Here is a 144,179-nt window from a genome sequence, read left to right on the forward strand (position 1 = left end):
TCTTTCTCTGGAGAGTGGCAATAAATTTTATCTTGACCCAGTTGAGGTGGTCAGGAATATGACAATATGCCTTACCTCTTTATCCTGGTAGATGGCTTCGTGACTAACTGCCAACCTTTCACAGAAAAATGATTTATACTGTCAGACACTCTATGGCTCATTTCTTATCTGCATCAAGTTTATTCCTGCCAAGATTTCTGCCCTCTATGGAAGTCTTGACTTGGGAGAATTAGGTCTGGGTATGGTCAGGTGAGATACAAAGAAGGCAGCACCACAAACACAGGAAATAACAGAAGCATTGTATTACTAACAGATCCAGGGAAAAGGCTGCCTGCATCTGAGGGATAACAGGAAGGAAGGGAAGAGCCATCCAAAACATGTAAATACAACCAGCAAGTGGGGAGTGAGAAAGAGGGAGGGAAGCTTCTACTGGGGACCAGAGCATTATCCAAATAAATTTCCTGTGGGAAGTTCTAATTGGATTGAAAACAACAGGCACAAGCTCCATGGAGGCCTGTTATGACTGAGAGAGGATCACTGTGGCATATCTACACAGCCTGTGAGGGACGTGGAAGTATGTAGGTAAATTAAGTAGATTGGTTGTATTGTGGTGTTCTATGGGAGGTGGTCACTGGGAGGTAGCTGTTAAAGGCAGATATCCAGATCAATCACTTTGAGAAACTGGGAGGAGGTAGAGAACTGGAAGCTATGTCAGTGGTGACTAAGCCCTGATTCTGGTATGGGAAAGTTCAATTTATGTTTAAAATTAATATCAAGACAACATAAAATCATAGTAATTCATTGTAGGAGTTCTAGATTTAATTTTTTGAGGAACCTCATACTGTTTTCCAAAATGGAAAACATACACCCACCCTCTCCTACACTTGTTGGCTCTTGTAGTTTTGACAATAGGCATACTAAGAGGTGTGACATGATACCTTAGTGTTTTTTTTTTCTTTTTCTTTTATTCTCTCTCTCTTTTTTTTTTTTTATCCGGGATTGAATCCAGGGGCACAACCACTGAGCTATATCCCCAGCCCATTCTATTTTTTATTTTTTATTACAGAAACGTTTTATGTGTTTGTTGCAATCTCATTTGCCAATATTTGCTTCTATTACCTGTGCTTCTGTGATCATACCCACAAACTCTTTGTCCAGACCAGTGTTGAAATTTTTCTCCTTTGTTTTCCTATAATAGTTTTATTACTACTTTAGGTCTTATGTTTCAAGTGTTGTGTTTAAATCTTTACTCAACTTAGAGTTAATTTTTGCATATGTATATATTTACCATTTTGGATGTAATATCCTGTTTTTCCAATACCACTTATCAAGAGATAATCTTTTCTGTAGGCATTTTTTGGTCCTTCATTCTGTCAATTAATTATGAAGGCCTATATTTATTTCTGGGCTCTCCAATCTATTTCATTCATCCATGTGCCTATTTTTTGCCCATAACATGTTGTTTGATTGCGACAACTTTATAAGTAGATTTTTGAAACCAGGCAATGTGATATTTCATGTTTTTTTTTTTTTCTTTTTGCTTAGCATTTCTTTGACTATTCAGGGTCCTCTGTGGTTCTATAAATCCTTTTAATATATTCTCTATCTTTTTCTGTAAAAAAATATCATTGCAATTTTGATGGTGATGGCATTGAATCTGTATATTGCTTTAGGTAATATGGATATTTTAACAATATTAATTCTTCAACTTCTACTATCACTTTTGTTTTCAGTGTATAGATATTCTGCTCCCATGGTGAAATACTTTATTCCTAAGTATCTTTTACAGTTATTATAAATGAAATTGCTTACTTGATTTCTTTTTCAAATAGTTACTTGTTAGTATATACAAACATAGACTTTTGAATTCTGATTTTGTATTCTGCTACATCACTGAACTTGTTTATTAGTTTAATAGTTTTTTATTGTTGTTTTGGGGATTTTTAGGGTTTTTTATATATATAATATCATGACATCTGTAAACAGTTAGAATTTAACTTCTTTTCCAGTTCGAATGCATTTTATTTCATTTTCCAGCCGTATTGCTGTGGCTGGTTCTTCAAGTCCAAGGGAGAATAGAAGTTATGGCAATGGACATACCTGTCTTTTCCCTGATCTTGGAAGGAAAGTTTTTAAACTTTTCATCATTGAGTATGATGTTAATTATGTACTTTTCATGTGTGTTCTTTATTGTGTTGTGATACATTACTTCTATATTTAATTTTTTGAAAGTTTCTATAATGAAGGAATGTTGAATTTTGTCAAATACTTTTTTTCACATCCATTGAAGTGATCGTATGGACTTTGTCCTTCATTCTGTTAATAAGTATATGTTGATTCATCTTTTCATCCCAGAGCTAAATTTCCCTTGATTGTGGGGAGTGATCTTTTAATGTGCCACTGAATTTGGTTTGCCAGTGTTTTCTTGAGGATTTTTTCATCCTTGTTATCAAGGATATTGGCCTGATATTTTCTTTTCTTATAGTGTTTTTTTTTTTTAATCTGGATTTGGTTATCAGGATAATTACAGTTTTGTCAAATGAGTTTAGAAGTATTGATTTCCACTTTGAATCTTTAAAAGAGTTTGACAAGGATCGCTATTTGTTGTTCCTCCTAGGCCCCTTGGTCTCCTCCTTCCCTTTGCTCTTCTGTGCTAAAATTTAACAATGCTAGGCCATGCTCTACCACTGAGTTACACCTCTAACCCTTCTTCTTTAAAAGTTCAGTAGAATTCACTGAATTCATCTGGTTCTGGACTTTATGGGATATTTTTGAGTACTGATTCAATCTCCTTACTCATTGTTGATCTATCCAGATTTTCTATCTCTTCGTAGTTCAGTCTGGAGAGGAAATTTATCCATTTCTTCTGTGTTATCCATTTGTTGGTTTACAGTTGTTCATAGTAATCTCTTATGATCTTTCGTATTTCTGTGATTTCAGTTGTAATATCTCTTTTCTCATTTCTGCTTTAAATCGTCTTTTAGTTTTTATTAGTCTAGCTAAGGTTTGCCAAATTTATTTGTCTTTTTAAAAATGAGAACTCATTGGGCTGGGATGTGGCTCAAGCAGTAACGCGCTTGCCTGGCATGCGCCGGGCGCTGGGTTTGATCCTCAGCACCACATAAAATAAAGATGTTGTGTCCACCAAAAACTGAAAAATAAATATTAAAAAAAAATTCTCCCTCTCTCTTCTCTCTCTCTCTAAAAAAAAAAAAAGAGTTTAAAAAAAGAGAACTCATAGTTTTGTTAATTTTTCTATTGTCTTTTCTAGTCTCTATTTCATTTATTATTTTCTCTGATCTTTGTTATTTCCTTCTTTCCATAACTTTGAACTTAGGTTTTTCTTTTTACTAGACAGTCTGCATACTTTACTGAAAGTCTCATGAATGGGCCCCAGAATCTTATTTATTTTTGCTGATTTCATACATATATTTCACATAGGCGATCTTTTGAGTATATTAATGTCCTTGGCATCAAGTGCTTCATTTCCTCATGAAAATAAACGTTTTTCTTCACTGAAAATGTCTCATGTTATCTTGCATATATGAATTTTTAAAAATTGTTTCTGAAGCTTTTTCTGGGCTTCTAATGTGTCAAGTCCACTGGTCTACAGCTACTTTAATAGTGGCATCATTGATCTACATTTTCTCACAAGCAATTTTGTTCTTTTTCTAGTCCCTAAGGTTTAGCATTAGGTTGTTTTGTTTTGATAACTTTCTTTTTCTTCTTTTTTTAAATTTTTTTTTAGATGTTGATGGACCTTTATTTTATTCATTTTTATATGCGGTGCTGAATCGAACCCAGTGTCTCACACATGCTAGGCAAGTGCTCTACCACTGAGCTACACCCCCAGCCCCCCTTTCCTCTTTTTTAATGTGAATGTTTATTGTTAGAATCTTCTCTTTCAGCTCTCCTTTTGCTGCATCCAATAAGTTGCAGTATGTTGTATTTCCATTTTGTTTGTCTCATTTTAAATTTTCCTTTGATTTCTTTTTGATTCATTGGTTTTTCAGGAATAATGTTGCTTAATTTTCTCACATTTGTAAATTTTCCAAGTTTCTTTCTGTTTCTGATTTCCAGTTTCATGCCATTGTGATCATAAATGATACCGATATGATTTTGATCTTAGATTGATTTATATATATATATATATATATGTATATATATATAATTTACTATAGACAACATATATATTAAACTCTACCTGTATCTTACTCTAGTTTTTAAAAAAATTTTCTTTAATAACATTTAAATTCTTAATGCATTCCACTTGTTGTGGCAAAGATATGAGCTAGAAATATCTATTCAATTCATTTAATACTCCTTATTATTGTCCTCATTTTAATTAATGTGTTCTTTATCATACCATAAAATAGTTTGTATCTTAAGTTTTTTAAGACTACTTTATATTATATTATATTAATATTTCCATTTGTTGAGTATCAATTTATTTTATTCAGTGTGGTTTTACTAAATCATTTGATATTTTATAGGCCAGGTTTCTTCCATTGCTTCTCTTTTGTCAATTTTTCTTGATTTTGACAAAATTATTTTTAGAAATGTGAAAAAGTAATTAGTAGAGAAAACGTGACCCTAGATGAATAGACAATATTAAAAATATTACTTTCTATTCAAAGTTATTTATAAATTTAATGTAAGTATAAAAGAGTATCAGTAAATTTTATTATATAATTTGATATAAATTGTAATTCATTGTCTAATTAGGTCTTAGTGAAGTTTTATAATTTTCTTTAGTCTTAAAATTCTTCAGTAAGTTTATTTCTATGTATTTTATATTCTGTAGCTTTTGATATAGTTTGATTAGATATTGCTAGTCATGGTAAACTACATTTTCAAAATTATTTTCTTTTATTATTCAATATTGTACTAAGCACACTTCTCTCTTTTCAATTCAAATATATTTCAGTAATAAATCTTGTATTTTAACAGAAAAAAATGTATGACCTATAAACAAATAAGTTTATATTCTCATTAGAAACCTGTTCATCTTATGTATTATGTTTTATTTTCTTGTAAAACTTCTTAGATAACGACTAGTAGCAACTATAATAACACATTTCTTTTATTTCTTACATTAATGGAAACATCTCTGGTATTTCTCCATATTAGTTTCTTCTAAAGTCAGTCTTCCTTACCATATTAAAAATGTGTCTGTAATTTATTATGGTTGTAATTTATTAATATGATTATTTTAAAATAATCATAAATAGATATTGGATATTAGCAACTCTACTCCTGGATCTTTGGAGATGGTGATTAATTTCTAAATTTTAGACTTTTCTTAAGGAATCTTAGGGTTTATTTAATTTTCAACAGATATATTAATTTATTTTAGAGGCCCAGGCTGCATTTAATATGTCTGAATAAAGAACCTAACAAACACCTAAAACAGCTTAATCTATTTTAAACGCATTTATTTATTCAACATTGGTGGCATTTGTCTGTACATTATTGGTCTTTCCAACAGTCTTCTGACTAAGTGTGAATCACTCCTATTACCTAGTGCTTATTTTTCAAATTTGCTAACAAATATGCTCCACCATAACCCTGGCAAGTAGTTGCTAAAAGTATCCCAATAATTCTATTAGAGAAATTAATTTAGTCCAATGTGAGTAACTCCAAGTGAAACCATGTTAATTGCAACTGTTTACAAAATACCCATATGATAAAATTAGAATTCTGGACATCTGTGTTAAGCTCGAATCAAAACAAACACTAAAATATATTGCTATTTATTTTTCTATGTTTGTCAACAGAAACTTAACTTTAAGAGAGGTTCCAAATGTAATATTATAATCCCTTTACTTTGGAAAGTAAGAAATTGAGATTCAAAGATTCACCCACTTCCATTTCATTGACCAGGATTTACCAGGACTTTCATTCATAAAGGAATCCTCTAGGATGCCCCCACTCCCCCTGTGGATTCCATATGAAGTAGGAGTCAGGGCTTTATGTTCTAACTCCTTTAAAATACCCATGTACATTTAAGACTAAATTTTATCTGTAGCTCTGGCCAACTAACCTCAAGCTGCATTTCCCAGAAAGACTCCTTTGCCTTTGTCTCTCTTCAGCATTTCACAAACTGTAGCTGCTCTGAGTTCTGAGTGTAACTGCAGCTCAGCTTCTTGGGTCATTAAGCATCTGATAATGTTTTCTCAACCTCCTGGCCCTAGTGGCATTTTTCCCCCCTTGAGCTCCTAGACTGAGGCTTTTCAGACAACAAAGATTTTTTATTTTTGTCTCTATTGACTTTTTGAAATACTGTGCTATAATAGTAATATCAAGTTTTTAAAAATTAATCATCAATTGAACAGCACAGATATGTACAATGAGGCAAAAGTTCATCCCTCCCCAAGGAAAGGAAGGAACTGTAGAATGAAATTGACCAAATTATGCTTTGTACATACATGAATATGCCACAATGAATTTCACATTTTTATATATCTGTAAAGCATCAATTAAAAAATAAATTAATAGAAGGAAGACCAGTAGAGTAAAAGAAGAAAAAAAGGGTGGGGTGAGGTGGGGAGGGAAAGAGGAAGTACTGGGGACTGAGTGGAGCAAATTATGTTCCATGCATGTATGATTATGTATAACTAAAATGCAATCATAAAAACATTAAAAAGGACATCCCTACATCCACCCACAGAGACATGTAGCCCACATTATCCTCAAGTTTCAGTTAACAACTGAACTGTTCTTATTCCAAAGTTATAAACATATTTCATAAACACATATAACCCACAATTGCATCAAGCATGTAACTTTGTGAAAACTATAAGTTGTTCACTCATCTAATATTTTTTTTTCTTTATTTTTATTTGTTTATTTTTATGTGGTGCTGAGGATCCAACCCAGGGCCTTACCTGTGCAAGGCAAGTGATTTGCCATTGAGCTACAGCCCCAGCTCCCATTCATCTAATATTTTTAAACTTGCAATCTATTGTTCTTTCTCCCAACATTCATTATTCTAGATCTACTCAACACTTCTGTACTTGATTTTGAAATATTGATATAGTAATTTTTACTGATTTTACTGTGTTTTTAGTGTAATTAAAGAGTTAAAACTGCATAGATAACTATAGAATGTGCAAAGCTAGACCGAGGTGTCTTCAGTAATTATAGATCTGCTTACAGATGAATCAACTGAGGCAGAGAGACACTAAATGTCCCCTCTGAAATTACACAGCTTCAGCAGTGGAAGGTTGGAATGAAAACACAGGCTTCCAGAATTTCAGTCATCTGGTCTTTCCACTTCATCAAATCATAATTCTCTCAGAATCCTCTAATCCCTTTACACCACCATCCCCCTCCAGGGAGCTCCATAGATGCCCTGGTTTTATTGGTCTAGAACCCATTGTACTTCAAATAACAGAAAAAAAAAAAGGATGTCTTATTTTGCCAAATAATAAATTGATGTCACCTTATAAGTTTACTGTAATAATTTTTTCAGTGTGAAGGTTGTTATGTGTAAATGAAAAACAGTGTTATGAGAAAAAGCACAAACAGCTCAAACAACTATAACAACAAAATAAATTCTGTCTCAATTTTTTAAAGACTAACACTTAACTAACACCATACATGTTTTCTAACTTTGCTTTAACTTACAGAATTTGAGTCAAGTAGAAAATATTTGAATGTTATATTTCCCTACTAAATTGTTTCCTATATATGGTGTTCTCAGATTACCTCAGCACTATTTAAATAAAACATTTATTAACCAATTCATTCAAATCTCAGAGCTGTTGAGTACTTACAGATAAGTTTCCATAAGCCAATAAATTTCAAGTGGAGTATTTTATTGCTGGGTAAAGTGACCAGGAAATAGAATAAAATCATGGCTCCATGTGTTGAGAGATAAAAAAAGAAAGCTCTTAAATTAAGAATAAACAACTTCAGAAAGATCTAGGTTAGTTTTTCCTTTTTTTTTTTTCTTAGAGAGAGAGAGAGAGAGAGAGAGAGAGAGAGAATTTTTTAATATTTATTTTTTAGTTTTCGGCTGACACAACATCTTTGTTTGTATGTGGTGCTGAGGATTGAACCTGGGCCACAAGCATGGCAGGCCAGCGAGCTACCGCTTGAGCCACATCCCCAGCCCCTAGGTTAGTTTTTCAAGGAAAATGTCTTTTTAGTGGCTAAGAAGTTTTCTTTTTCTTTTTTATACTTCATCCCTCTTTCCATCCATCCATCCATTCCACACACCTGTATCAATTACAGAGCTAGGCCCTCAGGGTTTTCCTCTCTGAACTTTGGTTCTTGATGAATTGGCAAAGTAAAACTTTCTAAATTTGCACTCCCCACCCCTTTGCTCACACATCCATTTCATTTTATACCTGTTCACTGGAAGCAAAGATACCTTAGTTTTTCATACCCTAACTTTCTTCAATCCAGTTATAATGCGCTTCTGACCTTTTTGTGGCTGGCCACATGTGTGTCTCAAGTAGTACCTTCTTGGGGAGGCCTCTTAAAACCACATAATCTGAAGTAGTCAGCCACCAGTTAACAAAACATCAACCTGTCTTATTTTCATTGTAGCCCTTGTTTCTGATATTTTCTTATGTCCTTGTTTAATCTCTCTCTCTCTCTCTCTCTCTCTCTCTCTCTCTCTCTCCCTCTCTCTCTCTTTTTCTCTCTCTCTCCCTTCCTCCTTCCCTCTCCCTCCCCACCCCCATGAAATCTCTGTGAGCCCAGACAGGTGTCTTTATTGTTTCTGAATCCTAGAACAGTGCTGGGCACACAGTCGGTTTTCATTAAAAATTAGTGAATAAATGAATGGATTCCTAATTGATTGACCCTGTTTTTCACTACTGTGGACACTGATTCATTCATAATGAGAACTTCTCACATATATGCAGATTATGGGAATTTTAAAGGATGACTTAAAATGGTTTTGAAATATGAGAAACAGCTGCCCCAGAAGAATTCCATCATTCACAGTGATGGAAGGATTCTTCTCCCAAGGATGCAAGAAAATGCTTTTCCTATTTTTGTTGGATTGCTCAGAAACTGGGAACATCTGGCGCCGGGAATATAGAGAGTTGTTCATTTTAGAGTAGAGTCTTAGTAACTTCGGGGATTGGGAGTAGGAGTGAAAATGCCCTAAGAAAATGAAGGCAATATGGAGGAAGGGGAGACTCCATGCCCTTTTTTATAAAACTGGTCCTTTGTTTCTAAATCGAGTATTACTTAAGGGAAGCTTCCTAGAAAGTCCTCAGTCGGTGTTGTCACTAAATAAGCAGACTCTGGCAGCAGTACCCCCTCCCCCAGGGCGCTTGTCTGGCTCCGCCTCGTTTAGGTTTATTCAGACCCTGGAAGTTGTGGTTGCAGGACGGGCTTTGACTGCTTTCTAGAACGTCCTTCTGATCCCTTTAAAGGTGGGGATCATGACGGAGGATGCGGGGGAAGAAGGCGGGAGCCGAGGGCTGGAGACTCGCGGTTGACATAGTAACTTCAGCTTGGTTTCTCTTGCTCTCGGTTCTCAGGCTCCGTAGCCACCCTCGGCCCCTCCTGTGCACTCTGTCCCGGAGCCCTGGCCGCCTCCCAGTGAGGTCCGCTCAGTCAGAAGAGCTCAGTTCAAGGTCCCCTTTGCGCCCCCCTCACCAGTGACTTCTCCGCGCGGAGCCCAGACTGCTAGGCGTTTGCATCCCCTGCCTCATCCTGGTCCCCTAGGCATCGGTTTGTCCCGGACCAGTTCGGCAGTTAAAGGGGCCTCAGGGTACCAGATTCCTGTGGGAACTGCGGACCTCTCCTCCAGGCACAGGGCCCAGGCCAGCGGAGCGTTCTTGCCATGAACCAGAACCCTGCCTTCGTGCCCCGGCGGGGCGGCTCTCCTTCGGCGGCTGCCGGAGCCGGCGCGCGGCGCAACGAAAGCCAGGACTATCTGCTCATGGACTCGGAACTGGGAGATGATGACTGCCCGCAGCTCCCGCTGCCTCCCTACGGCTACTACCCCTGTTTGTAAGTGCGGGTAGCCAGGCGGGGCGGGCTCGGGATGCACCTCCGGAGGCTGCACGCACAAGGGGTGTAAGAGCCAGGTCCGCGCGCGCGTTGGAACTCGCGTATGTGCCTCTAAGGACTGGTGACTGTAGCTCCGCGCGAGCCAGGTCTGGGACCTCAGCGAGTAGAGTGGTAAAGGCGCCCCTGGGTTTGGTCTTGGTGAGCACGTAGGGGTCTGTTTGCCCAGAAGATGATACCGCAGAGTACCAACCGCATTACAGGTGATCAGGTAGCTGGTCAGTTTCTTCATCGTGGGTAACTTTGCGCCCCCAACAGATTCAGTATTGCTGCGCAACAGGCATGATTGAATAGAGGGCTGATTCAACCGTGCGGGGGGGCGGGTGGGGGTGGGCCGTGACAGTCTAGGTGGGAGAAGTGATTAGACTATAAGGGTCCTTGGAGCTGCCTTGATGTGTGCAGGGAAACTCCAGAACCCCAGCGCGGGCGCTCTCCCAAGTTGTGCGTCTCAGCCCTTCTGGCGGTGCACACATCTTTGGGGCAATCAGTCAGCCAGAAAGTTCGGAAGTGTGAGTGTAAAGCGTAGACCTGCCTTTTAGCCCCCAGACATCCTCCTGCCCATTCTGGGCGTTGGGGTTAGGCCAGGGAAATAGAACCAATCGGGCTTTTGCATTGGCGGTGCGAAGCTTTTACCGAGGGCGTCAGAGGAGATGAGTCTGTTAGGAGTGCGGATCCAGAGACCCCCAAAATGTAGGAGGGAGGACGTTCGGGTCCTTTATAGTGGCCTCTGAGTAACTGCAAACCTTTAAGTATCTGAACTTTGGAGAGGGAGGGGTTGTGGGCGGGCAGAGGTGGAATGGAGGACAAGAAAAGTCCTCACTTTCCCACAGGCTATGTGACTGACCAGGCGTGCAGCTGGCAGACAGCGTTTCTGCCTCTTTGCCCCTTTGATGTGTTGGTTAGGCCAATTTCCTGACCTGTCACATCCATCCGCAAGCTGTTTCCCGAGAAAAGCGGTTCTCATACATTTGAATCAAATGGGGTATAATTTCTCCTTTTCCTAGTGTAGAGGTTGCAGAATCACGTTGGTTATACAGACACGTATATACATACAGCAATACTAGTGTCTATTTTATTCTGCTGCCCTTCTTATCCCAAGATCATTGTATCGTCATGAGCAACTAATAAAAATAAATAAATAAATAATACTTTACAGGTGATTAGTGAGGGAATTTCAAAGTATATAGAGAACTTTAAAGAATCATTATCTTTTTTACTTTATATTCAATCTCCCTTTTTCTCAGAATTTAAACTTAGTTAATATTTTAATATCTATTCCTTCAAATAAATAAACAGTATTCATACACACACACACCAAAAAAAAAAAAAAAAAAAGAAAGAAAAGAAAAGAAAAGAAAAAGAAAAAGAAAGAAAAGCGGTTCTCACCTCTGTAAACAGCTCTAGGTTGGAGGGACCTTTCAGTCCCATGGTCTCCTGGCAGACCCTCGAGGTGGATGGGCATACCTTTCAGCGCTGGTCAGTGCTGCCAGAGTCAAAGCCAGCTGTGAGTCCCTTGTGCAGTACCAACTAAACCCCAGGAGATGGGACCTCTAATTTTTCTCCAAGATGAAAGAAAATAGTTGGAACTGGTTCCATTCATCCATGTGCTGTACAGTTGTAAGCATTTACTACAATTTATCCTTTTTTTCCTTTTTAAAAAGATAAAAGTTACATAGCGAAGAATTCACCCATTTTAAATAGTACAATTCAGTTTTGTTTAATTCATCCCATTAAGTTTGGGAATCATCACCAATATATAATTCCAGGACATTTTCATCATCCCCAAAATAAAATTTATACTTGGTGTTAAATTAGAAAATATTTCTAAACTCATCATATAGAATTTTTGAACTTTAATGGAAATAAGAATTATCTGGAGATTTTGTTTAAATGCAGATTCTGAATCTCTGCATCAGAAATTGTGCCTTTCTAACAATTGTTCAGGTGACATCAGGCTGATATCCATGGACTACATTCTAAATGGCAAGAAGATACATACCAAGAAATAAAAATAGAAAAACAAATCTTGTATATTAGGAATGCAGCTCTTTTTGCTTTGAAAATATATATCTAAAACATAGATGGACTTTTAAAATTGGGTTTAAATTGAGTTCTACTAAGCCTCAGTATTGTATGCTTGGTAACATTACTTGTTGGGTTAACTCAGTGACTTAACACTGTTGGTCCGTCCTTCCTTCCTTCCTTCCTTCCTTCCTTCCTTCCTTCCTTCCTTCCTTCCTTCCTTCCTTCCTTCCTTCCTGTCTTTTCTTCTTTCATGAAAAGTAGATTATCTCATGAACAGAACCTTTTCTTTTTTATTTTATAATCTCTATTGTCACTTGTTTCTGTGTCTGTGGGAAAGAATGATTTGATTTTAAAAACTTGTGGTTGTAGGTCAGCGGTGAGACTATATAATTAATTCGAAGTTGTCCTGAAAACTTTCCCCAATGATTTCTTCAAATGTGGCTTACTGCTTAATTGAAATATATCTATATCTATATCTATATCTATCTATCTATCTATCTATCTGTCTGTCTGTCTGTCTATCTATCTATATGATTATCTATTATTTCTCTCCTTTACTTCAGGAATCCCACACTATCCTTAAAAGAATAGAACTGATAGAGACTGATAGAGGGATGAACGGAAATATTTTAAAGTGCTTCAATTCAACTCATGGTACTCTCTGTGTCATGTTTAATGTACTATAATACATTTAAGTGTGAACCATGTTCCAGAATTATAACTCGGTGTTATCTGAATCTGTTATTACCCAAAGTTTCTATAGATACCTTTCATCAACTGTTTTCTTCAATCAGGATTTTATTTTATTTTTCAGGTGAATAATCAAGTAACTAAAAACTTTTACCCAATAGACTACAATCTATGATGCATGAGAAAAAGTTAAAGAAAATTCCTTTTTTCTGGTAAAACGTATAAATAAATTCTCCCATATGTATTTAGCTTGTGATTTAAGCAATTGTGCATATTATTTATAATAGTGGCAATCACCAGTGTACTTTAGATACAGTATGACTGTTTTCTCAAGTCATGGAGATTTTCCCTTAGAAGATTCAAATCATTGTAAACTGTCATTTCTGTGGCATAAATACTATGACTCTTGTTAAAATATTGTTTCACAGTTCACTTCTGTAGGAAGATTTTAACACTTTTGGAGTTTTTCTACTGAAAATTGTAGTAAATTGTCTTGTTTGAGAGTAATTACATATTCTCAGGTCTGAATAGGATAAAATAACATTTTGAAATGATGCTTAGAAGAAGAATTTCTCATGTTCTTTTATTCCAACTTTTAGTAAGAAGTATACTCTATTATAATCAATTTTTAAATGATGATTAGCAGGAAAGGTTCAAGTCCTGCTAAAGTCCCAGGAGGTATATCAAAGTTCCTTTATTTAAAATTTTAAAAAATATATCTCTAGACTATTACTTCTGAACATGATAAAAAATCTCAGACATATCCACTAAGGACTTCTAAAAGAAGAAGAAATGAAACATTCCGACTGAACTTTTACTTGGGAAGAACTAATTGATTAATTTTGAAAAATTGAGCAGTAAATTAAAGGTCTGGCAATATAGTAGACTAAGATAATTTAAAAAAACTTGTGATTATAAACACCAAGAAATACTGGTGTTTCTGGATAAAATATTTTAAATCTTTTAAAAACTTTGCTTAATTTTCAAAAACTAAAGGGAGTACCACGCGCAGGAACAAAACAGTTAAAATCCAGAGTGTAGATTGTGAAGTGATGCTGTGGCCAGTCTGGGAAGTAAGAGGCCTTGGTGACTAAGGTACTTGGAGTCTTATATCCATATGAGACAAAAAAAAAAAAAAAAAAAAAAAAAAAAAGGTAAGGCCTTGTTTTCAAATGGAGCAGAGAGCTGGTACTGAGACGCTTGCATAAAACTAGAACGGTATTCTATTGAAGAGTTAGGCTAGAAAATTATGCCCACCAGCACAGAGTGAGATCAAGAATCTGCTAGTAAGAAGAAAAAAAAAAACTTCCCTGGAGAATTTTGTTTTAGGATTTATATGCACATGCCATGTGAAGTTTTATTCTATTTTTCTTTTCTTTTCTTTTTTTTTTTTTTTTTTAACTAGACCTAGAAAACCTCAAACTAAAAACTACCCTTGGGACTCCTAGAAGGGTAAAACACAAAGCATGATGAAAGAATCGTCCCAACCATGTAGATGGCTTAGAATTTTCATAAATAAAACAAGTCCTGCTAAAGATATATTCACTGTAATCAATGATGAAACACAAGGAAACAATCCACAGAGAGTCAGTGGACAATACAATCCATGTGTGTCAACGTAAGGTGTAACATCATTGTTGGATCCTTAGCGACTTGAAATAATGTAACAACATGAAAGGGAATATAAAATAAATATGTATAAAAGTGCTGACAATATAAAAAATATAAAACCCTAAGAAAAAGAGTTGCCTTAAAAAATAGACGAAGAGAACATTTATAAATGAAAAATATAATTCTTAAAGTAGGGAAAAACAATGGAAGGATTAAAATGCACATTAGACATAGCATAACTTAGATGGTAATGTGAAAAATGCAGAGACATAAAGAAATGGAAGATATAAATATTGTTAAGAGTCATGAAATTGGAAGTAGGGGTTCCAAAAGAAGAATGGGGGAAATGTATCATTTGAATAGATAATGGGTGATTTTCTAAAAATCATAAATTCTCATGTTCATAAAGTACAACAATATTAGTGTATACATAAAAAGAAACCATTTAAACATATCATTTAAATTTCAGAACATCCAACAAAGATGAAAGGAAATATTAAAAATTAACCAAAACACAGGGACTTGGAGGAGTGAGTTTTAAAATTTAAAATATTTAAAATGGAAATATACTCATATGTATTTTGATATACAGATTATATCATGCGTAGCTTTCAAGAACTATGATTTTTTCTTTTGCATAAAAAGTATTATTTATTGATGTAGAATTGTATGCAAAATCAGTGTTTCAGGCTGATAGGGTTGCTTTAAATGTGGATGTGGACAAACAACTTTACAGGGTCACATCACTGAATCACAGTCTTAAGAGAAACCCAGAACCTAATTCAATCCTCTATTTCACATAACGAAAACAAGCAATGTTTTTTTTTTTTTTAATATGTCATGGATCTTTTAAAATTTTTATTGACTTCAGGGGGCTTTTGGATAACCTGAAATCCATTTATAGACCTTTGGACCCAGATTTCAAAGTTCTGATTTAGGAGAGATACAGTAACCTAATATTAGAAACCACCGATGAATAAAATTCACAAAACACAGCCTTCTTTATTCCAAGCAAAATAAACTCAGTCTTGAACACATTTATGTATTAAGTAAGGGAATGAAAAATTCAAACTGTAGGCTAAAATTTTTTTTTCTGACATTAATTGCTGAGAGAGCACACTGTTCTCTTAAGAAAGTTTAAGATTGAAGTTTGAGTATGGCCTCAGACCTATGAATCATATTAAATTATTTTGTACTTTTTATCTCTCTTACTTTTTTTGGTAATTATGTTTTATAAAACATCTGCTTCACATTTTGTTTGTTTGCATATCTAGCCCCATCCCAATAAAACGTAAACCTCCAGAGGTGGAGGTGTCCTTCATGCCCTGTACTTACCAAACAGCAAAGAGAAGGTTTCAATTGATTTGTACCTCAGCAAAGATATGTTACTCCTTCTCAATATTTGTTCTAATAAGGAATAAAGTGGTGCTAGCTTCTTTAAAAGAGTAACATCTGGTTCCTCTCAGGTGAAAGGAAGCTTGTCTACACAGACAGATATACTCTTATATTCCAGCTGCCAGTCACTACAATTTGCTTTCTTCTGGGGAATCTTTCACTACTTACTATTGCCACCAACATGCCACCTTTTAGCACTGTAGTTCTGGGCTCATCCCTTGAAGTCTCCCATGCACTCCTAAGATGAGCCTGCATCTTCTTCACCAGGACTGCTACCTATGCAGGGATACTCAAAGGAAGTAGATGGGAAAAACTCATGGCTGGCTATATCTGCTCTTCTATCTCATTTTGGAGTCTTGAAGCCTCTTAAAAAGAACTGATGCTGGCCTATCCCCATTCCTGCCTCACCTCCTCAGACCGTCCTCAGTGGATTTGTCCCTCCATAACACTAATGCAGATAAAGGAGAAGCACCTTTTCCTCTTTTGTCTTCAATGTGAGATCTGACTTTCAAACTCTGTTTCTTTCTTTAGGGTCTCCTTCTTTCCTTTGTGTTCATTCATCGAAGCAAAGACCCCACTTAATCATAGACCTGTGGTTTTACTTGCTGACCCTGAAAGTATAGTTACATCAGAGCACGACAGCCCAGCAGCAGTATAGAGGATTTTCAAATAAAAGCAAAGTGCTCATTTTCTTACAAGATATAGTCATCAAATGATAAATAAAGTCAATCAAAAATCATAATACCATGATTTTAATACATATGTAGTAGTTTAGAATTCAATGAAAGTCTCAATATCCATTATGTCCTTTGAAATAATTTATATAACCCTAAAGTCAAGACCTGGCCTTTGGCCCAGATAAATGTGGCATCTATCACTGGAAAAATACAATTCTCAAAATTAAAAAACTCAATGGATGAATTAAAATTCACATTATACATAGGAAAATTGATAATACCTAAAATTCAGACACTTAAAATTAGAAAATGTAAACATTATTTGAAGGTTAAAGGTTTACATTTTGGAAGCTGCTTCCCAGGAGAAAAACAAATGTAAAAATTGCCTTTGATAAAAATGCTTTGATTTCTATTCTTCATTTAGGAATCAACATCTCCCCCAGCCACTTGGATTAATAGTGGTTCTCTTATAATTGACTCTCTTGGAGGTCTGTGTGCTACATGATAGAAACCACTTCATTTAGGAATCAACATCTTCCCCAGCCACTTGGATTAATGGTGGTTCTCTTATAATTGACTCTTTTGGAGGTCTGTGTTCTACATGATAGAAACCACCCATTTTATTTCTAGACCTTCCCTGACTTGAAGCAATCATGTCCACTGGAAACAAATGATGGCATGACACATATTTTTAGGGTGTCAACATTGTAGCTTGTCGAGTGACTGCCAGATGTGCTTAAATGCTCACATTTATTCTGTAGCAGAATGTTTGTTTATCTCTAAGAAGACATTGCATAATTTTTTTCTTTAGACAACTATGTTCCCTGAGTTATAAGAAGTAACTTCATAAGGCAATTCATCTTTTAGAGAGCAAAAATCATAAAAGGAAAACATTTTCTTGAGTCCATTCTTCTTTTCTTCCCTTTCATAAAAAATGCTAAATGTAATTGGATCCAGTTGGATAAAATTACCACTTGTGATTGCTCTTTGTTTTAGAATCTTCTGCTAGCTTTCAGTGTATGAAGAAATGCTCATCTATATGCCAAATTTCAATTAAACTTTGGCATCTAAAATTTGGTATGCTGCTCAAGACTCTTTAAGACATTGGGACTGACTGAATGACATTCCTTACAGAATGCCCTGTGGAGCAGCATATTAAAATCAGTGTTACAGATACCCAAACAACTTGCATGGTTATAGCATAACTGTTCTCTACCAATTCAGCTAAGTCAGCTCCAACAAAGCAGAGAAATAATGTTAGCTAGAATTGTACACAGTTCAATGTAAGTTGCTGTTTCTGTAGAGAACTAATCTAAAATATTTACATGTATTCGGGGCAACTAACATTTTTTGAATATCCACTCTGTAGCAGTTCTTTTCTAGTTGTCATACAAACATAATTTGCTCTTGAGAGCAGCCACTTTCATATTTTGAAATGTCCACTTTATAAATAACAGTGTTAAAATTTATAGATGTTAGGCAATATGCAGGTTACATAGCTGGTAAATTGTTGTCAAGTTGGAAAAACCATCTCAATGCAGACTGTTAGGTATACATAGAGGCCTGAAAGTTTGTACAGGATCCCCTACCCTCTCAGCATTCCATATGATCATGCTGTTACCAGGCACTGCTAGATACAGGTGGGTTGTGCTCTTAGAAAGTACACAATTATTCCTTCCTCTTCTCTCTTCCCGCAGATATTTGGGAAGCCACCCATTGGCCCTGATACACTGTTCTGAGGTCCCTATGCTGTGCTCATTATGTCTACATTATACTCTGGGTGTGGGGAGGATACCAGAAAAAAAGTTATGAATAGCAGTACTGAGAGTGTTTAATCCTCATTTTGTCTTTTATGGAAAGCTTAAACATCTTTGAAGGTTATTCTACTTCTTTCATTAGTTCATTAATCTGTTTATTCATATAGCTCTGTTGGCTTTATATGATTATGTTCAGTAATAACAAAAATAGATATGTTGGGGGCTTCTATGTTTTAGGCCTTCTCTAAGTACTTTATAGATATTCATTCATTTAATCCTTATTAAAAAACCTATGAGATATGTACTTTTATACCCTAATTTTTCTGACAAGCAATAAAAAAGTCACAGAAATAGCAGGGTAACTTGTCTTTCAATGTTACACAGCTAGTAGTTGGCAAAAATGGAAAGGAACAAAAGATTCTGTTTCATCATTTATCTCAATAAACAGTGAAAGAAGGGTTTGAAAAATTGCCAGGTTTTGTCACCAAAAAACAACTATGACAGGCTGGGCTTGTAGCTCAGTGGAAGAGTGCTTGCCTAGTATTTGTGAGGCACTAGGTTTGATTCTCAGCATCATATATAAATAAACAAAATAAAGGTCCATTGACAATTAAAAAATATTTTAAAAAACCCCTCACCAAAACAATAATGAGTATCTTAAACATTTTACCGAAGATCCACAAACTGATCATGGCTCTTTAAAGATTATCAAAACCAAAGCTTTCTTTTACTCTTCATTTCTGTCATGTGGATGAAAGTGCTTCTATGCTATAATGCAGGTCGTATTAGAGAAACAGACTCAAAAGATAGTATGAAACTGAAGGTTTCATTGTAGTATTTGCATAGTTTTAAAAAGAACTTTGCGTGGTATCGCATTCTAAAATACTCAAGGTCACTCCAGGGTCACATATAAAACTGGGCCATGCAAAATAACCACACAAGAGAGAGATACATTTTTCTTTGGGGGTGCTGTGACCACTCCTCTGACCTTAAGGATCTGCACAAAGAGAGAGGGAGCACATGCTGACCCCTTTTATTGAGGAGAAGCCATTCAAATGAGACAAGGGGTCAGGTTTCAAGGGGCTGAGTCTAGCTTCATGATGTCTGCTGTCAGCAGGTTGACTGACATCTAGGAAGGTCATACCCAAAGGTAGAGCAAGAGAAGGGGACACACAAAGGGTGTTTCCATGGAACATTCTAATCCCAAACAGGGCAAGGGTTTAATATCACATAGGAACAGGTGAGCATAGCTCGACCCCTGGGGCTGCAGGAAGGCATACCCACGCATGAAGACACATTTGGCTGCATTTTTACTACTCTCAAGATCGGGGCTACCGTCTACAGCCGCTTAAAAGTAGCCAGATCATCGAGGATGCCAACAGTGCCTCAAATCCATCAGGAGAGAAAAACCTGGTCACATGACATGGCTGCCTCCCACAGTGTGGTGTTTATCTGGAGGTATATATTGCTAGATATACATGGGTAGTCATGTTGCCGTTGATGCCTGTTCATGGCAGGGTTCATGTTCCAGTGACAGCAGCTCTGGTTTCCAGCACAGGGAGAGTTGTCCTGACATGTGGATCAGCTCAGATCCCTCACACAAAACCAAAAAGAGTATTTCTCATGGGAATAGCTAACAAAATTATCTTGAGAGAATTATAATAAGAATTGAAAATGGCAAGATTTCTAAAGTTGGCTTATTTAATCCTTATAAAAAACTTATGAGATATGTACTTTTATACCTTAATTTTACTGACAAGAAATAAAAAAAAAACCACAGAAATAGCAGGGTAAGTTGTCTCTCAATGTTACATGATGTTGAACTTACCGGTAAAACTCATTTTTGTTATTACTATGTTAACCTTCTTGGAACAGAATTTTGGACTGAGTAAATTGGATGGTGGCAGGGGTTGCTTAAGAAAAGCTGATATTTGGGTGGTGCTAGAGTTCCCATATTTACCTAGAGGAATAGTTTGTGCAGTATCCCTTTCCTTGGAGAGGTATTCAGGGCCAGACACTATTCCGTTATTCCATCCTGAAGGATTCATTAATTTATTTTCAACAGACATTTGCTTAGGTTCCTTTAATGTACGAGGCACTATGTTTGAAAACTATGAACACATTATTTCATCAAATCTAAGTTTTGATTAGTTGTAAATAGCCACCATGATATTTTATGGACCTTCAAGAAACAAACACATACACACACACACAAGAAGAAAGAGAAAACTTGGGGGTTATTATCCATTAAACTATATTTAAGGTTATTATTTTATGTCTACCAAAATGGCTCTTTATATTAAATTAGATATAGATCTGGGTCATATATGTGTATTTATACATATATACATATAATACTTCTAAACATATAAAAAGAAAATATAAACAAAATAAATTCGTTACAGTATTACTCAACTTCTCTACATTCAAAGGTGTTCTCTTTTGAGTCATTTTTCATCTTGGAATCTTCTCTGCCCATGTTTTCCCACACACTGTGGGAAAAACGGACACTGGTGATGATGTATTCCTCTGTGACAAAGGAAACACTGGTGATGATGAATTTCTTTTTTCTCCTCCTCCTCCTCCTTCCTCCTCCTCCTCCTCCTCCTCCTCCTCCTCCTCTTCTTCTTCTTCTCCCTTTTGTATTAGGGATTGAGCCCAGAGGACTTAACCCTGAGCCCTTTTTTGTATTTTATTTAAAGACAGGGTCTCACTGAGTTGCTTAGGGATTTGCTAAGTTACTGAGGTTGGCTTTGAACTTGTGTTCTTCCTGCCTCAGCATCTGGAGTCGCTGGGATTACAGGTGTGCACCACCACATCCAGTTGGTGATGATATATTTCTTTAAAGAATTCAAAGAGCCCATAATAGACCAAAAACTTTTTTTTTTTTTTTTTTTGGTGCTAGGCAATTAAACTGACTTTACAAGTATATGGAGCTAGCTTATTCTGACTAACAGTTCCAGAATGCTTCTAAACAAATCCAATTCACCATTGTTTCTTATGTACTCCCTGCCGTCCCCAACACACACATACATACTCACACACGTAGTTTTTTCTTATGCTTCAAAGCAATGCTTCACTACTATTTCCAGTTTTTATTTTCAAGCCACTGTCATCTATTCTGAAACTTTGAATGCCATTTTCTTTAATCTTTGTAAATGTACCCATTATAAAAACTATGTCATGGTAATGATTTGACAGCTGACTGACAAGGATTACAAGGAGGCTTAGATGATAAAACATATTGTCTTCCTAGGAAGTTAAAATAGAAAAATACGTGGCTTAGAATCAATGAAATGTGATGTTCAGTGTGCTAGAGCTAGGGTAAGTGACAGAGAAGAGGAGACATGAAAGATTGTAAGGCAAATGCCATCCTTTATGGTCTAACCAGAATTTAAGAGGCTTGGGCTTTATTCTCTAGCTGACATGAAATCATAGATAATGCCATTTCAGTCCTTAGCTTTATTTACTCTAACTTGTTTGATTTTTAAAAGATATTTTTAGTTGTAGATGGACAAAGTACCTTTATTTATCTATGTGGTGCTGAAGATAAAACCCAGTACCTCATGTGGAAGAGGCAACCGCTCTACCACTGAGCTACAACCCCAGCCCCAGCTTGTTTGATTCTTACAGGAAACCTGAGTGGTAGGTAAATTGCTTCCACTTGTAAATGTGGAAACAGAAATTCAGAAAGGTAAAATAACTTGCTAAAGAATCAATGGTTCTCAAATTTCCTGAGTCAGTATTTAACTGTTTTGTCGATTGTTTTTGACCCTTAAGGTTTTATTCTTCTTTCCCTTTGTTCTTGTACCTCTTGCAAAGACTTTGTACACCCCCCCAGGTATGGGTACTCTAGATAAAGAACTGTCAGCCTAGACCAGGGTTTCTCAAAGTCCGTGTTCCAACAGCACCTGGGAATTTGTTAGAAAATCCAAATTATTGAGTCCCACCCGGACATACTGAATCAGAAACTCCAAGGAGTTCATGTAGCATATAGTTCAGAGTAAACGTCACTCAGTACTTCAATTGCTGCCTGACTCAAGTATTCCATTCCTTGGGTCTTTATTGTTCTTATTGCTTAAATGGCAGAAGTATTCTCTGTCTCCTCCATATTTGGTAGGAAGCCCTTAATATGTGACTAGTGCAACACAGCAACTGAATCTAGATCATTATTTTATTTTATAAATTAAAGTTCTTACATGTGGCTATAGGTTACCAAATGAGACTGTACCATTCTAGCCCCTTTACATGGATGAGTTTTTCAGATCTCTGGCAGAGGGAACACTAATAAAGAACATATTATATGCCAGGTACTACCCTAAGCATTTTACACATATGAAATTCATTTATTATTTATTATCTACACTTTACAGATTAGAAACTGAAAGCTCAGATTTATCTAGTAACTTTTTAAAAGTCACATAGTTGATTGGCAGAGCTAAGATTCAAGACCAACTAGTTTGACTCCAAAATATATATTTGTAATATTCTGTACTTTCTTAGTTAAGGTCATTTTAATACTTCTAATATCATATTTTAAAGAGGTCAGGTCAGAAACAAGGACAAAAGCCTTTTGTATTTTTGGCTTTAACTGACAGCAGAAGGTAGCTATCTACAGGTAAGTAGGGATCAAGTTATTTATTATTCAAAGTAGGATTTCTGATATGAAGATCTATGAGGCACAATTTATATCATGTGTTCTAGTGTGCTAGAATTTGGGGTTTCTCAGAATTAGGCATTTATATAGAATGTAATAAGTAAAAAGAAAAGAGAACAGAAGAAGGATTTTAAAACATGTAATTTGCAAAGGGATTTACCCTGGAAATATTCTGGGATGAAGGATGAAATCATATGCTTTTTGAATTTAGGGACTGCCCCAAATTCATGTACTAAATATATAGCTACTCATTCAAATTATTGCAAGACCTCTTGAAATTGTGTGATTTCCCTTAGAATCCTCTTTGCATTTTTTCTTTCTTCAGTTGCAATCTTTATTTTTAAATCCTTTGTTATTTTTTTTTTAAATTTCAGTGCTGGGGTTTAATTCCAGGGTCTTGTGTATGCTAGGCAAGGACTCTGCTGACAAACTGCATTCTTAGTGCTTTCTGTTTTATTTCTGAGACAGTGTCTTGTTAAATAGCCCAGGTTGACCTCAAACTTGTGATTTTCCTGCCTCAGCCTTCTGAGTAGCTGGAATTATAAATGTGTGTCACCATGCCTGGATCGTTATGTCTCTTTCTCTTTCCTTCTGTAACTTGTTTTATCTATTTCAAGGAAGATTAGCGGAAAAAGAGAAGTCAGAATTAAGAGCAACCATAAATCAAGGCAGGTCTGAATTTTTAGGATCATAGGGTGTAATTTACCAACGGTTTACTTTATTCCCCCTGGCCACCCACCCCATTTTGTAATGGGCTTTTTTGAAGTGTGCTCCAGACAATTGATTAACAGGAATTAAAGATCCAAACTTTTTAAAATTTACTTTTAAAAAACATTTTATGTTTATTCTTTAATATCTCTATATTCATACACAAACATGAATTAATATGTATAAATATATATAAGTAAAGTAATATGTATGTATTTTCTGTATGCTCTTTTGTATATTTGTATTTATACCTCATATATACATATGTGTATTTTAAAATGGGAGCATATTTTGTCTACTTATGGTGCAATTGTTTTTCTTTCCTTTTTTAACATTGTAAAGTTTAGGAAATTTATGTTTATCCTTAGAACCCTCTTGAGTTAGTCATCTTTATGTCTCTGTGGCCAAATACCTGAAAACAAAATCAACTTAGAGGAGGAAAGATTTATTTCTCCACATGGTTTCAGAGGTTTTAGGCATGGTCACTCAGTTCCATTGATGATCAGCAGAGCTTCATGACAGGGAGCACATTGTGGAACAAAGCTGCTCACCTTATGGTGGCTGGGAAGGAGAAAGAAAGAGAGAAAGGAAGAAGCTGGGGACAAGAGATCCTCTTCTGGGGCATGCCTCCCTTACCTACTTCCTCCAACTGGGTCCCACCTTCAAGTTTCCACCACTTCCCCTAATGCCACCATCTAGGGAGAAGTCTTCAATACATTTCAGATTCTATCTATAATACCACTGATATCGACATGACTTCTCATATGTTTCCTGAGTAGAAGAGGGAGTAGTGGGACTTGTTCATAACCCAGCTGATACCATCTACATTCACGCCAAGGGAGATTTCCTCCCTTTAGAGATCTGTGAGATCACATGCAGAGTAGAAGGATAAAAAGCATGAGAACTCTGTTCTCAAATGCAATCAAGAGTCTGCATAAAATTTTTAAATAAAAAGAATTGATATGGAGCTTATGTATACAAAACAAGTGCTCATCCCAATCTAAATAAAAAAAACTGTTTCTCATGAACTTTATTCTTTATTTTTAGCTTGTAGTATATTGGAAAAAAGCAAATGAGAAGAGGGAGACAGTACTTAAGACTTAATTTTCATTGCTGACAACTTATCTAGTAGCTTTGTATAAAAAAGATGATTACTCAAATAGAATATTATTAGTATAGATGGTAAAGTCCCATAACCCTTAAACACACTTATAGCATTGATATTTTATTGGCAGCTTGGTATAAGGATTGATAATAATAACAGTACCCTTGAGTCATCAAAAGAAAATTCGTCATTGCAAAGATAATTTAAGATAGGAGAGATGTGTGTAATTAATTTAGAAGGATTTTCCACCAATCTAGTTGATAAAAAATATTCATGCTAAAAACATGATACTAGACTAGAATGTTCCTTTCTGTGTATTAACTCACTGGCAACAATCAAATGTAATCTGAGCCCCTGTTGTGGGACAGCTCAGGGTACTGGTTCTGCAATCTGACTTCTGCCTTCCCTCTCCAATATCACTGTCCTCACCTTCTTTCTGATAATTGTGCTCTGCCAATGAATGGCTAATGCTTCTGATTGATGTGATGTTTCCCACTATTCCTCTGCCTAGATTACCCTGGACTTGTTTTTTGTCAAGTTCCTTAGGGAATCCTTCCCTGAACTTTCTTCTGCACTTCAGGTTGTTTCCCCCACAAGTTCTCATAATGTGCTGGGCAGATCTACCTTGTAGTGTTTACCACATTGTAGTACAGTGATTCATTTTCCCATTTGCTCTATGGGGCTTTTGGGTATTTGAAGGTAGGAAGTAGGGCTTAGTACTATGCTTGCTAGTTGTAGAACAGTGTGCCACATATACTATCTAAAAATGTCTTGTGCATTGAAGGATGGATGAGTGAATCCGTCTTGCCAGCTCAAATGCCTGGGCAAGTGCTAAAAACAAATAAAGCAAGTCTGGTGTAAAGGCAGGAGGGCTAGGGACATAGACACTTTGAGAAGATGCCCTTCCTAAAATTGACAGCTTTGAAAAACAAGTTTCGGCACAGATGTGGAGAAATTATAACCCTCATACAATGCTGGTGGAAAGTAAGATGTTGCAGCCACTTTGGGAAGTATACTGACACTAGCAGCTCCTCCAAAAGTTAAGCAGAGTTCTCATATGACCCAGCAATTGCACTCATAAACATAACACCTAGAGAAAGGAGAACATATGTAAACATAAAAGGCTGTACATGCATGTTCATAGCAGCATTATTAGTAATGACTAGAAAAGGAAATAAGTCAAAAGTCCATCAACTGATAAATGAATAAATAAAATATATGGTATATCCATACATTAGGATATTACTCAGCAATAAGAAGAAATTAAGCTCTGATATCTTGAAAATGTTATGCTGAGTAAAAGAAAACAGTTACAAAAAAGCCAGACTAGATATTGATATGAAATGTCTAGAATAGGGAAATTTATAGAAAAAAAGCAGATTGGTGGTTTCCTAGGGCTGAACAGTGAAGGCAATGTTCGATGGTAATGAGGATGGGTTTTCTTTTTAGAGTGATAACAAAGTTCTAATACTGTGGTGACAATGCATAACTATGTAAGTATACTAAAAGCCACTGAATTGCGTATTTTTAAAAGTTACTGAATTTCATGCTATGTTAATTATATGTCAATAAAACTGTTACCATTTTTTTTTTTTTTTAAATGACAGTCTTCGCTTAGCTCTGGTCAATTGTTGTCATGAGGCACACTAGAGGCTTGTGTTCCTAAATGCACTAGTTTTTCTCTCTTTTTTTTTAAGAGAAAAAGTAAGATTTTTTTTTAATGGGATGTAAAAATAAAGGGCCTAAGATGATGAAAGACCAAATGTAACTCCCAGACTGATAACTTATACAGAGTTAGAATGAACAGAGTTAGAATGAACAGGTCCAGGTCAATGTCCATGAAACTCTAAGTAGAGGTTGAACACATTTTGCTTACTCGGATGCTAACATAATAAAGCCTACCACTCCATTGATCCAAACCATAGCAAAAATATTATCATCTTGGCGTCATAGAGATTTTATTTTTATTTTATTTTATTTTGTTAGGCTGACAGATGTTATGTTTTCACAAGATGGCTTGCTTTAAAAATGAACTGTAAAAAAGATTGACTTGATAGTAGATGCTTTCAAGCTTATGGAGAAATAAGTCTTAAACCATCATGGTGATAAAATCCTTTTCAATTTACCAAGAAAGTGTCCTAATTTCCTGTAAAAGAAAGAGGACCATTGATGTTAGGTCATAATTATTAAGGATTAAAGTATCTATTTTGTTGAAAATCTATAGTGATCTTCATGGAAAACCTTTCCTTAGGGAACAGTTGGTATTATGCTTCTCAAAGTTTTGTAAATAAAAAATTATTTTTATAAAATTCTCAACATTTTGTAACCCTGACTGTGGGGGAAAAATGACTGGTTTTTACAAAAATCTAGTACAGCCCACTGGAAATTTAAATATTCTTTGAAATTTTTTACATTAAAAGTATGCATCTTAACCCATAATATTTTCATGTTCTTCTGAAAATAAAATTATTTTTCTACCATCCCTTCTTTCAAAAAGATGTAATATGTTTATCCATAACTTTGTGTGTCTCTAGGTCATGCTAAATGGTCAGGGGTATTCATCCTAGGACAGGGATAAGCCAATGACTCGCTGATGGCCATCAGCAGAAAATATCAATCCAACTACTCACCAAGCTTAACTCATGAGCAGATACACCCAGTACACAGGACCCTTCCTAGACAGGAAAAGGAAATTAGGGGAGCCAAAAGGAAGCCTTTAAAAAAGTGGAATAGAAGGGAGGTGCATTTCAGAGTAGTGAAAGAGTAGGATGCCTCATGACAAAGCTGAAAAAAAAAAGTATTTGAAACGGAAGAAATAATATGGAGCCCCCATGTGTTCCATGACCAGTTGACCCCATGGCTATGCATCCTGCCTTTGAAGAATAGGTAAAAAGGGTGATTTCACCAAAAAAAGAGTTAGCTGTATAATCATCTACTGAGTGTACATTTGAGAAAATTAGAGAATGAGCTCTACAATCTGCAGATCCCGTGTTTGTGGCAGTGTCTCTAGTGCCTAGCACAGAGTGTAGACTCAGAGATTGTTTTAGTACTGGAAATTATCTAAGTAACAAGAAACACATTAATACAACCTGAATCTATGTATGGATTGGAATTGTTGTGGCTTGTTGTAAGACTCTGAAGTTTAGAGAATAAAATGAGCTTAGGGAAGACAGGAAGGGAGGGAGTCAAGAAGCTACATGGCCACACCTATCAGGACAGGCTGGGGTGGGGAAAGGGCTGTGGTTGATTGAGCAAGCATCCAGTTCTGAGAGATCAGCTGCTATCTATTTCAGCCTGAAGTTTAGATAATAACTCTCACTACCTTTTAGTTTAAATTTTATTTAAATAATTTTGTTGATTGATTGTTTTTTTCATTTTTATTCTTTATTTTCCCTTAGTCCCTAGGTGAAGCATGGAAAGGGATACAGAGGAGCTATGTCTTCTCATTGCCCTGTTCTGGGCGCCTGCAACTGGTCAGAGCACTGAGCAGAACTGCAGAGGTTAGTGTTTCTCATTACAGCCAGGAAAACTCACCATACTCCCAGTCCACATATGGTTTATACATAGATTCATGCAGGAATGGGAAACATTATGGATTCCCGCATAATCAGATTACTGTTTATTCTCTTAATGGGTTAATTTTAAATTGTTTGCTCAACTTTGGAAAAGCTATTGATTCCCAGTTAATATACCAAGTATAACATAAATGCAGACAAAAGCTTAAAAAATGCATATATGCAAATCTAAAAATTTTCAACATTTGGTCTAACTTCTCTACCAATGTTCCCTTAACAAAAAGGGCAGAAATAAAAGGAACAATTTCCCTTTTTTCCTATTGAAATGACACACTATACAATATTTTGTCTTACATATCATTTCCATTGCATATAGTGTTCTGTCTATCTGGAATTGATTTCTCCTTTCTCTTTATTTATAAGACTCCTTTACTTCCAATCATGTGTAGTTTAAAAGTCACCTCTATGAATTCAGCTTAGAATCAGGCAGAGTTCAGAGTGTCCTCATATCCATGTGCATTATACATACATATGCTTTGAACATTTTCCTCACCAATAGAATCTAGTACAGAGCATGAAAAATGATTCTTTCCAGCAATTCTCTCATATTACTTTGTAGGTACCCTATTGCTGGTTTGATATCTGGAGCATGATAAATCTTAAGTAACTTTTTGCAGAGAGAATGATGCATGAGTGCACTTACTCTTCTAAAACTAACTATAGAGCCAAAAGAAATGTGAATAACAGAAATGTTTTTTTCAGACATATGTGGTAGAATATTGTATAATGATGTGGTGCAGTATACAATAAAATCTCAACAGATGAGCTGGTTGAGGGGGATGGAAGCTGGAAACTAGTAAAAAGAGGATCTAGGCAGATTCTAATGTGTTCATTAGTAGTCTAACATTCAAAGGCACAGGATTAATTTTACTTGGTGTAGACTAACATCAGCACCAAGGAGGATCTGATCTGATGGAAGGGAAAGGTAACAGGAATTTATAGGCAGCAAGAAATTTGGATTTAGCCTATGATGTCATCTTTATTTATTTATTCATCCAGTTTGAAATAGCTAAAGGTTCAGAGAAAGGATCATGAAAACTAGTCAGGAAGAAACAAAAGCAAATATATATATATATATATATATATATATATATATATATATATCTTTTAAAGGTTGTTATTAGGGTAGGCAGATAAGGGATAGATTATAAGGACGAGTGTAGCCCAGAAAGGCATTAGGTTTCTACATTAGGCCTGTTCCAATGGTAACCTTCACTGGCCAGAGCAACTGCCCTAGTCAGAACTAGGTCAGTGCATGATTTTGAGTCAGGCAGAGAAAAGAAGGAACTGACACTCTCTCTTTTTGCTTCACCCTGTAGCCCTTATCTCACTTCCCATTAGTATCCTACTTCCTGAATTTCTGCAAACCCAGACTTAAAAGAAACTTCTCTTTTCATATGAGCTGAGTATAACATATTTCTTTCCCATTATCTTGAGAAAAGAATGATTTCTTGGTTCATTTTATTTCTGGTAGTTCAGACAGAAAAACCATTTGGGATGAAGTCTGTCAGTGTTTGTCACTATCATTCGTTTTTATGCCATATCATTTATACAGCTGTTGTTATAGACTCTACCCAAAACCCAGAATTAGACCCCACCTCATCCATGAAGGTAAGGTGTATAGTCAATACCAATAGAGAATATGCAGAGTTTGAAACATTTATTGTCTTAATTAGACAGAGATTTATTTAAAATTAGGCAATATGGTAGCTGGGAAATAAATTTCTTTTCAAATTTGTTGTTGGAGCATCAACCAATGTTCTCTTTTTGATCTGGGTAACAAATGAACAAACTGAAATGATGAGAAGAAAAGAAATCTCAAAAGCTATGCTTGGTTTCTGACTCACCACCTTGGTTTCTCTTTATTGTTTGGCACAAATTTTTCCTGGACCATTTTGTTTCTTGACATGTAGACTACTGAGACAGAAGGTGACAAAAATATTTGGAGCCAAGAAATTTTGGATAATTAGAAAAATCTGCCTCATGTGGCTCTGTTAATATTTTTTTAAAATATAGGTCATGTGTGTTGCAAATATGGGTTATGTTGATTTCTTTTCTTCATCCTCGTTTCTTACAGCTAAAGATGACCTGATGCACAATAGAAAATGTGCATTGAATGGCTTTGATGTCATTTAGTTAAAGAAAATCATAACCTTCTGGATCCTGAAAATAATAAATAAAAATAATTTATGAGTTCTAAGTAAAGTATACAATCTTATTGGTGTCAAGATGAATAAAGGTCGGAGATTTTCACTTGTAAATGTACAAGATAGCCTGTCACTATTTCGTGAATGCTGTTAGAAGATGCACACTTCCTGGGTCAAAGACAGTATTTTATGATAGTAATATTATCATTTTTGAATTGGTTCCCCATGCTCCAATTTCTACAAGAAGATACAAAAGGATGAGATGGCAGCTGCTCTTCCAGTGAGTTGTGTTATAGGAGAAAAATTCTGATCTTAATGAACCTAAATCTTTTGTAATGGGCCACAACCATGGCTGGTCCTATGCTCTGAAGGGGAACATTCTAGCTTCCAAGGCTGTTTGTTGTATTAGCACACTTGAAAATACAGTTGACTTATGGGACAAACATATGTACACAGATATGTAGAAACTCTAGACCCATCTGGGAATTTTAGGAGTGTTTTTGAGTCATTGATTGGTAGAGGTGATTTATTGGGGGTGAGATTTTAAAAATGATTTAGAACTATAGGTAAAAATTGCAAACCTATGCCTAGATGAAGAAATAATGAAAACAAATTTATCTTAGTTTTGAAATGGTAAGTCAGAGTTTTGTTTTCCCCCCTAAATGCTAGTTCCTCAGAGAATATGTGAAATTACTTATCTTTTATAAAAAGGAAATTATTAAAGAAAAGAAAAATAGTTTAAGTTGTCAAATCCAATATATTTTGGCTTTTTTCCAAACTATTTATAAAGGTATTTTTTTCTTGAGATCATCACCCTAGATTGGACATAAATCCAGCTTTTTCTTTAATGCTTTATAGTAGGTTGCACTGCAGGGAAATGCAAATCAAAACTCCATTTAGATTCCTCTGACCCCAGTCAGAATGTCTGTTTGAAAAAAAAAAAAATACTGGTAAGAATGTGGAGAAAAAGGAATCCTTATACATTGTTGATAGGAATGTGAATTAGTATAGCTACTATGGGAAATAGTATGGAAGTGCCTGAAAAAGCTAAAAACAGAACAACCATATGATCCAGTTGTACCACTCCTGGGAGTTTATCTGAAGGAAATGACATCAGTGTCCAAGAGATGCCTGCATACTCATGTTTATTGCAGCTCTATTCACAGTAGCCAAGATATACAATCAAGCTAGATGCCTTTCAACTGATGGATGGATAAAAAATATCTGGTCTATATATACTGTGACTTTTATTTAGTTATAAAGAAGAATGAAATTATGTCATTTGCCCCCAAATGGCTAGAACTGGAGGTTATCAAGTCAAGCAAAATTAGCCAGTCACAAAAAGATAAATATATTTTCTTTCACATGTGGAAACAAGCAAACACCAAACAAAAAGACCTAAAAATAGAAGATGAATCATTGGGGGAGCTGACAGGTGTTGGGGGAGAGGAAAGAGAAGGGAGGACAAGAGAGGTTTGTAGGAAGGGTGGGTCCCATCCATCAAAGCAGGAAATGTGCTGTATGGAAATCTTACAGCAAGGCTCATTAATTTATACAACAATATGATTGAATAATTATAATTAAAAAGAAATATTAAAGGAATAAATAACCAAAATTGAATATTTAGTTAAGGTTAAGAAAATTCAAACTTAGTTAAGATAAAAGCAACAGAATCTTGAAACTTATTTAATTCAGGGCTTTATAAGACCTCATTAAAATACCTACATATAAAAAAATAAAAAATAAAACACAATTGACATACTTCTTAGTCATATCCACACTCTCTGAAAACTAAGTAAATGATACTTTATTAAAAGTAAATAAATATGTTGTACTTATTGAGTGCCGATTTATGATATTCATTTATTCCTTTAAATTCATTTAGTAATTTCACTGGCTACATTTACTGATTAAATGTTAAATACTCATTTCCAGAAAATTTGCAGTTGAACTATTTGTTTATAGAAGTATGTTGATCTTAGAGTATTCCTTTATATGGAGAAACTATTTTCTGATTATTAATGTACAGAAACATTTTCTTCAAGCAAACTAGACTATAGATACTTAATACTTTGTCCTAAATGCTTATTTGTAGTTTTAAGTTCAAAATGATAATGATTACTTTAACTTTTTGTTAATGCAATACTAAAATTTTTTCATTATTAAATCACATGGCTCAAATTTTTAATATTATAATAAAATATAGGAATAATCTATTATCTTACAAGAATATTAAATGAACCCAATGAATGTATAATGAAGCACATATATTATTTTTGACAAAAATTAAATACATCTATGTGGTGTGACTCTACTTTGTGTACAACCATAAAAATGAAAAACTGTACTCTATATGTGTACTGTGAATTGAAAGGCATCCTGCTGTCATGTATGACAACTTAGAATAAATAAATAAATTTTTAAAAATAAATATATCCACGTGGAATATTCAAAAGCATTGTATTTGATAGGAACACATTTTTTCCTATATGTAGAGACCTGAATAACCTCCTGTTCTGTATGTTCCACATACTTTTTATTATTATTTTTAGAAGTAAATGGACACAATACCTTTATTTTGTTTACTTATTTTTATGTGGTGCTGAGGCTTGAACCCAGTGCCTCACAGGTATGAGGCAAGTGCTGTACCCTTAGCCACAACCCCAGCCCAGTTCCATGTACTTTTTAATCTCTACTTGAATTAAATGATGTATAACCTAATAAAAAATGTTCACATATAAAGAAAAATATTGTTAATTAGCTGATTTTTTGTCCTTATTATTGCTTGTGACAAATATAGATTTTGCTTTTGAAATCAATTTTTATTTATCCTTTTTGTTGATTAAGAACACTACACTGTTTTAAAGTTATGGAAATTATTAGTTGACAAATTTTATAGCAGTATTAAAGTAAATCAAAATTAAGAAAAAAGTATCAGTAACATTTTAACTCTAAAAAATCAAATTATATTTTTCTCAATTACCTTCTTTTAATGCCCATATATGTGCTTTGTTTACTTCATAGCCCATATCTGTCTTTTAAAATTTGACATCATACCTCCTTTTTCATATGTACAAAATATATTTTTTATAATAATAATAATGTTAAGGCACATTATTCTATAAAGAAAGTTGAGGACTTGATTATTATATAATTAATGTTCTCTTATTGTTGCATATATGTAGGGTGACTCTAAATTTTTGTTCTTATATATAGTCTTGCAAAAATTTTACATTAAAAAAATATTATTCTTTACACTACTATTGATCAACACCTATTTCTTTTTTTTTTCTTTTTTTTTTTTTTTGTGGTACTGTTGATTAACCTAGGATCTTCTAAATGGAAGTATATCTCCAGCCCTTTATATTTTTTATTTTGCGACAAGGTCTTGCTAAGTTGTTTAGGCTGGCTTTGAACTTGTGATCCTCCTGCCTCAGCTTCCAAGTAGCTAGGATTACAGTGTGTGCCACCACATCCAGTGATCAAGAACCTGAAACACAGAAACAATATATTCATAGGTCTTAGATTATGTTATGAATTTTATTTTGAAGAATGTTCTAATTTCTTTGTCATCACAAAAAAGGGAGAATATAAATTTTACTTTAGTTTTATGGACTTTCAATGATATCATTCTTTATGATGCTAATTTAGTATGAAAAATAAAGCTCATTTGGGTTTTAACTTGTATTTTTTTTTTAAATGTTTTGGCAGTGCTGGGGATTGGACCCGGGGCATATGCACTCTGCCACTAGGCTATATTCCTAATCCAGACTTGTATTTATTTGAATATTAGTTGATTGAATATTTTTTCCATGAGTTGTTTTTATTATGTATATTTTATATTGTATCAATTATATTTTCATGAAATTTGCCTAATTATCTTTTAGGGCTATAACATTTTTCTCAGTGCTATTTTTATTATAAACATTTAAATCTTTTCTTTCACTATGGCCTTTTTTAGCTCATCAAATATTGTAAGTACCAATGTAAGAATGAATAAATATTTAATTGTCTTTTTTTTTTTGCTATTTCCCTGGTTTTGTCATTTATTTAGCTAAATAAAAAAATAAACGTTTTATTCACATGTGAGATTTTTGTTATATGGTATAACATGCATTGAGGATGTAAATTATTCTCCTTCCATATGTAGCTGACTAATTATCCTCACAAAAATTTCATAACATATACTTTAAAAAATAAAACTGTCCAGTAAGCAAAGTGTATTTCTAGGTTTTGCAGTCTTTATCTAATCTTAAGTTTTTAATACTGTATCTTACTTGCTCTTTAATTACTCCAAGTGATTAAAGCAGGTAAGTTGAGTATTCAGTTCTCTCTGACAGTAGGCTTTTGTTCTGATATGAACATCAAATCATCATTTTTTCTTTGAGTCATAGAAAGATTTTATTTATATTAGAAATTTTCTTTCAACTTTGGTTCACTAAGATGAACAACCATACCTGGTTATTGTTATAATAGAGATCATTTTAAATATTTATATTTATCTCCCTAGTAGATGAGGGCCTCATTTACCAAACCATGTGCCTTTTGTAGATAATACTATAACATTTCCACACACACATCCTGATATTACCTCAAATACATGATTGACACCAAGCGATTCTGAACATTTTACAAAAAAGGTAGTTCCTCTCTGTACTTCCTTTTTAGCTTTCTAATCAGTAATAGTGAAGGTTCCACATTCACAACCTTAAGTCATTTTGGACTTCTCCATTTTCTTATGTCTATCTCCCTCAAGTATATTCAGTCATCCACAAACCTTTTGTGATTAATTCACAGTATCTCAATAATCTGTTTCCTTTTCTCTCTCATTTTTTAAAAGACTGTATTTTAATAGTAAAAAAGTAATAGTAGAACAAGAAATAAATCAGAAAATAAAAGGAACAAGTCTCTCTGTATGAGTCCTACTTTCAGTACTGTTCTCTAGAGATACCCACTGATATTTCCTTGCAAATCTTTTAATAAAATGTCTATGCATATGCAACTAATATATATATATATATATATATATATATATATATATATATATATATATATATATATATATATATTGTGTGTGTGTGTGTGTGTGTGTGTATATATATATATATATATATATACAATTTTTATTTGGTACTGGGGATTGAGCTCAGGGGCACTCCACCACTAAGCCATATTCACAGCCCTATTTTGTATTTTATTTAGGGGGGGCAGGGTCTCACTGAGTTGTTTAGCGCCTTGCTTTTGCGAGGCTGGCTTTGAATTTGTGATCCTCCTGCCTCAGCCTCCCAAGCCACTGGGATTACAGGCATGCACCACCATGCCCAGCTATATATTACTTTTATAAAGCAAAATCAGATTATATTTTTATGTCCTCTACACCATCATTTTTTCAAAACTCAATAGTATATGTATTTTTTAGATTCTTGCATGTAGCAACTCTAGACATTCCATTCTTTTAATAGTTGCATTACATTTCGTTATGTAGAAATACTGTTTTTAAAAGTTTTTCTAGCCATTTCACCTCACTATTCTTTTTGTAAATATGCACAATTATCTATGGATACAGTATTTCTTGTCTTGGAATGCATGTGAACTTTTCTATCACAGAGAATTGGATTCTTAGTTTGGTTAAAAGGCTTGTCTTAATCTTTGGACAAGCTACTCCTTTAAACCTATTTTCCTAGGCTGTTGGGAAGACTAAATGAGACAGTGAATTTCAACCATTTGGCCTATCGTACAAGTGAAAGAAGGAGACAACATTTCAGAAAGCCTAGTTTGTTGAAGTTCTCTTGAATTCTAGTTGGTTTAATAGAAATACTTTCATGACTCCATTACTAAAATAAGCTTTGATGTATATTGCAAGACATCCATGCTCTGAATATCCTTTTAGAATCTTATTGTCATAATTGTTATCTTCTAAAGACAATCAGTGTGTGAGAAGTGTGGTTGCATTTGAATGTAGCATATTTATTGACACAACAGTTATATGTTGGTGTCATAATTATCTAGTAGTCTTATTTTAGTGTTACTTAGTTTGCTAATATTGGAAATTAATTAGTAGAAGAGGAAGCAGGCTAGGAGATATAGGACTTACTGAGACCAAAGGAGATGCATCTGTAAACATCTGTTCCACTATCCGTGTCCTTTTGTTAGTATATACCTGGCATTCGGACATAAAAAAAGCTATTTACTATGTTAAGATTTGGGAATCTTAGGGCTCATCTTATTTCTGAAGGCAAGAAGACACTGGGGGGATTTCAAGAATACTGGATGTAAAGGGCCTTTTGTGAGTCTCCTTCTTGGTGCCTTTGCATCTGAAACCATAGCCTTGGGAAGCTGTCTTATCAATTTCTTTCATTCATTCATTATGTTTTCATTATATGATTGTATGTAAGTGTTTAGATACAAGTTCTTGCCCTGAGAACCTAGATTTTAATGAAGGAAGCCTGACAAATAAATAAACAAAACAAATAAGATCATTTTAGACAGTGGTATTTGTTTCAGGAAAATGAAATTGTGCAGTGGGGTAATAGGCAGGGTGCAGAGCTGCTGTGGGGGGACTGTGCAGGAGAGTCCCATCCCAGGAGTGGCGAACTGCAAGACGGGACTGAAACAAACATTACAGGCAGGATAGAAAGACCCTGAAACAGAGATGGGATTGGCGTATTCCAGGAACAATAACGACAGTGAACAAAGCCATGGCTTCCGGAGCGTACCAGAAGATGAGAAGTGTGAGCCATGTAACCATGATGCCAAAATCTATTTGACTTTTTTCCTGATTAACCTCAGCAGAAAATTTTGTACTATTTTATTTCAGTGGAAAACTATTAGAGTTTGTCTTTTAAAAAAGGAAAGACACAGAGAAAACATTTAGACCTTGGTGTAAGAGGCAAGAATGGAGGCCAAAGAGACCAGTAAGGAGATAAGAGAACAGGGGATGTTAACACAAACTTGGATTTTATAAGCAGACATATTGATAAGTAATTGGATTTAGATATATTTAGAAAATAGGAACACTGAAAAACTTGTTATATAGTTATTAGTTGTATAGAGAAGAGTGGATTCTGGCCTCAAGTAGATGGAGTGACCACTTGTTGAGTTAAAGATAACTGGGGAAAAAGTGGAATATGACAGCGCTGCTTTGGTTACATTAAATTTAGATGCTTATTAGGCATCAGGAAGCAGAATATCTAAGTCTAGAGCTGAGGAATCAGGCCATAGCTGGTGAAATGGATTAGATATTTAAAACCAGAAAATAGATGGGCTCTTCTAAGGAGTGAATGAAAATAGACCAGACAAGGGAACCAGGCCAAGAGTGTGGAGGCATTCTAGCAGGAGAGGTCAGACAGAGAAGGGGGATGTACTAAGAGGAGTAGAAAAGGGGAAGCTAGTCAGGGGAATTTGGTATCTCAAATGTCTTTAAAGATGGAGGAAATGTTCATTGGTGTCATTAATACTGGAACAACAGGCAAGATGGGAACAGATATATTGATCACTGAATTTTCAAGATAGAAGTCAATAATAACGTTGATAGAAAGTGTTCAGTGGAAGAAGGACAAAATTCTGACAGAATAAATTGAAGAGAGTCAGGCTGAGAAAATGGAGACAGAAGTCTATACAAAGATGTTGAAAACTTTTGTTATCTAGGGGACCCTTCTCTTGCTTCCTTTCTAATATGTTCACCTGGTTGAAAATATACTATATACCCTCTTATATTTTGGGACCAATAGCTAACAGTTTAATTGCAACTGTCAATTGAAGCAGAGAATCATGAGAATTTATTCAAAGCTTAATACAACAAGTTAGAACATAATAAGTTGAAACATACATTAAGATCCATTCACTGATTTTTTGATTCAGTGTTGTTTTTCCTGGAGCATTCTGAAGTCTCAGGGTCACCAGATTGGTGCTTCGTGTCTTTCTCCCATCTAACACAGTAAAATGCATCTTAGAGTGTCAATTTTTTTTTTTTTTTTGGTACCAGAGATTGAACCCAGAGGTGCTTTACCATTGAGTCACATCCACAGCCCTTTTTTATTTTTGTAATTCCAGCAGCTCAGGAAGCTGAGGCAGGAGGATTCCAAGTTCAAAGCCAGACTCAGCAACTTAGCAAGGCTCTAAGCAACTTAGGGAGACCCTGTCTCAAAATAAAAAATGAAAATAAAAATTTAAATAATAATCTAAAATGAATTTCATTGAATTAGTATCAAGACTCAGAAAATTCTCCTGGAGCCGTGTTCCCAATATGACTCTTATTATCAAGGTCATTTCTTTGTTTTTCCTTTTCATTTGCCATTTAAGTATTTGTCCTTAAACAATATGCTATGATTGAGCATCCTATAAATGGATCATGCTATTTGTATTCTTTTATTTCTTGCTTAATTTGCTCACATAGTTTTGAGAGTCACCATTTTTTTATCTCTAGTTCATTAATTTTCATTACCATATATATAGTATTCTATTATTTAAATGTATTATAATTTATTTATCCATTCTGCTACTGATAGATACTTCACATTATTTCCAGATTTGGACTACTATAGTTAATGTTGCTATAAACATGCCTCGATGTATATCTTTGGTGCATTTTTTGAAGTATTGTAGAACTGCTTTGTCAACTATGAAGTCTAATAGGTAGTGATTATTTAAATTTAAATTAGTTGAAGCTAAATAAAATTAGAAATTGAGTTCCTTAGTTGTGATAGTAATATTTCAGATATTCAATAGTTACATATGACTAGGAGTTATAGTATTGGACAGTACCAATTATTAAAACTTCACTCCAGAAAGTTTTATTCGAAAGCCCTACTTCAGGGTATATATCCTGGATAATTTTCAGGACCTGGAATATACATATCTTCAGCTTTACCAGATAATGCTCAAGTGGTTTTCACTGAATGTACAGTTTACATTCCACTTGACAATATCTGAGGATCTCTACTCTTAATTCTTCTACCACTTCAACCCTTGGCTCAGCCTTTATTAGTTTCCTGGGGTCTGCTTTCTGTAACGAGGTTCCTCAACTGGTGGCTTAAGCAACACAAATTTCTTGCCTCATAATTATGGAAGCTAGAGCCTGATATGAGGTGTTAGTAGCTTGACTCCTTCTCAGGGTTGAAAAGGAAGGGTTTCCTCCAGGCTTCTCATGGCTCGCATATGACCATCTCCTTGTCTTTACATTGTCTCCTATGTGTATGTGTCTGTGGTTTCAAATTTCTTTCTCTCCCCTTTAAGACCCATTTTACTGGGTTAAAGCCCACCAGCATGATCTCTTTCATTTAATTTCATCACTACTGTAAAGACTCTATTTCCAAATGAGGTCATTCTTCATGGTGTTGGGGGTTAGGACTTTAGTGAGTGAATTTAGGGGATAGGGAGAAAAACTCAACCCATAAGAGATATTTTAGATGTCTTAATATTTGCAAATCTGGTGGAAGTACAATGATATTTCATATAATTTCAATTGTAACCCCCCTGATTACTAAAGAGATTGAGTATATTTTTCATATACTTATTGTTCACTTGGTAACCTTTTTTATTTTTTAAGTGCCTGGTCAAAGTTTTGAACCTTTTTTTGTGGTTTCATATTGCTTTATAGAAGTTCTTTTCTACATTCTGAGTATTGGCCTTTAAAATTATATGTGCCACATTATATTCTCCTACTCTGTGGTGTACCCATTCCTTGTTTTTTTAAAATAAAAGTACATTTTTAAATTTAACACAACGCATTTAGTAAACATCTCATTTGTAATTAGTGTTTTTGTGCCTTGTTAAGAGCTCTGTCCATATCCTGAGGTTCTGAACTTTATTTTTCTATGTAGCCTTCCAAAAGCCTTGTAGCTTTGTTTTTCTTATTTAGGTCAATTTGGTACCTGGAATTGTTCTTGTTTATTTTAGGTAGGTGCAAAATTTTATATTTTTCAATAAAGAAAACCAATTTTCTCAGCTACATTTATTGAGAATTCTGTTCTTTCTCTGAAAGCATGTAATATTATCTCTTTTGTACATAAAATGTCCATGAGTTGGTTTATTATATGTTGTTTGCTTCTGTTGGTATGGTTTTCCACCTTACATAAGTGTTAATATCAAGGCCCTATAATAAGTCTTATCTGACAGGGTAAGTCAGCCTAACTTTTTTGTTGTTGTTGTTGTTGTTGTTTGTTTTGTTTTCAAGTTCCATAGCTACTATTGACCCTTTGCATTTCCTAGTTTCTTTCTTTCTTTTTATTTTATTTTTTTCATTTTTTAAGCTTACTTTGTAGACTAAATTACCTTCTATTCCTAGTTGGAAAAAAACTTTATTTTTAAAAAATGTTGGATAGAAGCTGAATTTTTTCAAGAATTTTCCTGTAGCTGCCTTTTACTTTTTTGAAAATCTACTGCTTCCCTAATGATGTGATAGATGTGTTATATACATCCTACTAATCTTCAGATTTGTTTTACATGATTACTCCCATCTTGCAAATGAAGAAGTCAAGGCTCAAAAAGACTAAGTAGTTTGCCCAAATTTCTGGCTACTAAATGGAATAGCTGGAATTGAAACTCAGGTTTCTCTAGCCACTTCATTCACTCATTCATTAATTCATGCGGTATTTATTCCATAAATTGTTAACTGAGAAACTTCCATGTTCCCATGAAATTTTTGCATTTGCTTCCATTACCTTCTTATCACTTAAGTCAAAGTATAAAGAATTTCAGAATGTGATGTTAGATCCATCACTTTCTACTTCCTGAACTGAAATAATTTATCTTCACTTTCTCCTCTTTGTTATTGACCTAGTCTCAGAATGGAACAAATTTATCATCATAGGCAAACAAATAAATGGAGGGCACATCTGTGAAAACGTGGTAGCACCAGAAATGCTACAAGGACAAGTGGGTTAGATAAAATTGATGCTGTTCAGTATCTGATAGGAAGAGTGAAGTTCATCTCAGTAGATGAGGCAAGTGGAGAGAGGCCACATCTAAAGTAAGAAAAAGTAATAAAGGTTTCTATCATCTGTTTAAAAATTATTTTAAGTAGTTGAAAAAGATATCTAATGTATTATCTAAACTACAAGAAATGCATTAAGGCTGAAGCTAAATGACTACTTCATCCAACTATTTGGTTTGTGATCTAATTAGCAGAGTATTAGAATGGAAGTCAAAAGACCAGGCAATTAATAACTTAAAGAAAACTATTTTTATGGATTATAAAACAGAGGTGAATGTGCCTTGTAATCATATCAGTTCCATTTATTTCAAATACAGTGGTAATATTTTGGGTACATATATATGATATGCATGTATGTAAAAACTAATACAAAACTATTTCTCATCCAGGACCAGAATTCTTATAGGAATATCCTACTTAGAAGGCCAGGTGACTTCATGAATCAAATAAATTGCCAAGATGCCATTTCACAGGGCAGGGTTTCTGTGATACCAGACTACTACTGGTGCTCCCACTGAATTCCTGGAAATATTTTAAAAGTATCATCAAATTTGAAGACCAGTAAGCAAATGTGCTTTTATTTATTTTTGAATTGGATTTTTGGGTCATAGAGTACATTTAATTTTATAAGAAACTGTCAACGTGCTTTTCAAAGTGGCTATTTACCATTTTGCATTCCTATCATCGATGTGTGAGTTCCAGGTATTCCAGACCATTGTCAGACAAGATACAGTGAGTATTCTGATTTAGCCATTTGATAAGTAATTATCTTGAACAACTTTTCACTTGCTTATGGGAAATTTTATTTTTATTTTAAAATTTTTTGTCCATATTTAAGGTTATTTGTATTATTGAGTTGTAAGAGTTCTTTATACAATCTGGAAAAAAGTTCTTTATTACATAGGGGTTTTGTAAACATTTTCTCCCTGTTTGTTTTTGCATTTTTTCCTTAACTTTGCTTCAAAGAGCAGAAGTTTATAATCTTAATGAAGTACATTTTATCAATGTTTTTTAATGGTTCCTACTTTTTGTATCCTATCAAAGAAATCTTTGTGTTAATCTAAGGTCACAAAATTTTTCTCAAGTTTTCTTCTTAAGTTTCATCTCTTAGGTTAAAGTTGCAAGTGTTCATAGAATTTTAACCTATTTAAGTTAATCTTTAATTTTTATCATTTGTAATTATGCACAGATCACATCTACTAAGTATAAAAATATGTAAATCTAGCTATAAAGACATTCAAAATTTCTTTTTAGTGGCCTTCACCATGGCAAAATATGTTTATTTTTTAGTAGGCATTATTCTTTCTTCAGTTTTCTTTTATGTGTTTTTGGACTACTGTCACTTTTTGGAATTCATAATAAAAGGTTTAAGTTTTAGATAATCACTAATTCTTGGAAGAAGCATGATACAATCCTCACTTGGTTTCTAATATGAACTGGGTTTTACTGCCGGCTTTATTAATGACATCATCTAGCTAATAGAAATCAGTAATTTCACAAGACAAACCTGCAAAACTTACCCAAGAGAGCTAGATCTGTACAAGCAAGATATGTTTTTAGATTTTAATTTAAGGGAACTATCTTTATCAGTAAGCTTGAATAGAGTGACCAATTTATAATTTTTAAGTCAAGAGGAGGTAGCAGCCTGCTTGTGATTTATTCTAGTGTTAATTTATTATCTATCTAGATAGATACTCCAAGCAAATGCCCCAGAGACCTTGTACTTTATTTGGCTTTTTGTCCTAGCTGGCTGTAGCCTCGAAATTACAACAGTCAAGACACAATCAGTAAACTAAATGCAATTGTGGACCAAGGCACTATCAGTAAACTAAATACAATGTTGGTTCTAATTTCAAATCTTTTAAGAGTTTATCTGGGGATCCTTCTTTTCTTCCAATATAGAATGACCCATACAGACTAATAACATTTCAGACCTGACGATTGCTGATATCAATCTGAATTGTCCAAGAGTTGCCTGCTGTTGCTAGATATCTCCCTCTTCCAGACATATTATATTTATCAAGATAATAGAAACTACATGGGAGGTTTCTGGTTGGAGGAGCTCTGCTTGAGAGTGGTCCAGTAAGTCACATCACATGATAACACAGTGCTAAACCTGGATGTACATAAGCACCTTTAAGCTATAGCTCTTGAATTATTAAGACTAATAACAGGGCAGTACTTTTTCGTTCCTGTACTGCATAACAATCAGAAAAGGCATTCTCCATCACAACGTCCTCCAAGATGTTCTTCGTTCCTTGGTAGAAGTAGATATAAAAGAAGTCTGTAAATAGAAATTGCCTGTGAAGAATTCCTTCAGCACATCTCATCCACTCAGCCTGCCCTTGGCTTAAGCCTTCTGTTTCATATAGACTATGAAAAAAATGTTATTTTTAAGAAGAAATTTATTTATATAAAGCCTCTGTCCCATCCTGCCAAAACCTCGCATAATTAGATGATAGATCACCAGGAAGCCAAATAGTTTTGATAATTTCTGATGTTTCCTCCTTGAAAAAAACTGTCTGGCTTTTATCTATTTAAAGTACATTTCTGAGATTAGTACAATTAAAAACTACTTTGGTCTCACAAAGAATTCCAACCAAATTTCTTTACTCATAAACAATAATGTATTTTTCCTATTATTCAGCAAAGACATGTTTATTTTTGTTTTGCTATCCTAGATCTCTTAGACTATGGTGATTTGTGAAGATGCATTCTTAGCCTGATTTATTACATCTGTCTACTAAGCAATTTTAAAAGATTGTTTGAAGGGTGAAATTTTTGATATGTAAAGAGTTTTATGTTTTTTTTTGGGAAGTTTTTGTGAATATCATCTGATCTGATCCTCACAATTCCTTGTGTACTTTTATCTCTGCTCTGCAGAAGTGAAAAATACTCAGAAAATTCAATCAACAAAAATTACAAATTTGGCAAAATTAAAAATATAATCAAGTAGTTTCACTTTTAGCTTAATTTTATTTAGACTGCATATTCAAAGTAACTGTATGATTCTGAGCAAAATATTATTATATCTGAATTATTTATACTCCTGATCAGAGTTATTTGTTATGTACATCCATTTCCTCTACCATTTCACATTAATAAAATGACTGTGACATCTGAATTATATATTCAGTTGCTTCAGATGTCTGCTTTACATTGAATATAACGACACAGCTGAACAAGAATGAATTTTATTATACTCCAAGCATGTCTGGTGTGGTCATTTGACACATACAAAACCAGGAAAATGTTTATGATAAAAACTTTAAAAAATATACAGTGAAGAGTACTCCATTTTTCTTTTCCAACATGTCTTTAAGAATAATAAAAATAAAAAGATAGTTTAGTGTAATGTAATATATTGCTCTGAGTACCTAAGTATAACTTAATTTCCAACATGATCCTCAGTTTGCATTACTTTTGGTTTCCTCACCTGATCTTGCTCTACTTGTGTTCTGCCCATCATAGGTGGGGAGCAGAGGCCTCGGGCAGTCTTCCATGTGTCCCCACATGGGTGTGGTCTCAGTTTCACTACTGATAATTGTTTTGGAATCTCTTAGAGAATAAGAAGTTTTACACATTTGTGTTGCTCAGGGCTTAAAGAAGCTAAAAAAGTTTGGAATAACTTTTTCACCTTATATAACTTACTCAATTTTTTGTCATATTTTGATATAATAGGAAACTTAAAAAGGATTTAATATTTCAAATATAAAAGTAATTACAGAACAAAAATAGATAATCCCTTTGAAACTTCTGTGATCAACCCTTCTATCATTACCTGCCAATTCTTCAGTATTGATGTACCTAGAGAGGTGGGCTTCACTTCCAAACACCCCAAATCCCAAAACAGATGGTCTAGGCATTATTGAATATATTTTAAAGTAACTCTTTATTTACACAAATCTAAACTAAATTTCTTCACAATGGGAACTGCCATTGGGAGATTGAAATATGGTCTATTTTAAGAATATTTATAAGCTTACTTTTCAAAAGTATGTCTAAAGTAGGCCCAAGATTCTGGGAAGATGGTGTTAGAAGGAAAAGCATAGTTTTAAAAATGTCTTCAAATTCTCACACTTGAACAACCAAGGCAGTAGTTCAGCAAAACTAAAAACGATGGACACTTATGACAAAATTGGTGACAAGGTATCTTCACAGACTCTGAAAGACTGACAAGCAAGCAACAGTCACAAGAATTACTTGGTACTAGGATCAGTGCTGCAGAAAGCAGAGGGAAGCTCCAGGTGCCATCTGAAAAACTGAGAACAGGTTAGCTGCACACAGCCAGTAGGTATCTACTGGAAAGCCCAGGCAATTAGAGAACAGCAGCAGAAACTGGGAGGGTTTTGCTCACTCTAATAGCAGAACACAAGGATTTTTGGTAAATTCTAAACTTGGGAACCATCTAGTCCGTGGCTGGAAAAATATGGAACTCCAAAACTGAGGTGTTAGGGCTTCTTTGTAGAACAAACCCCACAATGAGGAGTTGAGTCAAACTTGAGCCTGATAATGATGATGAAGAGAGAGAGAGAAAAAAAGAAGGTTCAAATAAAAGTGGGTGTATTGTTTTCAAATTTGGTGACTTAAAACAGCAAAAATATATTTTCTCACAATTCTGCAGGTCAGAAATCTGGGTGGGTTTGGCTGATTTTTCTGTACTGAGTCTCATAAAGCCATGTGGGCTCTTATTGGAAGACTCTAGGAGTCCATTTCAGCCATTCATGAACTCTGCATTTCCCTGCTGTCTTAAATCTCTCTGACCTTCTATTTTGGCTTATCTCTCCTGCCTCAAGTTGAAGAAAATTCACTGCTTTTAAGGGATAATATAATTAGATTGGGTTTACTTGTATAATCTAGGTTAATTTCCCTTAATTTTATTTTATGGTCCATAATCACCTTTGGACCACAACTGCAGAGTCCTTTTTGTTATGTAATGTAACATATGTACAGGTTCCAGGGATTAGGACACGGAATCTTTGAGATCTATTTGACTCTCCACACTAGAAGAGGAGTACAAACCAGGAAGTCTCAGGAAGCAAAGATGCTGTACAAAAATGAAAGAAGAGGGAGCTCTGTGACATTAGAAAGTTACTCTGAACTGAACTGCATGCCTCCAAAAAATTGAAAAAAAATTACATTAAAAAAAGGCAACAGGAAAATATACACATGGCCTTTTATTTCAAAAAAAAGTTGAAAGACTTAAAAAGGTGATACATAGGAAAGTTGTGTGTGTGTGTGTGTGTGTGTGTGTGTGTGTATACATCACAGTGAATCTCACACAATCATGTATATCCAGAAGATACCAATTAAAAAAAAAACTATAAGTAAATAGCAGAAAGATGAGCAAAGCAGAGGGTAGGGAACAGGAGCAGGGGAAAGTGGAGGGGAGTAATGAGGACTGAATTAGAGCACATTATATTCCATGCTTTTATGTCAAAATAAATCTTAATGTCATATATAACTAAAAAGAACAAATGAAATTGAAAAAAGGAGGACATTGTGTTGCATGCAGGTTATCTACTATTTAGCTGCTTGAATGTAATCTGTGAAAGTGTTTTAATTAAATATCTCCCTTTCCCCATCTTCCAATGATTTTCTGGTTCATATCAATCAATAGACTGTTTGTTCTCCCGTGTTACTATTACCAGGTGACATGTCAGCTTTGAATCAATTGTAACTTTGAATTAAAGCTGATAAATTTAATTATAAGATATATTTAATTTTAATATGTAGATATATTAAATTATATAATTTTAATATATAAGATTATTTAATTTAAAGTCAAAAGAAAAATGCCAATACAAGATGATACAAAAAATAATCAGACTGAAAAAAAATTAAGAAAGGAGATCATAGATCTGAAGGGTTAGAAATAAAAGAAAAAAAATCAACACAAGAGAGAAAGAACATGACCGAGAACTCTTTAAAAGAAAGAAAAGATGAAGAGGGATAAGATATTAATTTTAAAAAAAATGAAGAAAGAGGTTTAAAAATTAGAAAAGTTAAAAATATTGAGAATAGGCAAAGGAGTTCAGCATAAAGGCAATTGAGGTCTCTGAGAAAAAAATAAAAACAAGGGAAAGGAACAGAAAAAATACTTTTTTTTTTTTAACTTTCCACACTAGTGGAAGTGCTACTGAAAAATATAATGCTACAAAAAAATATAATGCTAAGTGAAGTTAGCTAATCCCCCAAACCAAATGCTGAATGTTTTCTCTGATATAAGAATGCTAATTCATAATGGGGTTGTGGGGGGAGCATGGGAGGATTAGATGAACTCCAGATATAGCAAAGGGGAGAGAGGGGAAGGGAGAGGGCATGGAGGTAGGAAAGATGGTGGAATGAGATGGTCATCATTACCCTAGGTACATGTATGAAGACACGAATAGTGTGACTCTGTATACAACCAGAGATATGAAAAATTGTGCTCTATATGTATAATATGAATTTTTTTCCTCTGGGGAAAAAATAAAAGCAAGGGAAAGGAATAGAACATGCTAACAACTATAATGGAAGAAAACTGCTATTTGAAACTAGATATTGAGTGTACACTGAGTATCTAAGAATGTCAACCCAGAAAGACCAACATTAAAACATTCTAATAAAAAGATTACTGAAGTTTTAAAAAATGTGGTTACTACAGAACTGAGACTATATGATGTTGAAAGGGAGTATATGATGTCTTTATGTTCCAACAAAATATAGTAATATAGTATAACTATATAAAACAACTAAATGAAGAAAAAATTAACCCATTATCAGTAATTATGTAGGTGATCATAGTTGCAGCCATGCTGTTCTGAGACTGTTAAGTGCCTAATGTGAGAGAGTCAACAAAAATGTGAGATATTATTCTACCATCCCTTTTGTCCTTGGGAATCAGGATTTCTTGACATAAATGAACTGAGATATAAATATAATATAAAAGCAGTGAAGTTAAAAATTGCAGTCCTGAATTTGTATTGAGTTGCAGCATCAGTGATTTTTATCTTGTAAAAGATTTTCTAGAGAAAGTGACAATCCTAACACTTTAGTATAGATGGCACATTCTTTATTTCTTTTTGTTTGAACATTATAGTTGTTCATAGTAGTTGGGTTTATTTTGAGAAAATCATTCATGTGTGGACTTTGATTTACTCCATTTCAGTGCCTATTCCCTCCCCTTTTCCTTACCCTTCATCCCTCATTCTCCTTCTTCTACTTTAATTATCTTCATTTTGCTCACGTATTTATTTATTTTTCATTGGTGCTTTCTATATATACATAAAGACAAAATTTCCCGTGGTATATTTATATGTGTACATAGCATAAATTTGTTAAATTTATTCTGCATTTCCTCCCTTTTCCTGTTCCTCCTCCCTCCCTCTCAATCATCTTCTTCTACTTCACTGATCTTCCCTATATCATGATATCTTATCCCTTCTTTTCCTTTATTGTTTTCTAGCTTTTGCATGTGAGAGAAAACAATTTGACCCTTAATTTTCTGAGTCTAGCTTATTTCACTTAGCATGATATTCTTCATTTCCACTCATTTACTGGAAAATGCCATAAAGTCATTCTTTCTTTTAATGGCCGAGTAAGACTCCATTGTGTGTATATACCACATTTTCTTAATTCGTTCATCTACTTATGGGCATCTGGGCTGGCTCCATTATTTGGCCATTGTGATTGTGCTATAAATAATGATGTGGCTATATCACTATAGTATGATGATTTTAGTTCTTTTGGATAATACCAAGGAGTGGGATAGCTGGGTCATATGGTGGTTTCATTTCTAGTGTTTTAAGGAATCTTCACACTGCTTTCCAAAACATTTGTACTAATTTGCAGCCCCACCAACAATGTGTGAGTGTACCCTTTTCCCTACATTCTCACCAGCATTTATTTTTATTGCAATTACATTTTCAATGTCAAATTTTCACATAAACATGGGGGTTCCATGAAGAGAGAAACCCATTGGCTTATTTCCTACACTTTCCTCATTTCCTCGTACATAGTAAATGTTGATGAAATAAGTATTTATTGAACTAATTAATGAATGATGATCTAAATAAACAGGATTGGAGCATCAAATAGTTTATGACCTTGCTCTAATTTTTGAATTAATTAAACCAAGTGTGATGTCATCTGTTTTACTTAAACGTATATTAATTACATGATATTCTTACATTCCATAGCTATTTATTCGGCTACCAAATTTTTGTTATTAAATTTTCTCTGGCAGGTAATTTCAATTATCTGTATGGCATTGTATTCTTTCCATAATAACTTCCAAATGCAATAAAAACTGATTAACAGTAGCCCCAATCAATAATAATAATAATAATTTTTTCTGTAAGAACAGATTTATTTCCTGCTAAGACATATATTTCCTGTCTCATAAACATAATATTTCTATTCTAATTTGTTATTTATGACAGCAGAAGGCATTACAATTCATATTACACATATAGAGCACAATTTTTCATACCTCTGGTTGTACACAAAGCAGAGTTACACCATTCGTGTCTTCACACATATACTTAGGGTAATGATGTCCATCTCAAATACACCATCTTTCCTACTCCCATGCCCTCTCCCTTCTCCTCTCTCCCCTTTGCTCTATTGGAGTTCATCTAATCCTCCCACGCTCCCCTTCCATCCCCACTATGAATCAGCCTCCTTATATTGGAGAAAATATTTGGCATTTGGTTTTTGGGGATTGGCTAACTTCACTTAGCATTATATTCTCCAACTCCATCCATTTACCTGAAAATGCCACGATTTTATTCTTTTTTAATGATGAATAGTATTCCATTGTGTACATATACCACATTTTCTTTATCATTCATCAACTGATGGGCATCAAGGTTGGTTCCATAGTTTAGCTATTGTGAATTGTGCTGCTATAAACATTGATGTGGCTGGGTCCCTGTAGTATTTAATTCCTTTAGGTATAAACTGAGGAGTGGGATAGCTGGGTCAAACGGTGGTTCCATTCCCAGTTTTCCAAGGAATCTCCATACTGCTTTCCATATTGGCTGCACCAATTTTCAGTCCTACAGCAGTGTATGAGTGTGCCTTTTCCCCCACATCCTCACCAACACTTATTGTTGTTTGTGTTCTTAATAGTTGCAATTCTGACTGGAGTGAGATGAAATCTCAGAGTAGTTTTGATTTGCATTTCTCTAATTGCTAGAGATGTTGAAAATTTTTTATATATTTGTTATTGATTGTATATCATCTTCTGAGAAGTGTCTGTTCAGTTCCTTGGCCCATTTATTGATTGGGTTGTTTTTGTTGTTGTTGTTGTTGTTGTTGTTGTTATTGTTTTGTTTTGTTTTGGTGTTAAGATTTTTGAGTTCTTTATATATCCTAGAGATTAGTGCTCTCTTTGACATGCATGTGGTAAAAATTTGCTCCCCAGATGTAGGCTCTCTAGTCACTTCCCTAATTGTTTCTTTTGCTGAGAAGAAGCTTTTTAGTTTGAATCAATCCATTTATTGATTCTTGATTTTAACTCTGTGCTATAGGAGATTATTAAGGAAGTCCGGGTCTAATCTGATATGATGGATATTTGGGCCTACTTTTTCTTCTAATAGATGTAGTGTCTCTTGTTTAATTCCTAGGTCCTTGATCCACTTTGAGTTGACTTTTGTGCATGGTGAGAGATAGGGGATTAATTTCATTTTGTTGCATATGGATTTTCAGTTCTCCCAGCATCAGTTGTTGAGGAGGCTATCTTTTCTCCAATGTATGTTTTTGGCACCTTTGTTTAATATAAGAACATGTAGTTATGTGGATTTGTCTCTGTGTCCTCTATTCTGTACCACTGGTCTACAGGTCTATTTTGATACCAATATTATCATACTGTTTTTGTTATTATTTTTCTATAGTATAGTTTAAGGACAACACCCATAAATCAAAGGCATTTCTGTATATCAGTGACAAATCCTCTGAAAAGGAAATAAGGAAAACTACCTCATTTATAATAGCCACAAATAAAATAAAATAAAATACTTGGGAATCAACTTAATGAAAGAAGTGAAAGACCTCTACAGGGAAAACTACAGAATACTAAAGAAAGAAATTAAAAACTTTAGAAAATGGAAAGATCTACCTTGTTTGTGGATAGACAGAATTAATATCATCAAATGATCATACTACCAAAAGCACTATACAGATTTAATGCAATTACAATTAAAATCTCAATGACATTCCTCATAGAAATAGAAAAATGTCATGAAATTCATCTGGAAAAATAAGAGACCCAGAATAGCTAAAGCAAGAAGAATGAAGTAGGTGGCACCAATCAATAATTATTTTATATTTTGATTTTATTAGACTAGGCAAACCACAGAGGGAAATACTCTATATCAGAAATTTTACAGACATGTAAGCAAAAAAACTAACATTTCCTAGAGTCAGTCCAATTTTCTGTATTTGAGGTAAACACAAATGTTCACCCATTGTGCAAATCATAAAAGAAATGGATATTTTATCTAGGCTCAAACATTGAAAAGTGTTTGTTATAAAGATTTTTAGTAACAAAGGTTAAAGCAAAAAATATGGTTGAAGAATTATTTGGTTGGTTTAAATTGTTAATACTAGCCAAATAGTAACTAGAACATCTTTTGTGCATTCTGGAAAGGCTTGATTATTCTTCTGTGTTACTATACATTTGTTAATTGCTTTGGTTCCCCACATAGTTAGGTGTTTGTTCATTTTCTCATAAGTCTTATAGCTGTATGTAAACTTCATGTTTCTGGGGCAAAAGTAAGAATTTCCTAATAAATAATTTTTAAAAAATTTCTTAAAGCTCATACTGGATTAAAACCTCAGCCATGAAGTGTTGAAAAAAATGTGAGCCATTTCTCGCATGAGATGAATGAACTATTAATTCAAAATATATGCAAGTTATTATTTAGTCTTCCTTTCAAATAGGTTAGGGACGAATAGAGTTACCAATCTTTTGTCTATAGCATTATTTAGCTACCTACTTTAAAGACACTTTCTTGACATTAAAATGTAATTCTAGGTAAATTCACTAGTTTTAGGAAAATGTGGTTTAAATAACTTTACATCAAATCCTTATGTTGTTGCTTCGAATGATACTCAACTATGGTTAACAGCATAGATTATATAAGCAATGCAGGTGAGCTGAGGCCCATTTCAGAATCTAAACATTAGGGAAAGAAGAGAACGCTGGAAACTTCCTGACTCTAGAGCATGATTCTGGAAGAGACACCCCCTCGGAATGGAATGGCTATTTCCAGATAATCATGTACAGCATAAGAACTTGCATAGAGTGATGATCATCAGCCATAAACCAATACATTGTAGCCCCTCAGTTTCCTAGGAGGTGCTGTGACAACACCAAAGTAGCTGCCTTGTGTATTGGGCTGAAGTTTAAGGTAGGATTTAAGACCTAGAATGAAATAGAATCCTAAGCAGAAAGAAACAGGAATAAAGACAGAAGTTCATGATTATGGAGTGAGATACTGTTAGAAAGTAGGGCCCAAAACTTAAATTTAGGGGTAACATCAATATCCCAACATGGTGAGCCTCTTTGCTGGGACTCCCTGGACTTGGCACTTTAGTTTCATTGAGACTGGAGACTTCCTACTCTTACAGCCATCCTTCTCATCCCTGATCACCTCCCAAAGATGGAGTCCCATCCATTGTTAATGTCTGCATTCTTAGGCCCATTTTTCTAAAGTATTCCTATATCCTATACTTTACTGCTTACCCTCTTTTTGCCATCCTTAGGTAACAGGGAGTGGAACAGCTTCTCCTCCCTTTCTCCCATGTACCTGTACCAATTACTGACTACTCTCAGATAATTCTTTCTCCTCCCTAAAGCATCCTTCTTGTCAGCCTAAGTTTACTATCTCAACTATGTTGACTGGGGGATGGAGTCACACTTTTTAAAAAAATTTTTTTTATTGGTTGTTCAAAATATTACAAAGCTCTTGACATATCATATTTCATACATTAGATTCAAGTGGATTATGAACTCCCATTTTTACCCCAAATACAGATTGCAGAATCACATCGGTTACACATCCACATTTTTACATAATGCCCTATTAGTAACTGTTGTATTCTGCTACCTTTCCTATCCTCTACTATCCTCCCTCCCCTCCCCTCCCCTCCCATCTTCTCTCTCTACCCCATCTACTGTAATTTATTTCTCTCCTTGTTTATTTTCCCATTCCCCTCACAACCTCTTATATGTAATTTTGTATAACATTGAGGGTCTCATTCTATTTCCATGCAATTTCCCTTTTCTCTCCCTTTCCCTCCCACCTCATGTCTCTGTTTAATGTTAATCTTTTCCTCCTGCTCTTTCTCCCTGCTCTGTTCTTAGTTGCTCTCATTATATCAAAGAAGACATTTGGTATTTGTTTTTTAGGGATTGGCTAGCTTCACTTTTGATGTGATCTCTCTCTCAAGTTCTTCTGACCAGTCCATCTTCACTACAACTGAAATAGGCAGGAGTGTAAGGAGAAGACACGTTGGACTCTTCTGCAGTAATCCAGTGATAAGAGTTTGAACTGCAGTGCAGCAGAAAGAATGGGGAGAAAAAAAGAATAAAACTAATTTGTGATAGGAGATTAAAAGGGAAAAATGTGATATGCAGTGTCACTTCTGAATGGGAATAGGGAAAAATGGATGTGGAAAAGTTGCTGATATAGGGGTTGCATATTTAGATTGATGGAAAATATGGCAGATAGTAAAACTGTACATTACATACACAATTCCTCAAATTATGTTTATTCCATTTATTGTATTTATGGAATTTGGGAGGAGTAATTGGTTAATAGTCTTCCTTCTGTGTAACAAAATAGATATTCTTAGAATCCAGATTGTGAGACAATGCAGGAGTATTCAGACATGAAGTGATTAGATTATGAGCTATAAATTAATGGGTAGATTAACCCCACTGATATAGATTAACTGGGAGATAACCATAGATAGGTAGGGTGTGACTGGAGGAATCTGGTCACTGGGGGCATGACTTTGAGGGTTACATTTTGCCCCTGCTGAGCAGAGTTCTTTCTGCTTCTAGACTAGCTACCATGTCCTGAGCTGCTTTCCTCTGTCATGTCCTTCTGCCTCACTTCAGGCCCAGAGCTATGGAGTTGGCTGATGGCTGACCATAGACCGAACCTCTGAAACCATTAGCCAAGATAAACTTTTCCTCTTTCTAGGTTGTTCTTGTCAGGTCTTTTGGTCACTGTGATAAAAAGCTGACTAAAGCAGAATAGGTGGTATGCATGTTGTTCATACACAGGACACAACCTTTCACACCTAGAAAAAGTAACACTGGGTGCCTACCAAGATAAAAGCATGTTATTAAAAAGGTTAAAGGTATAGACTCTGCGGTCAACTTCCTGTGGTCAAATCAGTGGTTTGCCATTTAGGATCTGTGCTATCAAAGCAAGTTATTTATATTCTCCTTCCTCAGTTTTCCCATCTGTAAAATAGAAATACTAATAGTATGTACTTCATAAGGTTTTTATGAGGATTGAGTTATCCACCTCCCAGCACTATTGAGGTGTAATTGAAGAAGTAAGCACCTCTTCTAGTTTTTACAGACTGATTTGGCAGGTAAGGATGCTCTTCTCTTGGGTCCCCAGGCTGATGGGGTTGCCTCTGGTATTGCAGTTGAGCATGGCTTTAGGTGGTTAGGTGATTGCTGCTGGGTCTGCAGTGGGCTATATAGTTGGCAGGCCTTTTACCATATGCTTGAGTGGGCATATATCCTGTCTAGGACCTGGGAAGATTGCAGAGCTGTCAGGACCTTGATCAGTAGGGCCAGTGCTGGGATAAGGGTCTGCTTTAGCATTTTAAGATGACATGCCTGTTACCAGGTGTACACACAGTTGTGGTCCCTTCTTCGTCCCTAGAAAGGATACTGCTATGTTGGTTGGTAGGTCTAGCTGGGGTTAGTGGGGAAAGGCTGAAACCAGGGCACAGGGTTACTGCAGGGTCAATAGCCAAGATTGAGATTTACCGGTCTGTCTCTGGGAACACAGATGGGTGTCTCCTGCTGGTTTCCTGGGATGGGCAGGATTGCTTCTAAATTCTAGCTAAGTGGTACTAGAGACAAATTCCAGGGCCATTTCTGAGTCTGCTGTGAGACCCATATTGGCAAACCAGCCTCCCAAGTTGTAACCCCAAGTAGGGCCCTGGGAGGGCAGAAGTCCTCTCAGATCACAGTTGATTGGGGCTGGAGTCAAGTCACAGGGCTGCTGTGGGCCTGAGGTCAGTAAGCCTGCTTCACAGGGTGGGAAGAACTGTTGTCAGACCTTAGCTGAGAGCGGGTGAAGTTGACTTATAGGACCACTGATGGGGTTCACTTCTAGGACTGAGATTGGTAGACCTTTCAAACAAGGCATGGGTGATCATGATGGCTTCAGGGTCCCATGATGGATGGTTCAGAGGCAAGAACAGGCTCAAATAAGGTTGCAGCCAAGTCCACAGCAGACTGAGGCCATTTCTGGTCTGTACTCCACACCAAAGTCAGCAAACCTAACAGCTAGGTGTGGATCTGCCCTTTCAATACAGCCCTTTTTTTGTCTGGGCTCCACCAGAGTTTTGCAAAACTTCTCTTTGGATTCCAAAGTTCCCATAGTAGCACTTCTATCTGTGGACAGTTGCCAAATTCTTGTTCTTGGGGGAAGATATGTGTAGGGACTTCTTATTTGGCCATTTTGTTGAGTAGCACCTAATTATTTAGAAAACAATGTTTAGAATTGCACCTGGCATGTATGTGGTAAGCAATATCTAAGTATTTCATAAGTAAATACATGTTTTCTAACATTTCTCCTGAATCTTAGAATATATAATTCTATAAAGCAATCTATTCTGCCCAAGATTTAGCATTAGTTTACTTTGACATCAGATGATTGTACATTAAGACAAACAATTTAAAACACCATGTATGTCAGAGAGTCTCATTAGAGGACAAAAGACTACTCAGGGCAAACTAATGCTTTTATCAAGGTATTTACTTTCTTTAATGAAATAGCAGCATCTACAATTTCCTTGGGGGAGTACTCTGAATGCAGGACTTTCCTCACCAGGATTCTTCCTGGATATGTATCCTGAATGTCCATTTCCTCTGTCCCTCCATCCTTCCTAGTAAATAAACTGTATTTGCATTATCCTACTCCCATCCTCAATCACATGTATCAGGTGGTGAACTCCCTTAATCCTTTCTGATCTTTCTAAGCTTTTAGTGAAGTTTGAAGCTTTTCTAACCTTTTGATCAAGTCTGGTATTTAAACTACATGAGAATTCCTTAGAAAACATACTTCTTATTCCTTACTTTCAGTTGAAATTCAGCCCATTAGCTATTAACAGGAGGAAAATGTTGCCTCTCTATTGTAGTACTCCTGCTTGCTAATGTGACTATGCACTCATTAGTGAGAATTTTCCAGAATATATTGCTTGGGGAGAATCCTTAAGTGTTTTCATGAATGTAGATGACAAGTGACCTGTAATATTTTTAAAAAGAAATTATCCCTTTGTATGTACTGTTAAGTCAATTTAGCCTTCCAGAAATCATTTAAGATCTTTCAGTCTCTCAAATTCTGTTTGGCTCAAAGAATTTTTATTTACATATTACTTATCACTTTACATTTCTAAGTGTTTTTATATCTTTCTACTATTCACAAGTCAAGAAAGCACCACATGGCAAAGACAATGGTCCTTCATTCACATAACTTTCTATGATGAGACAAAGAAAACTACACATAAGTTAGCAATAATAACAACAATAAAATGACAATAATATAATTTATTGAGTGTGTAATATGAGATTAAACACTCAATGTGAGATTATAGAGGCCAGCAATGCTCTATAAAAATATCCACATTTTAAAGGTAACTGTAAGCCAAAATATTTCATAATAAGTTCATATTGCATTTATTTCTTGTGACCCACTTTTTTGCAATTAAATAAATTTATTAATAAACATTTCATAAATTTAAAATACATCTTGAATTATAACTTTTATTAAAATGCCACAATTCTCTAATTACACATGAATGTAAACTTATTCATTCATAATGTAATTAGTTTGCTTGTACCAAGATTTAGTAAGCAAATTTTTGGGTTTTTTCTTTTTTTAAATTTATTTACTTCTTCTAATTTGTTATACATGGTAGCAGAATTCATTTAAATTCATAGTACATGTATAGAGCACAATTTTTCATATCTCTGGTTGTATACAAAGTAGAGTCACACCATTCATGTCTTTATATGTGTACTTACGGTAATGATGGAACCACCATTTGACCCAGCTATACCACTCCTTGGTTTATACCCAAAGCACTTAAAAACAGCATACTACAGGGACACAGCCACATCAATGTTTATAGCAGCACAATTCACAATAGCTACATTGTTACAGCAAATTAGATGCCCTTCATTAGATGAATGGATAAAGAAACTGTAGTACACATACATATTAAAATATTACTCAGCATTAAAAGAGAATAAAATCATGGCATTTTCTGGTAAATGGATGGAGTTGGAGAATATCATGCTAAGCAATGTAAGCCAATCCTCAAATAATCCAAAGTCAAATGTTTTCTCTGATATGTGGATGCTGATTTCCATATTGCGGGTGGGGGATGGAGCATGGGAGGAATGGAGGAACTTTAGATAGGGCAAAGGGAAGGGAGGGGACAGGAGGGAACATAGAGGTAGGAAAGATGGTAGAATGAGGTGGACATCATTACCCTACTTTGTTTTTGGAGATCACATATAGTAGACATCTTTCCATGTCAGTATCTAAAGATCTCTACTAATCTTTTATCTGTTCATGTGGATATATATAAATCTGGTTAGAGATATGGATATCTATGTATGTGTGTGTATAAAATCTATAGTATATATAAAGACAGGCATGTAAAAGTATTTTGTACTCTGTCACATTCTGGAAAAGATTTATGGTATCAAGAATTTGAACAAAACTGAAAAGCAAAATAAGACAAAAGTTTAAAAGGAGCAACTATTTAGTTATTTCATCATAAAATGCCTTTTTGCAGATAAATAATTTCATAAAGTTGATAATTTGGAAATTTCAAATTGTGCACCATTGTCTTATAAAGGTTACAAAATATGAGAAGAACACTGTCATATAAATACCACTTCACAAGTCTGTCTACTCTTCTAGTAGCCTAATCCAGGCATTTGGGTTTAGGATGGATTGCATATATGGGATACCGCATGGTGCTAGGAGATTAGAATGGAGCCCTTACTGATGTGGTAGCCGTGGTAACATCACAGCCCAATGATTCACCCACATATTTGTGGTGATGCTGGGTGAACAAGCCTAGTGTACCACCAGTCTTGTAGATGTATACAACACACAGGATTCTATAGAGTTTTTAATACTTGATTATAATAAAGGACTATTACTGATTTGATTACCTTACTATGCCTTTTATTGTTCTTTTAGAGTGTACTTCTTCTACTTATATAAAAAAGTTTACAATGTTGTAATTAGGAAGAATAAGTACATTCTGTGGCAGAGTAGGATAAATATAGAAAATAATAATGAATTGTATATCTTAAAATAGAAGATAGGAATTTTAATGTATGTACTGAAAAGAAGTGATAAAAATTTAGTGATGCATATATACTAATTGCCCTGAATTGATTATTAACCAATGTATACATGAATCAAAGTATCAGCTGGGAACAGTGGTGAACACCAGTAACCCCAATGACTCAGGAGACTGAGGCAAAAGTATCACAAGTTCAAAGCCAACCTCAGCAACTTAGCGAGGCCCTAAGCAAGATCCTGTGTCAAAATTTAAAAAATTACAAAAGGGCTGGGAATGTGACTCAATGGTTAAGCCCAACTGAGTTCAATCCCCAGTACCAAATACCAAATATATGTATATATCACATTGTAGCTCAAAAAATGTGCAGATATTATGTGTCAATCAAAAATTAAATAAAATAAGTTTACTATAAAACAGGATGCCATGTTATACAGGCAGCCACCTCATACATTTCATGTTTACTGTGTCTCCTAATTGTATCAAAAAGCCAAGTTGAGTGATTGATTATATCATCTAGGCTTGTTTAAGTATACTGTATGATGTTCACATAATGACAAATTCACTTAATAACACATTTCTTAGACTGCATCCTTATTGTTAAGTGATATATAACTAACTGTATGTAGCATTGGGACTATCATCAAAAATGTAAAATTTGAAATCCTTGTTTCCCTTCAGTATTACATAAGAAAACTTGCTTGCCCAGTCAAATCATTGTGACATGAAATGATCAAGCAAGAAACTTTGATTCATACATTTTTAAAATTTTCCTAGAGGCTTCTATTATATTCAATGTAGTATAATTCTATTATATTCAATGTTGTCTTTTAGAGTTGAGAGCAATTGTGAAAACATTTAAACAAGACTTAGAGGCAGTAATTCAACAGAGCTTTGCACATCTGAGAAAACCCATTTAGCATTTTCAGAGGAAGTATAAAATCCAGGGAGTAAACAAATATGTTGTAATAAAACAAAAAACACAAAGAAGAAATTATTTTTACTCCTGAAAGATTGTAATTAAAATTATTCTTATATTGCCAACAATGTAGTATGTCAGTATTAATTATGCTTTATAAAATACTGCACAGCTTGTTACCTATACAATTTTTTAATTGATAGACTTTTTCATCCATTCAATATTTATGTATATAGTAAATAGAAAAATTATTTAAAATATGACCTAATCAGTTATATTTTTAAAAATGCATTCCCCATAATTTGGAAGCTTAGTTTACTTAATTAAATCATTTTATTCAGAAAATCCTGGAAATTATATACACATATACATATATAAAGAAATAATTTGGGAATAATACACCTGAAAAGTCCACTCAGTAAAAAACTATACCATTGATTTTGATTTAAAATGAAGGAGGAAAACTAAAATACACAGAAACTGTTTTATGGCATTAGCCACTAAATGCGTGGAATTGGAGACGATCATACTAAGTGAAATAAGCCAGTTCCCAAAAGTCAGAGTTGTAATGTTTTCTCAGAGATGCAGAAGCTATTTCAAAATAAGGTGTAGGGGGAGGGAGAATGGAAGAAAGATCCATGGAGTAGACAAAGGGGTATGAAGGGAGGAAAGGGGGATGGAATAGGAAAAGTCAGTGCAATGAATCTGACCTAACTTTCCTATGTACACATATGAATATACCACAGTGAATCTCCTCATCATGTACATCTACAAGACACTAACAAAAAGAAAAAGAAACTATAAGTAACTATCAAAAAGATCAGTAGTAGACCAGAGGGAAAGGAACAGGGGGAGGGAGGATCAGAGGGGAAGAGGAAGTATTTGGGACTGAATTAGAACAAATTATATTCCGTGCTTTTATAATTATGTCAAAACAAATTCTGTTTTCCAAAATAATGAAAAAGAACCAATAAAAATTGCAAAAACCAAAAGTTCAAAAATATACGTGAGTATCTAAGGGCAAAAGATGTGCCATTTTTAAGTTAAAGTTTAGTGTTTGTTACAATTTCACATGGAAATTAACACTGCAAGTTTTTTTTCTTTTTCTTTTTAGGATAATGGCAGTCTTCTCTACATTGGAGGATATAATTTCATTAGTTAGAGTGTCTACATTATCCCTGTGAATGGCCATTGTTAGAAGGAGAGGCACAGAGGGGGACTGAGAGACTCACATTTGCACTTCACCAATGCACATTTATTGAGCACTCTCCATGTGTCAGAAATGGTGGGAGGAACTGGAAACCAGACCCAGGTTTTGACAGTCCTGCTGGGATTCATTCCCCTGTGTAGTGAAGGATATTGGGACAAGCACAATGCAGCTAGGGCAGGAAGAACAAAGGACTGTGGGGCCCCCAAAAGAAGCAGCTGCCCCCATCCTGAGGGTGAGGGAAGGCTGTCCTGGTGTGTTCTCTCAGCCCCAACTGCTGCTTTAGTTCTCTATGTACTTTAGGTCACAGTGTGTCACAGTGGCTTTTAGCCATACTCTCCTTACTGGTTGTCCTACTTTCTACTCCTTGCTCCTTTCAAATCCAGATCTGACTTAGAAGCTTCCAATTTCTACACGTCACCTCCAGAATAAAGTCCAAATATTGCGTTATAGCCCTTCATGATGGGCCCATTTTCCTCCCATCTTCCTCTCTAGCTACCCTGTTGCACTGAACTCTCAAGGCATCCTAAACTACCTTAAATTCTAAGAGTGTTATGTTCTCACTTTCTTTCTGCTTTTTGTTCATGGATTACCTCTCTCTGGAATATTTCCCCCTTCTAGAGCCTTTACTTGGAGAATTCATGCTTATTCTTGAGGTCTCAGCACAGTCAGAAATGGGTCAAGCTAGTTTTTCCCCTTTACCTTTTACTTTCCATTCATTCCATCACCAAATCTTGAAAAATTCAAGACCAAACACCTTTTCTGTGGGCTAAATTACTTGCTCAAGATCATACACTTAATATGTTACAAAGCTAAGATTCAAGCCAAATTTTATCTAACTCATAAGCCAAAATGCACGATGGCACTGCCTTTCCAAGACAAGAAACATGCTAATGACTGTTTTATGCTTGTCCCAAACTATATTACTTTGAGACATTTAACTTCATTTTGTTTAATTGTTTCTCCCATGGTTATGCTAAAATCAGTGGCTAACATAATTGGCAATAGACTTTTAAACATTTTCATCTCTTTAACAACTCCTCTAAGATTTCTGCTTAAAGCAGTGGCTATTTTAAGTGAGCCAATGAAACTTAATAGTTGCATATGTATTTCTAAGTTATGGAAATTGAAAAATAATTAAAAATGAAATGAAACAGTGTATCATTTTCTGTCAAGGAAAATATATTATTTAAAAAGTATTATGGGCATGCTGTAGGGATTTCATGAAATAATGACTAAAGATAAGTGAAAAATACAACCACCTATAGTTATACCACCCATAGGTAACTACTGCATCAGATTTTGCTGTCTACATTTTATAGATAAAGTTGGTATGTATAACTCTGCATACATACATATTATAACACCTGCTGCTCACTGTTTCAAGTGATGGGGAAAATTGAAATGAAAGCTCCAATCTTGGAATCAAAAAGGTTTTTCAGAATGGTAGAAGTACATTTAATGGTAAGTTTATTGCAATAACATACAGTTCTACTTAGATACACTTAAATTTAAGAAATAAAAAGGCCTGAAGAAGGTTAAGGCCCTGTCTCTCCATATGACAGTAAATCCACTTGAGTGGTCATGATGGACTACAATCCTAAATTTGTAAAAGGAAGACTATGGTGGAGATAGAAAGTAGTGTGAATAAGAGGCTACTTTTAGATTGGAGCAATAATTACTAACCACTTGGACACAGGTAGGTGCCTGTTTGAGTTAGCCTATATTGACTTTAGCAAGGACAAAGCCTTTTCCTCTCAGAGAGATGCTTCTCAGGTTAACAGCCATAATAATTTTAAACTGTAGAAGGAAATGGGGGAGAGAGGAGTAACAGGAAAATATATTTTACTCAAACATTATCAGGGAGAGAGAGAATTTCACATGAAATCATATCCATTCTTAATCATTATATGCAATAATAGAAAAACTTTTAAAAACTTTATTTTCCACATATACATGCCTTTAATGACTGCTGTGAGTAGAGCAGACTATTTGAGTAGAGACTGGATACATTTTCTCCAATATAAAGCCACTGAAATGGTTTATTGTTTTTCAATTTGTTCTATTCAATTTCAGCCAATAAAAAATATCTGTAAAAGTGAACTCCTATCTGACCTGCTGGAAAATATAGAATTTTTTTTCTTACTGTCTACTGAAGATTGAAATTATTTTCATCACAGTTAGTGTCCAGAGTTTAGTGGAATCCATGTTATATTTCTGCTACTATTGATTTCACATTTTTTCACAAGAAAGACAAAAGAATAGGTAGCTGAAAAAAATTCTAGGTAGCTGAAAACAAGGGCAACTTGATAAGCTCCATTTTCCAGTATCTCTTAGAAAAAAACATGGAACAAACAAGACAAACACACCTGTATAGGAGCCATTCCCTGGGCAGCACTTGAGATAACGAATGGTCAAGGGGCTGGGGATGTGGCTTAAGCGGTAGCAAGCTCGCCTGGCATGCGCAGGGCACTGGGTTCGATCCTCAGCACCACATAAAAAATAAAAATAAAATTAAAGATGTTGTGTCCACTGAAAACTAAAAAATAAATATTAAAAAATTCCCTCTCTCTCTCAAAAAAAAAAAAAAAAAGGTCAAACTTTAAAATAACCATAATGTGAAAACAAACAAACAAAAAACTCCTGCAGGATCATCCATTCTCCTGCCTCCCCTCCTCCACCCTGGTGTGCTGGGGGGCAAGCAAAGACAGACCAAGAAAAATTATAAGGAAGAGAGAAGAAAGCTAGTGAATAGCTGCAGATTCATCTTAAAACCACTTCTAGAAAGACTATTTGTTTACCCTCAGTCTGAAAAATATTTTTAAAAGGTACTTTGATAGATTAGCGCATTCGCTATAGGGAAGTGAGTGGAACACATGCATGGTTTAAAAGAGCATTCTTCAAAATGTGTGACTTCTGTGGCAGAAAGCAAAATGAAATGAAAGTGCCTTTTGGATCTTGAGTAGTGGAAGAGAAAATCCCACAGGAGAAAATCTGGGTCTTGGGCAACAGTAGAGGTGGTGGTCAATTTTATGTGCCAGATTCATTGGACCCTAAGAGTCCTCAGTACTTGGATCAGTGTATTATTTCTGGGTGTCTGTGAGAATGTTTCTGGAGTTGAGCATTTGAAATGGTGAACTGAGTGGAGCAGATTATGAGTGGGCCTCACTCCACCCCCTGAAGGTAGAACAAGTTACACACTGATCCTCGCTCTGTGCCCAGCTGCATGAGCTGAGCCATCATCTACCCTTGTACTGGAACTTGCACCAGCAGCTCTCCTGGTTCTCAGGCTTTCACACTCATTTTTCTGAGTCTTTTGCTTGCAAGTGGCAGAATTGGGAACTTCTTAGCCTCCAAAACTGCATAAGCCACTTTATTAGAGTAAATCTGTTCCTTTGGAGAACTCTGGCTAATAAAACAGAGAATCAAAATATTGGAGGACATGAAACTTGACTGGTCAAGGAAACAAATCCACTAAAATTCCTGAACTTTACGATACTGACAGAAGAGGGTGCCATTGAACTAGGAATCTTGTTGGAGGCAGAAAGAAGACTGGCAAAAAGTGCCAATTGTCCTAGTCCTCACCAAAACATGGTATGATCATTCTTTTTAGTTTTAGATATGTAGTTAGTATCTCAGAGGTTATGGTTTGTATTTCTTTAGTGGCCAGTGATGTTGAGCACCATTTCCCAGTGCTTTTTTTATCCCTATATTCTATGATGAAATGTCTGCTAAATTTTTCTGTTCACTTTTAATTGAATTCTTTGTTTTATTGTGTTCTATTTTGCCCTTTTTATAACGCTTCTTATTTTTGTGTTCTGAGAGTTCTAAGAGTGAGAGTTCTTCATTTTGATGATGTTCAGTTTAATGATTTTGTTTGTTTGTTTGTTTATGGTCATGGAGCATGCTTTTGGTTTCATATCTAAGGTAAACTCTTAAATACAAGTTAGTCTGTAGTATTTTGTTACTCTTTCAACATCTGTATACTCTGTAATGATATTACCACCTTCATTTTTGGTGTTGGTAATTTGTATTTCCTATCTTTTTGTTTTTAATCAGTTTCATAGAGATGTATAAATTATATATATTTGTAGAGAGCTCTATATAATGCTGATACTGAATTTATACCCAGCATGTCCTTTTAGGCAGTACACCCAGATTATATCTGTACATGTTTTCCTTTATTCAGCAGAGGTTTACTGAGAACCTACTAGGTATAGGCTCTGTCCTGTGCACTGAGAATGCATTACTGGGGTAGGGTATGTACTCAAACATCAGGGAAGATCTTTCAGGCAGAGGGTAGAGGAAATGCAAAATCTCACATATGCTTGGAATAAAAAGGACAAGTAAGAAGGTCAGCACGGCTGTAGCCAAGGGCCTGAGTAGTAGGATGGGGGTTAAGAGAACCAGTGTGCAGAGTCAGACTGTGCTAGGCCTGATAGGTCAAGTGCCCAGATGATATGAGCTAAATAAGGGTGGTAGCAGGAGTCGTTCAGGTTGTGGATAATTTGTGAGTATAGTTCAGGATTTCAAGTACAAGTAGGGGCTGGGGATGCAGCTTAGTGGCAGAGCATTGACTGGCACATACAAGGCTCTGGGTTCAATCCTTAGCACCACGAACAATACTGCAAGTGAAGCACAGATAGGAGTTTCTGGATTAAATAGTTTTGGAGTATGAAAAAAAGAAACGAGTCAGGAACACCATCAGGATTTTTTTTCCCAAGTAACTAGTAAATTGAAATGCTATTAACTCATGCGAGGAGCAAGGTTGGAGAAGCAGATTTTGGAGAGAACATAATTTGTAATATGTTTTCCCTAATTCCTTAATACTCAGTTTAGTCTCTGTCCTCCAAACTGTTGAAAATGCAGGGAAATATTCCACTTATTTAAAAATAAGAGACAGAATCAAATATTATGTTGACTAGAGGGACCTCAGAGACTGCTTAAAAGCAAGGAAACAGAAGACCAAAGAGTATAAATGGTGTTTTCTGGTGGTAAATGTCTGTCTGATCCAATTGGCTAGGTGCCACCACAGCTCCCCGTGAGCAGAAACACTCACGATTTATGTAATTACTCTGGGCTTCAGCTAGGGCTGAGGAATATTGACCCTAACAACCTTTTGGCCTAGGCCAATTATGCTTTTATCTGGCTATAATCTAAATGAGAATAAATTTAACAACAGCTTTGGGACTATTTGTGGAACATATGTTGTTTCTTAAATTTGATCTTCATCATAAGAAAATCCCTCTTCATAAGACCAGAAACTAATATCCTTTAAATAACATTTATTTTGGGGTAATCACATTTTGTAATGAAAATGAGTCAGTGGTTTAGAATTATAAGCAACTATTTGACATTGGGTAAGTTACTTTGGGCCCTGTTTTCCTCATGTGGAAAGTAACTATATAATTAAAATAATTTTTACACATTTTCTTTCTAGGAAAACTTAAGGCAGACACTTGAAAAGCATTGAGGTTGAAAGAGATAATTTCTAAATGTCTTTCTGCACTTCCAGGTTGTGGTCCTATCATTATTACTTTGGTAGGTATAGTAGAAGTGCTGTAGAAATGTATCCATATATGTAAAAATTTAAGTATGATTCCCTCATTGATTAATGGCCTTAATAAAGAATCTCAGTGTAGAAGCATAGAGGAAATATGAACCTTGGGCACATTTAAAATCTTCCAATATAGCAACATATTGCAGTTAATAAAAAGGGGTTTGAGTTATATTTGCAGGGGCTGGAGAAGTTCGTTTTTACCATAAAAGAGAGAAAGATAAGAATAACTTCTCTATGGAAAATTGGGACAAAGGTTTTTGTGCATTTGTTACCAAAGTAGTCAGGTGTTAGTCACCTAGGTTTGCTTTGTTTGTACCAAAAGAGTGGTTTCACTGATTTGACTAAGTTTGTGTTTTCCTTACTTTAGGGAAATTACATAACTTCTACAGCTTGAGTCACCTTGAAAATCCCATTTTAAATAGAAGCACATTGGCTGCATCCCTGAAAGTTGAATATAGTTGTAAATGGAAAAATTTATATTCCATACTTGGCTCAACAGAATTTGTTGCTTTCCTACCACTGGCTGATCACTGTGTCGTCTTCAAAGTACTTCAGAGTTTTGTTTTGGTAAAATTGGCATAAAACACCAATTGAAGAGGAGATCAAACAACAACAACAACAACAAATGTGATTAACACCCTTACTACTAAAGGCAATGTAGAATTTTCAAAAGAGGTTTACCCATTCTGAGGGGATGTGCTTTGTCTTCCCCTTTTGGGGCAGAGTAGAAAGCAGCAGATGTGGGGCCAGATGCCTAGCCAGATGCTGCATTTTTGCTGAACCTTACATTCCCCAAGACTCACTAGTCATCAGTGCTCCTAACTGATGCACCGGGTCTTTTAAAGCTCTCAGGAGCAATGAACCACTGACTCTGTTCTGCTTACCCTGTTTCAGGAGCTTTCTTCCAAGAGGGTATGGCAATATTTGCCTCCTCATTCTGCTGTCTCTGTGCCAAGTACTTCTTTTTTCCAACCTAATCTATATTAATTAGGATGTACAAAGGTGGAAAAGATATATCTTTATATATCTATATTGAAAAAGAGAATGTTTAACATAAAGGCCAGGCAGTGGTTTCTTATTGGGGTTCAAGGAAGAGAGTGGTTCTCAAATAGACACACAGTGGTTCTTAAAGTTTTATCAGTGATATAATTCTTAGGTGGGGAAAGATAGGGAAATAGAGGTGATCATCTTATTAGTTTTAAAGTTGTAGTTCTCTACAGCATGTATGTTTCACACTAATAAACATAAGATTAAAAAAAAAAGATGTCTGAAAACCTAAATTTACAATCTTGTTTTACCATTTATTATTCCTATGAATTTGTTGTATCTATCAACTTAGTATGGTAATAGAGTTATAAGTGGAAATTTCCAAATTGAGGAAAAAACATGCACAACATTGAAACCCTTCCACCAATCCTGTGATAAGGAACATTATAATTCTCATTTTGCAGGAAGCCAGACAGTTAACAAATGGCCAAGCCAGAACTAGTCCATGTCTGGTTACTCTAGTGTCTGTGCTTTTAATATCTGTAAATCTGGGATCTTTGATGAAAATCTGAGCATAAAATGAAAACTTAAAAGTGCCACATAAAAATGTCTGACATTATGATGCTAGGAATAGTATGAGGATAAAATTGTAGAAAATACATTGCTTTTAAAAGTCCTTGGGCAATATTTACTAGGATACTTTCTAAAACTTTGCCCTGTGTCTCAAAGTTACCAACTCATTTTAACAGAGGATTATGGATTCTTAGCTGTATAAAGTGAGTAAATAAAAATTGATTTATTTAATCTTGTGACCGTTTTTATATAATATATGCAATTATTCTATTCCACAGATCTGTGATATATTATTAATTAGATTACATCCTTTTGGTAAAAGAAATCCTAAATGAATTGTCATTTTGTGAGAAATGAGGCAAACATGATAACATCTATAGAGGAGTCCACTTCCTTTCCCCTTAGTCTCATGAATGATGCAGAACCATTAGGAAGAGTCACACTTCCTTGATTGATGCACTTCATTTTAAAATTTAACTCTCTGGTGTTAGAAGTTATTTGTATGGTATAGTTGTTATGCATTTGTTTATTCATATAATAAATGGAATTCTAACTCTATTATGAATTTTTAAAAGTTTCTTGATACAGAATAAAAGAGTTTGAGAAACTTCTAAAACTGTAACAAAGCAGAGTGGTACCAATTCAGTTTTTTAATTCTTTCTTCTTTCTATTGCTTATTTATTTATTTGTAGATTTATAAAACATTTTGTTCTTGATCTTATGCTTGGCTCTGAACTCCAAAAATGAGTTCGTGTTTTAAGGGCACATGTATATAAGAAGAGAAAGGGAAATATATAATCAAGAATGAAGACAAAGATTAGAACATATTTTAAGAACATATCAGTAACGCTCAAAAACAGAGCATGCTGAAGATTAAAAAATACATACTGGGCAATGAAAATGCCCTTTTGGCCATGTTGACATCACAGACTTTTTTTTCTTAAGGTAGTTATTTTATTTTTAATTGATATAAAATAATTTTATGTATTTGTAGGGTAGAGTGTGATTTTGCAATACAAATATACAATGTATAGTGATCAGATCAGTGCAATTAGCATATCTACCACATTTATCAAACATTTATCATTTTTTTGTGAGGAGAATCCTCTCTTGTAGCTATTTTAAAATATACAATGAGTTATTGTTAACTATGGTCATCTTACTATACTGTAGAGCAATAGAACATATTCCCCCTTTCTAACTTTAACATTGTACCATTAACTAAACTCTCCCTATACGCCCTTCTTGCTACCTTCCCAGACTCCAGTAACAACTGTTCTCCTCTCCACTTAAGGGATTGACTTTTTAGTTTCCACATGAGTGAAAATATGCCTGGCTTATTTCACTTAACACCATATCTTCCAGCATCATCCATGTTGCTACAAATTATAAGGGTCCATTCCTTTAAGGCTCAGTAGTATTTTATTGTCCATGTGCACTAATATTTTTATACATTTATCACTTATTGGATACTTAGGTTAATTCAATTTTTTGGCTATTATGAATAATGCTGCAATCAATATGGACATACAGAAGTCTCTTTCACATACTGACCTTATTTCCTTTGGACATAAACCCAGGAGTGAGATTTCTGGACCATATAGTAGTTGTATTTTTAACTTTTGGAGATTTTCTATGCTGTTCTCTATAATAGCTGTACTAAGTTACATTCCCATCACAGTGTAAGGGTTCTCCTTTATCTGCATCCTCACCAGCACTTTTATCATTTATCTTTTTTAAAAAATATTTTTTTAGTTGTGGTTGGACACAATACCTTTATTTTATTTATTTTTACCTGGTGCTGAGGATCAAACCCAGGGCCTCGCAAGTGCTAGGCAAGCGCTCTACCACTGAGCCATAACCCCAGCCCTCATTTATCTTTTTGATAATTACCATTCTAACTGGGGTGAGGTGATATCTCATTGTGATTTTGATTTGAATTTCTCTGATGTTAGTGATGTTGAAATTTTTTTTTTCTAAACCTTCTGGCCATTTGGTATGTTTTCTTTGAGGAATGTCTGTTCATATCATTTGCCTGCTGTCAGGGGCTTGAAGGTCTTGATTAAGGAGGATTTGAAATTGATAATAGATGAGGCATAGAATTATCTTAAGCTGAATTCCACAAATCACCAATTATAGTTAATCTAAAAAGTTGATTAACACCCTCCTTCCAGTTTTACCACTAAGAAATCTGAGACTCAGAGAGAAAACACAGATAGTAAACTCCAAGATCAGGATTCCTAATATGGTCTGTCTTTCTTCAAAGCTGTGTTCTTCCAAATATTTTGAGAGGTTTCCCCAAAATTGCCTCAAGTCCAGATCTCTAAGGACTCAGTTCTGAGTTCCCTTAAAATTCTCCTTAAGTATTCTGAACTCAGGACTTTGAATTCTAGAAGCCCCAAATGCCTCAGAAAAACAAAACAAAACAAAACAAAACCCTTAGGCTGGTAACCCAGTAACTGAGTTCTGAAACACAGATCTCCTAAGTTGGAATCCTGATCTCTTAGGAAATTACTTCAATCTTCATTTTTCTACCCTAAAGTAAAAGTTCTGAATGTTCAACTATGAACATCAATCTGAGTCTCAGGCCTTCAGTTAAACTGAGCCAGGAACCAGAAAGTCTCCTGGGGAAGGGGCAACTCTTGCACATTCCAGTATAAGGGACTACTGACTTATGCAAGCATGGTTTTCTGTGCATGGAGGTCTACTTTTCATCTTGTCTCTTCGCAAACCCTCCCGCATCCTTAGACAAAGTGACATTTTCTCTGAATGCTTTCCCTGTCTCCAGACTGGGTTGAAATCTGCTTGCTATTCATTTATATAGCATTAATTTCCCTTTGATAACATTCACTATTTACTACCATTCCCTGTCATTCCTTGCTTTCCCCATGTGCCTAGCACAGTACCTGAAACATGTTGATAAAGATAATAGTGAACATTTGAATTGTTGAATGCATGGATTGAGAAATGGATGAGTTTGGTAAGTATGATAAAATCATACCCCATTGCAATGAAAGGCATTCTGCAATTTTGTAACAATAAATAAAAACCATGCATTGCTTGGTCCAACCTTCTCTTTCTCTGCCGGTGCTCTGTTACAAGTGGCAGGCTCATATGGACTGTTTGGATCTAGCCCTCCTGGAGATTGATAGCATATTCCAGCCCTATTAGTGATGTCTATTCTTATGCAGCACTGTTATCTGTGTGAATCAACAACTTTAGATTAGTCTCTTCACAATCTTTTCAAATGTATATGTTTTATACAAATAAGATGTCAATTGAAGATCAAAACAAACAACCAAAATTAGATTAGCCTTCTTCTCACCTGAAAAATCTGAGTTGTTCTTCATAAGCTTCACATGAGCATCAACTTAAAATTCCAATGGATGTATCTTACTCACAGGCTCATTTTTAAGATAATGGACTGCCTGAACTTGAATGTGGGTGTCTTTTCTGACAGATAGCTTATAAAAGGGGAAAAAAATAATCTCAGAAAGGTGAGAACTGATGAGACATCAGTGACTCATAACACAAATGCACTTACCATTTTCTTTGTGCAAGTGTTTCCATCAGTGATTTCTGAAGGAGTTTTTATGGCAAAGTCAAATTCACTTGCACAGCTGTGCTGTGTGGTGTGAGCTTGGCCTTCCTGCTCTTCTCTCCACACTTTTTGCACACTGTCCTCTGCCTGGTAGGGACAGCGTCACTGTACACCTCTGTGGATGGCATCAATGTGCTTTGAGCTGGATTTAGCCCTTAGGAGGCACCTATGAGATATCAAGAGGTAGGAGAGTGAGATCAGTAGCCCTAGCTTTCTCCTTGAGGGTGGTCTGTTTTCCTCTGTCAAAGGCCAGAGCTCTGTCAAGTAGCCCTTGCTTACAGTGACCTTGCTTAACTTTTGATAACTGCTCCTTCCTTATGTCCCTTCAGGCCTAAACCTATATTGTCCTAGACATGGGCACCATTTTGGATTTCCCCAGTTCCTGCCCACACACACTCTTTTTCTTCATTAAATGCCACATAATCTAATTTATGTGTGATCTCTTTTTTCCTGCCCAGAGTCTGTCTCATACAGAGGTTATTTGTGGAATAAGAAAATATTCTTGCAAAATACACAGGACTATGACAGTTGTTGATAATAGAAGCAAAGGTTTAAACTTCTTCCTTTGATGAAATAATTGTAATACATTTTGCTTGTATTACACATAAACTTTTTAATATTCCCAAGAGTACTCCATCAAATAGATCAAAATAAATTCCTGCGCCCATAACTCTACTGAGGCGCATTTTAAAGAAGAAAGACGTGACACATGAAATAAATTAAAACGCAAATTGGAGGCTAAAAAGGAAGTATGACATTTCAGACATATTTGTTTTATAAAAAGCCAACTTTTTATAACTGTGCCATTATTTACTCAGGTTCTCATTCTCTCACAGTTTGGCTTTTGTTTTATACAAACAAGATGTCAATTGATGATCAAAACAAACAACCAAAATTTGTAACATGCACAAGATATTTTTCAGTCACACTTTTGCTAGCTCCCACGGAAAGCAGCAAATAGCTCAGGCTCTTATTATTTAGCCCATGGAATAGGGAGGTAGCCTGTGACGTAGCGTGACTGATCAAACAGAAAGTTGGGATGTGATGACATGAGAGGAATTCCTGGGGAAAATTGAACCTAATCAAGTCAGAATGAAGACTTTGCTATCTAGAAAACTATCTGGAAGTTAAAGGGATTTGGTAGTGTATTGTGAAGATGGGTGGTCATGCTCTATGTGCAATGTCAAGGACAAGCAGAAATCAGGGCAGAGGGGAGAATATTAGTTCTACTTTTAAGGATAAGAAAATCTCCATGGATGACATTAAAAAAAATAATGCTTTTCAACTTTCTGTGTTCCCTACTGAGCTTTCTGTTTATGTTTCTGAATACAAAATTTACATATATCTACCAGGACACACTATGATTCAACCTTTATGTTTTGTTTCTTTTTTGTTGTAGGGTTGTACATTGTAATGATTTGAGGTCAGGTTAATAGGGAATGAAAAGACTGTGAACTTTATTCCTTCCACAGAAGCCATTCATGCTTATGATAGGTACTAAGTGCTTGCCATGTGCCACTCTGAGTGGTAAATTCTCTGTGAATACAGCAAAATACTTTTTGTTTTCATGGGACTAAGGAAAACCACTTTAATTGTCTACTGCTTCCTCAATCCCAGAGAAAGGCTTGGGATTTGTGGTAAGAGAGTAAGTTGACAGGTTGAAAACAGGTTTACTGTTATAAGATTAGAGTAAAGGTACTTTTTCATTCACCCTGCTAAAGTAGTCTGCAAACTTGCTAGTTGTATAATTGTTGAACTCTAAATATTCAAGTCAAATTCTTCCCATGGATAATTGTGCATGTAATAAAATAAAGATTTGGGGATTTCCTTAATTTCTGTTTTCCTAGGATGAATCCACAAAATCTATTCTTGTGTCTTCTATGTTTCCTAGAATGGTTATTTTAGTTATATGCCATTTATATTTTTAATACTCTTGCCTCAGTAGAAACATGCTTTAATTAGAATATTTGTAAGGATTTTTAAACAAAAATTAAAAGTTAAGCTGGGTCTTTTTTTTTTTTCATTTTTTCTCCAATTTTATTTCTATTTTCACCTTAAAGATTTTCACCTTCCTATCTCCCTCCTGCCTAAGCTGGGTCTTAATAGTGGAGGTTAGTTTGAACAACAGCAATTCCATTTGATAAAAGTGCATCATATTTGAACAGGAAGTAGAGAAAATTACTCCACATGCTCTGGACTCAAGCTCACAGTCCAGTCTACTCAGAAGCTAATTTGTGTGGCTGGCATTTTCGATAGAGATAGATTATTCCATCCCTCACTATCTGGGGCAACAGCCGCTATTTTTTCCTGCAAAAACAATCAGGGAAATGAGGTAGGTAAAGGCTTGATTTTCATCACCTAATCAATATTTGAGTGTCACAGGGCAGTGCCTAATTACACATTTTCCTAGAACTGGTATTTACATATTGTGATAAACAAATTGAAAACTTCAAACAGGAAAATGTAGGCTTTTAAACATTTAATCATGCTAAAAATAGCTAAGTACATAAAGGAAATTTCTTTTTAAAGAGAAGAACTGACTTGGAAAAATTGTTCTTTAGCTGAAATGAAATATCTGTTTTGTTACTATAGTACTGTGGACTGAGTTGTTCTATTTTTTTAATAGATTGTTTCTATATTAATGCAAAATTCTAAAATATAGCTATATAAAATCAAGTTTCAGAGAGGTGATATAATCTACTAATATTTATTATCTTTCTTGAAAGGTTTCAAATGTTTGTTATTTAGGAACTTGTTTTACATATTTTGCTTTTGCATTTAAAAGCCGGAGATGATACTGATGTTTTTCCTCACACCACTTGTAACAACAAAACAAAACAAAAAAGTCTTTAGTTGCTTCACTACACTGCAGTTAAGAAATAGCAGGAGAGCAGAAGAAAAGGCATATTATTCTCTTAACATACAAACGGCTCCATGTTATCTCTCTACTCCATGCAGTAGCTACTGACTTCATTGTGCATGCATTTTTAAAAAATCTTTCCAAAGCAATGGAAATGTTTATGTAAACATTCCGTATCTGGATTTTCTATTGAGAGAATGTTAAAGAAACAATGATAATCCAGCCCTTTTAATATAAATATATCTGAAATTTATGTTATTCCATTTTATTAATATTTTGGCACAATAACCAAAACAGGAGATGTTTTAAGACTGAAGATAATTTTCCCTCTCTATGGAAATGTCTTTGCTGTTCCTTTAAGAGGATGGTAGTTATGGCATGAACACAATAAGAATGGAATCCATAATTGTGTAGAAGGAAAAAGGACATGTTCTCAGGAATAGTAGCTTGTGAAGATAAAATTTGCCTCCCGCCCTCAAATAAATGATAATTAGAATAAAAAAGCATTATTTCAAAATTTTAGAATTAGAGATGTTGCAACTCCAGTTCATTCTAGTTCAGTGTAAATTTAGATGTATCACATGAACAAACAAACCTCTGGAAACCAGAATTTAAAAAAAGGAATTGAGATACAAGTAAAGTTACTGATAATAATTTTTATTTCTTTAAAGAGACAAAGGTCACTTAGACCAATTTCCATCACAGTTCTTGACTTTTTCATGGGTCTTCTGATAAAAAACAGATAAGTCCAGGCATCTCTCTCAAAAATACATTGTTCTGTGGCCATAAAAATCAATACAATCTGAGTTTAAGGGCTTTCCACATTCATAACTCCAGTTGACTCTGAAAATAATTATTTGAGATAGGTTAGAATATTTTATCTCCAATTTTAACAGACAAAATGAACAAAAGAGAGGCTTGGTCCTTGATCTCTTGGTACTTGGAACTATTTTCTGTCACGTCTTTGGTTCTGTCTTCTAGCTACTTGAGAACTTTCCTTGAAAGTTTGCACTCCCAGTACATTCACTTTATTCTTATGAATCCCCTGATCCTGGCTCATTTCTTCCTTAGTTTTATATATTTTTTTCTTTTTCAAAGCACTGTCCATGTTCACCTGACACTTTTTCTTCCCCTAAACTTTGAACTTTCTCTTTTCTGCAGCAGAAACTATATAAAATAATAAATGCAGAAGAGAGAAAGTGGAAGACTAAAGATGCTATCAGAAGCCAGAAAGGTGACAGAGAAGGAAAGAGGGCTAAGAATTTCAGCAGGATGGTGACAGGTGGCTGCTCATGTAACTAACCTTGTGTCTTTTCTGTCTCATCTGTCCTGTTAACTCAGAAATAATGCTGCTCTTCTAGAAACTCCCCTCCAACTCAGGATCACCTCTTGCCAAAACCAACATTAGGTTCAGCCTAGCTCTCCTAAGGGAAAACTGCACTCTTAGAAATTGCATTGTAAGGAGTATTTCTTTAAAAAGTGGAAATGAGTGTCTATTAAGGATCAGCAGCAATTTGTGGGAAAAGTCTGATGTAAAATACAGAGACCAAAGTAAACAAATATAAAAAAGCAACTTAGGAGTAACTTCTCTGAAATGTGTTCTGCTTAGACAGTTTTGACCATGACCTCAGAGATAAGAAAATGGATTGTACTTTTGGTAACAGAGAAGTGTTACAAAAATAAAAATTTAAAGAAAAAGAAGATGTTTTTGAAAATTAAAAATAAAACAGCAGAAAAATTTCTTTAGGTATATTAGAGGATAAAGTTGCAGAAATCTCCCACAATAGAATGCAAAAAAAAAGGTAAATCATTAAAATAGGAGAGAAAAGATGAGAAAATTAAAGGACAACTTTGGAATGCTCACCATTAAAATAAAAAGAGTTTCAGAAACAGAACTCTGAAAGAAAAAAATAAAATCATCTGAGAAATAGAAAATCATTATTTTTCATATTTGATTTGAACAAATTTACATTATTACCTTTACTTTTTAAAGGTTGTTTCTCACTCTCTCACATTGGTGACTGTGGGTAAAAGAGTTATTTCCTAAGTCTTTACCACCTGTGATTGAGAAACACATATTAATCTCTATATGAATGATATGGAAAAATTATGGCAGTTTCCAGTCTCCACCCCAGATTGAAAGGTTAAAATCTGTAAAGAGCTTGGTGTTTTTTAAAAACTTCTTGGAATCCATTAACAAATAAATGCATCTTCATTTTATAATATAGTAAGTCTAGAGATGATGAGATAACATCTAATATATTGAGGATTGCATTAGATGACTGGCACGTCATTTGGCACACTAAAATGCTCTTAATATGATTTGTTCACAATCTTTCTCATTTATTGCAGCCGGGGCACTGACAATAGACTGACTCACCGGCGGCAGACGGTTCTTCGTGAAAAGGGGAGAAGGTTAGCTAATCGAGGACCAGCATACATGTTTAATGACCGCTCAACAAGCCTATCTATCGAGGAGGAACGCTTTTTAGATGCAGCTGAATATGGCAACATTCCAGTGGTGCGGAAGATGTTAGAAGAATGTGTCTCCCTCAATGTTAACTGTGTAGATTACATGGGCCAGAATGCCCTGCAATTGGCAGTGGCCAATGAGCACCTGGAAATTACAGAGCTGCTTCTCAAGAAAGAAAACCTCTCTCGGGTTGGGGATGCTTTGCTTCTAGCTATTAGTAAAGGTTATGTTCGGATTGTGGAGGCAATTCTCAGTCATCCGGCTTTTGCTGAAGGCAAGAGGTTAGCCACAAGCCCTAGCCAGTCTGAACTGCAGCAAGATGATTTTTATGCCTATGATGAAGATGGGACACGGTTCTCCCATGACGTGACTCCAATCATTCTGGCTGCTCACTGCCAGGAATATGAAATTGTGCACACTCTCCTGCGGAAGGGTGCTCGGATTGAACGGCCTCATGATTATTTCTGCAAGTGCAGCGAATGCAATCAGAAACAAAAGCATGACTCCTTTAGCCACTCCAGATCTAGGATTAATGCCTATAAAGGCCTGGCAAGTCCAGCTTACCTGTCATTGTCTAGTGAAGATCCAGTGATGACGGCTTTAGAACTTAGCAATGAGCTGGCAGTGCTGGCCAACATTGAGAAAGAGTTCAAGGTAGGTCTTTAGCACCAGGGACTTCATCCTCTTTAAGCTGAAGTCAAGATATATTTATAAGCTTCCATGATGTGTGTTAGTTAATGTAAATACTAGGTAATTTTATATTTTTATTCAACAAAACTCCTTATAATTATTATAGTAAAAGTTAGGATTGCTATCCTTTAATAATGATTAAATCTACTAGACATCTTACATTTTTCATGTCTCAACATTATCACAGCCTGGAGAAGATATTATTGGTTCCTGTCCAGATGGAGAAATAGAGGCATAGAAAAGTAAGGCCTAGGCTTAACAAGTTGTAAATGACAGAGCTCGGATCAGAATACAGGTGTGCTGTTCTGTATGACTCAGGTTCTTTCTCCTTTGAAGCACTGTTTTTATGTTCAGAGCACAATGAAAATAAATGAATCTGCTTAAAGAAGTCACACTTGGACTTGAAAGATAATGTGTACATGTATAAATGTGAAGAAAAATGCAGCTGCTAGGCAGAGCTGTAAGCAACGTGCATAGACGTTCTGAGAAAGCAATACCTAGTTCCTACCAGGTTGCATCAAATTTACATACAAGATGGAATTTCACCTGTATATGGCAGAATGAATAGATTTTGGAGGGCAGAGAATGAGGGAAAAGATATTTTAGGTTAGGGTAATGGCAAAGACAGAAGACAAAATACTTGTAGATATGAATAAAGGAAGCAAGAGAATTTTAAGCAGTCTCTTAATAGAAGGCATCTGGAGGGAGAAATGGTATCAGATACTGCCATTGTTCGTGTGCTCTGTGCTGTATTTGGAAAGGATTAAAGCTCAGATTCTTACCTCCAAAGAATCCCCTGGCACACTTCTAAACTCCCTCTGTGAGTTATCTGACCTATCTTACAGTGTTCCTATTCTATCATGCATTGCCATTGTTTAAGATGTGTATTCTGCCTTACTAAGCTATATGCAGCTTGGAATCAGCTCTGACATATCAGTTTCAGTGTTTTACACAGTAAATACTGATCTTTTTTTCTTTCTATGCTATATGTTGTGAAGAAAACTTGTTTCTGTACTCTGTACCTTGGGAGACTGAAGCCCAGGCTCTTGATGCCATTGAAAAAAGGTTTTACATTGCTCTATGGGATGACATTTGTCCATCTATCTAGGTCCTATCTCTCCAGGAAGGAGGGGAAAATGTGAATGGCTATAGAAACACTTAGAATGTGCTTGACTTCCAGGATGAAGGCAGGTGTTTTTCCTCTAGCTATCTGGCACCTAAGAGTGCGGGACAAGCGAATGATCTTTTCCCTCCTTTGGAAAAGTACAATTTTTTGTACTTTTCATTAAACTCCTAGGACTCAGTGATTCAAAGAACTGCAGATTCAAATTAATGCAGTTTATTTGAAAACTGATGAATGTAAATTACTTTTAAAATTTATATTTAGTTTTTATGTGATTCTACTTCTTAGGTTCCAACATCTCTATATCTTTGTTTATATACTTCTCAGCCACTGAAGACAGTTATATCCTTTACTGGTTCATTCATTCACTTGCCTACATCTTTTCAACCTCTATTTTACATGAGGATGGAGATGTGAAACACACATAGACAATTCAGTCAGCAATCCTGCCCTCAATTAATTTACAATCTAATGGGAGAGAAAAGATCTTTGTGGAGTCACTATAATATTGTACGTGACCCCGTGGAGTGAAGGGCAGGCTAGGCTCAAAAGTGGGAAGAATCAAACCAGAATGTGAACTCCCTGCGGTCCCTAAATGCCTTGCAGAATGTGGAGGTCTCCACAGGATTATGAGTATTAGGAGATCTGCTCGCTCTATCACTGACTCATCACACTTTTTTCCTGCTCTTTCTAGTGTGATGTATGTATGCGGAGGCATTTTTTCTCCACTCCACCTTGCTCTGTTAGTTTCACTGTCTTTTAGCAGTTGTTTAGAGGTCTTACACTCTACTTCAGTGAGTGTTAAGGCAGAAGAAGAGATAATTCTGAAAATGTAAATCTTTTTAGTTGTTATTCCTAATGTCTTTAAAAGTCATTTTCAAAAATTAAGTTAGTTTACTGTTTAAAGAGGGCAGTAGTTTTTAGAGTATTTTAAAAAGTATTCCTAGTACTTGGCAAGCACCAGTTTTTTCAACTTAGGAACCCGACTTAAGGGTTCTTATAGTACACAAAGAAGGAAACAAGTTCGTCTGTCTGTCCCTCCCTCCTTCCCCCCTTCCTTCCCTCCCTCCCTCCCTCCCTTCCTTCCTTCCTCCCTTCCTTCCTTCCTTCTTTCCTTCCTTCCTCTCTTTAAATAAAGTAGCCTTTTACAAATGCAAATCAAAAACCAGTATGTTTCTTTCTTGCCAGCCATCAAGCATTAAAACAAATATTTTATTCTTTAACACATTTGGGGGAGAGGTTAAAACAGTCTCAAATGGGCGTGAGCTCCCATTGTTTTGTGTCAACTCTTAGAGAAGCCCACATTCTCTTACTACCCATGGCTCCTGTCACAGGGCTGACAAGACTACAGAAATTAATGTCTCTGAGGTGAGCTTTCCTGTGAGGTCTGCAGCTTTTATTCTTCAAAAACAATGTTTTTCTTATTTTGAAACAATATACAATCATGTTAGAAAACAATATTATAAAAATAAAGAAAGTTTGAAAAATCATTCCTAATTTTGTTACCAAGAAACAAACATGGATACATTGCCAATATGTTGCTCATATCTTCTAGTCAGGTCCTGTTTTCAGGTCCCCCCTTTCCCCAGCCCACGCCGCCCCCGCCCAGCTTAAACAGTCTAGCTTCTTGGAGTTTCAGGAAATAAGGCAGCTCAGTTTGCACAAGTTGGACCAACTCAGGCCTGGTCTACCTCACAGGGACCTGAGAGATTGTTTAGCAGGAAATTCTCCCACTTGTGTCTTCAGATTCTTTGGCTCCCTTTCTACCTGAAAGGCATTTGAAACATTCTGTGCTTATTTGCACATTTAAAAAACTGATATCTCATTTTTTTTTGTAAATTTAAATATTTTTAAAAAATGATTTCTGCCTAGTGTACACATTACCATTCAAATACAGAACTCAACTTGCTCTCTTAGATGTATGCAGCGGACTCTAAATGCTATGATTTGGTGCTGATCATTGGCTGTTTTAAAAATATGTGACAATTTTTAATCTTCAGAGTAGTCACATCTTCCTTTTTCTCCTTGAATTTTCATTTCTAATCCAATTTCCTCTCCAAAGTGATTTCTAATGTAATATTTTCTTACTGTAAAATCTCTTAACAATCACATACACACACTTATGTATATATATGTATATGTAAAGCATATACATGAAAGTATGTAACATATGTGTATATGATATTTTAGAATTTGTTTATTTTTCCTGTGATGATAAGCCTCTAGGTATTAACAATTTTTGAAGAGAATTACCATCACATATTTTATTAATGCATTTGATCAAAACTACATAAATTGAGCCCAGTTGTTCAAAATAGCAAATATATGTAAATTTTGAAAAATTTCACCTCTATAGTATACAGTTCTTCTTGGGAATACATTTTTAGTGGTATTAATCATGTTCACACTTTTGCTATGTGTTTAGTGAAAGAAAAATGTGTATACAATATAGCTTAAAACTACTACATATTATAGCCAGCATGTTAGTCTTTGTTAATAGGATATAGAAATTATTAAAGATTTTATCAGGTAAAATTAGGAGGGAATTGATTATAGTTGGAATGAATATTTTATATGACTTGAGAACTACTTACTGCTTTATGCACACTAGATCTGAAAGAAATCACATATATGTCTTACACATGGATTTTAATAAGTATCCTTTGAAATTTTTGAGTTCTAATAACTATTTTAAGTCAGGTTAAATTCGCTAACCTTCTCTGCCTTGCCCATGTTGAGATAATTTTCTTTGTAGCTGAGGATATGTTCAAAAGATGAGTATTAAGATGAGTATTAACCTTAAAAGAATCACTTCCTTTTTAATACATGAAAAAGAATTTTTTTTTTTTTTTTAGTACAATAATCTCCCTGTATCTGCAGGGAGAAGACCTTCAGTGGATGCCTGAAACCATGGAGGGTACCAAACCCTACATATATTATGGTTTTATTTTCCTATCCAGACCTGTACAAATAAAATGCCTTTTTGTCTCAATAAACATTCATTGTACTTTCTGCTGTTTGAGGTGTGAAAACAAAACTAGCACAAATTCGCTTTTCCCTCTTCACATTTTACAGATAGAAGATTCATTCATACCATGGGTCTTAGCAAACTCAGCATGTAATCTTTTTTTTTTTTTTCCTCAAGTCAAGAATTTCTACTTTTTACTTAAAAGAAGCACTTAAGGGCTTCTCTTTTGGCAAATATGCATTGCTACACTCTTAAGCTTTAGGATCATTATTAAGTAAAATAATAGCTTCTCAAAACAAGCACTGTGATACCACAATAGAAAATTAGATAATAAGATGGATGCTAAGTGACTAATGGGAGGTAGCATATACAACATAGATGCATTTGTCCAAGGGATAGTTGATGTCCCAGGAGGGACAAAGTGGAAGAGATTTCATTATGCTACTTAGAAAGGCATACAATTTAAAACTTATGAAATGCTTCTCTCTGGAATTTTCCACTAACATGAACAGGGGTAACTGAAACTATAGAAAGTGAAACTATGGACAAAGGGGAGTATTATATGCAATAGTCCTTATTGATGCTCTGCTCTTATTGGACTTTCACTCAAGAGGATGCATTCTTTGACAATTTTATAGAATGAGGAAGTGAACTACATTAAAAATGATCTCTAGTTCTGTCACAATATGTATGAACTGAAAGCATTATAACATGAGCCAACGTGTTGTATTTATATCACTGTTTCATCCTCAACAAAAATACGTATTAATGCAGGACTTCCTGTACTTTTATAGGCCCTTGGAAAGTCTCTGTGTTTCTGCTTGAAGACGACTAATCTATTTTATGATGGTCAGAGAATAAGAACTTTCACAACTACTTTCTAAGCTCCAATGTATAGCTTCTCTAAGTTCCCACCATGTTTTCTACTTCCATAATAATCCATAGTCCATTAACAACAGAGATTAGGGGAGTCGCTTCAGAATATCTCAGGCAATTTTAGACTTGTGCCTACAATATTCTAAACCAAACAAGTTTCTTTATTACTTGTAACACCAAGCCTATAGCTGGCTCCAAGCAGAGGTGTTTTTTTAGTCAGCTTTTTCGCTTCTGGGACTAAAAGATCTGACCAGAACAATTTTAGGGGAGGAAAAGTTTATTTGGAGGCTCCACAGTTTAAGTGATCTTAGTCCATAGAAGGCCGACTCTATTCCTCAGGGCTTAAGATGAGGCTGAACATCATGTAAAAGGGAAGCAGCTCACATGATGATTAGAAAGCAGAGAGAGAAGTCTCCACTTGCCAGATACAAATGTATACCCAAAGCTTCGTTCCCCCAATTCCCACCTCCTCCAGCCACATCCTACCATTTCAGTTAACAATTAATCCTTACCAGGGGATTAATTCACTGATTGGGTTAAGACTCTCACAACCCAATCATTTCTCCTCTGAAGCTTCTTGCATCATCTCACATGAGAGCTTTTAGGGGACACCTCACATTCAAACCATAACAAGAGGGGACACCAGACCACAAAAAGAAATCTAACAGATGGAGCAAGAACAAGAAGAAAACCAGTAGGCCTTAGAGAGTTGTAAGCTTTTAAAAGGAGAATGAATAGTCAAAAGACTTTTTACCTTGTAGTTGTATATTTCAAATGAGCTAGAAGGTTTTGAGTGTTCTTACCAAATAGAAATGATAAATGTTTGAGGTGATGGATATGCTAATTATCCTGATTTGATCATTGAACAATATATAAATGTATTAAAACATCATATTTGCTCCATACAGACATATGATTATTACATATCAATTACAAATAAACTAAAAATTTTAGAAAGAATAAGTTTTTTACTCATCTAAATTCAATATTTTATTGAATCTTAATCAATAGCTTTAGGCTTTAGTAGCATGAAAACTTGGGCAAATTAAGCTTAAAATGGAGTTAGACCTAACTTCAGCTGTACACACAGACTTTATAAAAAATAGAATCCTCAAATTGGCTGTTTTTGATATTAAAGGAGAGGCAATATTCCTGATGTATATTCTTGATTCAAGTCTAAGATCTTAGCAGGAATGAAAAGCTTAAAGGGATACAGATCAATACCAGGGTCAGTCTTATCAACAAATCTATTTCCCTAGATTTCTGATTTCCTTTTAGTATCTCACTCTGTACCTATGATGGTCTCTAAGCCCTTTTCAGAATGTGCTTACATTGTAGTTTGTAGCAATACACAATGTTTCCTTTTATGTTTCCTAAAATAATTTATTTTATATAGCAAGATGGTCCTTATCACTGTCATTCTGGATAGATAGCTTTTCTGGAGCTTTTCCAGCTCCTTTATGTCTTCCTAAAAGTCTGTGTGCTGACATGCACATGGCCCTCCAGATGCCTCTGCTGCAGACTTTAAGAAAGAGGGATGGTGCTGTATCTGTATTCGTGCTGTATCTGTTTCTAAGTCATTGCTATGTTCTGGTGTATAATGTTAAAAAAGTATCAAGTATTGTTTGAGAGAAATATCCTGCAATAGACTGGCTTAGAAAAGTAGTTTTTGTTAGCAGGAAGGCAATATGATTGTTATCAGAACTTCCAGACATGTGAAGTAGTCTGCATGGCAGAATCACATGCAGGACTGAGACTGACCAAAGAGAAGGAGGAAATATACCATTATTGAGCCTGATGAATTATTCTAAGTGATTTACACTCTGAATTTTTGATACAGTAACATTTAAGTCCTCCATAATTGGGGGAAAGACCAGAAGTGAAGTAACTTTTCCAACGTCCAGATAGGTTTTACCCAGCCACATTCTTCTTTTTGTATCAGTCAAAAATATTTATTGATCACCTATTCTATGCCTCCCAGTGTGCTAGGCTGTGCAGTTTCAATGACAAGTAAGATAGAATCCTTGTCTTTAAAAATATTTGAGTCCGTTGAAAGAAAGCAGATATGTAAGCAAGTAAACATAGTTAAATGATTGTGTGTGTGAGAGAGCAAGTGTGTGTTCTAGAAGTTTGCTCATTGAGTTTCCTTCACAGCTTAAAATAGATGGGGTAGAGAAATTCTCATTTTGGCAGAAATTTAGGTTATGACAAGTCAGTTTTCAGGGAGGGAAGTTAGTATGGCAATAAGCTATATGAGGGTCCACAGTTCCCTCAACTTTATAGCTTTAATAGGACCTGAAAATTCTATGCTTAGGTAAGAATAAAAACTGGTTATCCAACCATATGTTGAGTTAAACAAGTAGCCACTACGAATGCTAATAATCAACAGAAAAGTCAATAGAATCCAAATAGCTAGCAAAATGTCTTCCTTTACTTGTTTTATAATTACACCCCATTTCTTTTTACCTTTCCTGTGGAATAGTGTCTGATTAACTTTTATGTCTTAACTTTTAACTTTTATTTAAAACCCCACATAGGTCCTCCATAATGCTTGCTAATCATCACCACATCGACTGAGATGGAGCTCAGTGATCATTGTACCATTTAGTGACAATTATCCCAAGAAGTAGGAGAGTTCCAGAGTGACATTTGGTTCCCCAAGCATGGCTGGCCATTCATCACCATCTCAATAATAATATTCTCTTCTTACCTCACATTTCACGTACAGATTTTTATTTTACAAAACTTCCATCTTTGCAAGACTGTACTATCTATCACAGTTCCAATGCTCGGAGCATGTGTGGATCATTGTTTAATTTCAGTGCAGATCACACCCAGGAATCCCAACATGCCTTTACATTTGTTAGTAAAGGTTTATAATAACTGATTGAGGACAGCTGGATATTGTTTATGTAATAAAGAAAATAATAATAATTACTGCTGATCACATTTTGTTATAGCTCTATGAATGTTATGAATACACAGAGATGGCCTATTTCTAGATTCTGCCTTGGATGACATGAAATAAAATAGTTATACTTCATTGAATGATTGATAAATCTTCAGTACCCATATGAAGTACTTTGTGTGTGTGATCACTTTAACACATCTTTAATCTCACTTTCAGTTTTCTGACCTGTAAAATGAGTGTAAAAATAGCACTCTCAGAGTGGTTTGAACTTATTTAAGGTCACATGGCTAATAACTCAAAGAGCTTGGATTTGATTACAGGTCTTTGTAGCTCTAAAAGCCCAAGATCCTAACCACTATGAATAGTAGACGGGCAACATCTGCACTTCCACATCTCAACATTTATACCCTGGCCCTAATCAATTATGTTGTGAAAGGGGCAAAGCTATTTCCTCATAACCCTGTTTTCATAAATATCCGACCAGACACCCGTTTAGAAGTAGTGTGGGCCATACTTGGTCAAGAGATAGTTTGCTTTCGCGGTTTGCTTTTATAGAATCTCTTTGGACTTAACAAAGTGTAGTCTATTAAGAAGTTACTGTTTTGAAGTTCACATGGCATATTTCAGTGAGGAACCTACGTAGGTGTTTGACACAGACCTACTGTGAAACTGTGCCCCAGATAGACTCCCCCAAATACTGACTTATTGACAGACATCCACTTACACACACATTTCTCCAGAATATTCCTCTTGATCCTTCCAAAGAATGTTTTTCAACTTACAACACATAATAGTTTTAGGATGGGGAGAAAACTAACTTTGAATCTACAAAGTTGAGTTTAAGAGCAAACTTTCCCACTGAAACTGTGACTTCAGGGAACCTTAAATTTTTCATCTGTGAGATGGGAATAGCATTTGCCACACTTGCTTCACACCCCAAATTTATTTCAAAAATCAATGTAAGAAAGCATTCTATGAAGAAAAGATGAAATGGCACTATTTTTAAAGGCAGGGACTTGGTGTCAAACAGATTTAGCTTTTAAACCAAATTTTAACATTTACTGGATGCATGATATTGGGCACATTATTAACCCTTAACAAGATTATTTTTTTTAAGAGAGAGAGAGAGAGAGAGAGAGAGAGAGAGAGAGAATTTTTTAATATTTATTTCTTAGTTCTCGGCGGACACAACATTTTTGTTTGTATGTGGTGCTGAGGATTGAACCCAGGCCGCATGCATGCCCAGGCCAGCGCAATACCGCTTGAGCCACATCCCCAGCCCCTTAGCAAGATTATTGTGAAGATTAAATGGATAATAATGATTCCCCTGCAACACAACAAGCTCTAGCTAATAGGTTTTCTTGATTAAAATTTACATATGTGTGACCTTATTAAGAAAATAAAGAGAAAGGAAATATTAGAAAGATCTGAATGAAGATGTGAATAAATGTTGTATAGAAAGATGACTTGAGTTTATGGTAATTTGGGCTTGACTTTCACTCTCTAAATGACTGCAGAATATTAGGCCACATGGTAAAAGCTACAGAACAATAACAAAACAGTGAAAGCATTTTCAATAAGTTTTCTTTTCTCTAAGGAGAATCACTCAATTTGTAGGGTTTATATCTATACCTCCTCTTTTGATCCCGTTTGGCATATAAAGTTGCTTGATAACAACAATTGGTTAAAAAGATAACTGATATGTGCTTGCTTCTCCTGGAACCTTTCCAGATGTTCAGTCTCTCAAGTTTACCAGCATTTCACAAAATCTATCAAAGATCCATCAAATGTGCATTATGAACCTAGATGAAATTATGACCATGAAGCATGCAATGTATGCAAAGCACGACAATGATGCTGTGGAAAGTATGTTAAAAAAAAAAAAAAAAAAACTAAAGATGAATTTTTCTCTTGAAATGTACCATCCCTTAAGACTCTGATAACTTCTGCTGTGTAACAGAGTAAAATCTGCTACTTCTATATTATTGTTTTTTATTTTGCTTTGTTTTTCTTAGAATGACTACAAAAAACTGTCAATGCAATGCAAAGATTTTGTGGTTGGACTCCTTGATCTATGCAGAAACACTGAAGAAGTTGAAGCCATTCTGAATGGGGATGTTGAAACACGGCACCTTGGTGATCACAGCCGTCCCAATCTGAGCCGTTTAAAACTTGCCATTAAATATGAAGTAAAAAAAGTAAGGTCAGGCATGAAGCCCATTTTCATTATTTCAGTTCCTACCACTGCTAAATGAGGACGAAGGCTTGGCATTGTTAAACTGAGCTGGGTTTTTCTAATTTACAGTTTCACTAGGCAGATTCTCTAATGAATCATACACATGTGAGGCACTCAATCAGCACCACATGTCAGTTTTTTTTTAATTTAGACTTATTTATGCAGAACATAACAGTGATTGCCATTTTCTTGATTTAAGTGATGATATAAAAATAGCCTTGTGTATACAAATTATAAAGTGATTGTTGCATGGTAGGGATCTCATTAGAGTATTTCAAACTCAACTACATTTTTCCATTTGTTGATCTTTTTCAATTCAGAGCCAATACCTTCAATTCCTTCTTTAGAGCATTTGAATCCCCTCCAGCTGTATCTCTATCTGAAGGATGTTTTCAGTTTTTGTCTTCATGCAGTGGTGCCTACCCCTTTCCTAGGATATGTAAGATCTTTTTGTCCCCCACCCCCACTATCAGAGATTGAACCCTGGGGTGCTTAACCTCTGAGCAACATTCCCAGCCTTTTAAATATATTTTGTATTTAGAGACAGGGCCTTGCTAAGTTGCTGAGGCTGGTTTTGAACTTGAGATCCTACTGCCTTAGCCTCCTGAGCTGTTGCGATTTTAGGCACTGAGCCTGGCTAGGATGTATAAGATCTTTACAAATAATTTTTAAAAATAGGTTTGTAATAAAAGTAATCCCTGTTTCTTGCAAGTATTCAAATAGTACAGACATGGCTTACCTTATTCTGTCCAACACTTAATGGAGAGTGACTAACCGTTGTCACATTTTTTTCTCCACAAATTTATATCTTAGATATCTTCATGTATCAGTCAATAAACATCCACTTCTTCTCTTCAAAGCCTCCATTGTTGTATCAGTTTAATCAGTTTAGTGTTTAAGGATGTTTATTCTTTAGATAGTAATTTATTACAATCTTGACTTTTTTGTACAGTGCACACATTTATGTAGCTTGTTTACTTGCATGAGTCATATCTGTAGACAAAATTCCTGATGTAGAATTGATATGTCAAATTTTCATTTTTAAAATTTAAAACATTTGTTAAGTTTTCCTTCAAAGCAGGTGCACTAGTTTACATCCACCCACAGTGTATAAGAGGATTTACCTCTTCCACTCACAGTGGATGTTACCAAACTTTACCATTAGGAGTACATAAACAATTTATCTAGTTTTAATTTATCTTCAAAGTTAACCATCCTTAAGACTCATTTGTAGTTCTTTTATATAATATTTTAATATTCTTTACTAAGTTCTATTTTGGGCTATTGTTTTTATATACTGAATAAGTTTACTCTCTGTTTTATATAAAAACTCAAATAATTGAGAAAAATATTTGTAAAAAATAAACATTTGAGAATAAAAAATTCTGTAAAAAGTGATATTTAAAGTTTTTTTAGTTGAATTTCTGTCCTAAGAATAAAAAGAGCTATCAGTGGAATGGAGCAGGCAGCCCAGAAACAGACTGACATATAAAGGGGAAAAGCAGAAAATAGATTCAGCATTTTAGGTTAGTGCAGGAAATGTGGTCTAATTTTTAAAAAGTCTACACATTTAGGCAAGTGTAATCTTAACCTCACTTTTAATAGAAAGAAACACACACACACACACACACACACACACACTATGCATACACACAAATCACAAAAACCCTTGTGGAAAATATTGATAAATCTTCTCATAATATTACATTTCAAAATAAATTTTATATGCTTTGAAAGAAAGCCCATTAGTCACAAAAGAAAAGCTTGATAAATTGGAATCTCCAAATTTATACCATATGTAATAGAGCCTCTTACCATCTTGATGTCTGTTAATTAGATGTTTCATGTTTGTTCTTTAATTCCAACAATATTTTTCATGGGAAAGAACAAAGCTAAATATTAGAACATGTGAGTATAATTTATGCTGAACCGTTCTTTAATCAAGCTGTTAAATGTTTTCTCACTGCCCTGCTAGTTTGTAGCTCATCCAAATTGCCAACAGCAGCTTCTCTCCATATGGTATGAAAACCTTTCTGGTCTAAGGCAGCAGACGATGGCAGTCAAGTTCCTCGTGGTCCTCGCTGTTGCCATTGGACTACCCTTCCTGGCTCTCATTTACTGGTGTGCTCCTTGCAGCAAGGTAGGTCTGTGAAGCCTGCAGCTCTGTTATCTGCCAGAAGTATGTGATAGGAGGGAAACATTCTTTTTCCAAAATGAAAATTTCATGGAGGTATAGTAGTGTTTAAATAATCTGTTTTTCTTCTTATCACAAAATAATGCACTTTTTGCTAGGGAAACATAGAAGTAAAAGTAGAAGAAGAAAAAATTCACCTCTAATATTACTACTATTAATGTGTGAAAGAAAACCTTAGTTACTACATTAATTTATTGCCTTTCAGTCCTTTCCCCAGGCACATCTATGCATATACTTTTATATATTTTAATGAAATCATCATAAAAATTATTGATTTCTACTCTTTGTTTTTCCTCTAGCAATGTTTGAGATGGGAGTTCTGTTTTGTGTTTATTTTAGCTGATAGGACCAGACAGTCGTAAATGACAATCATGTAAATCCTCATGTGAACTTATTTCAGTTAAGAATATTTATATTAGGGACAAAGTACACTAGAAACCAACAACAAAGATAGCCTATTTTCTTAGCAAAATCTATTTGACCAGGCTTTGGTGAAAACAAGTTCCAGTGGACTTTGTATGACAAGAAAGCTGAGGAATAGCTACCCACTTGTCTCTTAACTGTCTAGAAATTTGTGTCCTGAATTGCTAACAATCCTATTCCTCGTGTTTTTGAAGACTTCTTTTTAGATCTGATTAAATTTATATGTGAGGCAATTTGAAATAATTCTAAAGCTGCCTGTGTTCTGGAGCATGTACATATGTGCTATGTGAAAGCATCAGCTGATCTCCCATTCTTCCATCTTGCCATTCTTAAACATGTACCCGGCTCATCTTCAGACACATATAACACATGGGTACAAACATATACACCACCGTGCTCAACATACCACCTTCTTAGTTACATCGCTAATATTTTAGCCATTTAGGGAGCTCTCAAAATGATTCATTCTAGAAAGCTGATGCAAAGCAGTTCACACAATGGGGAATTCATAGTTATTTCTAGTGACCATGGTAGGAACTTCTGGGAACTAGACATTTTCTTATGACAGTAAAATCCATCATCATAGTTTTTCCACCTTAAAATATATATAATCAAAAATCACTCTCTAGAAACATAAATGAGGAATATAAAATATAAAATGAAAATAGTGAGATTTATTAGAATAGCATTTATTGTGATTTTTCTCCTAGAAAGTTAGATTGTTCCCTCTTTTCATAGGAAGACAAATTTCACTTTGCAAAATAATAAAAAAAATCTAAATGGTCCTTAATTGAACATAAGTTGCATCTATGTATATATTTTGTTCTACTTCAACTCATAATTTCTGTCTTTGAAGATTTAAGCTGAATTATCTGTTATCACTGTGATCAGTTAAAATATTCCTTTCTAAAGTTAATAATTATCCTTTCCTATAACCATAAAATTCAAAAGCACAATGCCTTTTAGAGCATCTGGTGCTTTGAAACAGGCTATTTAAAACAGTTCTTTGATTTACACATTTCTTGAATTTTGATTGAATCCTAATTAACCTGATTTCCTTCACTATTTCTTCTTCTCTGGCAATGTTTTTTTTTTCTGGCATTTGTTTTCCATCCTCATTTATGAGCAATAAGGCAAATAATCACATTAAGTGAACATTTCAAAGGATTTTTTTTTCTGTTTTACTTTTTTTTGGTCTTTTGAAACATCATGATAAAATCTATTTTGTAATTTTTTCCCGTTAGCAATGAGCATAAACATTATTTGCAGGTCACAGGATTTACTTTTTACTAGAGAGGGGAAATAGCTTCCTTTGAATGGATGCTTTTAAGGTATATTTAAAATATTTTAGAATTTCCAATATGTCCATGAGAATTGATTCTGATCTAGTTGTTGTAAGCCTCTGTCTCTTCATAGAAGCCCTGTTTCTGTTTATAGTTGTTTTTCTGTCCTCAGAGGGCTTTTTTCTTTCTCTTTCAGAAATTATTTGTCCTTACTTATTCACATTCTTCTATAGCCCAAATATTAGTTGCCACATGCTCATGACAATAATAATAGGTTATACTGTGACTTCAAATAATCTTGGTTTAAGCTAGCCTTAACCCTTTTTATTTCTGTGGGTTGGATAATTAGGCATTTGGTCATAAACAGATACCTAAAAAGAGTATGATATATAACATTTAAAGTCAGGCATTTCTTTATATTTACCCTTAAATATTTTCCAGGTACATCTGTTGTTCAACTTATTCCACAAACTCTCTCATTTTTAGTTTTTTTTTATATAAGGAAATCTGTTTATATTCCAGAAGACATAGATGGCAATTTTATTAAAATGGATAATTTACTTATGTTCCTAAAGCCCACTGACCAGTGACAACATTTTCCTTACTTTAAAATGAAATGCAACTCTCAACTGTTTGTAACAAAAAATGAGGGATAGGAGAAAACTCACCACTTGGGTTTCCTGACAACCCACTTTTTGTTTGCTTTTGTTTGTCTGTTTGCTTTTTTATTTTATTTTATTTTATTTTTTAAGAAGAAGCAACAATGCCTGGTTTGATTGTTCACTCTCCCTTCAGAGTAAAAAGAAGGAATCATATTATATAAGGGTGAATAGCCCAGTGGAGAAGGAAGATAAGCCAGTCAGGGTGCAGAGAGGTCAGGTGCTCCACTTGGTTAACCGTACATTGACTTCAGAGATGTCCAGGAAAGCCAAGCTAAGCTTCCAGAGTTATCAGAATTATGGGCATTCTAATGTGGGTAGTTTTATTTTCAGCCTATCTTATGTCCCCAACCTCATTTTGTCATCTTTCATTTCTTTCCTATTTATTTGGTTCTATTTTAATTTATGTTATCTTGTATTTTTGGTGTCCTTGAAGCTTGTGTCTTTTTCTTGCCAAAACAAGGCAAGTAATACATCATCTATCCATGAATTTCACTACTAGCAGATATTGCCCCCAGTTCCATTTTGTCCAAAACAACCTAATACATTTTCAATTTGAAAAAATTGGTTTAAAATGTATAAGTGCTTTTTCCATGAGGAGATGCTGAATCTGGCAATACATTTTTGTTTGCTTGACTCCGTGATTAAAATAAATCACATATACAACATAGAATTAAAATTGTATATATGGCATACCGTGGAGAAAGAAAGACACATTGATGTTTATTATTATGGGCTCTCCCTTAAGGAAGACAAGCAAACAAACAGATTACACACACATACTGAATTTTGTTCCCCATTGACAGATGCCCAGACCCCTGAAACATAATCTAGATCCTCTGTCTCCATAGGCTAAGATCTATGCATTTCAGAAAAATAAATGCTATACTCTAGGGACACTATAGTTTTTACCATCTCCATATTTCTTACAAAGAATCTGATTTTTATATAATTTAGGAAATGTGCTCATTGTCACTCAGTTGATGAGAGAATGAAGCTGGAATCTCACCTGAAATGTTGGACTTTAAATCCAGTATCCTTCCAGAACATTGTTCCAATATATTATGGGAACTGTTCTCCCACCCTGTCCTCAGTTGGGAGTTTCTCTTCTTGGTACTCATGACTTTTAACCCACTTATACTTTCACCAGGATAGCAACTTCAGCTGCCTCAATGGCATGGACATCAATGAAGTAGACGTGAAGGCAACAACAGGGATTTATACACTGCAACGAAGACTCAGTTCAATACTTTCATTGTTTCCTCAATACTTAAAGCCTACTATATTAATTTACTTTCTATGAATAGCCCTGATATATGTTCTGTGTTTTTTCACCAATATCATATAGTATCTTAAGAACTTAAATATTCTTGATGTAAAATTTGGTTTATTCAACTATTAATTAAATACATCGGCACATATAAGTGAAGAATGTGATCAAAATGTTATAATGGCATGGAAATATTATTATAACACCAATTATATAAATATAAATAATTATTTTAGGAGGACTTTGAATTATGCAGAAGTTTTTTTTTCTTATGTGTGTATGTATGTGTACGTATTTTGCAAAATGTACAAAGTTAAGATTTTCTTTTGGTGTGTGTTATGACAGATAGGAAAGATAATGCGTGGACCATTCATGAAGTTTGTAGCACATGCAGCCTCCTTCACCATATTTCTGGGACTTTTAGTCATGAATGCAGCTGACAGATTTGAAGGCACCAAACTTCTTCCTAATGAAACCAGCACAGATAATGCAAAACAGCTGTTCAGGATGAAAACATCCTGCTTCTCATGGATGGAGATGCTCATTATATCCTGGGTAATAGGTAAAGGCTGATTTTCTTTCATCATTTCTTTTTGCAGGCTTAGCAGTTGGACTGAATGACACTGATTCTTTCACACATCAATTATACAAATATATGCAGCATGACACAATGCATCATACATCATGATTTCCTTTGTGTTCTTAAAGCACAGTTGCCTTGGGTTCATTATTGATGTCCTAGTCTCCTCATATGCCATGTGCTTTTTGCATTTTTAAAACAAAACAAAACAAGAACAAAAAAAAAATCAAAGCAAAAAAACAGGAAGAGAACATCATGATATTAAACAAACCCCACTAGTGATGAAGAACTATCATTTATATTTTTGGAGAGCTGGGATTTCAAACTTGAATATAACCACATGATTTTATGTTGAGATTTAGTAGAAACTGAAGCTAATAGCCCTTTGCTTTTATTAAATATTTATCATATGTGCCAGGAATTTTTCAAAGCACTTTACATACATCAAATCACATAATCTCTCTGTGCCTCAGTCTTCTGGCATGTAATATATAATAACATCCATCTTTTGGACTTATGTGAGGATTAAATAGCTTGCTTTAGATCTCTCAAATGACAAATAAAGAGAAAGAATTCAGTCTTATTCACTATATGGTTTTTCCTTAGAATCCAATATATCCATGTCTTGACATTAAATGTAATACAAATGAGACAAACATTTCAAATGTGTGTTTATTAATAAAGAAATTCAATAGCTATTAAGTGTCTTTGTGAGGGAATAAGGACACTAAGGTGAATGAGAAGCAGTTTTTGCACTTGAGAAAGGTAAGTCTAGGAGACAAGTCAATAAATCAATCAGTAATTAAGCTCAACGTGACAAATGCCATACTTTGGGAACTGTTAAGATCTTATGAATATATACAAATTGTGCATCTAAATCTGAGTGAGGTGAAGTGTGGAAGGGGCATGGAAGTTTTACCTGGATAGTAGCTTCAATTTGAGACTTCAAGGAAAAGGAAATGTTAGCTGGACAGAGTGTGTGAGAGATAGGGATACTGCAAGGCTTGGGAACATTAGATGCAGAGTTGTGAGACTCCAGGTTCTGGTGTTTGTGGATGTGGGTAAGAGGAGATAAGGGTGATGAAATGGACAGAGGAAATTTTCAGTGGTTGGTGATGTGACCAGATCACATTTCAGAAAGGTCTCAGTGGTTCTGGAGTAGAAGGTGGCTTCAACGAGTGGTAGGTCCAGAGGCTGAGACCCAGTTGTGTGATCTCTGTGAGAAGGATGAGGGCCAGAACTCAGGGGATGGTGGAAAGGACCTGAGAGCTGCTTAAAAGATAAACTGCAAGGAACTTGATGATTCTTACACATTGAAAGGGAGATCTGTGGATTCACAGATCAGTAGGTGAGTGGTGACTGAAATTCTGTGAGAGGAAAAATATAGAAGGAAGTCCATGCTTGGGACTAGGAGAATGAAAAGTTGATAAATACGTTTAGGCTTTGAAATGCCCATGGAATTTCCAGGTGGAAATGTCCACGGGCTTTGAAATGCCCATGGAATTTCCAGGTGGAAATGTCCACTAGATAATAGAAAGTATGATTCTAGTAAAAGTTGATGGATAAAATTCCAGCCATCCTCAATTTCCAGGTGGCACGTAAGGCTCTGAGTGTGCATAAAGTTACCTAGGGTGGTATTATATAGGTGTCAAAAGAAGAGAGCACAGGGAATCTGCCTACTAGACTTTTAATAGTCCATAGCTTCCTTCCCACCCAGACCTCCCTTTCCCATCTCACCTCCCTTCTGTTACCTGGAGAAAAATCTATGATCACTTTTCTTTTACTTCTGGGCCAGAACATGTTTTTTTTTTTTTTTTTTTTTTTTTGGCTTCTTCACATTAGAGCCAAGTGGGATGATCAATTGAAATATGAGGAAGAACTGTGAAAATTATTAAATAATCATTTCAAATGCATGTGATTTAATTCAACATACATTAGAGAGCTATTTATTCAAACCTTTGAATCTCTTCATTTTCTGGATACATTTGAAGGAAAAAGATTAAGTAGTAGCTTGACATATAAATTGTATCACTAAAGTAATTATAAAGTTCAAATAAAGAAGAGTTCTTTAATTTTCACTATTTCTTTTAAAATTTTTTATTATGGTTTCTTTGTTGACTCATAAGTTATTTTTTTAATATTTATTTTATGTGATGCTGAGGATGGAACCTAGTGCCTGGCACATGAGAGGTGAATGCTCTACTGCTGAGCCACAGCCCCAGCCCCTTCACTATTTCTTTTCTAATTTAATTGATGAAACTAAAACAAATTGCATTTCACCTCTAATATCTGACTTAAGAATAAATAGCCTTTGGATATTAGACTAATAACCTATGGGCTATAGTTTATTTTAAATGTATTAGAATATGTACAATACATAATACAGTGCTTGGTGCATAGAAAATAATCAATAAATTTCAGATAATTCGATTTTTCACTAAGAGTCTGTTACTTCTATGTAGAGCTAGCATTTCATACTGAATACCTATTAGGCAAGATTCTTTTAGTTCAAGATGAAACTTTGAAAAAACTAAGTTTTATACAAGAGCATTAGAGAAGATGAATGTTCATTTCTTTCTTTATCATGATAAAGTAACTTTATCATGATAAAGTAACCCTCCTCATAGTAACTTTTTTATTATAAACTTCAGAAGTTTTTTTCTTTTTCATTTAGAAATGTAAACCAAGACTATTAAATTAACCTTTACTTTTGTGAATAAAAGCATTTTTCTTGGAATTCTTGTCCTATTCACCTTTGTATTTCATTTCAGAGACTATCTCACTATGTTTATTTAAAGGGAAAACAATGAACAACACAAAACAGATAGCTATGTATTTATAGCATGTTAGACTCCTGGTTCAATTATTGACTCTGGTAATTATTTCCCTTTAAATTGTTGTAGAACCTTCTGGAAATATTAATAAGAAGTGGCCGATCTAGTTTAGATCCTGGATGTATTACATTCGCTTGAGGGAACAGATTAACATTATTGATCACAGAATTCAAACTTATCTAATTTTTAGTTGAGGAAAAAAAGCTGAAGGATAGAGCTAACGTTTCAGGATGTCTTGACAAGTCAGAATGGCAAGCTTAAACCAATGAGACTAGGGGTGGTGGTAAGGGGTTGAGTGAGATCCAGGAAACCTGAGGAGTATTTATTTGGAGGGCCCTATTTAGAGAAAAAGAAGACAAAACAGCCCTGGACAAAGCATAGGCAAGTAGGGTATCTCAAAGCTGAAGCTTCATTAGCTTTACCTTAAACCTGTTCCTGCTGGAGAAGAACAGATTTAATGAGCACACAAGTGGGTTGTTTGTAAAAATTTTAGAGGCAGAGGGAGCTGATTCATTCTCTACTGCTCTGGAGGGCAGAAATAGAACCAACAGATCCGCTTTGAAGGGCTATTCCTGAAAATTTGACAGTGGGATGAGCAGCCTTTAGAAGGAGCAAGCATCTGTCTCCAGATGCATTTGAGAAGAGAGGAGAAATAAGACACTCTCGCTTCAGGCAAAATAGTTCAGGGTTTTTGTTTTAGTGTGTAAGCTTCAGGAAGGCATCATTTGTACCAAGAATTCTATTCTGAGAGAGAGAGAAAAGAGAGAGAGAGAGAGAGAGAAAATAGAGAAAGGGAAGATTTGAAAACTGCTGGACTGTATGTATTCAGATGTCGCTTCAGTCTGTAGTCCCTATGCTTGTTGCTCTGAATGATCCTCATCTCCTGTTGAGGCTATCAGGATTTTTCATTTCTGTTTTGAGACAGAGAGGAGAGATGGGGGGAGGGGGAGGGAAAAATGCACTCATGAAGTATTTCCTATTACAAATTTGACCCACTAGAGTACATGTGAATTCAATTCTTATCCCTTTTTAACTTGAAAGAGCTGAAAAGCATTAGTGAAGTTGTCTTAAGTTCACATCTTCTGTGCTACACTGAATGCTGGTTTTGAGAAAAGCATATGACAGGCTCTTGGAGGGCAGAGGCCATGACATTTTCTTCATCTCAACAGGGCTCCATGGCCATTTATTTGGCAGGTTCAGTGACAGACATTTAGGACAAATGTGAGAATTTGGGGCAGGTGGTTGCTGAGGGTAAGCAGAGAAGACTAATTTCAACCATAGACTTTGAAAGTCCTTCTGGTGGAAGGAGGTTTTGATTAGTTGTTGGTATTTGGATTATATTTCCTCAGATGGCTAGAGGGTCAGACAGATGTCAGAGAGCAGAGTATCTTAAAGTACCTTACTTTTAATCAGGTAACAATCTCCAAATTAAGAAACAGAATATGCACTAATTGCTGTAACTTCTTCTCATCTTTCACTATGCTTGTTTTAAATGTGAACTCACAGTATACATAATATTTTAAACTTTAAAGTTTAACTTTATAGCATAACGATTTTTCAGATGTGTGTTAGGTCCTCCAAGAAACAGGCACAGTGATTAAATGTACAATAGTTGGATTGGGAAAAAATGGGAATTTTATTAAGGAACACTTTTTGTGAGAGAAAAATGAGGATCTTGCTGGGAAGGTTGCAAGGACTTTCAAATTTGGATGCAAGTCTAACTCTAAGGGTTTTAGAGAGGGAAGGAAATCATCTTAAGTTGGGGGCATCCTAGCTCTCAATGCAGACTAAAGCAAGTTTGGCAAGAAATCCTGAGCCAAAGTGAACCATTAGAAGAGACACATGGATCCTAAGAAGGGGCACCCTCAGTCATTGGCCAGGACAGCCATGGGAGGCAAAGCCTTGGTTAAAAGATGTAATGATTTTCAGAAGGTAGTACCTGAGGTCCGTGGACAATAAAATTCCTGTACTTGGAAGTCAGTAAAGCACATTCTCATGGCCCCATCTCCCCATGAAAATTAATAAGGTATCATATAAAATCCCTGTTTGATTGCCTATCTGTGGAAGTCCCTTTAGTTTTTCTACTTTAAGTGTGTAAGAGTGTTTGTGTGTTTTGGGTATTATAATGAACATCTTCTGAACATTTTTCTATGTGTACAAATAATAGATTGATAGAATGCTTTTTGTTTTAGGCATCTTGATGAAGTTTGTCAGATTGCATTCAGGTGATACACTGATATTGCTGGACTGTGAGATTAGTGGGGATGTGAGAATTATGGCTGTGCAGGAAAGTTGGGGCCAAATTTGGAAGGATTTTGAAAAGGAAATCTCTCTTAATCATGAGAATCATCTTCTTGTATCACTTGGATCAAATGGCTAACAACCAATATCTATTGATGATGGTTCCCTCATCTCAGATTATTTTTCTCTTGTCAGTAAACATAGTTTGCATTTGAATTGTCTATATACAATGGAATACTATCAGGCTGAGAACTTTCAATTTTATTTTGTTTCATGGAAGAGCTAAGGCTAGAATGAAATTGACTTGATATTTTAACCTCTTTTTGATGCAGGCATGATATGGGCTGAATGTAAAGAAATTTGGACTCAAGGCCCCAAAGAATACTTATTTGAGTTGTGGAATATGCTTGATTTTGGTATGTTAGCAATCTTTGCAGCATCATTCATTGCAAGATTCATGGCATTTTGGCATGCTTCCAAAGCTCAGAGCATCATTGATGCAAATGATACTTTGAAGGATTTGACAAAAGTTACATTGGGAGACAATGTGAAATACTACAATTTGGGTGAGTTTTCATTATGCAGTCTACATAAATTCATAAAAATTCAGAATTTTCTTATACAAGAGATGTCACTAGTAGTTGGTAACTGCCCAATTCTCCTAAAATTATTATTTAGTTTTAAACATCTGTATTTGAAGAATGAGCATCTGTAAATGAAAAGTCCTACTTTGTGCTTTTTCCTTTGATTTATCTACTGGGTAGAAATCTCTCTTAATCATGAGAATCATCTTCTTGTATCACTTGGATCAAATGGCTAACAATCAATTTCCATTGATGTCTACCTCATCTCTTAGATTATTTTTCTTTTGTCAGTAAACATAGTTTGCATTTGAATTATCTATATACAATGGAATACTTTCTAGCTTATAAAAGAAGGAAAGCCTGTCATTTATGACAACATGGATGAACCTGGAAGACATTATGCTGAGTGAAATAAGACAGGCACAGAAAGACTGCAAGAGCTCACTTATGTGTGGAATCTAAAAAAAAGTCTGACTCATAGTAGAGTCATGGTGGTTTCCAGGAATGGGGAGAAGATGACCAACCGTATAAAGTTGCAGTTAGGAGGAATAAGTTCTGATGTTCTGTTGTACAGCGTGATGACTATAGTTAATAATAATGTACCATATACTGGAAAATTGCTAAGAGAGTAGATTTTAAGTGTTCTCAATACACATGAAAAAAAAAAGTACGTGAAGCAATGGGTATGTTAATTAGCTTGATTTAATCATTATGAAACATACATATATGTCAAAACATTATATCATGCCCCATATATATATATATATATATATATATATATATATATATATATATGTAAGTTTTAAAAATCCACAAGTGAGTGCTACTTCCATTTAAAGACAGGTAACCTATTTGAAAGCAAAGAAATATTTGAGTTCTTTCAATACTCCCAGTATAATAAGTAATACCACTATTTCCCAACCAGGCTTTGAACTAAAAAACAATGTGGAGGCCTATAGTAAGCTCAAATACTAATGAAATTTAGGGTAGATGACAAAGATCTATTAGTCAATGGGATGGATAATATTGAATCCTAGAATTAGGAAGACTTATTCTCCCAGTTTCCAAACAGCAATGGACTAGAGTAGTCCTTCCCACCAGGAGCGGGTGGCAGCAAGCACCTAATCATGGGAGATACCTCTGTGGAGGACACAGGAGAATTCCTAAGAGGGTAGTGCTGAGCCATGTACATACACCCAATTAGTCACTCATCCCAGTTTAGCAATCAGATAAGTCCCCTATCTTCCCAGGAGACAAGTGACTAAGGGGTGGAAATAGTTTCAGTTATTTGCGTAAGAAAAACTCCTCTTTGTTAGAAATTGGAGTTGGGAAAAATATAATCCCTTTGAATACTTATTTCAAACCCTCTGAAAACAGGCTAACACTTAATTGGCACCTCCGTGGGTTTGATGGCTATATCATATAAGGTCTCCTCTTTGCATTATAAATTTTTAGTGTTTATTATAATCTTTAAATACTTTAAAATTATGAGTAATTTTTAGAAGATTTCTATCTATAGATAATGCTACTATTCAAAGCACTATAAAAAGGAAACTACATTTATTAGTTTTTTGTTATCTTTTCCTAATTCTACTATTCAGAAAATAAATGAATACAAATTTATATTTTCTCTGGCAGTGTTTTGCTTTTTCCTCCATAATGCTTTTCTGGATTGGGTTTTTGATGACTTGATATAATAATGCCAGAAAAATTGACAAATGAATTTTTGAAACATTTTTGTGGTAAAATAGACTTGTTTGAATAACTGATAAAAATTATTTCTAGTAAATTTAAATAACTGCAAGTATTCCACAGGAACCAAATTACATTATAGTGTAATTAGTTTAAGACTAAAAAATAGGAGCTACAATTTATTAAGTGCCCAGATACTTTCTAAACACTGAATATATGTAAACTTACTGAATTTTCATAACAGATAAGAGAAATGGGAGTGACATTATCTCATTTTTAGATAGGGGAAATAAACAAAGAGAAAAGTAATTTGAATAAGTTCTTTCAGTTGTGATTATCAATATAATATTGATAGTTGATCAATCAATGTACAGGAATTCTCAGTTACTGAGTCTATAGGTTCAACACTTAAACATTATGCTATACCCTTTGGGAAATTGCTAGCAAACCAGAAGTCATCATCTTCTCAATGAATTCAGAAGCTCGAATACAGCTGACACTAAAGAAACCCTTTAAGATCAGAGACTTCATTTGTGAGCTATATTTTTAATGTAATTATATATGATTTTTTTCTCAGAAAAGAAGTTATCTACATAAGAAACTTACCATCACTCTTGTCTTTGATTTTTCCTAGCCAGGATAAAGTGGGACCCTTCTGATCCTCAAATTATTTCTGAAGGTCTTTATGCAATTGCTGTAGTTTTAAGTTTCTCCAGAATAGCATATATTTTACCTGCAAATGAAAGCTTTGGACCTCTGCAGATATCACTTGGTAGAACAGTAAAGGATATCTTCAAGTTTATGGTCATATTCATCATGGTGTTCGTGGCCTTTATGATTGGAATGTTCAACCTCTACTCCTACTACATTGGGGCAAAACAAAATGAAGCCTTCACAACGTACGTTGTCTCAGCTGTCTCGATGATGGAAATTGCCGATTGAATAAGCATTCATTTAGCATTGTTCATATAATTCCATGCTTGGGTAAAGACTTCCTCTCTTGTTCTTTAGCAAAATGTGAGATCTTAAAATCAGATCTAAAACATAGGAAACTAAAATAACAATAGCTAACTTTTTTAGAGCCAGTTATTGTAGTAAATACCTTTAAGAATAACTTAATTATCCACATTCCACAGAAGAAGGAAATTGAAATTCACAAAAGTTAAATAATTTGCCAAATATTCCATAGCTTCTAGTATGTGGGAAAGCCAGTATGTAGCCTCTTTTCAATGACTAGCATCTATTGCCCTAAAATGCTCTCCTATTTACTAGGGATCCTGGTAAATATGATTAACAGCTGCATTCCTAATTCAATTTCTCAGAATTTATCATTGGAAAAGTTCAAGTTATCAGTGATAACAGAGTTTTGACTAAAGTTCACCATGGGCACATGTGTTTTTTATAAAATGTGTTTGGAATAGATTACTCAAATGTTAGATCTTCAGTCTTATAATGAGAAAAATGAACTGAAGCAGAACCTACAGTTTTCCATATTCTTCTAAAGTTCATTTTTTTCAGGGAAATGAAACCACCTGGGTTAAGCAGATGGGTTTAGCTCTGATAAGTCATTATGCCTAAAGCATTGGAATTTCTACCTAAGGCATGTCAGTGATTTGGGTAACACTGACTGTGTATACACTGTTATTTTTTTCCTTAAGATACATTCTATTGTTTTTTATTTATTAGGTATGAGTAGAAGCACAGATGAGCCAGAGACCTAAGAAGACTCTAACAAGTTATATTATTTTTATTAAGCAATACACTTAACATTTTCATTGTCAAAGTTATCAGTTATTTAAATGTTAGTATCTTTGGTTATGAAGTTATGTTATCGCACTTATTGATTGCCTATTCTGTGCCATAGATATCAGGTTACATGCTTCTTAAGAACACTATCACCAATGCTTGCAATGATCTTAAATATAATTCTAGGGGATATAGCTCAGTTGGTAGAGTGCTTGCCTTGCATGCATTAAGCCCTGGGTTCAAACCCCAGCACCACCATAAATAAATAAATAAATAAATAAATAAATAAATAAATAAATAAATAAATAAATGTTATTCTATACATTTAGCAGAAAAGAGAAGTTCAATGTTACTGAATCAACTCAATTTTACTATTGATTTTACTACTATTACTAAATATATTTACATACTTTGTTTCTTTGTTTTCTTTGTCCCCAGAGTTGAGGAGAGTTTTAAGACACTGTTCTGGGCTATATTTGGACTTTCTGAAGTGAAATCAGTGGTCATCAACTATAATCACAAATTCATTGAAAACATCGGTTATGTTCTTTATGGCGTCTATAATGTTACAATGGTCATTGTTTTGCTAAATATGCTAATTGCAATGATTAACAGTTCATTCCAGGAAATTGAGGTATAATCTCTACACATCTGTATAGTCTGTGGTTTCATATTTTGATTATTCCAGGGCCCAGCTAAGCAGTGGGATGAAGTATGAATTACTAGTCTTTCTTTATTGTTTCCCTGTTTATTTATTTAACCCAGTAATCCAGAAAATTTTAATTCTGTACACAATATAGAAGGGGGTGGTGGAACTGTACGGCATAAGGAGCATGTCTTCATTTTAAAATATTCAAAAACTATTGCTTATGAATAACACTATTCCCCATCTTTTTTGAGTGATATTTAAAACCTATCTTTTCTCAAGTTGGGAGTGATAGTGATAGTGATAGAGATAGTTTTTATTCAAGAAATCTTGGTCTGTGTACTGAATAATGAGTGATCGATTGCAGAATAAGAGAGATCATTTTTCAGTGTTTTTCGGAGTGTAGGAAAATATATTTTTATCTTTCAGTATATTTATTTATAAACACACATGAGTTTTGAGAACTGTAATTGGTAAAACTAACAAAATTTTAAATATATTTAGAAAAAAGTGTGTGAGTAAAGCATTAACATTTTGAAAAAATCCTGGAGCATTTTTCAGAGTGTTAGAACAATTTTTTTTGTGTGTGTGCATTTCCCTGCTGAACAGTCATGTGTATCTGTGTAGGATGACGCTGATGTGGAATGGAAATTTGCAAGGGCGAAACTTTGGTTTTCTTACTTTGAAGAGGGAAGAACACTTCCTGTTCCCTTCAACCTGGTACCAAGTCCAAAGTCCCTGTTTTATCTCTTACTGAAGTTTAGAAAATGGATTACTGAGCTGTTTCAAGGTCATAAAAAAGGTTTCCAAGAGGATACAGAGATGAATAAGGTAATTTAGTTGATCTTTATCGTTATGCTCTTAAACACTATGACCATTGTAATCACTGAGCCATACTCTAAAAAGTGTCAGTCTATGATGAAATGTCCATCCATCCCCCAATACAAGTTCTTTAATGTATTAAATGCAACACTGTTCTTTGCTTTATGTGTTTTGACACAAGCACTTTGGAAAAGTTACACAATGCTCTTCAAATAATATATTACATTATCTGAAGTGGGTACCAAAAGGGAAAGTTATTTTGGGCCCCATGTTTGGCATGGTGGCTACAAGTTCCTTATTTCACCATCCATTTACAGAGCCAGGTAAAGCATCAGCCATTGTTTATGACAGGTGGGAACCTGGCACACTCTTAAATACCTTTTACATTGATTCAGAGATCAATTGCTCACAAGGTACATGGTAGACCAGTGTTGGCACTGAATAGCTTTAGAAAGAAAGGTCCAAGTATACTGATTTGAAACAATAATCCCATGAATTGATGCAATTGCAAGAAGACATAAAAGAGAGGGTAGGATGCTTGCAAAATGTTCAAATGTGTTTACAGCACATGAAGAGTGTTGTGTATCATTGGGGGTCCTGGGCAGAGGTTTTCCCTGTGCAATGATCTCTGCTGGTTGCAGGACACTGCACCAAGAAGAGATGTCGAAGCACCAGAGGAGGAGGACTAGGATGGGGACAGGTGTGTTGTCATATTAGGGAGAATTGAGGGACTGGGAAGTTTTTTCTGAAAAAGGAAAATTGAAGGGGAACAAGAATATTTTTAGACTGCCCACTTTTTATTAGGAAATACACTTATTTTTTGTCTCTTCAAAACTAGGAAAAGAGGTAATGAGCAAAAGTTACAAACATTTCAATTTTAATTTTATGTGAGAACAAACTTGGAACAATAAGATTTGTCCAACAGCGCAGTGGGCTGTCTTAGAAAGTAGACAACTCTCTAAAACTGCAGATAATAAATTCTGGATGACAGATATTAGGAATTTATAGAAGATTCTTCTTCCTAAGTTGGTGGGAAATTGGACCAAATAATTATGGAGGTCCCTCACAATGATCCAGTTCTATCATTGAATAGAAGGGAAACATACTTGAATTGCTGTTCCCTTTGGCACTTGTTGCCTGGGGTTCTCAAGTAACAAGCTCTTTAAGTTCTAGTTGCCACAACTGTAAGATAGGAATAACAATTACATCTACATCATGAAAATCAAGTCAAATAAATATGTAAAAGTGCTTTGAGATTTCTAAAGGTCTCTTGAAATTTAGTAATTAGATTGTAGGAATTTTGTAAAAATGTCCCACCAATGTTCTTCTTCCAGATGTATGATTTACTGGACTCAGTGAGTTGTGTGAAAAATTTTCTTATTTTATTTAATGCAAAAGAGTGTGCAGTTTGTGTGTCTGATTGGAAGTGCAGCCTGAGAGAATTTGGCATCCACAGGAAAGGTCCAAGCACTTATCTAAAGTGTTTTTGGCAAGTGCTTGGACCTATGAGAATGTGTTTTTCTTGTTAAAACTTCAAGAGTTAGACCAGTTAGCTTTTAAAATATGGACTAGAGAATTAAATCAGCTGTCGATTGTACTTAATATACCATCTATCTTTAAAAGAGAAATGAAGAAAAGAAATTTGGAATTTTGGGAAATCATGAAGACCTTTCAAAATTATCACTTGACAAAAAACAGGTAAGATAATATTTGAAAATATGAAGCTATCCATATCATTAGTGTATCTTTTCATAGAAAAAAGAGGCCAACATTCAGAAGCAATTTCAAGAAATAAAGAAATAGGTAACAGACACATTAAGGAATTTGACCCCACAGTAAATTTCACCTTTATGTATATCTATAATGCATTTATTTAAAAAAAGTAAAAATAAATAGAAAAAGACCAGTAGAGGAAGGGGAACAGGGGCAAGGAAAAATGGAGAGAAAGTGGAAGTACTAGGGACTGAATTGGAGCAAATTATAGCCCATGCTTGTATAATTATGTCAAAATGAACTTCAATATTGTGTACAACTAGAATTCACTAATAAAAATTGTAAAACTAAAAAAGAATTTGACAATGTTCACAAGAATCTATTATTGAGAGGTAGAAATAAGCCTATGTCTAATTAGCAAAAAGAATTATGTATCTACTTAATATATATGTTCAGCATATATTTACTTATGGGTGATGGAATAAAGGGTAGAGATGTAGTGATGTAGAAAAGGCAAAATTAAGAGAGGAATCTGTCAGGAGCCCGAGGCTGGTATGATTAACTTAACTCTGCAGCTCAGGAGGAATACACACAGCCAGCAGTTCTTCCTTATTTGTCAGTAATCAAGAATCTGTCAAAAAAAGCCCTGTGGGAATTTTGTGGTCAGCACCATTCGTAATGAGCAATGTGTCCTAAAGATGCATCAACTATAGAAGAAGCACAATCCTCGGTGGTAATCAGGATATTTGCTTCCTTTATTGTTGTGCACACCTAGCAGAGGATGATAAATGCTAAAGTGATATAAGAAACAAGTGAATTAGGAGAAGGCAGTGTATTAAGTAGGAATTCTGTTCAGTTGCATATAATAACCGAAATCATGATGTTTTAAATAAGACAGTTGATCTCCACCCTCTTATTTAACTCTCCAGAATTAGGCAGTGTAGGGCTGTTGTTGGGGCAAGTGTCTGTGATTTTCCTGGATTTTTTTGGTCAGAGTCAGATACAAGATGGCAGCTTTTCCTCCTGCCATTATGTCCCCTGTTGAGGCACAAAGGAGTTAGGGCAAAGGAAAAGTGAGGCATGCTAGCAAGTCTGCTGCCACCTCCAGAAGCTCTTCCCAAGAGTGTCCATGAGGAGGTTTCACTGGCCAGCATTGTGTTGCATGGAACACAAATGCCAAGGAGGAAGGTCATTTTGTTTATTTTTTTTTAAGTGGATATTTTACCTACACCAACAAAATAGGAAACTTAGGGCCTATCTCCAACCTCCTGACTTCCTTTATTAACCATCCCCGCCACAGGTATATTGTCCATTCTCCATTTCCTATCAGAACCCAAAGGGGAATTTTAGGGAAAAGGAAACCCTGGGACATAAGCCCTGGTAAAAATAAGGAGTATACTGTGAAGGATTTCTAAAGAATAGAATCCCAGGCAGGCTGTGGTGGGATGTGTGAATGTGGAGTATGAGACTCATGCAGGAATTTCACCAGGCCTGCTGCATCTGAGGCTCTGCCACACCATGCGGCAGCTTGGGCTGAGGGTAAAACAGCTAGAAGGCAAGATGAAAATAATCTCTGGTCTTCCAAGGCAGGTGGCATTCAGGGTTTTAGAAAATTGGCAGAATCTTGCTATTCAGAGAAGTTTTGTTTGTGTTGCCTTGAGGTTACCAGGTGAATCTGGATTCCATTTTAAAATGGTAGAGGTAAGGAAAACTTATGAAGTAAAAAGTAATGCATACAATAGAGCTTCACAGTCAATTTCACTCGAGAGAGAACAGTATAGTGGTTAGGAGGGTAGCTAGGGAGTCTGCAAACCTTGGCTTCAGGCCTCATTTGGTTTTCTGCCTGTTTTGTTTGGTGACATAAAATAAAGGCTGTGTGTGTGTGTGTGTGTGTGTGTGTGTGTGTGTGTGTGCGTGTGTTGGTTTTTATATTTCAGAATTTTGTGGAGCAGGGGAAGAAAGAAGGATATATGACAGACTGAATGTGAATCACAGAGTGCAAAATATTTATTATCTGGCTTTTTATATTGAAAGCTTGCTACCCCTGGTCTTATGCTGATAGGTATCATGAATAGAAAACTTAAAAAACACAGACAATTAGGTTTAAATATTTTATAAGCAATTTCTATCATCGTAATACATGCCTGTGTCTGATGTACATAGAAAGTTGCTTCACTAAGACTCTTGACTCATTTGTAGAATGTAGGTGGTAATTGTGCTAACATCCAAGGGTGGTTCAGAATATTAAATTAGTACATACATGTAAAGTTCTTACAACAATATCTGGCACATAGTAGGTACATAATATTTCTTATTACTAGAGAGCAGAAGGAACACATACAACCACAGTTTGATAGTGATGCAATTACAGAGGAATAAGACTAGTCCTAAAAGTCTTAGAGAAAGAACACAAACAGAAAATGAAAGGAGTCCAGTTAAAAAAGTAAATGGATGTATCTGTAAAAAATGATCTGAAATAATTGAATTAGTGAATGGAGGAAACTGTAATGATAATGGTGACTCATAATGTCAGAATAAATTTGGAAGCCAACATACATTAAATGAAAAATGGCAACACACACACACACACACACACACACACACACAAATGTTAAGTTAGCTGCACAAATGCTGCCTTCACATTGGCTCCAGGTACACCACAGAAATCGGTAAGAAGAGTCATATAAAAATATTTTTGGAAACACGGTAGGAAGGCCTTTCATTATCTCCCATGACATCCTCAAATCTAATGGCCACTGGCTTTGGTGGTTGCTAGCATTAGCTTTTCAGATACACAGTCTGAAGGAGAGTGTAAATAAAAGTTGATGTCTGCCACATACTGTATCACATGTAAACCTGAAAATACTGAATAACTTCATGAATAATTGCTGTTTCGGCTTCAGAACAGATTGCTCTCAAATTGTTGGTTATAGAGCAAGCAGGTTTTTATGCCCCCTTGAGTTGGTCTGTTCCACACTATATTGAGTGAGAATTTTTCTATTGGTCATTTGTCCAGGAACTGTGGTTTTTAGTTACTGCTTAAGACAGAGATTTTTTTTTTTTTAATCATCTGATGAAACAATTAGAGAAAAGTGTGGTTCCAACTGTGTTCACTTGGCCAGGGCCACTTCTTCATGTGATTTTCTATTTTCATATTCCCAGTACCTTTTCCCAGATCTGTTGAGTTGAAATCTGGCAGGAGGTCATGGAAATGTGTATTTTAATAAGAATTTAGGTGACCGTAATGCTAAGCTAGCAGTTATTGACAATGGTAGAATTCCTGTTACAGTATCTTACACATTCTATACTCCTTATCACTTTATCCTCATGTTAGCTAGGAGGTAGGTGAGAGTATTTTCACTATTCTATACCTGAGGAAACTATGAGGAGGAATGATCTGTCCAAAGTCCCACATCAGCCAAGTGGCAGTCAGAATTCAAATCCACATCTACTTGGTTGCAAAGCAAGACACAACTCAGTGCAGCCCTGCTCCATTCCCCACCTGCGCTCCCTGCTGCCCGAGTATCGGGCCTACACCTTTTCTGTTCACTGTTTTGTTTCAGGCTTCAGGCCATTTAATACTTGTGATAAACTGGACATTTCCATAACCGTGTCTACCTCTAGCAATGTAAAGAATTCCAAAGATGGAAGCATACTCATTCCTCCTAATGAATAACAAAAAGTTTATTTAGTGTTCCTCACTGGTCCTACAATGAACCTACAAGATGAGAAATGCTGATGTCAAACTCATTATTAGGAAATGAAAAAGAAAAAGAATAAAGAACACAGACAATGTGGTAAGAGGTGTAAAAAAGTGGAATTGTCAATACTTCATTCTGTACAAGTTTGGTAGAGCAAAATGTCCAGAAAACAATAATTGGAGAGACCATAGGTACACATAGTAGGACAAAGTTCACAAAGGGTCTTTATTGCTTCCAATCAAAAGGACTCTTCACTCCCCACCCTGTGGCATGATAAATACTGGCACAATCTACAAATAACTAAATCTCTACGTTTAAACGCTACTCATATTGCAAGTTAAATTTCCTTGTATGTACAGAAGTACCAAAGTGTTACAGGCCTTACTTTTCAGATTTTAAACTATTTTAGTAGCTGGACATGGGAACAATTATATATTGGGATTTTCTGCCACCAAGTGGTTACAATGCCTCTTTGCATATTAAGTTTTATATACTATTTCTCTGTACTATTCATTTTTTTTAGTAAAGATTTATTGAATTTCTGTGATATATTAGAAGCTGACTAGGAATTTTTGCTGAAAAGACATATGCTGTATTTCCATGCACAACTTGATATTTCAGATTTAAAGCAGAATTAGTCACAAAAAAATGATCAAAATGGAGTTGTAGCTGTTTAGTCATAAACCATTAACTATATTAGTGGTTCTCTGTTGGGTGATTTTGATTTGATGTGGACACATTTTGGGTTACCAAAGAATGGGAAGGGAGCTGCTATTGGCATCTGGTGGTTAGAAGCAGGGATGCTGCTAAACATTCTACAATGCATTGAATATCCCTCCCACCAAAGAATTTCCCGGCCCAGCATGGCAATAGCATCAGGATTGAGAAACTAAGCCTATCCCCACTGAAAGTGTGCAGAGGAGAGCAGAGTGTGCTGCTGAAGCTGTGTGAACACACTGGAGGTTTAGACATTGACACTTTCATATCCACACTCTAGAAAATCATATATGTTCTCAAATGAGCAAACTACCATTTTCTGCCTTTCTTGGCATTGCTACCACTTCTGTGCTACCCAGTCTGTTCAAGTTTGTAAGCATCTGCCTCATGCCTTAAAACCAATTCCCTATGTTTCAAATGTGTCTTTACTATGTAGTTGAGTAGGAATCAACTAGTTCATGAACCCAGACTGTACAAGTTTGGTAGAGCAAAATGTCCAGAAAACAAGTGAAGCCCATTAGTGACAAAAAAAAAAAAAAAAGCACTTTTCCTTCATTTGTCTAATTAATGAACAATTTTGTGCACTTGCCACATGCCAGTATGGGCACTAGGGACCCTGGAATGAACAAAATGAAGTACCTCCTTCCACAGAGCCTGGGAGAATGTAGACAATAACCATGCTACCAAACCATTGAGGAGAAGGACTGTCAGTATTGACATGTGTTATGAAGTAAACAAAAGGCCTAGATTGCTTTTAAGATCTATTTTTAATGGGATGGGCCGGGAAAGCTTCTCTGAGGAGCTTATGCTTTAATCTAAAATACAAACAATGATTCAGAGCAAGTCAGCTAGGCCAGGAAAAGAGTTTCAAGAATTGGGGCTGGGGTAGTGGCTCAGTGGTAGAGTGCTTGCCTGGCACTGGGGTTTGATTCTCTGCACAGCCTATAAATACATAAAATAAAGGTCCATAGACAACTAAAAAAGTTAAAAAAAAAAAAAAAAGAATTGACCTTCAGTGAGAAGTGAAGACATATGTTATTCATAAAATGCTAGGTTTGAAATAAGAGCATCTCCACAGGTCTGGTGTGTCATGGAACTGCTTAAGTGAGAAGGATTGAGAGGCGTGGATATTAAGAACCACAGATTTTCCTTCTGAAATTTCCCAGAGAAGCACATTTTAAATTTTTCTATTTCCACTAACACTTTATCAATGTGTAATTGCCCTCTCAAGAATAGTTTGAAAGCCAGATTTCTTATTATAAAATGTTAAAAATGTTAGTTAAAGTTTCCAGGCTTTTCATGAATTTGTAAATTTGTAGGGGACCACTCCCGTCATTATCAGAAGGGATTATACTAAGTTAAGTGTATAGTCTGATGCTCTACAACTAGCTTCTGGCAGAACGAGATTGTAATTGAAGACATGGTCCCTCAAGTGCTCTTTTTGAAATCCCCCCACATTGCATCTTTTTGGTTTATTTGATAAATTGTTTAATATTATCCTATTGATTTTAAAAATCAATATACGTAAAAATATATGGAAAGTTTGCTGACATTTTTAGAGGAGGTTAACAAAAAAGTTACCTGAAAATGGATGCTCTTTTTTCACATTTATGTGTTGTTTCTATGATTTTTAATCAGTCTTTATATATATATATTGCCTTGATTTTTTAATTCAGCTGGACTATATTATTTATATTCAGCTTTGAATATCCAGAGCCCAGCACTACACTGTATGTATAAAGGATTCTCAATACATACTTGTTCCGTGGGTGAATGTGTGTGCAGTTATTTTAATTTGGCATGCGTCTACCTAAAGCAACAAAGCATTGAAGTTAAAGTGAGAATTTTACTTGAGTCTTATGGAAATTTTCTTGTAGCTACTAAGATACTGGGAAGTACAAATCGTGTATTTTTGAACATACTCTTGGAGTCTCTCTTTCCCAGAAGACAGCTTCTATCCCAAACATGGAGATTTGGTGCTGCTGTTTTGTTGAGGTTTTCTTCTTCAGTTGTAAACCCCATTTCCCTATAGAAAATACGTTAGTTTTTTTTTATCATCTTTTTAACATGCTAATATGGTATGTTATCACGTTTATTACATATTGCTTTAGTATTTTGTGAATCAAAGGTCTAATGTTCTCTCTGATATGTGGATAGGGAGGAAGGATAAAAGTTCAGTGGATTAGACAAAAGGAAATGAAGGGAAGGGAGTGGGGACAGGAATAGAAAAGACAGTGGAATGAATCTAACCTGACTTTCCTATGTTCATATAAGAATACACCACAGTGAATCTCTAATGTACATCTATTAGACTGGGATCCTAATTAGAATAAGACATACTCCATGTTTGTATAAATATATCAAAATGAGCTGTACTGTCATGTATAACTAGAAAGAACAAATAAAATAAATATTAAAAATTTATGAAGGTCAAAAGAGAGGAGTATTTTGTTTGTTTTTGTTTTTTTGGTACTAGAAATTGAACTCAGAGGCACTCGACCAAGTGCCTTGTTTTTGCTGAGGCTGACTTTGAACTCTTTATCCTCCTGCCTCAGCCTCCCCAGTAGCTGGAGTTACATGGATGGGCCACAGCACCTGGCCAAAGAAGAGAGGAGTTTGAAGCAACCAAAGACAAAAAAAATTATATATATTAATTATCCTAAAAAGAAAAAAGTAAAGTCATAAGAGAATGTTATATGAAAATTGTGTACCATACAAATTCCCAAATTCAAATGAATTAGTTAGTGCTTTCTTGGCCTCTCAATTCTGTCCCACAACATAGTCTTACTTTGCTGTTTCTTCAGGATCTTCATCAGACCCTACACCAGATGTGGTTGTTGTAGTTAGTCCGTTGACTTGTTGGGCTCTTGTCAGTAGACACTTGAGATCAGCATCATTATTTCTCCAATGTGTTTGCCTCTTCCTCTACCATAATTGTACCTATGGAAAAGTCATAGCATGAATCTTGGAAAACATGATGCACAGCCACCAAGTCTAACAGGCTCCTCAGGCAACCTCTAATAGCTGTCGAGGGACTGGTCATACTCAAAGTGCCACTATTTGTATTAGAAGACTAAATATTAAGCAAGATAAATGGAAATACACATATGGATGAGGGGTTTTTTAATTTTAAATTTATTTATTTATTTTAATTTGTTATACATGATAGCAGAATGCATTTCAACTCGTAGTACACATAGAACACAATTTTTCATGTCTCTGGTTGTTCACAATGCAGAGTCATACTATTCGTGCCTTCACACATTACTTAGGGTAGTGATGTCCACCTCATTCCACCATCTTTCCTATCCCCATGCCCACTCTCTTCCTTTCCCTCCCCTTTGCCCTGGATAAAGTTTCTCCATTCTTCCTATGCTCCCTACCCCCAAACCCAATATGGATCAGCATCTACTTATCAGAGAGAACATTCAGCCCTTAGTTTTTTGGGATTGGCTTACTTCACTTAGTATTATATTCTCCAACTCCATCCATTCACCTGCAAATGCCATGAGTTTATTCGATTTTATTGCTGAGTAATTTTCCATTGTGGAGATATATTTATATATATATATATATATATATATATATATATATATATATATATATATATATCCCTGTAGTATGCTGTTTTTAAGTCCTTTGGGTATAAACTGAGGAGTGGGATAGCTGGGTCAAATAGCGGTTCCATTCCATTTCCAAGGAATCTCCATACTGCTTTCCATATTGGTTGCACCAATTTGTAGTCCTACCAGCAATGTATGAGTGTGCCTTTCCCCCCACATCCTTGCTAACACTTATTGTTATTTGTATTCTTAATAGCTGCCATTCTAACTGAACTGAAATGAAATCTTATTGCATTTCTCTAATTGCTAGAGATGTTGAACATTTTTTCATATATTTGTTGATTGATTGTATATCATCCTCTAAGAAGTGTCTGATCAGTTCCTTGGCCCATTTACTGATTGGGTAATTTGTCTTTCTTTCTTTCTTTTTTTTGTTGTTGTTGTGAAGAAGCTTTTTAGTTTGAATCCATCCAATTTATTTATTCTTGATTTTAATTCTTGCACTATAGGAGTCTTATTAAGAAAGTTGGGCTTAATCTGACATGATGAAGATTTAGGTCTACTTTTTCTTCTATTAGGCACAGGTCTCTGGTTAAATTCCTATGGACGAGTTTATTCACATACATGTGTCTATGTCTTAGTTTATGTATGTAATAGACAATCTCACACATTATTTAATACAAAAATTAAATTAAAAATTACATTTTTATTCTAATTACAGCTTGGGCACAACAAACAATCAAGTATAAGGAGCTCTGAGGATTTCCATTTAAATAGTTTCAATAATCCTCCAAGACAATATCAGGTAAGCATGAATTTTTAAAAAAATTTTTAGATTTTTAAAAAAATTTTTTAAAAAATGTTTAGATTCTCAAATTATTTAATTTGTTAGATAAAATGATATTTTATCATGAGGATTTTTTCTCAATATTAAAATGATAAATTAATTCAACAAATATTTATTGAATATATACCATGTTCCAGGTACTTTCTAAGTGCTAAATACAAAAGTAAACAAAATAGAAAAAAAAATTAGAGTCATATAATTTAGAACATATGCGTTCATTGCAAAAGGCTAATCTTAAAAAACAAAACAAAAAAAGGAAAGAAAATTTACCTCAAATATCACCTCTAAGAAATTAAGACTGCTTATTTGTGGCAAATACTCCACATGATGTTATATGTGTGTGTGCACATGTACAATTTTTATATATTTTTATAATATTAAAAATTATGGAAATATTTTATAAACAAGTTAACAGCACTTACAAAATGAATAAGTTTTATAGCCTATGTTTTGCACTCTATGAAACATGTTCCTATTAATATATATATGTGTATATATATATACACATATATATATACTTTCTATAAATAGATTTTGATTTATTAAAATAATTCTCTATTTTTTGGCATGTAAAAACCTTTTCCTATTATTAATAAAGGTACTGATATAAACATACTCATCGACGTAGCCCATTACATTCTTAGAATACGTTTTTTTTGTTTGTTTGTTTTTGATTTTTTCTTTTCTTTTTTCTTTTTGGTATTGTAGATTAAACCAAGAGGTCTTTTACTACTGAGATACATCCCCAGCCCTTTTTGGTCTTGATTTTGAGACAGGGTCTTAATAAGTGGCTTAGGTGCTGAGGGCTTCACTAAGTTGCTGTTCTCAAACTGACGATTCTTCCTGCCTCAGCCTCTCAAGTTGCTGGGATTATAGGCATATGCCACCGTGCCCAGCTTAGAATAGTTCTTGAACATAGAGTTTATTTTCCATTATTTAATTTTGGGCTTAGGTGATAAGATTTGGTTTAGCCATATATCCCTATAGAACTTTCTGCAAACATTCTGAGACTCCTGATTTTCATACAAAGTAAACAATAAAAGCAATATCTGTATGATACAAACCAAAACTGGAAAAACTTTATCACATTGAAATTTGCTATTCCTCATTAAAAACAAATATAAAATCAATCCTAGCTACAAGTCTTTGTGGAGTGGGGTGGGGACATAAACAACTGGACATTTGCTTAATTCCCCCTTTGCACATGCAATACTGTGGTCTTTAACCTGCCCAACAGAAAGGCTAAGTCTGGCTCCAATACTTTTCAAATAAAATATAACAATGTAAATAAAGAACTAGATGCTTATTTCAAACTCATTTTTCTCAAGAATTAACTTTTCAGTCATTATTTCAGGTACTGTGAAAATTATTTCCAAAAGAAAAACAAAATTTGGAGATATTATGTATTCCCTGACACATCAATCATTGATATTTACTTCCAAAATGCTTACTGAAGGCAGTAAGCTTTGGAAACACATTCCAAATGAAAGATTGGTCATGAATTTAATAATAAGATAGATTTCTCCTTTCTCTGCCTAGAAAATAATGAAGAGGCTCATTAAAAGATATGTACTGCAAGCCCAGATCGATAAAGAGAGCGATGAAGTTAATGAAGGTGAGTTGAACACAGGGACAGACAGCTCCTGATGCAGAGCTGGTGGAAAACTGGGAAAGGAGGGTGTGGGAAGACTGCACCCCAGGGGGAAAAGTAGAACAGATCTTACCATCATCAGCTTCATGATGTCATGGGAAGCAGACTGTTTTTCCGCAGATGTCACTTGCTAGACAAAAAGCTGTCGTTGTGGAGGCTTGGAGGAAATGGTTGGGACAGGTGAGGGGGGCTGCTTCTCCTACCTTGCAAAGTTCACCATTTCCTTTGAACTTGCCCTGGGAGGACTTTGTTGTATTGCTATAATCTCTTCATTCATCAAAATAATTATCTGAGAGAGTAGAAACCTGATGCTCCATTAGGAAATGACTTCTTTTGAAAAGATTCAAAATGAAGATGTATGTAAAATTGTGACTGGCTTTATCCTATCCCAGCATTGAATCACTGGTTTCCCTGTGTTACATATTTATAGTTAACTTCTTACCACTCACATTTCAGGGGAACTGAAGGAAATTAAGCAGGACATCTCAAGTCTCCGTTATGAACTCCTTGAAGAAAAATCTCAGAATATGGAAGATCTAGCAGAACTTATTAGAAAACTTGGGGAAAAATTATCCTTGGAGCCAAATCAAGAGGAAAGCAATAGATAATGCCAAGACTTCCTCAAAAATTTGTATTTATTTGTCCACTTGAAGACATATTATTTTCTGATTTATTTTTTTAAGTGCCAATGGTAAAAAAAAAAAAAAAAAAATCCTTAAAAAATGCTATCTTGGACTATCTTATCATCTGAAACCTACCAAATAGTTCAATATTCAAAAAAACCCTCAAAATATCTAACATTTTTTGTTATTAAATTGTATCACTGAGGCCATGATTGTAGAGATGATGGAAATATTGCCCTGTTGCTTGGAGTTTGCTTTATAAACAGCTTTCTTGGCTGTAACTATTGAGATGATGTAATTGCCATGTAGTGCTTGGCTGGGAATGGGTCTCAGATGGCAGGGGACAGATCCACATAATTTTCTGTGTAGTTTTTCCTCCAAAGGTAAGTTCAGGCATTTTCCTTCCTGTTTGGTGGATCCCCTGCTAGTGACTCCCAGCCCTGAAATATGGGGGGAAATAATCTATGGCCATTTAAATAATGCTGTTCAGTCATCATTGGCCTCACATTACCCCCAACAAATATGACCAATACTATGTGCAAAATGAGCTTACATCTATGTCATATTTTCTGATTAATCTATTTGAAAACATTACCCTTAATAATGAAAAGGTATTTCCTTTTCTGAACCCTGGAAACGTGTATGTGTGTGTGTGTGTGTGTGTGTGTGTGTTTTGACTGTATGTGTGCACATGAAAGTATGTATACACATACATAAAATGCTTGCCCTATTTCTTTTGTAGTTGATATAAACACTCAAGAGCTGTTTATATTATGATTTTTTTGTTGTGACTGAAAAATTATTGTCCAAATATGGACCTTTTGCTGGAGAAATATAATAGTCACAAATGATGCATTTATTTGATTCAATTATAGCACCATTTTGTGCCATTTCTGAGGGCATTAACAGATGAAATTACATTTAGCCACTGAATGTAAAGGGGAAAAAAGTGATGTGGGAATTCGCAATACTTTTTTGTTATTCCCAATATGTTCTACTGTTTTCCTCAAATATATAAAACAGCAATTTGCTTTTGTGTGCTTTCACCAAGAGGTGGTTGTTATTATTTACTGATGATGTGAGGTGATATCATAGACAAAAAAGGGAAATCAAGTTTCATTTGTTTATACAATGAGGATCAACATTCAGATGATTCTGGTCATTAACCAGAAATATACTTTAAATTCAGTAAGGAGAAGCTTCTAAAGTAAATCTTCAGCTTCATTAAAAAAAAAAAAAATCACAGAAAAGCTGTTTTATCTCCAACTTCAGCTTAATTTAATCAAAAGTCCTTTAGGTAACCAGACTAGAAAATATAGCTGAAAATTTATATTTTGAGTGATTTTGTATTTGTGGATGTTTCTTACTAAGAAATTGCTTAGTGATACAACAGAGGTCCATCTTCACATGCTATATGACAATATTTGAATCGGCAGTTGTAAAAAATTGATCTCACACTGTAAGGGTCCGGCAAACATCAGAGGAAGAGACCACCAAGTGACCAACTCATGCAATAGCAAAAGGGGTTTATTGAGGATCCAATCCAGCGCGCTGGGGCTCCGTGCTCACTCAAGTAGGGAGAGCAGCCCAGAGCCCAGAGCCGAGGTTAAGCAGTGCTTAAGTACACTTTTTGAGGAGGGCGGGGGCTTTGCATACATCAGAACAAATCATCATGAGGCGCGGGAAAATTGAACAACAACTCTGAGACATGATTAGCACATTCATTGGCGGGAACAGGTCGGGCAGGGGTGATTGGTCATTCCTACAGCGGGGTACACATTCAAACTGATTGGTCTGGGCCCTGAAGTGTGTCCGTGCTGGACTGCACGATTTCTGGGAGGGGGTTGTTTTTAGCTTCTACATGAATTGCAGGTTCCAGGAAAACAGAACTTAATTTCACTTCAGGAAATTGCAACTTAACAGAACTTTAAAAACTTCACAGAACTTGAAACAAATCTTAATCTTATCCTTTACATTTTAACTTAGGCTTTGTAGTTTAAAAACTTTACCCTTTCAACACAGAGTACAATATCAACAAACTAAAATAATCTAATTTCCATAAAGTTTGTTGAGCCCTGTGAGAAACCAGCCTCCATACCAAGGACTGTAGTAGGAGAGTGCATGGGCTTGGCTCCAGAAGATTCTAGGAAAGATTTTCAGATTCCTCAATATCTTTCAAGATGGATTGACTTGACAGGATAAAAGTTTTGGGGAATTCAATAGGCATGAATATGGGTTTCTTGGAAAAATATGCACTCTCTAAGTGGCTCCTGTTATTATTCAGAATTAATGTCCTGAAGTCAGAGAATTTTCCTCAAAGGACAGCTGAATTAGAAACTCTTCTAAATTCCCTTTAATTGGAAGATTAAAAGAGATGTCAGAGTATATTAAGAAAGATTTTAAAAATTCCAACAAGAGATTAATTAAAGGCTTATTGGATGGTCAAATCATGATAAAAGCCTCAAATCACCAACTCTAAATCCATGACAATAAGGTGACAGATAAGTTGAAATGTACATATCCCAATTTCCTCTCTCCTCTGAGTTGCTTGGGAGGTTTGGGCCCCAGAAGAGGACCCAGCAGGATACTTGCCATCCTGAGCACACAGCTGATCCCCTGACAGGGAGCCTGGCCCACTCCTCACCTCCCTCACAGCAGACCCCGCTGCCACCAACACACAGAACAGAAGTCCTGTTTTTGTACATCAATGTTTGGTTTTACTCTCTGCTGCTTTCAGTATTCTGAAATAGCACAAATTCAGTATGATTTTACTAGATATATAAAATAAATTTCTAGACTCCGCCATCTTCTTAAACCTACCAAGGATTGAAAGGAACAAAGTGAGTATCTGCACTCAAACGGAGAAACAGAACTTGATACAACTGAGAAATGTTTACTGAGCATACATCATGTGTCAGTTTCTGTGATAAATGTTTCCCATACTTACTTTATACACAATCATACTCACTTTAGCTTCATATGTTTATTATAACAGTGTGAGGTAAATGTTATTTTCCTAATTTTGGCAATGATAAGACTGTGGTCTTGACGGGTGATGCTGGAGGTAGTTGTCTCATTGTGCATTTATTTAACCCCTAGGTAAGGAAAACGGGCTTTACCTGACCCCCTAACTCTCTTAGACATCCAGTCGAGAGGGAGACAACAGTACAATGTGAGGAAGGCCATGGATAAAGAGAAGATTTGACTTCAAATGCATTGTAGACATAGGGGAGGAAAAAATATACAAACATTTTTATCCCAGGTTCCTGACTGAGGCTTCTAAAACAAAATACAGGTTAACATGAGAAAAGAACAGAAGTTTATTTAATATTAGTTTTTTGTTACATAGGAGTCTTCAGAAATGAAGGCTCAAAGAAATCATCACACATGTTTTTAAGCTAAGTTTGTGGAAGAGTGGACAGTCATAGAAAAAATTTACTGGACAAGAGGGTAGGATATAATTGAGGCAACCTTGGGGATTCCTCTTGGTCTTCCTGTCTTCAGGGATAAGGAAGTTCCTTTTTCTGGATATGGGGAAAGTAATTCTCTTGAATGAGGGACTCCTTTCCAGCTTTGAGGGAAGGTCGGAACATCCTTCCTAGGTTTACTGTCCTATTTCAAAAAAGAAGACTGAGTGGAAGGTAAGAGTGGACTTCCAGCTTCTGCCATTCCTCAGATTTCTTCAGCATAAAATAGTCAACATACCCAGGTGCCATATTTGGGGGTAGTGATACCGCTGGTTACCAGTGACCAGTTCTGCCCCCTCACATGTTGAAGGTTAACATTAGAGAAACACACCGAGGTAAGTCTATAAAGCAGGGATTATTTAAAAAGGGGAAACAGACTTCTCCCGGAAGTGAAAAGGGGGCCATGGCCAGGGTGTTTTGCCTTTTTATATGTCCTAGGCTTCCTTTGTTCTCCTGCTCTCTTCCCCTTATCTCTCTCCTTCCTGTGACTAGGTCCAGGGATGGCCAAAAGGTGAGAAGCAGATGGGCTGTGGGGGCCAAGGTGGTGTAATCTCAGCAGGAAGGGGGAGTAATTAACAACTCCATGTAGGGAGTGACAATCCCTGGGACAGGTTACCTTAGCAACAGGTTGGGGCAGGGGTAGGTTCTTTTTTTTTTTTTAATAATTTATTTATTTATTTTAATTAGGTACATATGACAGCAGAATGCATTTTGATTCTTTGAACACAATTGCAGCCCAACTTTTCATTCCTCTGGTTGTATGATGTAGCATTGCACCATATATGCACTCATACATGTACCTAGGGTCATGATGTCCATCTCATTCCACCATCTTTCCTGCCCCCATGTCCCCTCCCACTCTCACTTTTACCTTTTTAATGTCTCCTAAAAACACCCTCTCTTCTCCCTCCTCACTGGGCTGCCTCAGAGCAGAGCCACACCTCCTGTTTCTGGGCTGCTGTGGCAAGCTGCAGTGGTCCCTCTTCTCCAGCACTACTCCTTCCTGCTGCTGGTGACCCTCCTAACTAGGGATCTGGTAATCGCTCCCCAGTTGAAGATCTTTGACTGGATCAGTGGATCTCTACTGCCTTCAGAATAGAGCCCAGACTCCTACCTGTGAGGCTTTCCTCTTCTGCTCTCTGCCTACCCTGGTGACCTATCCTCTTACTGGTCTCTTCTCACAGTCCCCCCAAACCCTCACACTTGCCCAGGCCTTGACCCACACGTCCTCCCGCTGCCAACAGTAATCTCTCTCCTTACTCCGACCCTTCCAGGGGCCTGGCTAAGTCATCCTCGCCCTCCAAAAATTCAGGTAGATAGTTCCTCCTCCATAAGACCATTTTTGGACACATCCCCCAACCCGACCTTTGCCCATTCCCTCCACCACACACACACACACACACACACACAGACACACACATACACACACACACAGAGTTCAGATGAACTGATTGATTCTCTTGGGCTCCCAGCACTCCTTTTGCTTCATGGCAGCACTCGGTGTGATTGCCATCAGTATCTCCCACCTCAGCCCCTCCATGGCTTCCTGCTGCTCTGTAGTAAAGACCAAAGCCTTGAGCTGGCCTGTGGGGCTCCAGGAGGACCAGCTCAGGCTTCTTCCCCTGGTTTATCTCCATTACACTCCTTCTCCAAACACCCTTCTATTTCCTGGAAAGCGCTGGCTCCCTCTCACCCTAGGACACTTGCCCCCACTCTGCTCTGCTCTCCTCCTCTCTGCTCCACCCACCTGGTTTTACTACTCATTTTCATAACCCACTTGAATCAAAGGTGAAATATGATATATCAAGAACTATGTAATGTTTTGAATAACTAACAATAAAAAAAAAGAGAAAACAAAACAAAACAACAAAAAAAAGAAAACAAATATTCCTTCACCAGAGGGTTTGAGAAGGGTCCCTGCCAGCCTGACAATGTTCCCTGGCAGAAATAACAAAAGCTGGAATATTTTTTTCAGGCCCTACAATTTTTTTTTTTGGTTTGGTTTTGGTTAAACAAGGTCAGATTTGGGACCAAAAGATCTGATCCTTTAACTTTTGAAATCCTTGATTTCTCTAGCATTTCCTTCAAAGAAGTAAGGAAATATTTGTTACAAATAGGAATAGAATTTAGGCCTGGTAGAAACCAAGGCAGGGTACTCCACTGTAAACTGAACCCAATTAAATCAAATGCTGGCTCTTGGTTTAGTTTCTCTGTTGATGTCTGTAGGATATTATGCTAGAGCCTCCTGAGAAGGGGCTGCCTTGATATTCAGTCAACAAGCTGCACCGGATACTGATACATTCAGGCGTTTGCCCAATGCTGGATGCAGAAAGGAGAAATTTCTTTCCCAGCGTCTCAGAGACTAATGAAGGAGACAGTCAAGAAGCAGAGTTAAATTACATTCATCCACTCACTCAAAAAATATTTGTCGAGTGACCATCAGATGCCAGGCATTCTTCCAGGCACTGGGAACCACGGTGAGCCACGCAGAGTGGTTTCTACTATTATGGAACCGACAGTCCTGTCATGAAGGAGACATTAATTAATCACAGGAATGAGTCCATATTTAAAAACTGATGTAAACCCTCCGAAGAAATATTAAATGGTCCTGTGAGAACTGGAGGAACCTGACCCAGTTAAGGGAAGCCAGGAAAGGCTTTCTTGGGGAATTGGCAAATAAACTAAGGGGTAGGTTCTTGATAAGGGAAGGGCTCTAAAGGAATTAACATTTCAATTCCTCCATTATCTGGATCTGATCCTTGCCTATCTGCCTGTCTAATTCTGGCTTCAGTAGCATGTCCCGAACACCATCATTGTTATAAAGAAAAGATGGATAAAGGGTGCAGATACTTTTACAGCTGGGGATTGTATAAGCAAGGCCAAGAGTTGGATATAACAGCAAATATAATGGCTTTGAGTCAATGAGAAGAATGGATCCATTCAAGAGCAAATGTTCTGACTTTATTTGGGCCATCTATCCCACCCTTCCTTACCTATTTTCATATGAGGAATCTTATCACCATGCGATTAGTGAAAACAACCAAATTTTTAGTTAAAATACAACATATAGAAGACTATATGTTAGTGCAGTCAAAAAGGCCCACTGACTGACTAGTACCAAGAGAATCACTGCCAAGCCCAATGAGCAGCTGCAGAGCCCAAATGCATATGAGTTTCTCCCAGTGACTTGTGTCAGTGCTGATTCTTTTTTTTTTTTGGTACTGGGGATTGAACTCAGGGGCACTCAACCACTGAGCCACATCCCCAGCCCAGCCTTATTTTGTATTTTATTTAGAGACAGAGTCTCACTGACTTGCTCAGCACCTTGCTTTTGCTGAGGATGGCTTTGAACTGAGATCCTCCTGTCTCAGCTTCCCAACCCTCTGGGATTACAGGCATGTGCACTGGGCTGTCAGTGCTGATTCTAATAGGCAAATGGAGTCTTTCTCTTTCCTCTGAAACCTTCCTTCACCACCCTGTGCCAAGTGACCTTTACTAGGGTCATGACATCATCCTTGGTAGCTCTGTTGTAGGGCGCAAGACAAAGTTCCTACATGTTAGAGTCTCTGCCCTTTGATGGAAAGAACACAGCTTTCCAAGTGTACAAGGAAAGTTTGTGCAGGAGTACAGCCCAGCATCCTAAAGTGAAAGGAAATTTAAAATTCAGGTAATATCTCTTATGGAATGAGACTTTGACTCATAATCTGAGTCTTATTTTTATTTATGTCAAGCTGAGGTGAGAGATATACCATGAACTAACTCCCTGAAAGACATGGATAATAAGGGCAAACACATTTTTCTATTTGTAAATCTTTAGACTGATTGTTTGAATATCTCCTTTTATGTTCATAGCTATAGGTCTAAATGTTTTTGGAGACACTTTTAGAATACTCTTTCAGTCCAGGTGCCATAGCACATACCTTTAAGAGGTATGCAACTCAAGAGGCTAAGGAAGGAGCATCACAAGTTTGAACCAGCCATAGCAACTTAGAACTTTTCTCAAAAAAAAAAAAAAAAAAAAAAAAAACAAGAAAAAAAAAAATGGTTCAGTGGTAAAACACCCCTGGGTTCCATCCCCAGTACTTGAAAACCAAACAAAGTATAACCACAAAGTATTTTCCCAGAATGAATTTGGTGATAATACCTATCAAAAATTTTTCATTTTGAAATTAATTTTTGCAGAGATTTATGACTGAATGATTTTTTTATACTGGAGTCATTTTTTGGATAAGCTATTTATCAATTTTAAGCGGATCATAGGGATAGTGACTTATGCTTTTCAAATTCTCATGAAAATGACATATTGAAGTCAATCTTGATTAACAGTAAAAGTGAAGTTATCTACTAAAGCAAGCATACATTTATAACGACCATAATATCTTCTAATTATAATGTTATCTGAGATGGACAGAAAAACCAGGAGAAAGATGGGTGCCTTAGTTTGTGTGAGCTCCTATTTAAAAAGTATCATCAAGTGGGTAGCTTGTAAACAGCAGAAATTTACTTCTCATTGTTTTGGGAGCCAAAAAGTCTTAGACCAAGGTACAGATGGTAGATTCAGTGCTGGTGAGGGTCTGCTTCCTATTCATAGGTGATACTTGCTTGCTGGTCCTTAGATGATAGAAAGGGCAAGGCAGCTCTCTGGGATCACTTTTATAAGGATGCAATTCCATTCATGAGTGCTCCAACCTTATGACCTAATATCTCCGAAAGGCCCTACCTCCAACTAGCACCACCTTAGTGGATAGAATTTCAACACATGAATTTGGAGGTGGGGAGCACAAACATCCAGACCATAACAATGGGTATGTACAGAATCTAAGAATTTTTCTTCTTTTCTTTTTAATGCCCACTCAGTGAGCCATGAAGCGTTATCAGTGTCCACTGATAAATTATAGGGACAGTAAATGAATGTGGGTGGCAGGCATGTCCCCTAGGAAAAGCACAGTACATCCTGAATGTTTTTTCTAAAACAGATGGAAAACCCTGATGCTGACATTCAGAAAGTGAATCTTGAACTTTTATTGTACTGGGGTTTTGCCCTAATTATTGTCCATGAAGATAGACGCTCATATCACCATAAAAACATTTTTTTTTTCAGAATAAATTGTTTACTTATTATCTTGTGTTAGGCTAAAAGAACTACAGCAATGCTCTGTTTTTGCCTTAACCTTTTCAGTAGTCTATGATTCACCACATGACATTTACCCTTCGCTCTTCTTCAGAAAATGGACTTTCATTGGAATAATTGGTAAAGGTCAAATTTTAGAGTGTTTTCTTGTATTTTAAAAATGTTTACCCATTGTCACATGTTGCTATAATTTATTAACATGTAGAACATATACATACATACATATACATAGTCTACCATGATATATAACAAATAAACATATAATATATGTGTATATGATCAAAGATATTTTTGAAAGCATAGCTATCTATGATCCTAAAAAAATTATAAATATGGATTTTTTTTCTGTTCTCATTTGTTCTTTCATTTTATTTTTTTCTTCATTTTAATGATTTTTCCCTTTTTCTAAATCTCTGTATGTTATCTGTCTTTTTAATGAGTTCTTTTCAGTCTAGTATTTCAGAGTATAGGATTTGTAGCCAGAATGTGTGGGCTTGAATTTCAACTCTGACAATTATCAGCTATGTATTCATCAAGTTTATTAACCTTTCTGACCCTTGTTATCCCAATTTTATAGACAAAAAAACAAAGTTCATCTCCTACATTGAGATATTGCAAGAATGAGTTAATACATTTTACGTTCAGACCAAAGTACTTGTCTCATGGTAAGCATTCAGCTAATGTCAGCAATTGCAGAGAAAGGGTGTGGCTCTGAAATTCCTTTTTCTACCCTGTCTTAAACCACCCCATCTTAAACCTTCTACAACCCAAAGACATGTAGGTTTTTAACTCATGTTTCTTTGATCAATGGCCACATAATGTCTTGAGCATTAGGCTAAGAAGGATCCCGAGGCCTCAGGTGCAACCAGTAGAGAAAAAATGACATAAAGACAGTTACAGTACTAGCTCTGGACATGGCAAGTTGGCTCTTATGCTGCATATTTGACATTCTTGGAAAAAATGAATCACATTTGAACAATATTTGGAAAAATTTCAAGGCACCATTACTACTTTTGATCATAATAGTTGTATCTTTTTATAATAACATTGAATGGTTGTTTAGGGCAAGGACCAGTCTAGATCCTGCTCATAAAACTTTTATTGGTAACTTGTGATATTTATTGCAGTGATCTGGGCTATTTCCAGTAGCAGTACTAAAAACAACATGTGTAAAGTCTAGTAGTTATAAGCTACTGAAACATTAATATAAGCGAGTTCCATGGAGCTTATTTTTATCCTGGGTAGTTATACAACATTTAGGAAGTTCTTCAACATCCTCAGAGTGGAAAGGAAAGCATAAGGAGGTCCAAAAAATCTGTGTTAGATCTGGTTTACTTGCTCCAATTTGTGGTTTCATCCTACTTCTTAGAGTACAAAGCCAATCCATGTAAGAAAACTTGCATAGTGTCTTGTCATTGATTGGGTGGTTTTTTAAAATTAATTTTCATGTTTCTCTTTGAGGGTAATAATTTGACTCATTCACTTTATTTAATAAGAACATTATCCTTTAGCTCAGTAAATAATTATCAATAAATTAAATTAATCACATGCCAGATATTTCTTGTTAATTCTCAGATGGATTCTAACCTATCTGATTGCTTCAGAGTCATAATCCACTTGTAGTTTTTGATCCACTAATAGAATACAATTAAACCATGGCTTGTGTCATTTCATTTGACATTGGGCCTCACTAATGAGCAAGACACAAAACATGGCCTGGGGATGTGGCTCAAGCGGTATCTCGATCGCCTGGCATGCACGCGGCCCGGGTTCGATCCTCAGCACCACATACAAACAAAGATATTGTGTCTGCTGAAAACTAAAAAATAAATACTAAAAAAAAAATTCTCTCTCTCTCTTAAAAAAAAAAAAAAAAAGACACAAAACAACATGTCTCAGTTTGTCACTTCTGCCTGATACTGTCCATTTGGGGACCTATTACTTTTTCTTATATTGGTCTGACCTTGGGATATATTTAGGCTTTCTTTTTATTGTCTGTTTTTTTGTCTTAACCATTGACTTCTCACTGATGGCTTAAGAGCGCCATGAGGCTTTATAAATAAAACCTGTGTGAGGAGCAATGATGTTCCTCCCTCTGTAGTCTTTTGGATGAGCTTCTTTTGGGGAAAATCAAAAGTCCTCCAATATTGTTTATGGTTGGTAAAAGAATTTAATTTAGCATATGATAAGCAAACCTTTTTTTTTGCTTGTTTTTGATTTTTTAAAAACTTTAAGAAATAGTTAGACATTAAGAAATAGTTAGAAAGACTTTAAGAAATAGTTAGAAAACAAAATTAATGTAGTACTCAATGTGTCTTTCCACACTCTCTAATGTCACTTTTAGTCCAATAACTTTTATGCATCTCAATGCTTAGTGGAGCTTCTGAGACTTTGTGGGCACTCAGCAACACACAGTTTATTCAAATGTTTCATTGAAAATTCAAACAATAACTAAGACACAGTTTCTGCACTCCAAGAATTCTGAGTCAGACACATAGTCTAATAAATGCTGAGAGCCCCCAAGAAGAGCATCTTGGTGTGCATATGAGGATTGGAGGTTGCAAGTCTAAGAGGCTTTTGGTTGGAAATAATATACATCTTGGAAAGGCCTGAAGTTAAACTGCAGTATGGTCACTTCCATTTCTCAGGGACAATGGGGTCAGAAAGGTATCTGTTGTTCAGCATGCTGCTTGTCTTCATATACTATATTTTAAACAGTTTCCCAGAAGTAAACCCTAGAATGAAAATTTATGTGCAAGTGATTTTTGAAGAAATGTTCCCAGGAAAAACTGATAAAGAAGTAGGGAAAGCAAGACATGGAAGGAGAAACCTAAGCAGCTTTTTGACTCAGGTACAATCCTAATAAGTATAACTTCAATCTGATCCTGCAGAAGAATTCTGAAGGTAGAACTTTGAGCTGGGTTTTCCTAAGGTGCCCACTTTCCATCAGTCATTAGCTAAAGGATGCCTTAAGGGGAACACAAACTCCCAGATACTTTGAGCAAAGGCCCTCAAGGGCAGGCCTACAGATAGAGCAGTAGGTTCCAGGATTTAGAATCAAATGCAGACATCAAGGAGACATGCTGAATAGGGATCTGGGAGGAGCACCAACCGTGTCCACTCCACGCCCAAGGCACAGTGCCAGGAACAGTGTTCCTTGTAATCACAGGTTGCATCAGAAATTCTAAAATGTATTTGCTTTTATGTGGAACTTTGGAAATTTAAGAAATAGTATCTGTTTTTGAGTCTCCAGACGAGATGCATTGGATCCTCTTGAAATTAAGGAATTTCTGGGTTGTCTGGGATTGGCTGTCCATTCCATTAAGTGAAATGATATGATCTGGTAGTTACAAGGATATCCTGGACATGGGGCAGCCAGACTTTTCAAATTGTCCCTGCCAGTTGCCATCCCCTTGACTGGAAGTATAAAATAAGTTCCTTTCAAATGCAGTTTGAAGTAAGGTTATCAATGATCGAAATTAGCCTGAATGAATTTATCTGGATCTCTAAAGAATGAGACCCAAATGTGGTAAATTAGATGAGGAGAGGTCTTAGAAAAGATGCAGATTATGGGGTCATTTTGTTAGACCACCTTAAGAACATGATAGCAGTGTCATTGGCCTGAGGGGCAGCAGTAATGTACTAGCTTCAGGTTAATGAAAGAGCCAAGAGTATCTTTAAAAAATGCAAGGAAGGCACCAATGACTAATCCTCCCTTAGGTGGCCTTGGTCGCAGTAGTCATGTCTCCACTGCTACTAAAAAAGATATTGCACAAACCTCAGAGACTCATAACCCAGGGAGTTACTTCATAGGTGCTTTCAGAGATTCTGGCATATATTATGGTCTCAAAGAATGTTTAATGAATGAATACATTATGTTGAGTGAATCTTTTATTTGGTCCCACTTGCAACCCAAGTAGGGCTGGCAGCCACTGCCTGGGAGGGGAAAGGTAGAACACACCCCAGGCAGAGATAAACCCAGAGGGAGATGATTTCAGGACTTGCTGGCCAAGCACTTTGGTATGGGCATCTCAATACCTTCTCCAGGCTCAGTCAGCTTGAGACCTAGTGAAGAATACAGCTCTCCGATGCTTGGGGAGCCACCTCTGTCTGTCTGCCATAGGAGCTGACATACTGATTGTCAGAAAGAGCTCAGAGTCCTAGCTTGACTTGGGCTCCGTTGCCTTTGTACGTGGCTGCTGGCCAGACCATTCTGCACTATCCAGACTGCGAGGTCATACTGACACAGTTTAGGCAGACTGATGACAAGGGCTGAGAGGAACCAGGCGGGAAGTGGCTGGGCCTGCTGGTGCCAATATCATGTAGCAATGTGGCTCAGAGAAACGCACACAGAGTCAGAGATGGATCTGGAGGGAAACCCCCACACTGCCACTTCCTTCATTCTGGGAGTGTGGGGGCAAATGCTGAAACTTCTTGAAACCTACAGTTCTCAGAAGTTTAAAAATGTCTGAGGTCAAATTGAGGATTTAATAAGATGTTCATGAAATACATAGTCTCTGAGGATCTTGCAGGTGAGCAACTCTTGTTAGGAAATGGGCTAATATAATAGCTTATCCCTCTTCTATATCCCACCTGCTACACACCAACTCAAATTTGAGGTGCTAGGACAAGAATTAGTGTGTGCATCTGGATTAATGAAGACCAGGCTGAAACACAAGCAAACCACTCTGGGGGAGATGAGTGGCAGACAGCAGGGTAGGGAGATGAGTGGCTCTTGGCCAGAGCTGTGACAAGCCCACACACCTCTTCTTGTAAATATTGGATGATGAAGATCATAAGTTTCACCTTCAAACTTCACACTGGTCTTCCTTTCCATTACTGAACTGCTGTCTCCGGTGAGGACATAGCTACATCCTAGGTTTTATTTTTTGACATTCCTAGGGTATTGATGACAGGAGCTTAGTCATTGGTTCCCCAAATCTTATGCCTATTCCTCAAAGTCAATTAACTTACTACCCCCCAAAAATGTCAGAGCTCTATTACTCTTAAACACACAGGCACTCCTAGGTCCCACAAGGTTAGAGTTGCTACCTTGTCACCTCTGTGTGATCCTCTTGTGCTCAGGACTTGAGACTCCCTAGAACTTCTTGCTCCAGCCAGAGACCTGAGTCAGCAAGTGCAAAACTCATTTGTTGTACCACAAATATGCTTTCAGTTCCTCATGTGGGTCTGGCACTGTTTTGGGTGATGAAGTTCCTTGAGGAACTGGGAATGAGGAAGGGCAAAATACCATAAGAAAAATAAGTAAGTAAAATATATATTTATATAGAACACACCCCAGGCAGAGACAAACCCAGAGGGATTATATATATACTATGAAGAAAAATAGATGAGATGCAATTTTAATTAGGGTGATCAGAAAAGTCTCATGAGAAAAGTTCTGAAGGAGGCAGAGGAAGGTACTAAGCTGAGGATGAAAATTCCAGACAGGGCAAACCTGGATACAAAGAACCGAAGGCAGGAGCATGAAGCAGCTAGAAGTGTGGGATGAGAGCACATTGACAGAGGGGATTAGGAGATGAGATTAGAGAGGAAACAAGAATTGGCCAGGTCATGGGAAGGCCACAGGAAGGCTGTTTGTGCTCAGTGGAATAAGAAACCAAAAGCAGGATCTATCTATCTATCTATCTATCTATCTAGATATCTAGATATCTATCTATGTACTGAGGATTGAACCCAGGGCCTTGTGCATCCAAGGCAAGCACTCTATCAATTGAGCTGTATCCCCAGCCCCAAAAGCAGGAGTTTTGAAGACATCAAAAGTAATATTGTTCTGCTATCTGTCCAGGCAGTTTGTTTCTTACACTTGTTTTGGGTCCTGCCTGTCCTCATCCCATGTTACCAACATCACATGAATGGCGATTTTGTGTAGTGTTAGAAGCATCAGAACTCACAGGTCAAAATCTCACAGGTAATGTTCTTTGCAGACCTTTGCCCTGCCTCGCCTGCCAGAGCTCTGCCAGACCAGCATGCTCCTCCCTGCTATCTTCTAGCCAAATCTCATAACTTCCTTTCAACTATCCTTCCCCCATAATTTCCTTGACATGGGTTCTTTTTTTTTTCCTAGCATGCCATGAACCTGGAGCTAACCACAGGGTTTTCTAAATACCTATTAGAAGCTGGTGCTAAAACAGTTATCAGGCTGCTTGGTGCTTAATTAGAAACGTCCACCATTTCATCCTCCTATTTTTCTCAAAAAATAAATCAACATAGTGCTTGCCTCAGGCATTATAAAACAAAAGTAAAATTGATTTTAAAACAGAAATTTAAAAGTCCCTTCTTTTTAGTTCTAGAAATTGACAGACTTGAGCCAGCATTTCAAGGTATGCCAGATGGGGTTTGACTCTGAAGCAAGCAAAGAGCATATTGATGAGCCATATTCTGGGTCATTCTCTAGCGCCACCCTGTGGCAATGAACAATGCATGCAGCTTTGCATTTGGCTGGAGTGGCACAGAGGTCAGGGTTAGTCAGCCCTGAGCCACTAGCCCTGAACCATCAAACCTTACCCACCAGCCCAAAGCAGCCATCATGCAGCCGTGAGCACTGTGACACAGACTGGATCTGTGTCTTTATGGGATCACTGGCAAGCTCTTCCTACTCATAATTATGGCATTTGAAATGAGGCCCCAAAGACCAGCTATAGAGCAAATGCAATTATGGCTTGACTTGTACAACGGCCATATACACATCCTTCCTTCACATCATCCCCACCCCTTCCCAGGGCAATGAATTGGATGGTATTGAAATATTTGAGTTTTTCAAGTCAATGTGCTCAGATAGAATATAAAACACATCTAAAAATAATAAAGATTTTTAAATGATTTATTTTGTAATTTTTACCAACAGTCCTAACTAGTTTTAAAATACTTAGTGCTATTAATAACAATAGCTCTCATCTATTAAATACATGTAAATGTCAGGTTCTATGGTGTGTCTTCTATCTGCATTACTTCATTGAAACTTCAGGACAACCCTGTGAGATAGATATTATTATTCTATCAAAGATGACAATATTCAAGCTTAGAACAAATAACTTGCTCAAAGACATAAAGCTAATATGTGGTAGGACCAGGATTTAAATAGAGGTCTTTCCCAGTGTGGTGGCACTCTTCTGTAATCCCAGCAGCTTGGGAGGCTGACATAGGAGGATTCCAAGTTCAAAGCCAGCCTCAGCAAAAGCAAGGTGCTAAGTACCAAGTAACTCAGTGAGACCCTGTCTCTAAATAAAATACAAAATAGGGCTGGAGATGCGGCTCAGTGGTTGAGTAACCCTGAGTTCAATTTACAGTATTTCACCCATCCCACTCCCCTCCAAATACAGTTCTCTTTGAGAATAATAGTGAAGTAGAAGGAATGTCCATATTGGAGTTAAAATGACTTTATCACATGCCTATAGTTGCTTTTATGGGTGGAAAATGATTTGTACATGTTTAATGGTATTGAATCAAGTCTGTTACAGCATCTCAAAAATGATAAAATATATTTTCAGCTACCAATTCAGTTCCGACCCTGAGGAACAAAACAAAACAAGATTAAAAAAAAAAAAAAAAACCTCACCCTACATATTATCACAGCTCAAGGAGAAAACTGGCTACTCAGAGGAGCAGTGACAGCCAGAAGCCATCTCCCACTTTGCACTGCTGTGTTCAGGGTAGAGACAAAATGTGAATATGTAAAACATGAGGATCTTAGTTTTGAAGCTGATCTATTTTGAATTCTCTTCTACTCCTTCATTAGATGGGTTAAAGCAAACACCACTGTTTTGTAAGAACTCAGAGACTGAGCTCTACAATTGACCAGAGCTGTTTACAAATGGTTCTGATAAATACATAGCATAAGTATTGGCTTAATTCTCTTTGCAAAGCTTTTAACTCAACACTTTATAAAGGAGACAAAAAGATTTGTTGAGAATCCCTCTGTCTCTCTCATTCTCTTCATACATTTGACTGTTAAAGATGTACTTCTGATACACAGAGTAAGAAAAAAATAGATGAGTAATCCCCACCCAGAATGCTTACTTAATGTGTCCTGTTTTCTCTGGGTGTGCTTTGTGTTATGTCTTAATGCATTTGCTTATTTCATCCTCCTAGCAGTCCCCATATTGAGACTTAGAGAAAAGAAGGGGCAATCATTGTTCTTGCTTAAGACCAGAATTGATATCTCAGATCTTCTAAGGCAAAGGCCAATGCTTATTCATGCAAGCACGTAATGGCAAAAGAAGAGACTCTCTCCAAGAGGAAAAGTGTTGAAGTAATCCTCAAACTCAGGTCAAGTTGCTCCTGTCGGCAGTGAAGTTGGGAAAAGAACAAATTGTCTTTCAATTTGCCAAGTGAGGACTGAAGGAAACAGCATCTTGACAAAAGTAAGCCACTAGAGGGTGCCATTGTCCTCCTGTAACACATGCCCAAGATTGGCACTCAGCAGAACCCAGGTCTAGGAAAAAGGTCCTGGATTTTTAAAGTCATAAGGCTATTGGAGGGTGGAATAGCTCAGTGGTAGAGCGCATGCCTAGCAAAGGCCCTGGATTCAATCTCCAGTATTGCAAAAACAAAACAAATAAAAATGCCCAAAACTTCTGTTTCTGCTTTTCATGAAATTTCATAATTCAGTCAGAAAATTTTCTTATAAGCAAACAGGGAACTGGGCTTTATGGATACGGGTAACTCAGTGTCTTTGAAACTTAGATTTTTTTTAAGTCACTAGAAAACATTTTTTTAATATTTATTTTTTAGTTTTTTGTGTAGATACAGTATCTTTTATTTTATTTTTATGTGGTGCTGAGGATCGAACCTCATGCCTTACAGGTGCTAGGTGAGCGCTCTCCAACTTGAGCCACAACCCCAGCCCTAGAAAACATTTTTTTAAAGTTTAAATTAGACCCGATCAATAGCTTAAGTCATCTTTCTTGGGATAGATTTAAATTTCCCTTTTAGTAAGTTAGGATTGGTCCGTAAATAATCAATTTTGCCCAGTTCTTCCAGAAGTATCAGAAAGAGTTAACTGATAGAGAATTATCTCTAATCCTACTCCACCATTGCCACCACCTCTTCTAAAGTCCAACCACCTTGCTGGGCATGAAAGTTAAATGGTGGACAATACAGGGACTAATATACTAGGGAACACTGAGTAAATAGGTTGAATGAATGAATGAAGTTATGCTTAAATATCCCCAACAGCAGCAAGATGATCTCCTTGTCCCTGTGGTACCGTCCTGCTAGGTCTTGAACTGCTCTGTTCATATGTATCAGGAATGAGCACATTGAAGATCAAACATTGAAGACATTTAGATTTGTCTTTTCGCTGTTAGTGCTTACAGACACATCCTTACTCTCATGGTAGATGCTTTATAAATACCTGATAAATTGAGTCAGTAGGAGCTGGCTCTAATTAGGAGTAATAGATAAAACTGAGCCACGGAAAACGGAGTATGTTATAGTTTAAGGGAGAGACATTAATGATAAAGTCTGCTCATGTGTGTAATCACTTCTCATGAGCTGCAGTGTCTGTCCCCTGTTGTAATTAACTTAGAAAAAGAAATAGTTAGGCTTTGAGACTTTCCTGCAGGGATACAATGAGAGGATGAAGGAGGCAGATGAACAGCAAAGATGCCCTAATGGGTTTTCCATATCTAGGTTGATTGACTGTTGAGAAAAGAAAGAACAGCTCGTACTATTCTGGGTAGCATGAGCACTGTAATTTGTGACAGGTATAGGTCATGCATCTATTTTTCTGTCTGACAAGGACAAGGAGCAGCTGGTAGCTGGTACAAATCTAGATTGGCTTGTTCAAACTGTGAACTATGGAGAAAGAACCTTGGTCTTTCAGTCTGAACTACAGAAGGGATTGGGTGTGTGGTTAATGCTCACAGGTCTGTGCAAACTGAACTGGAGTTAGATTTGTGACTGCAGGTGGGCAAATGAAGCTCAATGCATCTATGAACTCTGTCCAAATTTTCTTCAGAGTATGAAAATAAAGAAGGTTTTATACTGTTTAACCTCTCTCTGCTCCCACTGTGGCCATATTCAATTATATTCAATTCTAGCAAACACTGTGTGAGTTCTTATTAAATACCTGGTACTGTGTGGCACAGAGGAAGTGAGATGAATGTGAAATACTACCTATTTATCCATAAGTAGATTATACAAAAGTTTAAAAAGTACTCAAATAGGGTGGTAACAACAGATCTGTGCACAAAAACTGCAAAGATACTGTACAGATAAGGGAGAACTTTACTCCATTGCTATAGAATAAGGAGAATTTTAGAAAACTTCTCAATTGATGAAAACGACAACACTATACAACACTATAGTAAAGATTGAAAATGGCTTTCCAGCACATGACCCCAAATTTTTCCTCCTATAAATTGTTTTTAAAAGTGTTGATGATGAAATTTCAGACTGTCTCATCTACAAAGGAATCGATTCCTCCCACTATGCCCCAGATCTCTCATGCCAACAGATATTAGTATGAGCACTGTAATTTGTGACAGGTATAGGTCATGTGTTTCATTGTTGTGACAAAATACCTGAGAAAGTCCACTTAAAGGAGGAAAGCTTTATTTTGCCTCTGGGTTTCAGAGGTTTCAGTCCATGATCACTTGGCTCCATTGCTTTTTGCCTTTAGCAGAGCATCATGGCGGGGAATACATGGTAGAGAAGTGTAGTTCACCTCCTGGCAGGCAGAAAGCAAATAGAAAGAGAGAGGAAGGGTCTCAATATACCCTTCAAGGGCATACCCCCAGGGACCAGCTTCCTCCAATGAGGCCCCACTTGCTACAGTTTTCACCACTTTCCAGTGATGCCACAGGCTGGCAACCACGCCTTTAGCACATGGCTTCTGGGGAATATTTCCAATACAAACCATAATAGTAATCCTTGCTGTTTTGACCATTCTCTTTGCAGCTGCCCCACTCATACACTTAGGGGGCACCATTCACCTCAAACTGAGCGTAGGGTCTACACATCAAATTTCATTTCATTATTTTTTTAAAATCTTTCAGAATTTTTTATTGTATTTCTTTTGAGCAGAAAAAGAAGATCCTGGAAAATGTAGTCAACTAGAGTATTCTTGTCTCTGCAGGCCAGAAGGACCATTTCCCTTGGAAAAAGAACAAAAGTTCCACATAGTTAAGCCACAGGTGAATGCACATAGTTGAATCAGATACTTTAGAAAGTCAAACACTCAAGAGTTTCCTGACATATTCTACTTCTTGATATGTTTATTAATTCTGTTCTCATTTTCTCCTAATCCCTTCCAAACTCTGCCTTACACCTACCTCATTGTTCAGACCCTCTCCCTGACTGCTTCTTACTCCGTAAAAAATAGTGGCAAGTGGGAACAAGGAAAGCCTGATGTCTTGTTGCTGTAGAAGGGATTATGTTGTTCAGTTTTTGGTAACTGATGCAGAATGAGCAATGAGCACCAGATGGAGAGAAAACAAGCCTTGTGTGTTTAGAGACACCTCATATTCTTGGAATAAACCCAGGTCCTCAGAGCCTTAGGAAGAATTGAGTGGTAAATACATAAATATAAATAAAAATTGGAATAAATCTCAATGGTATGTGAAGAAGATTCATGAAAACTTTTTAAAAATTGTATGTGATGACTGAAATATTTATTCCACAATGTGACAGCAGTTCCCTCTGCATTCCCAGACACTCCCATGCAGTCAGTCTCATTGAGCGGGACTCTTAGAGTATTTAAAAATTGAATTGTGTCCAGCTGTCAGACTGAACCTCAAGACTGTAAGAAAACCAGCAACAAAGGCAATTCCCCCAACTCCTCAGTCCCTAGGATTTGCAGTATTAGCCAAGCTCTTAATCTTTTCAATTTGATTGAAGCTGTTTTCCCTATTTGGGTCTGTCAGGCTGATCTACTTGGAAATGAGCTCCTAACTCCAGACAGTCATTGGCAGAGATGTTCTCTCTAAAGCAATGCAGGTTATACTTAGATTTAAGCACATACCAGGAAGCCTCTGAATTTATATGTATCCTGGAGAGATTTGCTGAATGTTGCATGGTGATGTGCAATAGATTTGAAGATAAACTACAACTTAGGAGGCCATCACACAGAAGGGCCATCTGGGCTCATGGCTTATGGTGTGTCACATAAACAGGAACAGTTTACTTAGCAAGAGCTTGGAAGTGCTAGTGTTGCCCAAGGAGGCATTCAGGGACATAATCCAATACCCTCCCTTTCCAAATCAATTCAAACTGTGGCTTGTTTTTCTCACCCCCCTCCCCCCCCAATATCCCCACGAGCTTTGTTGTTTGATGGGATGCAATTCAATCTGGGAGAAAAGGGAACTAACTTAATTAACCTCAGAGTCTGGATCTGGAAACTGAAGACAGAAACTAGAGTTAAATACCCTTATGTTGCCATAGAAGGATCCAGTATTTTAAAATCACATTATTCCTAATCTTAAGGGCTCTGGTCGCAGGAAGTTCCATGTCAGCATAGCAGAGATCAGTCTTGTGGGAGACAAGGGAAAGGTTTCTGTGTCCTTCTGCCCATTAGCCTGTGGGTGCCAGTTCCTGGGTGTTGCTTGTGGAAAGCTACCCTGCTGAAAACAGGAGCGACTCCATGAACAAAACTGGAAAGTGTAACATACTCCATTTCCCCTGTGGAGACTGATAATACTTAGTCATTATAAAGACCCTGAGAAGTCCTGAGGTCCAAATGTTTTCATTTTTTTGTATCTCTGTATGCACACACATGCACATACATAAATTCATATATAAATATATAATGTACAACATGTATATATGTGCATTTAAAGTATATAAATATGCATTAAAATATATTTAAGATATATATTATATATGTGTATATATGTATATATGTATATATTTAATCTCATCTGAAATATATGCAAATACTCCTCAGGAAATACTGTGATGAAGGCAGTCAATATCAACCTGGTGATATTTGTCTTTGTGCATTTGTGCTTCAAGGCATCACATTGTACATGAAAAATACATATTTTATCTGTCAATTTTATTTTTTATCTAGTAGGTGAATATTTATTATTATTTAAATTACATATATAAAATATTTTTATGTAAATAGATTTAAAATAAATAGAATATGAATTAGATTCTTCTGCTAATTATAATAACACAAGCAATTTCTAATAATATCCCTCTTCCACTAGATCATGACCGCTTCAAAGCTACCATTCCACATCTGGTTTCTGCCCACGTCTGTTCCTTGGCAAGGGATGGGTCACCAACCAGACTTCATATCCTGCACCCTAACAAGTAACCTGGGCCTCCCATAGAGCTGTGTTTGAGCCAGGTGGGCACAGAGGGAGAGCAGTTCTGGCCCTTTGAGCCCCAATATGACCTGCTCCATGGAAGAGATCTGGTATTTAGCTGAGAATGGAAGACTTTCAGCACCCCAGACTGCAGTCCCTGGAGCAAGCGACTGGGTCACAAGTGGGCTCCATTCGTCAATTACTTTTTATCACATGTACTTTGAGTTTGGATAAAATACATCTAGAGGTACACCCAAGTATGCTGGGGCCACTAGTGGCACAGTCTAAGGCAGCCATTCAGAATGGGTCAGTGTAGGAGTGGGAAGGCAAGGGCCAGCACAGTCAAGTGTGTGGGGCTTCCCTAGAGGCCCAGAATATGTTTGAACTTGCTGAAGTCCTGCTTCTCTCCTTGGCAGCACTAAACACATTCTGATTTTTTTTACCATGATCTTACTGCTCCACAACTAATTCAGGGGCCTTCATGTGTCTCTGAACTCCTGGTGTCCAGCACAGGAGATGACCAAAGGCATATCCACAGGAATTGGGAGGCACTGCAAACCCCCTTGAATTCTTCAGGTTTGACTCAGGCATATCTCTGCAAAGTCTTTTCTTCCCTAACACATGTTTTGGTTGTCTCCATGCCCTCACCGTGGGTGCAAAGCCTTGGTGCTCTCTATTATAGAAGCCTGCAGGCTGACTCTTCTGAGCACTAGCCAGTGTTCTCTTTCAGGAATATTCTTCTTTATTTATTCACCTGCTCAGTTTGTTTCAATACAGGAGGAATTACTAAATGTTATATTCTTACTGGGATCAAAGGGACCTCCTCCGGAAAGCCTTTCTGATCTTCCTCTTTAGGGGCTTTTCCCCCAACAGGAACTGTACCTAGTTGGGCTCTCTTTCTACATCATGATGTTCTCTTGAGCATAGGAATCAGATCTGATTCATCTCTCTGGCCATCTCTTGGCAGTGCTTTGCACCAGAATAGACAAAGACCAACAACTATAGATGGCACCATCTTAGGGAAGAGACCCACCTCTGGAGCAGAAGGAGCCAGGTTGGGATCCTAGCTCTGCCACTTGGTACCTTGGCCAATATTTTTTTTTTTTTTTACCAGGGATTGAACTCAGGGGCATGTGACCTCTGAGCCACATCCCCAGCCCTAATTTGTATTTATTTAGAGGCAGAGTCTTACTGAGTTGCTTAGTGCTTGGCTTTTACTTAGTGCTGGCTTTGAACTCACAATCCTCCTGCTTCAGCTTCCTGAGGCACTGGGATTACAGGTATGTGCCACCACGCCCTGCAAAGTTCCTTTATTAGTTTACTGTTCATTAAGAAGGCCTGATGAGTCCAGAAATGAAGTTCAAAAGTACCTGGCTGAGTACTAGGATAGTCATTTCCCTCAGGCCCGGGGAGAAAATGGAATTGAGGCAGGAAAGAATTGGAGGTAGTACAAGTGGATGCCTTTCCAAGAGGCATGACAACCTGGAAGAGGCATAGCAAGTGTGTGCACTGGCCCTGTGGGAATCTCCCCATGGGCTGAATGGTGGTTACTCCAATTTTACCCCATGAGTGTTAATTCCCTCACACTTTCAGGTTGCTGTGGCAACATGAGATTCCAGACCCCGTGTCCTGTGGAGGAGGAAGAAACTCTGAGCATGTGGATGGTGAGTGCCAGAGAAAATCTGATGCAGTACATACGACATGCCCAATACAATCCAGTACTGTTTCTCTCATTTTTTCAAAAGAGGATATATAAGGTGGAGTGATCAAAGATCCTTCTCAAGGTCATATGGCTCCTGACTGGAAAGTCAAAGACTGGAACATAGTCTGGCTCTGGAAACAGATAAAGAGCTTGGACTTTATGTAGCAGACAAAGGAGAGTCACTAAAAAGTTTCAAGCTGGAGAATGATATGAGATAAACAGCTTTTAAGCAAAGCTCTCAATTTCTACTGTGTTCCATTTTCCCATCTAGCTAAACAGTAAAAGTAGGTATCCCCAGAACAGTGAGGTTATCCAAAACATTTTAGAAGATTTTGCAGAAACTTCAGGGTAGTCCAGAGCTTCATTTGGGCTTCAATGTTGTCTTTGTCTTGGTTTTCATCTACGCCTATACCTACCAAAGAGAGGAGCAGGTTGGAGGCAGGCAGGATTTGGATAGGGAAGCCAGAATAAGAGGAAGAAGAGATGGAAATAAAGACAAGGAACAAGAAGACCATCTGTCTATCCGCTGCTCCTGTAAGAATGGAGATCCTGGCATCCACTGATGAATCCTCTCATGTTGCCTGAGATGGTCGGATTTTGTAGATTGTTGGCCACATAGATCTCATCTATGTGGTCAGTATCTGGTGTGTATCTGTGTATGTTGTCCATGCTCATCAGAACAGAGAAAAGACCACAGTAGCCTTCCCAGTCGCGTCTATGAGGCTTCTCGGCTGTGTTTTTGCGCTGGTGACCTGTGAGGTGAGAGTGCTTGGTGTGAAGCTTGACCACAGTTCCTACGTTGGCGGCAGTAAGGCCTTGAAAGTGCGGACTCCCTCCTGGGTGCCCTTTCCTGGACCCTGGATTTCTCTGGTCTCTGAGAAGCAGGTGTGAGCTTCTCAGAGAGGAAACAGTCTTCCTGACTGGCTCATAAGAGAGTCATGGGTTTTTTAAGTTGGAAATAACTGGGACACATCTAAGGGCAACCAGGGTCATAGGAATCTATAGGTGGCAATATCTGTGTCACAGAGGGGAGCATAGAGGGCATGGTTGAGTCACCAACCTTTTAGGTGTTAAAGAGACTCTGAAGGAAGACAGGGCACTGGTGTGGAACCACATTGAGACTCCACTTGAGGCTGAGACTGACAGCCTCAAGTTGAGGAAACATCTGTACATTTTCAATGAGGGTCATGGCTGCTCCTGGAATACCTGGCTTCCTTAATGGTATCAACTGGGGCTCCTCGCACATCACCCGTGGTTGGGGAGGAGAGACTCCCTGATAGTAAATCCTCCAAGAATGAGTGAAAATTGCTTAGGGGCAGTTGCTCACACTCTGCTCAAGTAGTAACATCTGGCTGTGACCCCACTTCACCTGTATTGTCTGGTTGCCTCAGTAAATACCAAAAGGGTCCTCAACATCTTAGTGCCCTGAGTAAAGTGTTGAAAATGTCTGGAGGATCATGGTTCCAAGGGGTATGCATTCCACTGCTTCTGGAAGACAGAGACATATCCAATTGAAAAACAAGCCTCTACCTCAGAGCAAAGCCTGTCCAAGAAAGGGACATGACCTTCCTTTGTTCTTGGAAAGACCCACAGAGCACTCCTAGGCACATTCCCACCCTGCTAAGTTGTTCATCTACAAATAACAGGAGAGATCTGCTGCGCCAGGTGTCCCTGACTCAGTCAGGCTAGGTGGGGATCCATAGCAGCCCCCTACCAGCCACCAATCAGCATGAGACACGGAAATACCTGGGATGCTAGATGACCTCCCAGTAGTTTATGGTAGTTGATAACAAGTTGGGAAACCATGTAGTTCAGCATGTACACCCCTCTTGGCTTAAACCAATCAGTTCAAATGAATCCCCCTCTTGTACTAGCCAATCACCCTTACCCAACTTGTTCCCACCAGTGAATGTGCTAATCATGTTTTAGATTTGTTTTATGAGTTTTCCGCGGTGTGTAATGATTTGCTAAGAGATGCTATGATGTATGTGAGGTCCCTGCCTTCCCCAAAGAGTGTATAAAACTGCTGCAAACCCTGGACTCGGGGCCTCTCAGCGTCACCAGTTGCTGTGTGCACATGGAGGACTGAGCTAGCTCGCAATAAACACCTCTTTGCTGCTTACCTGGATCTTGCTCTCTGGTGGTCTTTTGGGGGTCCCGAATTTGAGCATAACACAATATGGATACTGACTTCTCATTTCCAGATGGTCTGATGCACATCTTGCCACCACTTAGCTCCTTAGTCTCTACTCCATCTCAAGTTGGAACCAGCAGAACTTTGGGACTCTGGGGCCAGTTGGTGGGGGGCGGTTTCAGACCCATTTCAGATAAGAGGAGAGTCTAGGTGCGGTGGCAGTTGTCCTGATAACATCACCTCAATTTTAAATAAATAAATAAATTTAGACCAGATGATCTCTTGCTTAAAACTGAAGGTGTATGGTGAAAGGGATTACAAATTTCAGTTTAAGTGGAAAGTGATGGGCATAGTGGGGCTTCCCTTTCTAGATATTTTCATTAAACCCCAAGGCAGCTCTTCCTTTCTAGATATTTTCATTAAACCCAAATACAGCAATCTGCATTACAGTTCATATCACAAAAGGCTGAGGGGAGGGTGGATCTTGAAATCTTATCAGAACCACAGAAGGATTCATCTAGGTGGACTGTTAAGAAGGAAATTAAAGGGAGGGAGGGAATCTTGTTTTGCATACAGAGAGACCACACAGGACTATGATCAGCAATGAACAGGAAGCTTCCTTTTGTTTTCACAGTTACCAGCCACCAGATTATGAAAATGACTTCGAATGGGAACCCTGAGGATCCAGTGAAGCCCTCTGTCCTTGGGAGCCTAAATTGGAGTGCATATCTTCAATCCCAGCTGTAATCACTGCTGTGATTTATATTCTGTTGTGGAAGGGAAGAACCTTGGAAAATAGAATTCTGAGAGTTCAG

At 36.1% G+C, this 144,179-nt stretch overlaps 1 protein-coding gene across 3 annotated transcripts; it reads left to right on the forward strand.

Moving 5' to 3' along the window:
• The first annotated feature begins 9,352 nt into the window (after nt 1–9,352).
• Trpc6 (transient receptor potential cation channel subfamily C member 6) lies at nt 9,353–118,586 on the forward strand. 3 transcript variants are annotated; one of them, XM_076843844.2, is made up of 14 exons: nt 9,353–9,395; nt 9,504–9,978; nt 76,940–77,714; nt 87,644–87,826; nt 89,840–90,004; nt 94,039–94,255; nt 99,681–99,914; nt 102,259–102,523; nt 103,809–104,004; nt 104,644–104,847; nt 106,462–106,536; nt 115,254–115,337; nt 116,919–116,994; nt 117,487–118,586. In XM_076843844.2, exons 2-14 carry the CDS (start codon nt 9,809–9,811, stop codon nt 117,636–117,638), a joined length of 2,796 nt encoding a protein of 931 aa, XP_076699959.2. In that variant the 5' UTR covers nt 9,353–9,395; nt 9,504–9,808; the 3' UTR covers nt 117,639–118,586. The 3 variants fall into 3 exon arrangements, with proteins under 3 accessions (XP_076699959.2, XP_076699961.1, XP_076699960.2); XM_076843846.2 differs by lacking the exon at nt 106,462–106,536; XM_076843845.2 differs by lacking the exon at nt 9,353–9,395 and having other exon boundaries at nt 9,412–9,978.
• The last annotated feature ends 25,593 nt before the right edge of the window (nt 118,587–144,179 follow it).

The sequence above is a fragment of the Callospermophilus lateralis genome, chromosome 2 (genome assembly GCF_048772815.1).
Source record: "Callospermophilus lateralis isolate mCalLat2 chromosome 2, mCalLat2.hap1, whole genome shotgun sequence".
In the NCBI taxonomy this organism is placed as follows: Eukaryota; Metazoa; Chordata; class Mammalia; order Rodentia; family Sciuridae; genus Callospermophilus; species Callospermophilus lateralis.

Bases quoted from the DNA above. Each gene is read 5' to 3' on its own strand.
- Trpc6 (XM_076843844.2), top strand. From the start codon at position 9,809: ATGAACCAGAACCCTGCCTTCGTGCCCCGGCGGGGCGGCTCTCCTTCG. The intron at 9,979-76,939 runs GTAAGTGCGGGT...CATTTATTGCAG, and splicing joins TACGGCTACTACCCCTGTTT to CCGGGGCACTGACAATAGAC. The intron at 102,524-103,808 runs GTACGTTGTCTC...CTTTGTCCCCAG, and splicing joins CAAAATGAAGCCTTCACAAC to AGTTGAGGAGAGTTTTAAGA.